Source organism: Gobius niger (assembly GCF_951799975.1).
Source record: "Gobius niger genome assembly, contig: SUPER_10_unloc_1, whole genome shotgun sequence".
NCBI lineage: Eukaryota > Metazoa > Chordata > Actinopteri > Gobiiformes > Gobiidae > Gobius > Gobius niger.
Window position 1 is genome coordinate 118799 of NW_027639332.1, and position 144179 is coordinate 262977.

The 144179-nt window shown below is 46.4% G+C and overlaps 1 protein-coding gene across 1 annotated transcript; it reads left to right on the forward strand.

Moving 5' to 3' along the window:
- Nucleotides 1-41032: 41032 nt before the first annotated feature.
- Nucleotides 41033-110224, forward strand: LOC306969768 (rho GTPase-activating protein 27-like; the record flags this gene model as incomplete). The annotated part of the gene is made up of 22 exons (XM_079582985.1): nucleotides 41033-41058; nucleotides 48054-48166; nucleotides 48247-48575; nucleotides 48884-49147; nucleotides 50997-51239; nucleotides 64519-64686; nucleotides 65797-65898; nucleotides 70180-70305; nucleotides 71951-72016; nucleotides 72438-72488; nucleotides 73036-73104; nucleotides 73258-73332; nucleotides 80240-80307; nucleotides 81154-81241; nucleotides 82395-82493; nucleotides 89776-89874; nucleotides 98350-98413; nucleotides 104242-104355; nucleotides 105301-105477; nucleotides 107313-107447; nucleotides 109089-109194; nucleotides 110047-110224. The coding sequence occupies exons 2-22, from the start codon at nucleotides 48136-48138 to the stop codon at nucleotides 110222-110224; spliced, it is 2652 nt and encodes an 883-aa protein (XP_079439111.1). The 5' UTR covers nucleotides 41033-41058; nucleotides 48054-48135.
- Between the last annotated feature and the right edge of the window lie 33955 nt (nucleotides 110225-144179).

The following is a 144179-nucleotide window of genomic DNA, read 5'->3' on the forward strand; positions in this document are numbered from 1 at the left end:
CTCCATCACAGGCACTGTTCTCTCCATCACAGGTACTGTTCTCTCCATCACAGGTACTGTTCTCTCCATCACAGGTACTGTTCTCTCCATCACAGGTACTGTTCTCTCCATCACAGGTGTTCTCTCCATCACAGGTGTTCTCTCCATCACAGGTACTGTTCTCTCCATCACAGGTACTGTTCTCTCCATCACAGGTCACTTTGATACTGTTCTCTCCATCACAGTTACTGTTCTCTCCATCACAGGTACTGTTCTCTCCATCACAGGTACTGTTCTCTCCATCACAGGTACTGTTCTCTCCATCACAGGTGTTCTCTCCATCACAGGTGTTCTCTCCATCACAGGTACTGTTCTCTCCATCACAGGTACTGTTCTCTCCATCACAGGTACTGTTCTCTCCATCACAGGTACTGTTCTCTCCATCACAGGTACTGTTCTCTCCATCACAGGTACTGTTCTCTCCATCACAGGTACTGTTCTCTCCATCACAGGTACTGTTCTCTCCATCACAGGTACTGTTCTCTCCATCACAGGCACTGTTCTCTCCATCACAGGTACTGTTCTCTCCATCACAGGTACTGTTCTCTCCATCACAGGTACTGTTCTCTCCATCACAGGTACTGTTCTCTCCATCACAGGTACTGTTCTCTCCATCACAGGTACTGTTCTCTCCATCACAGGTACTGTTCTCTCCATCACAGGTACTGTTCTCTCCATCACAGGTACTGTTCTCTCCATCACAGGCACTGTTCTCTCCATCACAGGTACTGTTCTCTCCATCACAGGTACTGTTCTCTCCATCACAGGTACTGTTCTCTCCATCACAGGTACTGTTCTCTCCATCACAGGTACTGTTCTCTCCATCACAGGCACTGTTCTCTCCATCACAGGCACTGTTCTCTCCATCACAGGTACTGTTCTCTCCATCACAGGCACTGTTCTCTCCATCACAGGTACTGTTCTCTCCATCACAGGTACTGTTCTCTCCATCACAGGTACTGTTCTCTCCATCACAGGTACTGTTCTCTCCATCACAGGTACTGTTCTCTCCATCACAGGTACTGTTCTCTCCATCACAGGTACTGTTCTCTCCATCACAGGTACTGTTCTCTCCATCACAGGTACTGTTCTCTCCATCACAGGTACTGTTCTCTCCATCACAGGTACTGTTCTCTCCATCACAGGCACTGTTCTCTCCATCACAGGCACTGTTCTCTCCATCACAGGTACTGTTCTCTCCATCACAGGCACTGTTCTCTCCATCACAGGTACTGTTCTCTCCATCACAGGTACTGTTCTCTCCATCACAGGTACTGTTCTCTCCATCACAGGTACTGTTCTCTCCATCACAGGTGTTCTCTCCATCACAGGTACTGTTCTCTCCATCACAGGTCACTTTGATACTGTTCTCTACATCACAGGTACTGTTCTCTCCATCACAGGTACTGTTCTCTCCATCACAGGTACTGTTCTCTCCATCACAGGCACTGTTCTCTCCATCACAGGTACTGTTCTCTCCATCACAGGTACTGTTCTCTCCATCACAGGCACTGTTCTCTCCATCACAGGTACTGTTCTCTCCATCACAGGTACTGTTCTCTCCATCACAGGTACTGTTCTCTCCATCACAGGTGTTCTCTCCATCACAGGTGTTCTCTCCATCACAGGTACTGTTCTCTCCATCACAGGTACTGTTCTCTCCATCACAGGTACTGTTCTCTCCATCACAGGCACTGTTCTCTCCATCACAGGTACTGTTCTCTCCATCACAGGTACTGTTCTCTCCATCACAGGTGCTGTTCTCTCCATCACAGGTACTGTTCTCTCCATCACAGGTGTTCTCTCCATCACAGGTACTGTTCTCTCCATCACAGGTACTGTTCTCTCCATCACAGGTACTGTTCTCTCCATCACAGGCACTGTTCTCTCCATCACAGGCACTGTTCTCTCCATCACAGGTACTGTTCTCTCCATCACAGGTGTTCTCTCCATCACAGGTGTTCTCTCCATCACAGGTACTGTTCTCTCCATCACAGGTACTGTTCTCTCCATCACAGGTACTGTTCTCTCCATCACAGGTGTTCTCTCCATCACAGGTACTGTTCTCTCCATCACAGGTGTTCTCTCCATCACAGGCACTGTTCTCTCCATCACAGGTACTGTTCTCTCCATCACAGGCACTGTTCTCTCCATCACAGGTACTGTTCTCTCCATCACAGGTACTGTTCTCTCCATCACAGGTACTGTTCTCTCCATCACAGGCACTGTTCTCTCCATCACAGGTACTGTTCTCTCCATCACAGGTACTGTTCTCTCCATCACAGGTACTGTTCTCTCCATCACAGGTACTGTTCTCTCCATCACAGGTACTGTTCTCTCCATCACAGGTACTGTTCTCTCCATCACAGGTACTGTTCTCTCCATCACAGGTACTGTTCTCTCCATCACAGGTACTGTTCTCTCCATCACAGGTACTGTTCTCTCCATCACAGGCACTGTTCTCTCCATCACAGGTACTGTTCTCTCCATCACAGGTACTGTTCTCTCCATCACAGGTACTGTTCTCTCCATCACAGGTACTGTTCTCTCCATCACAGGTACTGTTCTCTCCATCACAGGTACTGTTCTCTCCATCACAGGTACTGTTCTCTCCATCACAGGTACTGTTCTCTCCATCACAGGTACTGTTCTCTCCATCACAGGTGTTCTCTCCATCACAGGTACTGTTCTCTCCATCACAGGTACTGTTCTCTCCATCACAGGTACTGTTCTCTCCATCACAGGTACTGTTCTCTCCATCACAGGTACTGTTCTCTCCATCACAGGTACTGTTCTCTCCATCACAGGTGTTCTCTCCATCACAGGTACTGTTCTCTCCATCACAGGTACTGTTCTCTCCATCACAGGTGTTCTCTCCATCACAGGTACTGTTCTCTCCATCACAGGTACTGTTCTCTCCATCACAGGCACTGTTCTCTCCATCACAGGTACTGTTCTCTCCATCACAGGTACTGTTCTCTCCATCACAGGTGTTCTCTCCATCACAGGTACTGTTCTCTCCATCACAGGTACTGTTCTCTCCATCACAGGCACTGTTCTCTCCATCACAGGTACTGTTCTCTCCATCACAGGCACTGTTCTCTCCATCACAGGTACTGTTCTCTCCATCACAGGTGTTCTCTCCATCACAGGTGTTCTCTCCATCACAGGTACTGTTCTCTCCATCACAGGTACTGTTCTCTCCATCACAGATACTGTTCTCTCCATCACAGGTACTGTTCTCTCCATCACAGGTACTGTTCTCTCCATCACAGGTACTGTTCTCTCCATCACAGGTACTGTTCTCTCCATCACAGGCACTGTTCTCTCCATCACAGGTGTTCTCTCCATCACAGGTACTGTTCTCTCCATCACAGGTACTGTTCTCTCCATCACAGGTACTGTTCTCTCCATCACAGGTACTGTTCTCTCCATCACAGGTACTGTTCTCTCCATCACAGGTGTTCTCTCCATCACAGGTACTGTTCTCTCCATCACAGGTACTGTTCTCTCCATCACAGGTACTGTTCTCTCCATCACAGGCACTGTTCTCTCCATCACAGGCACTGTTCTCTCCATCACAGGCACTGTTCTCTCCATCACAGGTACTGTTCTCTCCATCACAGGCACTGTTCTCTCCATCACAGGTACTGTTCTCTCCATCACAGGCACTGTTCTCTCCATCACAGGTACTGTTCTCTCCATCACAGGCACTGTTCTCTCCATCACAGGTACTGTTCTCTCCATCACAGGTGTTCTCTCCATCACAGGCACTGTTCTCTCCATCACAGATACTGTTCTCTCCATCACAGGCACTGTTCTCTCCATCACAGGTACTGTTCTCTCCATCACAGGTACTGTTCTCTCCATCACAGGCACTGTTCTCTCCATCACAGGTACTGTTCTCTCCATCACAGGTGTTCTCTCCATCACAGGCACTGTTCTCTCCATCACAGATACTGTTCTCTCCATCACAGGCACTGTTCTCTCCATCACAGGCACTGTTCTCTCCATCACAGGTACTGTTCTCTCCATCACAGGTGTTCTCTCCATCACAGGTACTGTTCTCTCCATCACAGGTACTGTTCTCTCCATCACAGGCACTGTTCTCTCCATCACAGGCACTGTTCTCTCCATCACAGGTCACTTTGATACTGTTCTCTCCATCACAGGTACTGTTCTCTCCATCACAGGTGTTCTCTCCATCACAGGTACTGTTCTCTCCATCACAGGTACTGTTCTCTCCATCACAGATACTGTTCTCTCCATCACAGGTGTTCTCTCCATCACAGGTACTGTTCTCTCCATCACAGGTACTGTTCTCTCCATCACAGGCACTGTTCTCTCCATCACAGACACTGTTCTCTCCATCACAGGTACTGTTCTCTCCATCACAGGTACTGTTCTCTCCATCACAGATACTGTTCTCTCCATCACAGGTACTGTTCTCTCCATCACAGGTACTGTTCTCTCCATCACAGGTACTGTTCTCTCCATCACAGGTACTGTTCTCTCCATCACAGATACTGTTCTCTCCATCACAGATACTGTTCTCTCCATCACAGGTACTGTTCTCTCCATCACAGGTACTGTTCTCTCCATCACAGATACTGTTCTCTCCATCACAGGTACTGTTCTCTCCATCACAGGTACTGTTCTCTCCATCACAGGCACTGTTCTCTCCATCACAGGTGTTCTCTCCATCACAGGTGTTCTCTCCATCACAGGTACTGTTCTCTCCATCACAGGTACTGTTCTCTCCATCACAGATACTGTTCTCTCCATCACAGGTACTGTTCTCTCCATCACAGGTACTGTTCTCTCCATCACAGGTACTGTTCTCTCCATCACAGGTACTGTTCTCTCCATCACAGGCACTGTTCTCTCCATCACAGGCACTGTTCTCTCCATCACAGGTACTGTTCTCTCCATCACAGGTACTGTTCTCTCCATCACAGGTACTGTTCTCTCCATCACAGGCACTGTTCTCTCCATCACAGGTACTGTTCTCTCCATCACAGGTACTGTTCTCTCCATCACAGGTACTGTTCTCTCCATCACAGGTACTGTTCTCTCCATCACAGGTACTGTTCTCTCCATCACAGGTACTGTTCTCTCCATCACAGGTACTGTTCTCTCCATCACAGGTACTGTTCTCTCCATCACAGGTACTGTTCTCTCCATCACAGGTACTGTTCTCTCCATCACAGGTACTGTTCTCTCCATCACAGGTACTGTTCTCTCCATCACAGGTACTGTTCTCTCCATCACAGGCACTGTTCTCTCCATCACAGGTACTGTTCCCTCCATCACAGGTACTGTTCTCTCCATCACAGGTACTGTTCTCTCCATCACAGGTCATCCATTTTGATTTCTGCACTTTTTTCTTCACACATTTGTTTATATATTTCATGTCCGTCACTTTATATTCATCAGGATTATTGTTCAAGTCTTACATACTGTAAAACATCACCTTTATTGATTTGTTTTTGCCTTTTTAACTGCGATCATTTCTTTTCTTTGTTTATTTATTTTTGTTATAAGTTTTAGTTTTTTTGAGCGATTCCAAGTTCCAAGTTGTTACAAAAGAAAAGAAACACAATAAAAGGGAGTCGGCCGAAGCAAACAGAGCTTATATATTATATAATATATTATATATATTATTATTTACCCCTTTAAACGTATTTACAAACTTTACAGCTGCTGTTCTTTTACATTTGTTTGTTCTGAGACTCATTATGGAACAGCTAAGATATATATAACCATGATATACACATTAGGATATAGATACATAACCATAATCTACACAAACACAAGTCTGAACTATCCCTTTAACCTGGGCCTGCAGGGTCAGGTCCTAAACTTCGTAACGTTCATGGTGTTACTTGTGTTCTAGCATCACTGTTTTTGTTGGTTTTGTCAGACACTGAGGTTAGAGATGTGAAAGATCTTTTACCTTTACATGTTTCAGCGCCATCTGCAGGCCGTCATCAGAAGTATCACCGGCGTGCGGTGACGTGTCACTTATCAGCTGTTCTTACTTCCGAGGCGTGACCAGTCTGACGGTCCCAACAGGTCCCACAGACTGGCCACGCCCCCTGACGGTCCCAACAGGTCCGACAGACTGGCCACGCCCCCTGACGGTCCCAACAGGTCCCACAGACTGGCCACGCCCCCTGACGGTCCCAACAGGTCCCACAGACTGGCCACGCCCCCTGACGGTCCCAACAGGTCCCACAGACTGGCCACGCCCCCTGACGCCCGGTGGATTCAGGGCGACAGGGGGCGTGGTCATTGGGGGAGGGTCTCCCAGGTGTGGGACAGGAGAAACGCTCCTTCGTCACGGTTGATGGTGTCCGTGCTCGGTTTCCTGATTTCTATGGCTTCTTTTATCCAGCGTTTGAATTGATTGGTTTCCGATCCAATGACCCGAGCCTCGTCCCAGTCCATGAAGTGGTTGTTTCTTTTGCAGTGGTCCGAAATAGCCGGGGCGTGGCCAGTCTGTCGGACCTGCTGGGACCGTCAGACCAGGGGGCGTGGCCAGTCTGTGGGACCTGTTGGGACCGTCAGACTGGTCACGCCCTCTGGTGGCAGGGGGCGTGGCCAGTCTGTGGGACCTGTTGGGACCCTCAGGGGGCGTGGCCAGTCAGTCGGACCCGCTGGGACCCTCAGGGGGCGTGGCCAGTCTGTGGGACCTGTTGGGACCCTCAGGGGGCGTGGCCAGTCAGTCGGACCCGCTGGGACCCTCAGGGGGCGTGGCCAGTCTGTGGGACCTGTTGGGACCCTCAGGGGGCGTGGCCAGTCAGTCGGACCCGCTGGGACCCTCAGGGGGCGTGGCCAGTCTGTCGGACCTGTTGGGACCGTCTGACTGGTCACGCCTCAGAAGTAAGAACAGCTGATCAGTGACACGTCAGCGCACGCCGGTGATGCTTCTGATGACGGCCTGCAGAGGGCGCTGAAACATGTAAAGGTAAAAGATCTTTAACATCTCTAACCTCAGTGTCTGACAAAACCAACAAAAACAGTGATACTAGGGTCAGGTCCTGTCTCTCCCTCTGCTGGACCTGTGGGCTGTGGCGCCTCCTGCTGCTCAAACACGGGAAGGACGTCATGAACCAGAACTGATGTTTAACAACTTTTATTACAATGTAAAAAATCAGCTTTAAAAACATGACATTTTTCTCCTGGTCCTGGTCTGGTCCTGGTCCTGGTCTGGTCCTGGTCCTGGTCTGGTCCTGGTCCTGGTCCTGGTCCTGGTCCTGGTCCTGGTCCTGGTCCTGGTCCTGGTCCTGGTCTGGTCCTGGTCCTGGTCCTGGTCCTGGTCCTGGTCCTGGTCTACCCCGGGATTCCTGCAGAAAACACAAAATGAATCTGGTTCAGGTCAGAGGGACAGCGTGTGGTTCTTACCTGAGTCCCGGGACACGTGTGGTTCTTACCTGAGACCCGGGACAGCGTGTGGTTCTTACCTGAGTCCTGGGACACGTGTGGTTCTTACCTGAGTCCCGGGACACGTGTGGTTCTTACCTGAGTCCTGGGACACGTGTGGTTCTTACCTTTGTCCTGGGACACGTGTGGTTCTTACCTTTGTCCTGGGACATGTGTGGTTCTTACCTGAGTCCTGGGACACGTGTGGTTCTTACCTGAGACCTGGGACACGTGTGGGCCAGGTGGTTCTTACCTGAGTCCTGGGACACGTGTGGTTCTTACCTGAGTCCTGGGACAGCCTCTGGGCCAGGTGGTTCTTACCTGAGACCTGGGACACGTGTGGTTCTTACCTGAGTCCCGGGACACGTGTGGTTCTTACCTGAGTCCTGGGACACGTGTGGTTCTTACCTGAGTCCTGGGACACGTGTGGTTCTTACCTGAGTCCTGGGACACGTGTGGTTCTTACCTGAGTCCCGGGACACGTGTGGTTCTTACCTGAGTCCTGGGACAGCGTGTGGTTCTTACCTGAGTCCCGGGACAGCGTGTGGTTCTGAGTCCTGGGACACGTGTGGTTCTTACCTGAGTCCTGGGACACGTGTGGTTCTTACCTGAGTCCCGGGACAGCGTGTGGTTCTTACCTGAGTCCTGGGACACGTGTGGTTTTTACCTGAGTCCCGGGACAGCGTGTGGTTCTTACCTGAGTCCTGGGACACGTGTGGTTCTTACCTGAGTCCTGGGACACGTGTGGTTCTTACCTGAGTCCTGGGACACGTGTGGTTCTTACCTGAGTCCCGGGACAGCGTGTGGTTCTTACCTGAGTCCTGGGACACGTGTGGTTCTTACCTGAGTCCTGGGACACGTGTGGTTCTTACCTGAGTCCTGGGACACGTGTGGTTTTTACCTGAGTCCTGGGACAAGTGTGGTTTTTACCTGAGTCCTGGGACACGTGTGGTTCTTACCTGAGTCCCGGGACACGTGTGGTTCTTACCTGAGTCCTGGGACAGTGTGTGGTTCTTACCTGAGTCCTGGGACACGTGTGGTTCTTACCTGAGTCCTGGGACACGTGTGGTTCTTACCTGAGTCCTGGGACAGCGTGTGGTTCTTACCTGAGTCCTGGGACACGTGTGGTTCTTACCTGAGTCCTGGGACACGTGTGGTTCTTACCTGAGTCCTGGGACAGCGTGTGGTTCTTACCTGAGTCCCGGGACACGTGTGGTTCTTACCTGAGTCCTGGGACACGTGTGGTTCTTACCTGAGTCCTGGGACAGTGTGTGGTTCTTACCTGAGTCCTGGGACACGTGTGGTTCTTACCTGAGTCCTGGGACAGTGTGTGGTTCTTACCTGAGTCCCGGGACACGTGTGGTTCTTACCTGAGTCCTGGGACAGTGTGTGGTTCTTACCTGAGTCCTGGGACACGTGTGGTTCTTACCTGAGTCCTGGGACAGCGTGCGGTTCTTACCTGAGTCCTGGGACACGTGTGGTTCTTACCTGAGTCCTGGGACACGTGTGGTTCTTACCTGAGTCCTGGGACACGTGTGATTCTTACCTGAGTCCTGGGACAGCGTGTGGTTCTTACCTGAGTCCTGGGACACGTGTGGTTCTTACCTGAGTCCTGGGACACGTGTGGTTCTTACCTGAGTCCTGGGACAGCGTGTGGTTCTTACCTGAGTCCCGGGACACGTGTGGTTCTTACCTGAGTCCTGGGACAGCGTGTGGTTCTTACCTGAGTCCTGGGACAGCGTGTGGTTCTTACCTGAGTCCCGGGACAGCGTGTGGTTCTGAGTCCTGGGACACGTGTGGTTCTTACCTGAGTCCTGGGACACGTGTGGTTCTTACCTGAGTCCCGGGACAGCGTGTGGTTCTTACCTGAGTCCTGGGACACGTGTGGTTCTTACCTGAGTCCTGGGACACGTGTGGTTCTTACCTGAGTCCTGGGACACGTGTGGTTCTTACCTGAGTCCTGGGACAGCGTGTGGTTCTTACCTGAGTCCTGGGACAGCGTGTGGTTCTTACCTGAGTCCTGGGACACGTGTGGTCCTTACCTGAGTCCTGGGACAGCGTGTGGTTCTTACCTGAGTCCTGGGACACGTGTGGTTCTTACCTGAGTCCTGGGACAGCGTGTGGTTCTTACCTGAGTCCTGGGACACGTGTGGTTCTTGCCTGAGTCCTGGGACAGTGTGTGGTTCTTACCTGAGTCCTGGGACACGTGTGGTTCTTACCTGAGTCCTGGGACACGTGTGGTTCTTACCTGAGTCCTGGGACACGTGTGGTCCTTACCTGAGTCCTGGGACAGCGTGTGGTTCTTACCTGAGTCCTGGGACACGTGTGGTTCTTACCTGAGTCCTGGGACACGTGTGGTTCTTACCTGAGTCCTGGGACACGTGTGGTTCTTACCTGAGTCCTGGGACAGCGTGTGGTTCTTACCTGAGTCCTGGGACAGCGTGTGGTTCTTACCTGAGTCCTGGGACACGTGTGGTTCTTACCTGAGTCCTGGGACACGTGTGGTTCTTACCTGAGTCCTGGGACACGTGTGGTTCTTACCTGAGTCCTGGGACACGTGTGGTTCTTACCTGAGTCCTGGGACAGCGTGTGGTTCTTACCTGAGTCCTGGGACACGTGTGGTTCTTACCTGAGTCCTGGGACAGCGTGTGGTTCTTACCTGAGTCCTGGGACACGTGTGGTTCTTACCTGAGTCCTGGGACACGTGTGGTTTTTACCTGAGTCCTGGGACACGTGTGGTTCTTACCTGAGTCCTGGGACAGCGTGTGGTTCTTACCTGAGTCCTGGGACACGTGTGGTTTTTACCTGAGTCCCGGGACACGTGTGGTTCTTACCTGAGTCCTGGGACACGTGTGGTTCTTACCTGAGTCCTGGGACAGCGTGTGGTTCTTACCTGAGTCCTGGGACACGTGTGTTTCTTACCTGAGTCCTGAGACACGTGTGGTTCTTACCTGAGTCCTGGGACACGTGTGGTTCTTACCTGAGTCCTGGGACACGTGTGGTTCTTACCTGAGTCCTGGGCCAGGTGGTTCTTGCCTGAGTCCTGGGACAGCGTGTGGTTCTTACCTGAGTCCTGGGACAGCGTGTGGTTTTTACCTGAGTCCTGGGACACGTGTGGTTCTTACCTGAGTCCTGGGACACGTGTGTTTCTTACCTGAGTCCTGAGACACGTGTGGTTCTTACCTGAGTCCTGGGACACGTGTGGTTCTTACCTGAGTCCTGGGACAGGTGGTTCTTACCTGAGTCCTGGGACAGCGTGTGGTTCTTACCTGAGTCCTGGGACACGTGTGGTTCTTACCTGAGTCCTGGGACACGTGTGTTTCTTACCTGAGTCCTGGGACACGTGTGTTTCTTACCTGAGTCCTGGGACACGTGTGGTTCTTACCTGAGTCCTGAGACACGTGTGGTTCTTACCTGAGTCCTGGGACAGGTGGTTCTTACCTGAGTCCTGGGACAGCGTGTGGTTCTTACCTGAGTCCTGGGACACGTGTGTTTCTTACCTGAGTCCTGAGACACGTGTGGTTCTTACCTGAGTCCTGGGACAGGTGGTTCTTACCTGAGTCCTGGGACAGCGTGTGGTTCTTACCTGAGTCCTGGGACACGTGTGGTTCTTACCTGAGTCCTGGGACACGTGTGGTTCTTACCTGAGTCCTGGGACAGCGTGTGTTTCTTACCTGAGTCCTGGGACAGCGTGTGGTTCTTACCTGAGTCCCGGGACAGCGTGTGGTTTTTACCTGAGTCCTGGGACACGTGTGGTTCTTACCTGAGTCCCGGGACACGTGTGGTTCTTGCCTGAGTCCTGGGACAGCGTGTGGTTCTTACCTGAGTCCCGGGACACGTGTGGTTCTTACCTGAGTCCTGGGACAGCGTGTGGTTCTTACCTGAGTCCCGGGACACGTGTGGTTCTTACCTGAGTCCTGGGACACGTGTGGTTCTTGCCTGAGTCCTGGGACACGTGTGGTTCTTACCTGAGTCCTGGGACAGCGTGTGGTTCTTACCTGAGTCCCGGGACAGCGTGTCGGCCAGGCGGTTCTTGCCCATGGTGCGGAGGATCTTCAGAGTGGAGCTGACGGCGTTGGGCCGGTCGTGCTGGAGCAGGACCTGGACTATGGTCGGCCTGGAGGCTCCTCTCAGCTGAGACTCTGGGATCTGAGGGTACCCGGCCTTCAGGAACAACAGGACCGTGTCGATCTCCGGGTCTGTGTCCGTCTGCACCAGGTCCAGCAGGGTCTTCATCAGGAGGTCCACCAGAACCAGGTCCGACCTGCAGAGACAGACACGTCAGACCTGGTTCTTCTCCCTCAGAGCGTCTGCAGAGGGTGTGGATTTGGGACAGGGTTGTTTTTGTCCTTCACTCTGAGGGACAGGGTTGTTTTTGTCCTTCACTCTGAGGGACAGGGTTGTTTTTGTCCTTCACTCTGAGGGACAGGGTTGTTTTTGTCCTTCACTCTGAGGGACAGGGTTGTTTTTGACCTTCACTCTGAGGGACAGGGTTGTTTTTGTCCTTCACTCTGAGGGACAGGGTTGTTTTTGACCTTCACTCTGAGGGACAGGGTTGTTTTTGACCTTCACTCTGAGGGACAGGGTTGTTTTTGTCCTTCACTCTGAGGGACAGGGTTGTTTTTGACCTTCACTCTGAGGGACAGGGTTGTTTTTGTCCTTCACTCTGAGGGACAGGGTTGTTTTTGTCCTTCACTCTGAGGGACAGGGTTGTTTTTGACCTTCACTCTGAGGGACAGGGTTGTTTTTGTCCTTCACTCTGAGGGACAGGGTTGTTTTTGTCTTTCACTCTGAGGGACAGGGTTGTTTTTGTCTTTCACTCTGAGGGACAGGGTTGTTTTTGTCCTTCACTCTGAGGGACAGGGTTGTTTTTGTCCTTCACTCTGAGGGACAGGGTTGTTTTTGTCTTTCACTCTGAGGGACAGGGTTGTTTTTGTCCTTCACTCTGAGGGACAGGGTTGTTTTTGTCCTTCACTCTGAGGGACAGGGTTGTTTTTGTCCTTCACTCTGAGGGACAGGGTTGTTTTTGTCCTTCACTCTGAGGGACAGGGTTGTTTTTGTCTTTCACTCTGAGGGACAGGGTTGTTTTTGTCCTTCACTCTGAGGGACAGGGTTGTTTTTGTCCTTCACTCTGAGGGACAGGGTTGTTTTTGTCCTTCACTCTGAGGGACAGGCCTGTAAAAACATCTGTAGATACTTGTTCTTCATCACTTCTGTTGAAGTACTGCGGAATGAGGAAGTACTGCAGTATAATGTGTAGTAACCTGACCCTACGCAGTACTTACAGGACGAATGTGTATTAGTACTTCCTGTAATAGAGAGAGGGGGCGGGGCTATAGAATGATGACGGTGACAGCCCTATGAGGAGCCTCCCTGGAGAGAGGGGGCGGGGCTATAGAATGATGATGGTGACAGCCCTATGAGGAGCCTCCCAGGAGAGAGGGGGCGGGGCTATAGAATGATGATGGTGACAGCCCTATGAGGAGCCTCCCCGGAGAGAGGAGGCGGGGCTATAGAATGATGATGGTGACAGCCCTATGAGGAGCCTCCCTGGAGAGAGGGGGCGGGGCTATAGAATGATGATGGTGACAGCCCTATGAGGAGCCTCCCTGGAGAGAGGGGGCGGGGCTATAGAATGATGATGGTGACAGCCCTATGAGGAGCCTCCCTGGAGAGAGGGGGCGGGGCTATAGAATGATGATGGTGACAGCCCTATGAGGAGCCTCCCTGGAGAGCGGGGGCGGGGCTATAGAATGATGATGGTGACAGCCCTATGAGGAGCCTCCCTGGAGAGAGGGGGCGGGGCTATAGAATGATGATGGTGACAGCCCTATGAGGAGCCTCCCTGGAGAGAGGGGGCGGGGCTATAGAATGATGATGGTGACAGCCCTATGAGGAGCCTCCCTGGAGAGAGGGGGCGGGGCTATAGAATGATGATGGTGACGGCCCTATGAGGAGCCTCCCTGGAGAGAGGAGGCGGGGCTATAGAATGATGATGGTGACAGCCCTATGAGGAGCCTCCCTGGAGAGCGGGGGCGGGGCTATAGAATGATGATGGTGACAGCCCTATGAGGAGCCTCCCTGGAGAGAGGAGGCGGGGCTATAGAATGATGATGGTGACGGACCTATGAGGAGCCTCCCTGGAGAGAGGGGGCGGGGCTATAGAATGATGATGGTGACGGACCTATGAGGAGCCTCCCTGGAGAGAGGAGGCGGGGCTATAGAATGATGATGGTGACAGCCCTATGAGGAGCCTCCCTGGAGAGAGGAGGCGGGGCTATAGAATGATGATGGTGACAGCCCTATGAGGAGCCTCCCTGGAGAGAGGAGGCGGGGCTATAGAATGATGATGGTGACAGCCCTATGAGGAGCCTCCCTGGAGAGAGGGGGCGGGGCTATAGAATGATGATGGTGACAGCCCTATGAGGAGCCTCCCTGGAGAGCGGGGGCGGGGCTATAGAATGATGATGGTGACAGCCCTATGAGGAGCCTCCCTGGAGAGAGGGGGCGGGGCTATAGAATGATGATGGTGACAGCCCTATGAGGAGCCTCCCTGGAGAGAGGGGGCGGGGCTATAGAATGATGATGGTGACGGACCTATGAGGAGCCTCCCTGGAGAGAGGAGGCGGGGCTATAGAATGATGATGGTGACAGCCCTATGAGGAGCCTCCCTGGAGAGAGGGGGCGGGGCTATAGAATGATGATGGTGACAGCCCTATGAGGAGCCTCCCTGGAGAGTGGGGGCGGGGCTATAGAATGATGATGGTGACAGCCCTATGAGGAGCCTCCCTGGAGAGAGGGGGCGGGGCTATAGAATGATGATGGTGACAGCCCTATGAGGAGCCTCCCTGGAGAGAGGGGGCGGGGCTATAGAATGATGATGGTGACAGCCCTATGAGGAGCCTCCCTGGAGAGAGGGGGTGGGGCTATAGAATGATGATGGTGACGGCCCTATGAGGAGCCTCCCTGGAGAGAGGGGGTGGGGCTATAGAATGATGATGGTGACAGCCCTATGAGGAGCCTCCCTGGAGAGAGGGGGCGGGGCTATAGAATGATGATGGTGACGGCCCTATGAGGAGCCTCCCTGGAGAGAGGGGGCGGGGCTATAGAATGATGATGGTGACGGCCCTATGAGGAGCCTCCCTGGAGAGAGGGGGCGGGGCTATAGAATGATGATGGTGACAGCCCTATGAGGAGCCTCCCTGGAGAGAGGGGGCGGGGCTATAGAATGATGATGGTGACGGCCCTATGAGGAGCCTCCCTGGAGAGAGGGGGCGGGGCTATAGAATGATGATGGTGACAGCCCTATGAGGAGCCTCCCTGGAGAGAGGAGGCGGGGCTATAGAATGATGATGGTGACAGCCCTATGAGGAGCCTCCCTGGAGAGAGGAGGCGGGGCTATAGAATGATGATGGTGACAGCCCTATGAGGAGCCTCCCTGGAGAGAGGGGGCGGGGCTATAGAATGATGATGGTGACGGCCCTATGAGGAGCCTCCCTGGAGAGAGGGGGCGGGGCTATAGAATGATGATGGTGACGGCCCTATGAGGAGCCTCCCTGGAGAGAGGGGGCGGGGCTATAGAATGATGATGGTGACAGCCCTATGAGGAGCCTCCCCGGAGAGAGGGGGCGGGGCTATAGAATGATGATGGTGACAGCCCTATGAGGAGCCTCCCTGGAGAGAGGGGGCGGGGCTATAGAATGATGATGGTGACGGCCCTATGAGGAGCCTCCCTGGAGAGAGGGGGCGGGGCTATAGAATGATGATGGTGACAGCCCTATGAGTGCGGCGTTACTTACGGGACGTCGGCCGCCATGATTCAGGAGGCGGAGCCTGTGTTCACAATAAAACAGAAGAAATGAAGAAAAGGTTATTTTGGAGTGAAAGTGTGTATATCTATATCTATATCTATCTATATATATATATATATATATATTTATTTTTTCATTTCATTTTCATTTTATTTATTTATTTCATTCAAAGTGATCTTATGCAAACACAATAAAACCGCCAACACAGCATGAATGACACGGAGCAGAAGAACAAGTCTTATAACATCTGCCCCTTTTGTTACTTCACACTTCACACTGTTGTCCTTATATATATATATTTACAGTATTAACAGATATTTGTGTATTCTATATTCAGTTTTCAATATATAAAATACAGAACCTTCTTGAATGTTTACAAAAGGTCAAAAAGAAACAAACCGTCGTTTTCATGTTTGTTCAAATCAAATATCCCACATTATTCATGTCCAAGAACTTCATACTTTTTTAACATTGTGGCTTTATGTGTTTTTTAAACTCCAGGAGAGTTTCTGACTTTTTCACTTCTTTCTGGAGTTTCTTCCATAAACTGATTCCTGTCTCTGTAACAGTTTGTTCCATTGCTTTAGAATCGAACCTGGGTTTGTTAAAGACGTTCCTTTCAGATTATACTGACTTGTTCACATGTTCACTGCAATATTTTTCTATTTGCTTTATACAAAACCTGGAGGATATTATAGTCGACTATATCCTCACATTTTAGTAAATTACACTTAATAAAGAGTGGATTCGATGGATCTCTATATCTAACATTATGTATTGTTTTCAGAGCCCGTTTTTGTAGAATGAACAGCGGCTGTTTATAAGTTTATATATATAAGTTTATATATATAGGTTTTACAGGTTGAGCCCCACATTTCCACACAGTGAGTTAAGTATGGTATAATCATTGTGTTGTATAAAGTGAGTAAAGCGGATTGATTTAGTTTGACTTTATGTAACACCGCCATGGATTTGTCTATTCTTCCTCTTGTGTAGTTTATATGTGACGTCCACTTGAGGTCTTCATCAATGACGACTCCTACAAATATTGTTTCTTGAACCCTTTGAATTTCCACACCTTCAATTTCTATTGATCAGTCAACTGTCTTTCTTTTGTCATTGAATATTATGAAGTTTGTTTTTTTAACATTGAGAGACACTTTATTTAGATCAAACCAATATTTTTTTTTTTTTGAGTTCTTCATTGACTACTTCTGTTATCTCCTGTATATCTTTCCCTGAGTAAAATAATGTTGTATCATCGGCAAATAAAATACTCCGCAGTTTGTCCGATGCTTTTACAAAGTCATTCATGTATAATATGAACAGTAACGGCCCAAGTATCGAGCCTTGGGGAACCCGCAGGTCTGATGCTGTATCATTTATCTGTACATATTGCTTTCTATTTTCTAAGTAACTTGTGATCCATTTATGAGCGATTCCTCTGATTCCATATTCCTTTTGTAAGTCAATGAAAATACACAATAGTTTTTACTGTTTATTTCTCTTGCTGTTTTTTCAGTTAATTCCATTATAGCCGTTGCTGTGGAGTGATTTTTCCTGAATCCATACTGACCATTGATTAGAATATTCTCTGTTTTTATGAATTTGTGCATTCTTGCTGCAAACACTTTTTCTAAAATGTTTGAAAATTGTGGCAATAAAGACACTGGTCTGTAGTTTGAAAAGTCACGCTTGTCTCCGCTTTTGTATAGGTACAATTTTGGCTTTTTTCATTTTCTCAGGAAAAGTTCCTGTGGTTAAAGACAGATATAAGTGAATGGCTCAATAATAGATTCAATTATGTTTTTTATGATCATCTAAACCTTCACAGTCAGTTGATTTCTTGTTTCCACAGTTTTTTTACAACTTTTCTTATTTCATCTATTTCCACGTGGTCAATAAATATACTGTTTACATTATCTATGATTGTATTTTCTGTTTTGTGTATTATTTGGGGTATTTTTTCTGCAATTGTAGATCCTACATTTGCAAAATATTTACAGAACTCGTTTGTCATTTTTTTCTCCTCGGATATTTCAATATTTTCTTTAACAAAGTACTTTGGTATGCTGTTAATTATACCCCATGTAGCCTTGATGTTATTTTTGTTCTCATTTAGTTTTTCACGGTAGTTTTCCTTTTCCTGATGATCCACAGTCATTTATTTTGATACTTCTTGTATCGGTTTTCTGCTTCTTTTGTTCGAGACGGTCCTTCTTTTTACAAGCATTTTTAATCCCTCTTGTGATCCGTGGTTTATCTTCCTTTTGTTTGTTGTAATACATGATTTTACAAGTTTTGTTATACAACTTTATTACAATTTCTGTGAAAGAATGATATGCTTCGTTGACGTCATTTACATAAACTGTTTCCCACTTCTGCTTTTGTAGGTCCTCCTTTAGTGCCTGTAGGGCTTTTAATGATCTATTTCTACTGCTTTGTAGTACTTTTTTGCTTTGTTTTTTGATTGTATCTAAATATTGAGAAAATGGGTAGATGATCATTAATGTCAGTCACCAATATCCCTCTCATAACAATGTCTTTGTTCATATTCGTAAATATACCGTCTATCACAGTGGCACTTTGAGATTGTGTATATATATATATATATATATATACAAGTTCTCCCACTTAAAATGATGACAGAGGTCTGTAACTTTCATCATAGGTTCACTTCAACTGTGAGAGACAGAATGTGAAAAAACAATCCAGGAATTCACATTGTAGGATTTTTAAAGAATTTATTTGTAAATGATGGTGGAAAATAAGTCTTGTGTCACTTCTCTGTCTCCACTCGACCTGTACCACCTGTAAATACTCTTTTGCCCCACTGTATATATATATATATATAAATAAATCATTTATATATAAATAAATGAATAAAAGAAAGTTGATGATTCTGCTTCTGATTGGACGAGACAGATGGATTTTGATGAAATGTAAAGTATAAACTCTACAAACTGTAACTACAAAGGTCATGTTTCTGTTTGAGTCTGTGAGAACCAGGAACCAACAATCCACTGTTTCATGTTTCAGCCCCACACGGGTCACTCTGACATACAATACTTTACTTTAACTACGTGTAAACATGTAGGAGAAAGTTACAGGCTGGAAAATGTAGTGAAGTAAAAGTAATTTGTACTTTTACTTTGTTACTTTCCACCACTGCATCACATTAATGTAAACCTGAGTATCCGAGTATCCGAGTATCCGAGTATCCGAGTATCCGAGTATCCGAGTAGTCTGACTGGACAAAGGAACACGTTACTAACATGACCTTTAACCCTGACACTGAGCTCACGCCTGACCTGAGGGAGCGCAGCAGTGACGTCACGGAGGAAGGAAAGTGAAAGTTACACAGGTAAAAAAAACACTCAGGAGTCAAACTCACGACACACTGAGGTGAAAGAGGCTCAGGAGTCAAACTCACGACACTGAGGGGAAAGAGGCTCAGGAGTCAAACTCACGACACTGAGGGGAAAGAGGCTCAGGAGTCAAACTCACGACACACTGAGGGGAAAGAAGCTCAGGAGTCAAACTCACGACACACTGAGGTGAAAGAGACTCAGGAGTCAAACTCACGACACACTGAGGTGAAAGAGGCTCAGGAGTCAAACTCACGACACACTGAGGTGAAAGAGGCTCAGGAGTCAAACTCACGACACACTGAGGTGAAAGAGGCTCAGGAGTCAAACTCACGACACACTGAGGTGAAAGAGGCTCAGGAGTCAAACTCACGACACACTGAGGTGAAAGAGACTCAGGAGTCAAACTCACGACACACTGAGGTGAAAGAGGCTCAGGAGTCAAACTCACGACACACTGAGGGGAAAGAGACTCAGGAGTCAAACTCACGACACACTGAGGTGAAAGAGGCTCAGGAGTCAAACTCACGACACACTGAGGTGAAAGAGGCTCAGGAGTCAAACTCACGACACACTGAGGTGAAAGAGACTCAGGAGTCAAACTCACGACACACTGAGGTGAAAGAGACTCAGGAGTCAAACTCACGACACACTGAGGTGAAAGAGACTCAGGAGTCAAACTCACGACACACTGAGGTGAAAGAGGCTCAGGAGTCAAACTCACGACACACTGAGGTGAAAGAGGCTCAGGAGTCAAACTCACGACACACTGAGGTGAAAGAGGCTCAGGAGTCAAACTCACGACACACTGAGGTGAAAGAGGCTCAGGAGTCAAACTCACGACACTGAGGTGAAAGAGGCTCAGGAGTCAAACTCACGACACACTGAGGTGAAAGAGGCTCAGGAGTCAAACTCACGACACTGAGGTGAAAGAGGCTCAGGAGTCAAACTCACGACACACTGAGGTGAAAGAGGCTCAGGAGTCAAACTCACGACACACTGAGGGGAAAGAGGCTCAGGAGTCAAACTCACGACACACTGAGGTGAAAGAGACTCAGGAGTCAAACTCACGACACACTGAGGTGAAAGAGGCTCAGGAGTCAAACTCACGACACACTGAGGTGAAAGAGACTCAGGAGTCAAACTCACGACACACTGAGGTGAAAGAGACTCAGGAGTCAAACTCACGACACACTGAGGTGAAAGAGGCTCAGGAGTCAAACTCACGACACACTGAGGGGAAAGAGGCTCAGGAGTCAAACTCACAACACTGAGGTGAAAGAGACTCAGGAGTCAAACTCACGACACACTGAGGTGAAAGAGGCTCAGGAGTCAAACTCACGACACACTGAGGTGAAAGAGACTCAGGAGTCAAACTCACGACACACTGAGGGGAAAGAGGCTCAGGAGTCAAACTCACGACACACTGAGGTGAAAGAGGCTCAGGAGTCAAACTCACGACACACTGAGGTGAAAGAGACTCAGGAGTCAAACTCACGACACACTGAGGGGAAAGAGGCTCAGGAGTCAAACTCACAACACTGAGGTGAAAGAGACTCAGGAGTCAAACTCACGACACACTGAGGTGAGAGAGGCTCAGGAGTCAAACTCACGACACACTGAGGTGAAAGAGGCTCAGGAGTCAAACTCACGACACACTGAGGTGAAAGAGACTCAGGAGTCAAACTCACGACACACTGAGGGGAAAGAGGCTCAGGAGTCAAACTCACGACACACTGAGGTGAAAGAGACTCAGGAGTCAAACTTACGACACACTGAGGTGAAAGAGGCTCAGGAGTCAAACTCACGACACACTGAGGTGAAAGAGGCTCAGGAGTCAAACTCACGACACACTGAGGTGAAAGAGACTCAGGAGTCAAACTCACGACACACTGAGGGGAAAGAGGCTCAGGAGTCAAACTCACGACACACTGAGGTGAAAGAGGCTCAGGAGTCAAACTCACGACACACTGAGGTGAAAGAGGCTCAGGAGTCAAACTCACGACACACTGAGGTGAAAGAGACTCAGGAGTCAAACTCACGACACTGAGGTGAAAGAGACTCAGGAGTCAAACTCACGACACACTGAGGTGAAAGAGGCTCAGGAGTCAAACTCACGACACACTGAGGTGAAAGAGGCTCAGGAGTCAAACTCACGACACACTGAGGTGAAAGAGGCTCAGGAGTCAAACTCACGACACTGAGGTGAAAGAGGCTCAGGAGTCAAACTCACGACACTGAGGTGAAAGAGACTCAGGAGTCAAACTCACGACACACTGAGGTGAAAGAGGCTCAGGAGTCAAACTCACGACACACTGAGGGGAAAGAGGCTCAGGAGTCAAACTCACGACACACTGAGGTGAAAGAGGCTCAGGAGTCAAACTCACGACACACTGAGGTGAAAGAGGCTCAGGAGTCAAACTCACGACACACTGAGGGGAAAGAGGCTCAGGAGTCAAACTCACGACACACTGAGGTGAAAGAGGCTCAGGAGTCAAACTCACGACACTGAGGTGAAAGAGACTCAGGAGTCAAACTCACGACACTGAGGTGAAAGAGGCTCAGGAGTCAAACTCACGACACACTGAGGTGAAAGAGACTCAGGAGTCAAACTCACGACACTGAGGTGAAAGAGACTCAGGAGTCAAACTCACGACACACTGAGGTGAAAGAGGCTCAGGAGTCAAACTCACGACACACTGAGGGGAAAGAGGCTCAGGAGTCAAACTCACGACACACTGAGGTGAAAGAGGCTCAGGAGTCAAACTCACGACACACTGAGGTGAAAGAGGCTCAGGAGTCAAACTCACGACACACTGAGGGGAAAGAGGCTCAGGAGTCAAACTCACGACACACTGAGGTGAAAGAGGCTCAGGAGTCAAACTCACGACACTGAGGTGAAAGAGACTCAGGAGTCAAACTCACGACACTGAGGTGAAAGAGGCTCAGGAGTCAAACTCACGACACACTGAGGTGAAAGAGACTCAGGAGTCAAACTCACGACACTGAGGTGAAAGAGGCTCAGGAGTCAAACTCACGACACACTGAGGTGAAAGAGGCTCAGGAGTCAAACTCACGACACACTGAGGTGAAAGAGACTCAGGAGTCAAACTCACGACACACTGAGGTGAAAGAGGCTCAGGAGTCAAACTCACGACACACTGAGGTGAAAGAGGCTCAGGAGTCAAACTCACGACACACTGAGGTGAAAGAGACTCAGGAGTCAAACTCACGACACACTGAGGTGAAAGAGACTCAGGAGTCAAACTCACGACACACTGAGGTGACAGAGGCTCAGGAGTCAAACTCACGACACACTGAGGTGAAAGAGGCTCAGGAGTCAAACTCACGACACTGAGGTGAGAGAGACTCAGGAGTCAAACTCACGACACACTGAGGTGAAAGAGACTCAGGAGTCAAACTCACGACACACTGAGGTGAAAGAGACTCAGGAGTCAAACTCACGACACACTGAGGTGAAAGAGACTCAGGAGTCAAACTCACGACACACTGAGGTGAAAGAGGCTCAGGAGTCAAACTCACGACACACTGAGGGGAAAGAGGCTCAGGAGTCAAACTCACGACACACTGAGGTGAAAGAGGCTCAGGAGTCAAACTCACGACACACTGAGGTGAAAGAGACTCAGGAGTCAAACTCACGACACACTGAGGTGAAAGAGACTCAGGAGTCAAACTCACGACACACTGAGGTGAAAGAGGCTCAGGAGTCAAACTCACGACACACTGAGGTGAAAGAGGCTCAGGAGTCAAACTCACGACACTGAGGTGAAAGAGGCTCAGGAGTCAAACTCACGACACTGAGGTGAAAGAGGCTCAGGAGTCAAACTCACGACACACTGAGGTGAAAGAGGCTCAGGAGTCAAACTCACGACACACTGAGGTGAAAGAGGCTCAGGAGTCAAACTCACGACACACTGAGGTGAAAGAGGCTCAGGAGTCAAACTCACGACACACTGAGGTGAAAGAGACTCAGGAGTCAAACTCACGACACACTGAGGTGAAAGAGGCTCAGGAGTCAAACTCACGACACACTGAGGTGAAAGAGACTCAGGAGTCAAACTCACGACACACTGAGGTGAAAGAGGCTCAGGAGTCAAACTCACGACACACTGAGGTGAAAGAGGCTCAGGAGTCAAACTCACGACACTGAGGGGAAAGAGGCTCAGGAGTCAAACTCACGACACACTGAGGTGAAAGAGGCTCAGGAGTCAAACTCACGACACACTGAGGGGAAAGAGGCTCAGGAGTCAAACTCACGACACTGAGGTGAAAGAGGCTCAGGAGTCAAACTCACGACACTGAGGTGAAAGAGACTCAGGAGTCAAACTCACGACACACTGAGGGGAAAGAGACTCAGGAGTCAAACTCACGACACACTGAGGTGAAAGAGGCTCAGGAGTCAAACTCACGACACACTGAGGGGAAAGAGACTCAGGAGTCAAACTCACGACACACTGAGGTGAAAGAGGCTCAGGAGTCAAACTCACGACACACTGAGGTGAAAGAGGCTCAGGAGTCAAACTCACGACACACTGAGGTGAAAGAGGCTCAGGAGTCAAACTCACGACACACTGAGGGGAAAGAGGCTCAGGAGTCAAACTCACGACACACTGAGGTGAAAGAGGCTCAGGAGTCAAACTCACGACACTGAGGTGAAAGAGGCTCAGGAGTCAAACTCACGACACACTGAGGTGAAAGAGACTCAGGAGTCAAACTCACGACACACTGAGGTGAAAGAGACTCAGGAGTCAAACTCACGACACTGAGGTGAAAGAGACTCAGGAGTCAAACTCACGACACTGAGGTGAGAGAGACTCAGGAGTCAAACTCACGACACACTGAGGTGAAAGAGGCTCAGGAGTCAAACTCACGACACACTGAGGTGAAAGAGACTCAGGAGTCAAACTCACGACACACTGAGGTGAAAGAGGCTCAGGAGTCAAACTCACGACACACTGAGGTGAAAGAGACTCAGGAGTCAAACTCACGACACACTGAGGTGAAAGAGGCTCAGGAGTCAAACTCACGACACACTGAGGGGAAAGAGGCTCAGGAGTCAAACTCACGACACACTGAGGTGAAAGAGGCTCAGGAGTCAAACTCACGACACTGAGGTGAAAGAGACTCAGGAGTCAAACTCACGACACTGAGGTGAAAGAGGCTCAGGAGTCAAACTCACGACACACTGAGGTGAAAGAGACTCAGGAGTCAAACTCACGACACTGAGGTGAAAGAGGCTCAGGAGTCAAACTCACGACACACTGAGGTGAAAGAGGCTCAGGAGTCAAACTCACGACACACTGAGGTGAAAGAGACTCAGGAGTCAAACTCACGACACACTGAGGTGAAAGAGGCTCAGGAGTCAAACTCACGACACACTGAGGTGAAAGAGGCTCAGGAGTCAAACTCACGACACACTGAGGTGAAAGAGACTCAGGAGTCAAACTCACGACACACTGAGGTGAAAGAGGCTCAGGAGTCAAACTCACGACACACTGAGGTGAAAGAGGCTCAGGAGTCAAACTCACGACACACTGAGGGGAAAGAGACTCAGGAGTCAAACTCACGACACACTGAGGTGAAAGAGGCTCAGGAGTCAAACTCACGACACACTGAGGGGAAAGAGGCTCAGGAGTCAAACTCACGACACACTGAGGGGAAAGAGGCTCAGGAGTCAAACTCACGACACACTGAGGTGAAAGAGGCTCAGGAGTCAAACTCACGACACACTGAGGTGAAAGAGACTCAGGAGTCAAACTCACGACACACTGAGGTGAAAGAGGCTCAGGAGTCAAACTCACGACACACTGAGGTGAAAGAGACTCAGGAGTCAAACTCACGACACTGAGGGGAAAGAGACTCAGGAGTCAAACTCACGACACTGAGGTGAAAGAGGCTCAGGAGTCAAACTCACGACACACTGAGGTGAAAGAGGCTCAGGAGTCAAACTCACGACACACTGAGGTGAAAGAGGCTCAGGAGTCAAACTCACGACACACTGAGGTGAAAGAGGCTCAGGAGTCAAACTCACGACACTGAGGTGAAAGAGACTCAGGAGTCAAACTCACGACACACTGAGGTGAAAGAGGCTCAGGAGTCAAACTCACGACACACTGAGGGGAAAGAGGCTCAGGAGTCAAACTCACGACACTGAGGGGAAAGAGGCTCAGGAGTCAAACTCACGACACACTGAGGTGAAAGAGACTCAGGAGTCAAACTCACGACACACTGAGGTGAAAGAGACTCAGGAGTCAAACTCACGACACACTGAGGTGAAAGAGACTCAGGAGTCAAACTCACGACACACTGAGGTGAAAGAGACTCAGGAGTCAAACTCACGACACACTGAGGTGAAAGAGGCTCAGGAGTCAAACTCACGACACACTGAGGTGAAAGAGGCTCAGGAGTCAAACTCACGACACACTGAGGTGAAAGAGGCTCAGGAGTCAAACTCACGACACACTGAGGGGAAAGAGGCTCAGGAGTCAAACTCACGACACACTGAGGTGAAAGAGACTCAGGAGTCAAACTCACGACACACTGAGGTGAAAGAGACTCAGGAGTCAAACTCACGACACACTGAGGGGAAAGAGGCTCAGGAGTCAAACTCACGACACACTGAGGGGAAAGAGACTCAGGAGTCAAACTCACGACACACTGAGGGGAAAGAGACTCAGGAGTCAAACTCACGACACTGAGGTGAAAGAGACTCAGGAGTCAAACTCACGACACTGAGGTGAAAGAGACTCAGGAGTCAAACTCACGACACACTGAGGTGAAAGAGGCTCAGGAGTCAAACTCACGACACACTGAGGTGAAAGAGGCTCAGGAGTCAAACTCACGACACACTGAGGTGAAAGAGACTCAGGAGTCAAACTCACGACACACTGAGGTGAGAGAGGCTCAGGAGTCAAACCCACGACACACTGAGGCGAAAGAGACTCAGGAGTCAAACCCACGACACACTGAGGTGAAAGAGGCTCAGGAGTCAAACTCACGACACACTGAGGTGAAAGAGACTCAGGAGTCAAACTCACGACACACTGAGGTGAGAGAGGCTCAGGAGTCAAACCCACGACACACTGAGGCGAAAGAGACTCAGGAGTCAAACTCACGACACACTGAGGTGAAAGAGGCTCAGGAGTCAAACTCACGACACTGAGGTGAAAGAGACTCAGGAGTCAAACTCACGACACACTGAGGTGAAAGAGACTCAGGAGTCAAACTCACGACACACTGAGGGGAAAGAGACTCAGGAGTCAAACTCACGACACTGAGGTGAAAGAGGCTCAGGAGTCAAACTCACGACACACTGAGGGGAAAGAGGCTCAGGAGTCAAACTCACGACACACTGAGGTGAAAGAGACTCAGGAGTCAAACTCACGACACACTGAGGTGAAAGAGACTCAGGAGTCAAACTCACGACACACTGAGGTGAGAGAGGCTCAGGAGTCAAACTCACGACACACTGAGGTGAAAGAGGCTCAGGAGTCAAACTCACGACACACTGAGGTGAGAGAGGCTCAGGAGTCAAACTCACGACACACTGAGGTGAGAGAGGCTCAGGAGTCAAACTCACGACACACTGAGGTGAGAGAGGCTCAGGAGTCAAACTCACGACACTGAGGGGAAAGAGGCTCAGGAGTCAAACTCACGACACACTGAGGTGAAAGAGACTCAGGAGTCAAACTCACGACACTGAGGTGAAAGAGACTCAGGAGTCAAACTCACGACACACTGAGGGGAAAGAGACTCAGGAGTCAAACTCACGACACACTGAGGTGAAAGAGGCTCAGGAGTCAAACTCACGACACACTGAGGGGAAAGAGGCTCAGGAGTCAAACTCACGACACTGAGGTGAAAGAGGCTCAGGAGTCAAACTCACGACACTGAGGTGAAAGAGGCTCAGGAGTCAAACTCACGACACACTGAGGTGAAAGAGGCTCAGGAGTCAAACTCACGACACACTGAGGTGAAAGAGACTCAGGAGTCAAACTCACGACACACTGAGGGGAAAGAGGCTCAGGAGTCAAACTCACGACACTGAGGTGAAAGAGACTCAGAGTCAAACTCACGACACACTGAGGTGAAAGAGGCTCAGGAGTCAAACTCACGACACACTGAGGTGAAAGAGACTCAGGAGTCAAACTCACGACACACTGAGGGGAAAGAGGCTCAGGAGTCAAACTCACGACACTGAGGGGAAAGAGGCTCAGGAGTCAAACTCACGACACACTGAGGTGAAAGAGGCTCAGGAGTCAAACTCACGACACACTGAGGGGAAAGAGGCTCAGGAGTCAAACTCACGACACACTGAGGTGAAAGAGGCTCAGGAGTCAAACTCACGACACACTGAGGTGAAAGAGACTCAGGAGTCAAACTCACGACACACTGAGGTGAAAGAGGCTCAGGAGTCAAACTCACGACACACTGAGGTGAAAGAGGCTCAGGAGTCAAACTCACGACACACTGAGGTGAAAGAGGCTCAGGAGTCAAACTCACGACACACTGAGGTGAAAGAGGCTCAGGAGTCAAACTCACGACACACTGAGGGGAAAGAGACTCAGGAGTCAAACTCACGACACACTGAGGGGAAAGAGGCTCAGGAGTCAAACTCACGACACACTGAGGGGAAAGAGGCTCAGGAGTCAAACTCACGACACACTGAGGGGAAAGAGACTCAGGAGTCAAACTCACGACACACTGAGGTGAAAGAGGCTCAGGAGTCAAACTCACGACACTGAGGTGAAAGAGGCTCAGGAGTCAAACTCACGACACACTGAGGTGAAAGAGGCTCAGGAGTCAAACTCACGACACTGAGGGGAAAGAGGCTCAGGAGTCAAACTCACGACACACTGAGGTGAAAGAGACTCAGGAGTCAAACTCACGACACTGAGGTGAAAGAGGCTCAGGAGTCAAACTCACGACACACTGAGGGGAAAGAGGCGCAGGAGTCAAACTCACGACACACTGAGGTGAAAGAGGCTCAGGAGTCAAACTCACGACACTGAGGTGAAAGAGGCTCAGGAGTCAAACTCACGACACACTGAGGTGAAAGAGGCTCAGGAGTCAAACTCACGACACTGAGGTGAAAGAGGCTCAGGAGTCAAACTCACGACACACTGAGGTGAAAGAGGCTCAGGAGTCAAACTCACGACACTGAGGTGAAAGAGACTCAGGAGTCAAACTCACGACACTGAGGTGAAAGAGGCTCAGGAGTCAAACTCACGACACTGAGGTGAAAGAGACTCAGGAGTCAAACTCACGACACACTGAGGTGAAAGAGGCTCAGGAGTCAAACTCACGACACACTGAGGTGAAAGAGACTCAGGAGTCAAACTCACGACACACTGAGGTGAAAGAGACTCAGGAGTCAAACTCACGACACACTGAGGTGAAAGAGGCTCAGGAGTCAAACTCACGACACACTGAGGTGAAAGAGACTCAGGAGTCAAACTCACGACACACTGAGGTGAAAGAGGCTCAGGAGTCAAACTCACGACACTGAGGTGAAAGAGGCTCAGGAGTCAAACTCACGACACACTGAGGTGAAAGAGACTCAGGAGTCAAACTCACGACACACTGAGGTGAAAGAGGCTCAGGAGTCAAACTCACGACACACTGAGGTGAAAGAGGCTCAGGAGTCAAACTCACGACACTGAGGTGAAAGAGGCTCAGGAGTCAAACTCACGACACACTGAGGTGAAAGAGGCTCAGGAGTCAAACTCACGACACACTGAGGTGAAAGAGGCTCAGGAGTCAAACTCACGACACACTGAGGTGAAAGAGGCTCAGGAGTCAAACTCACGACACACTGAGGTGAAAGAGGCTCAGGAGTCAAACTCACGACACTGAGGTGAAAGAGGCTCAGGAGTCAAACTCACGACACACTGAGGTGAAAGAGGCTCAGGAGTCAAACTCACGACACACTGAGGTGAAAGAGGCTCAGGAGTCAAACTCACGACACACTGAGGTGAAAGAGGCTCAGGAGTCAAACTCACGACACTGAGGTGAAAGAGGCTCAGGAGTCAAACTCACGACACACTGAGGTGAAAGAGGCTCAGGAGTCAAACTCACGACACACTGAGGTGAAAGAGGCTCAGGAGTCAAACTCACGACACACTGAGGTGAAAGAGGCTCAGGAGTCAAACTCACGACACACTGAGGTGAAAGAGGCTCAGGAGTCAAACTCACGACACACTGAGGTGAGAGAGGCTCAGGAGTCAAACTCACGACACACTGAGGTGAAAGAGACTCAGGAGTCAAACTCACGACACACTGAGGTGAAAGAGGCTCAGGAGTCAAACTCACGACACACTGAGGTGAAAGAGGCTCAGGAGTCAAACTCACGACACACTGAGGTGAAAGAGGCTCAGGAGTCAAACTCACGACACACTGAGGTGAAAGAGACTCAGGAGTCAAACTCACGACACACTGAGGTGAAAGAGGCTCAGGAGTCAAACTCACGACACACTGAGGTGAAAGAGGCTCAGGAGTCAAACTCACGACACACTGAGGTGAGAGAGACTCAGGAGTCAAACTCACGACACACTGAGGTGAAAGAGGCTCAGGAGTCAAACTCACGACACACTGAGGTGAAAGAGGCTCAGGAGTCAAACTCACGACACTGAGGTGAGAGAGACTCAGGAGTCAAACTCACGACACTGAGGGGAAAGAGACTCAGGAGTCAAACTCACGACACACTGAGGGGAAAGAGACTCAGGAGTCAAACTCACGACACACTGAGGTGAAAGAGGCTCAGGAGTCAAACTCACGACACACTGAGGTGAAAGAGGCTCAGGAGTCAAACTCACGACACTGAGGGGAAAGAGACTCAGGAGTCAAACTCACGACACACTGAGGTGAAAGAGACTCAGGAGTCAAACTCACGACACACTGAGGTGAAAGAGGCTCAGGAGTCAAACTCACGACACTGAGGGGAAAGAGGCTCAGGAGTCAAACTCACGACACACTGAGGTGAAAGAGGCTCAGGAGTCAAACTCACGACACACTGAGGTGAAAGAGGCTCAGGAGTCAAACTCACGACACTGAGGTGAAAGAGGCTCAGGAGTCAAACTCACGACACACTGAGGTGAAAGAGGCTCAGGAGTCAAACTCACGACACACTGAGGTGAAAGAGACTCAGGAGTCAAACTCACGACACACTGAGGTGAAAGAGGCTCAGGAGTCAAACTCACGACACACTGAGGTGAAAGAGACTCAGGAGTCAAACTCACGACACACTGAGGTGAAAGAGGCTCAGGAGTCAAACTCACGACACACTGAGGTGAAAGAGACTCAGAGTCAAACTCACGACACACTGAGGTGAAAGAGACTCAGAGTCAAACTCACGACACTGAGGGGAAAGAGACTCAGGAGTCAAACTCACGACACACTGAGGTGAAAGAGACTCAGGAGTCAAACTCACGACACACTGAGGGGAAAGAGACTCAGGAGTCAAACTCACGACACACTGAGGTGAAAGAGGCTCAGGAGTCAAACTCACGACACACTGAGGTGAAAGAGACTCAGGAGTCAAACTCACGACACACTGAGGTGAAAGAGACTCAGGAGTCAAACTCACGACACACTGAGGTGAAAGAGACTCAGGAGTCAAACTCACGACACTGAGGTGAAAGAGGCTCAGGAGTCAAACTCACGACACTGAGGTGAAAGAGGCTCAGGAGTCAAACTCACGACACACTGAGGTGAAAGAGACTCAGGAGTCAAACTCACGACACACTGAGGTGAAAGAGACTCAGGAGTCAAACTCACGACACACTGAGGTGAAAGAGGCTCAGGAGTCAAACTCACGACACACTGAGGTGAAAGAGACTCAGGAGTCAAACTCACGACACACTGAGGGGAAAGAGGCTCAGGAGTCAAACTCACGACACACTGAGGTGAAAGAGGCTCAGGAGTCAAACTCACGACACACTGAGGTGAAAGAGACTCAGGAGTCAAACTCACGACACACTGAGGTGAAAGAGACTCAGGAGTCAAACTCACGACACACTGAGGTGAAAGAGGCTCAGGAGTCAAACTCACGACACACTGAGGTGAAAGAGGCTCAGGAGTCAAACTCACGACACACTGAGGTGAAAGAGACTCAGGAGTCAAACTCACGACACACTGAGGTGAAAGAGGCTCAGGAGTCAAACTCACGACACACTGAGGGGAAAGAGGCTCAGGAGTCAAACTCACGACACACTGAGGTGAAAGAGACTCAGGAGTCAAACTCACGACACACTGAGGTGAAAGAGGCTCAGGAGTCAAACTCACGACACACTGAGGTGAGAGAGACTCAGGAGTCAAACTCACGACACTGAGGGGAAAGAGGCTCAGGAGTCAAACTCACGACACACTGAGGTGAAAGAGACTCAGGAGTCAAACTCACGACACTGAGGTGAAAGAGACTCAGGAGTCAAACTCACGACACACTGAGGTGAGAGAGACTCAGGAGTCAAACTCACAACACACTGAGGTGAAAGAGACTCAGGAGTCAAACTCACGACACTGAGGTGAAAGAGGCTCAGGAGTCAAACTCACGACACTGAGGTGAAAGAGGCTCAGGAGTCAAACTCACGACACACTGAGGTGAAAGAGGCTCAGGAGTCAAACTCACGACACACTGAGGTGAAAGAGACTCAGGAGTCAAACTCACGACACTGAGGGGAAAGAGGCTCAGGAGTCAAACTCACGACACACTGAGGGGAAAGAGGCTCAGGAGTCAAACTCACGACACACTGAGGTGAAAGAGGCTCAGGAGTCAAACTCACGACACTGAGGTGAAAGAGACTCAGGAGTCAAACTCACGACACACTGAGGGGAAAGAGACTCAGGAGTCAAACTCACGACACACTGAGGGGAAAGAGGCTCAGGAGTCAAACTCACGACACACTGAGGTGAAAGAGACTCAGGAGTCAAACTCACGACACTGAGGTGAAAGAGGCTCAGGAGTCAAACTCACGACACTGAGGGGAAAGAGGCTCAGGAGTCAAACTCACGACACACTGAGGTGAAAGAGACTCAGGAGTCAAACTCACGACACACTGAGGGGAAAGAGGCTCAGGAGTCAAACTCACGACACACTGAGGTGAAAGAGACTCAGGAGTCAAACTCACGACACACTGAGGTGAAAGAGGCTCAGGAGTCAAACTCACGACACACTGAGGTGAAAGAGGCTCAGGAGTCAAACTCACGACACACTGAGGTGAAAGAGACTCAGGAGTCAAACTCACGACACTGAGGTGAAAGAGGCTCAGGAGTCAAACTCACGACACTGAGGGGAAAGAGGCTCAGGAGTCAAACTCACGACACACTGAGGTGAAAGAGGCTCAGGAGTCAAACTCACGACACACTGAGGGGAAAGAGGCTCAGGAGTCAAACTCACGACACACTGAGGTGAGAGAGGCTCAGGAGTCAAACTCACGACACTGAGGTGAAAGAGGCTTAGGAGTCAAACTCACGACACACTGAGGTGAAAGAGACTCAGGAGTCAAACTCACGACACTGAGGTGAAAGAGACTCAGGAGTCAAACTCACGACACACTGAGGGGAAAGAGACTCAGGAGTCAAACTCACGACACACTGAGGTGAAAGAGACTCAGGAGTCAAACTCACGACACACTGAGGGGAAAGAGGCTCAGGAGTCAAACTCACGACACACTGAGGTGAAAGAGGCTCAGGAGTCAAACTCACGACACTGAGGTGAAAGAGGCTCAGGAGTCAAACTCACGACACACTGAGGTGAGAGAGGCTCAGGAGTCAAACTCACGACACTGAGGTGAAAGAGGCTCAGGAGTCAAACTCACGACACACTGAGGTGAAAGAGACTCAGGAGTCAAACTCACGACACTGAGGTGAAAGAGACTCAGGAGTCAAACTCACGACACACTGAGGGGAAAGAGACTCAGGAGTCAAACTCACGACACACTGAGGTGAAAGAGACTCAGGAGTCAAACTCACGACACACTGAGGGGAAAGAGGCTCAGGAGTCAAACTCACGACACACTGAGGGGAAAGAGACTCAGGAGTCAAACTCACGACACTGAGGGGAAAGAGGCTCAGGAGTCAAACTCACGACACTGAGGGGAAAGAGGCTCAGGAGTCAAACTCACGACACTGAGGTGAAAGAGACTCAGAGTCAAACTCACGACACACTGAGGTGAAAGAGGCTCAGGAGTCAAACTCACGACACACTGAGGTGAAAGAGACTCAGGAGTCAAACTCACGACACACTGAGGGGAAAGAGGCTCAGGAGTCAAACTCACGACACTGAGGGGAAAGAGACTCAGGAGTCAAACTCACGACACACTGAGGTGAAAGAGGCTCAGGAGTCAAACTCACGACACACTGAGGTGAAAGAGGCTCAGGAGTCAAACTCACGACACACTGAGGGGAAAGAGGCTCAGGAGTCAAACTCACGACACACTGAGGTGAAAGAGGCTCAGGAGTCAAACTCACGACACACTGAGGTGAAAGAGACTCAGGAGTCAAACTCACGACACACTGAGGTGAAAGAGGCTCAGGAGTCAAACTCACGACACACTGAGGTGAAAGAGACTCAGGAGTCAAACTCACGACACACTGAGGTGAAAGAGACTCAGGAGTCAAACTCACGACACACTGAGGTGAAAGAGGCTCAGGAGTCAAACTCACGACACTGAGGTGAAAGAGGCTCAGGAGTCAAACTCACGACACACTGAGGGGAAAGAGACTCAGGAGTCAAACTCACGACACACTGAGGTGAAAGAGGCTCAGGAGTCAAACTCACGACACACTGAGGTGAAAGAGGCTCAGGAGTCAAACTCACGACACACTGAGGTGAAAGAGACTCAGGAGTCAAACTCACGACACACTGAGGTGAAAGAGACTCAGGAGTCAAACTCACGACACTGAGGTGAAAGAGACTCAGGAGTCAAACTCACGACACTGAGGTGAAAGAGACTCAGGAGTCAAACTCACGACACTGAGGGGAAAGAGGCTCAGGAGTCAAACTCACGACACACTGAGGTGAAAGAGGCTCAGGAGTCAAACTCACGACACACTGAGGGGAAAGAGACTCAGGAGTCAAACTCACGACACACTGAGGTGAAAGAGGCTCAGGAGTCAAACTCACGACACACTGAGGGGAAAGAGACTCAGGAGTCAAACTCACGACACACTGAGGTGAAAGAGGCTCAGGAGTCAAACTCACGACACACTGAGGTGAAAGAGGCTCAGGAGTCAAACTCACGACACACTGAGGTGAAAGAGGCTCAGGAGTCAAACTCACGACACTGAGGTGAAAGAGGCTCAGGAGTCAAACTCACGACACACTGAGGTGAAAGAGACTCAGGAGTCAAACTCACGACACACTGAGGTGAAAGAGACTCAGGAGTCAAACTCACGACACACTGAGGTGAAAGAGGCTCAGGAGTCAAACTCACGACACACTGAGGTGAAAGAGGCTCAGAGTCAAACTCACGACACTGAGGTGAAAGAGACTCAGGAGTCAAACTCACGACACACTGAGGGGAAAGAGACTCAGGAGTCAAACTCACGACACACTGAGGGGAAAGAGACTCAGGAGTCAAACTCACGACACTGAGGTGAAAGAGGCTCAGGAGTCAAACTCACGACACACTGAGGGGAAAGAGACTCAGGAGTCAAACTCACGACACACTGAGGTGAAAGAGGCTCAGGAGTCAAACTCACGACACTGAGGTGAAAGAGGCTCAGGAGTCAAACTCACGACACTGAGGTGAAAGAGGCTCAGGAGTCAAACTCACGACACACTGAGGTGAAAGAGGCTCAGGAGTCAAACTCACGACACACTGAGGTGAAAGAGGCTCAGGAGTCAAACTCACGACACACTGAGGTGAAAGAGGCTCAGGAGTCAAACTCACGACACACTGAGGGGAAAGAGGCTCAGGAGTCAAACTCACGACACACTGAGGGGAAAGAGACTCAGGAGTCAAACTCACGACACACTGAGGTGAAAGAGGCTCAGGAGTCAAACTCACGACACACTGAGGTGAAAGAGGCTCAGGAGTCAAACTCACGACACACTGAGGTGAAAGAGACTCAGGAGTCAAACTCACGACACACTGAGGTGAGAGAGGCTCAGGAGTCAAACTCACGACACACTGAGGTGAAAGAGGCTCAGGAGTCAAACTCACGACACGAGGCAGGCGCACGCGCAGGTGTCCACGTGGCTCCGGTCGGAAACTTTGATCTGAAAGTTTCAAGAAGAAGAAAAAGATCCGAGTCCCAGCGACGACCGAGCGGAGGAGCTCCGAGCGCGAGGAGGAGAGAGGGAGGGGGGGGAGGGGCCAAGGGGAGGGTGCAGAGAGAGGGGGAGGGGCCAAGGGAGAGGACGTAATAACGTAATAACCACAGCGCCACAGTTTGTTTTTCTAAAATACTCACGGCCTGAACCATGTCCTGGCGCATGCGCACTTGTGCCTCTCACCTGTGCGGCGCAGCGGCGGCCCCTGGCGGCGGACAGAGGCACTGCACCTGTCCTGAGGGAGCGTTACTATGAGATCATTTTAATCAACAGTACTTAGAGTTACTCGAGTACTTGGAGTTACTCGAGTACTTAGAGTTACTTGAGTACTTAGAGTTACTTGAGTACTTAGAGATACTCGAGTACTTGGAGTTACTCGAGTACTTAGAGATACTCGAGTACTTGGAGTTACTCGAGTACTTAGAGTTACTTGAGTACTTAGAGTTGCTCGAGTACTTAGAGATACTCGAGTACTGTGAGTTACTCGAGTACTTAGAGTTACTCGAGTACTTGGAGTTACTCGAGTACTTAGAGATACTCGAGTACTGTGAGTTACTTTACTTAGAGTTACTTGAGTACTTAGAGATACTCGAGTACTGTGAGTTACTCGAGTACTTAGAGTTACTCGAGTACTTGGAGTTACTCGAGTACTTAGAGTTACTCGAGTACTGTGAGTTACTCGAGTACTTAGAGATACTCGAGTACTTAGAGTTACTCGAGTACTGTGAGTTACTCGAGTACTTAGAGATACTCGAGTACTTACTGTGAAGCACTTTTTAAGACCATTTACCATTTAGTTCGACTTTAAATTTTGGGGATTTTAACTTTTACTCAAGTAAAAAAGTACTACATGATATAAGTACTGCGTGATACAAGTACTGCGTGATACAAGTACTGCGTGATACAAGTACTGCATGATATAAGTACTGCATGATATAAGTACTGCGTGATACAAGTACTGCATGATACAAGTACTGCGTGATACAAGTACTGCATGATACAAGTACTGCATGATACAAGTACTGCATGATATAAGTACTGCATGATATAAGTACTGCATGATACAAGTACTGCATGATACAAGTACTGCGTGATACAAGTACTGCATGATACAAGTACTGCATGATACAAGTACTGCATGATATAAGTACTGCATTATATAAGTACTGCGTGATACAAGTACTGCATGATACAAGTACTGCGTGATACAAGTACTGCATGATACAAGTACTGCATGATACAAGTACTGCATGATATAAGTACTGCCTGATATAAGTACTGCATGATACAAGTACTGCATGATATAAGTACTGCATGATATAAGTACTGCATGATATAAGTACTGCCTGATATAAGTACTGCCTGATATAAGTACTGCATGATATAAGTACTGCCTGATATAAGTACTGCATGATATAAGTACTGCCTGATACAAGTACTGCATGATATAAGTACTGCCTGATATAAGTACTGCATGATATAAGTACTGCATGATATAAGTACTGCCTGATATAAGTACTGCATGATATAAGTACTGCGTGATATAAGTACTGCCTGATATAAGTACTGCATGATATAAGTACTGCGTGATATAAGTACTGCATGATATAAGTACTGCATGATATAAGTACTGCATGATATAAGTACTGCGTGATATAAGTACTGCATGATATAAGTACTGCGTGATATAAGTACTGCATGATATAAGTACTGCGTGATATAAGTACTGCATGATATAAGTACTACATGATATAAGTACTGCATGATATAAGTACTGCGTGATACAAGTACTGCGTGATACAAGTACTGCCTGATACAAGTACTGCATGATATAAGTACTGCCTGATATAAGTACTGCATGATATAAGTACTGCCTGATATAAGTACTGCATGATACAAGTACTGCATGATACAAGTACTGCATTATATAAGTACTGCGTGATACAAGTACTGCATGATATAAGTACTGCCTGATACAAGTACTGCATGATATAAGTACTGCATGATACAAGTACTGCATGATACAAGTACTGCATGATACAAGTACTGCGTGATATAAGTACTGCGTGATATAAGTACTGCCTGATATAAGTACTGCGTGATATAAGTACTGCCTGATATAAGTACTGCATGATATAAGTACTGCATGATATAAGTACTGCATGATATAAGTACTGCATGATACAAGTACTGCGTGATACAAGTACTGCATGATATAAGTACTGCATGATACAAGTACTGCATGATATAAGTACTGCATGATATAAGTACTGCATGATATAAGTACTGCATGATACAAGTACTGCATGATACAAGTACTGCATGATATAAGTACTGCATGATACAAGTACTGCATGATATAAGTACTGCGTGATATAAGTACTGCATGATATAAGTACTGCGTGATATAAGTACTGCATGATATAAGTACTGCATGATACAAGTACTGCGTGATATAAGTACTGCATGATATAAGTACTGCATGATACAAGTACTGCATGATATAAGTACTGCATGATACAAGTACTGCATGATACAAGTACTGCGTGATATAAGTACTGCGTGATATAAGTACTGCATGATACAAGTACTGCATGATATAAGTACTGCGTGATATAAGTACTGCATGATATAAGTACTGCATGATACAAGTACTGCGTGATATAAGTACTGCGTGATATAAGTACTGCGTGATATAAGTACTGCATGATATAAGTACTGCATGATATAAGTACTGCATGATATAAGTACTGCCTGATACAAGTACTGCATGATACAAGTACTGCGTGATATAAGTACTGCGTGATATAAGTACTGCATGATATAAGTACTGCATGATACAAGTACTGTGTGATACAAGTACTGCATGATACAAGTACTGCATGATATAAGTACTGCATGATATAAGTACTGCGTGATATAAGTACTGCATGATATAAGTACTGCGTGATATAAGTACTGCGTGATATAAGTACTGCATGATATAAGTACTGCATGATATAAGTACTGCGTGATATAAGTACTGCATGATATAAGTACTGCATGATACAAGTACTGTGTGATACAAGTACTGCATGATACAAGTACTGCATGATACAAGTACTGCATGATATAAGTACTGCGTGATATAAGTACTGCATGATATAAGTACTGCATGATACAAGTACTGCGTGATATAAGTACTGCGTGATATAAGTACTGCATGATATAAGTACTGCATGATATAAGTACTGCATGATATAAGTACTGCCTGATACAAGTACTGCATGATACAAGTACTGCGTGATATAAGTACTGCGTGATATAAGTACTGCATGATATAAGTACTGCATGATACAAGTACTGTGTGATACAAGTACTGCATGATACAAGTACTGCATGATATAAGTACTGCATGATATAAGTACTGCATGATACAAGTACTGCATGATACAAGTACTGCGTGATATAAGTACTGCGTGATATAAGTACTGCCTGATATAAGTACTGCATGATATAAGTACTGCATGATATAAGTACTGCATGATATAAGTACTGCATGATACAAGTACTGCATGATATAAGTACTGCCTGATACAAGTACTGCATGATACAAGTACTGCGTGATATAAGTACTGCGTGATATAAGTACTGCGTGATATAAGTACTGCATGATACAAGTACTGTGTGATACAAGTACTGCATGATACAAGTACTGCATGATACAAGTACTGCATGATATAAGTACTGCGTGATATAAGTACTGCATGATATAAGTACTGCATGATACAAGTACTGCGTGATATAAGTACTGCGTGATATAAGTACTGCATGATATAAGTACTGCATGATATAAGTACTGCATGATATAAGTACTGCCTGATACAAGTACTGCATGATACAAGTACTGCGTGATATAAGTACTGCGTGATATAAGTACTGCATGATATAAGTACTGCATGATACAAGTACTGTGTGATACAAGTACTGCATGATATAAGTACTGCGTGATATAAGTACTGCGTGATACAAGTACTGCATGATACAAGTACTGCATGATACAAGTACTGCATGATATAAGTACTGCATGATACAAGTACTGTGTGATACAAGTACTGCATGATACAAGTACTGCATGATATAAGTACTGCATGATACAAGTACTGCATGATACAAGTACTGCATGATACAAGTACTGCATGATACAAGTACTGCATGATATAAGTACTGCATGATACAAGTACTGCATGATATAAGTACTGCATGATACAAGTACTGCATGATATAAGTACTGCATGATATAAGTACTACATGATATAAGTACTGCATGATACAAGTACTGCCTGATATAAGTACTGCATGATACAAGTACTGCATGATATAAGTACTGCATGATACAAGTACTGTGTGATACAAGTACTGCATGATACAAGTACTGCATGATATAAGTACTGCATGATACAAGTACTGCATGATATAAGTACTGCATGATATAAGTACTGCATGATACAAGTACTGCATGATACAAGTACTGCCTGATATAAGTACTGCGTGATATAAGTACTGCCTGATATAAGTACTGTGTGATACAAGTACTGCATGATACAAGTACTGCCTGATATAAGTACTGCATGATATAAGTACTGCCTGATACAAGTACTGCATGATACAAGTACTGCATGATATAAGTACTGCCTGATATATGTACTGCATGATATAAGTACTGCCTGATACAAGTACTGCATGATACAAGTACTGCATGATATAAGTACTGCCTGATACAAGTACTGCATGATATAAGTACTGCATGATATAAGTACTGCATGATACAAGTACTGCATGATATAAGTACTGCCTGATACAAGTACTGCATGATATAAGTACTGCCTGATATAAGTACTGCATGATATAAGTACTGCCTGATATAAGTACTGCATGATATAAGTACTGCCTGATATAAGTACTGCATGATACAAGTACTGCATGATACAAGTACTGCATTATATAAGTACTGCGTGATACAAGTACTGCATGATATAAGTACTGCATGATACAAGTACTGCATGATATAAGTACTGCCTGATATAAGTACTGCATGATACAAGTACTGCATGATATAAGTACTGCATGATATAAGTACTGCATGATACAAGTACTGCATGATACAAGTACTGCATGATACAAGTACTGCGTGATATAAGTACTGCCTGATATAAGTACTGCATGATATAAGTACTGCCTGATATAAGTACTGCATGATATAAGTACTGCCTGATACAAGTACTGCGTGATATAAGTACTGCATGATATAAGTACTGCATGATATAAGTACTGCCTGATATAAGTACTGCATGATATAAGTACTGCCTGATATAAGTACTGCATGATATAAGTACTGCCTGATATAAGTACTGCATGATATAAGTACTGCATGATATAAGTACTGCATGATATAAGTACTGCCTGATATAAGTACTGCATGATATAATAACTGCATGATATAAGTACTGCCTGATATAAGTACTGCATGATATAAGTACTGCATGATATAAGTACTGCATGATATAAGTACTGCCTGATATAAGTACTGCATGATACAAGTACTGCATTATATAAGTACTGCGTGATACAAGTACTGCATGATATAAGTACTGCATGATACAAGTACTGCATGATATAAGTACTGCCTGATATAAGTACTGCATGATACAAGTACTGCATGATATAAGTACTGCATGATATAAGTACTGCATGATACAAGTACTGCATGATACAAGTACTGCATGATACAAGTACTGCATGATACAAGTACTGCATGATATAAGTACTGCATGATATAAGTACTTCTACTCCTGAGGCCAGGGTTAGACTGCAGGTCCAGTATCAGTAACAGTTACTCTAGTACAAGTACTCGAGTAACTGTATGAACAAACTGTATCCAGTACTTTTACTTGTACTCGAGTAAAACAAAGTACTCCCTGACTGAACTGTAATCTTCAGAATGACTGAGATCAGGCCTGCACCTGCCTGTGTCCGCCGCCAGGGGCCGCCGCTGCGCCGCGGGCCGCACAGGTGAGAGGCAGCAGTGCGCATGCGCCAGGTCAGTGCGAAGAACAGGACGAGGCTCCGCAGAGACTCTGAGGTGAGTCTGTTTATTCACAGCTTTTCACGGGTTTTTAAAGTGTTCGTGACTCGGAGCTGCGCGCGGGAGGGGGGAAGGGGGGGTCGGGGGGGCAAGACCCGAAACCCGGGCCAGAACCAGGCCAGACCCGGGCCTAAACCGGGCCTAAACCGGGCCAGGACTGAGCCCAGATTCCTCCGCGCTCTGGATCTACTTTGGACACGGACACTTCCTGACAGCGCGCGCTCAGTCCGGGACCAGTCCGGGTCAGACCGGGGCTAGTCCGGGTCTGGGTCATGTTAGTCCTGCTTTAGACCCGGGTTAGTCCTGGTAAAGTGCGGTTTAAGTCCTGGTTAAGTCTCGGTTTAGTTAAACTCCTGGTTAGTTTGGTCTAAAGGTCGGCTCTGATTGGTTTACAGCGTCACGTGACTCCATAAAAACATTGTGATTTTGACGTTTTTTCAGACACGTGCGCTGGAGTAACTTTCTGAAGTAACTGTACTCCTTAGTGTACTTTCCTGTACTCGAGTAAAATCATAATGAAGTATCTGGTACTCGAGTAAAGTAACAGTAACTTTGTTTTGAGTTTTACTTTGTTTCCATTGGAAATATTATTATTTATCACATTGTTTCATTTTCAGCTTTACCCAAATCTAAAGCTTCTAAAGTGTCGAACAGAATCAAGGGTTTTGTCCCTTTTCTGTTGAATTTTCATCCTGGTTTTGATGCTTTGTTTGTTTTTAGATTTAGGTAAAGCCGGGCTTGAGAGGGGGGGGGGGTGCTCCCTGTGGGTGCTCCCTGTGGGTGCTCCCTGTGGGTGCTCTCTGTGGGTGCTCTCTGTGGGTGCTCCCTGTGGGTGCTCTCTGTGGGTGCTCTCTGTGGGTGCTCTCTGTGGGTGCTCCCTGTGGGTGCTCTCTGTGGGTGCTCTCTGTGGGTGCTCCCTGTGGGTGCTCCCTGTGGGTGCTCTCTGTGGGTGCTCTCTGTGGGTGCTCCCTGTGGGTGCTCTCTGTGGGTGCTCCCTGTGGGTGCTCTCTGTGGGTGCTCCCTGTGGGTGCTCTCTGTGGGTGCTCTCTGGGGGTGCTCCCTGTGGGTGCTCTCTGTGGGTGCTCTCTGTGGGTGCTCTCTGTGGGTGCTCTCTGTGGGTGCTCTCTGTGGGTGCTCTCTGTGGGTGCTGCTGTAAGTCGGGACAGTAATGGTTTTATAAAGCGCTTTTCTGGACACTCAAAGACACTTTACATTTGCATTATTCATTCACTCCAGACCCGGTGGTGGTAAGATACTATTGTAGCCACAGCTGCCCTGGGGCAGACTGACGGAAGCGAGGCAACCAGTCTGCGCCATCGGCCCCTCCGTCCCCAACCAACCACTCACTCACTACATTCCCCCAGGCTTCCTGGTGTTACCAAACATACATGGGCCTCATACATGTTAATGAACATACATGGGCCTCATACATGTTAATGAACATACATGGGCCTCATACATGTTAATGAACATACATGGGCCTCATACATGTTAATGAACATACATGGGCCTCATACATGTTAATGAACATACATGGGCCTCATACATGTTAATGAACATACATGGGCCTCATACATGTTAATGAACATACATGGGCCTCATACATGTTATAGAACATACATGGGCCTCATACATGTTAATGAACATACATGGGTCTCATACATGTTAATGAACATACATGGGCCTCATACATGTTAATGAACATACATGGGTCTCATACATGTTAATGAACATACATGGGCCTCATACATGTTAAAGAACATACATGGGCCTTATACATGTTAAAGAACATACATGGGTCTCATACATGTTAATGAACATACATGGGCCTCATACATGTTAAAGAACATACATGGGCCTCATACATGTTAATGAACATACATGGGTCTCATACATGTTAAAGAACATACATGCGCCTCATACATGTTAATGAACATACATGGGCCTCATACATGTTAATGAACATACATGGGTCTCATACATGTTAATGAACATACATGGGCCTCATACATGTTAATGAACATACATGGGTCTCATACATGTTAATGAACATACATGGGTCTCATACATGTTAATGAACATACATGGGTCTCATACATGTTAATGAACATACATGGGTCTCATACATGTTAATGAACATACATGGGCCTCATACATGTTAATGAACATACATGGGTCTCATACATGTTAATGAACATACATGGGCCTCATACATGTTAATGAACATACATGGGTCTCATACATGTTAATGAACATACATGGGCCTAATACATGTTAATGAACATACATGGGCCTCATACATGTTAATGAACATACATGGGTCTCATACATGTTAATGAACATACATGCGCCTCATACATGTTATAGAACATACATGGGTCTCATACATGTTAATGAACATACATGGGTCTCATACATGTTAATGAACATACATGGGTCTCATACATGTTAATGAACATACATGCGCCTCATACATGTTAATGAACATACATGAGTCTCATACATGTTAATGAACATACATGGGTCTCATACATGTTAAAGAACATACATGGGTCTCATACATGTTAAAGAACATACACGGGCCTCATACATGTTAAAGAACATACATGGGTCTCATACATGTTAATGAACATACATGCGCCTCATACATGTTAATGAACATACATGCGCCTCATACATGTTAATGAACATACATGGGTCTCATACATGTTAATGAACATACATGGGCCTCATACATGTTAATGAACATACATGGGCCTCATACATGTTAGTGAACATACATGGGCCTCATACATGTTAATGAACATACATGGGCCTCATACATGTTAAAGAACATACATGGGCCTCATACATGTTAATGAACATACATAGGTCTCATACATGTTAAAGAACATACATGGGCCTCATACATGTTAATGAACATACATAGGTCTCATACATGTTAAAGAACATACATGGGTCTCATACATGTTAATGAACATACATGGGCCTCATACATGTTAATGAACATACATGGGTCTCATACATGTTAATGAACATACATGGGTCTCATACATGTTAATGAACATACATGGGCCTCATACATGTTAATGAACATACATGGGCCTCATACATGTTAATGAACATACATGGGTCTCATACATGTTAATGAACATACATGGGTCTCATACATGCTAATGAACATACATGGGTCTCATACATGTTAATGAACATACATGGGCCTCATACATGTTAATGAACATACATGGGCCTCATACATGTTAATGAACATACATGGGTCTCATACATGTTAATGAACATACATGGGTCTCATACATGCTAATGAACATACATGGGTCTCATACATGTAAATGAACATACATGCGCCTCATACATGTTAATGAACATACATGGGTCTCATACATGTTAATGAACATACATGGGCCTCATACATGTTAATGAACATACATGGGTCTCATACATGTTAATGAACATACATGGGTCTCATACATGTTAATGAACATACATGGGCCTCATACCTGTTAATGAACATACATGGGTCTCATACATGTTAATGAACATACATGGGCCTCATACATGTTAATGAACATACATGCGCCTCATACATGTTAATGAACATACATGCGCCTCATACATGTTAATGAACATACATGGGCCTCATACATGTTAATGAACATACATGGGTCTCATACATGTTAATGAACATACATGGGCCTCATACATGTTAATAAACATACATGGGCCTCATACATGTTAAAGAACATACATGGGTCTCATACATGTTAATGAACATACATGCACCTCATACATGTTAATGAACATACATGGGCCTCATACATGTTAATGAACATACATGGGCCTCATACATGTTAATGAACATACATGCACCTCATACATGTTAATGAACATACATGGGCCTCATACATGTTATAGAACATACATGCACCTCATACATGTTAATGAACAAACATGGGTCTCATACATGTTAAAGAACATACATGGGTCTCATACATGTTAATGAACATACATGGGCCTCATACATGTTATAGAACATACATGGGCCTCATACATGTTAATGAACATACATGGGCCTCATACATGTTAAAGAACATACATGGGCCTCATACATGTTAAAGAACATACATGGGCCTCATACATGTTAATGAACATACATGGGTCTCATACATGTTAATGAACATACATGGGCCTCATACATGTTAATGAACATACATGCACCTCATACATGTTAATGAACATACATGCGCTTCATACATGTTAATGAACATACATGGGTCTCATACATGTTAATGAACATACATGGGCCTCATACATGTTAATGAACATACATGGGCCTCATACATGTTAATGAACATACATGCGCCTCATACATGTTAATGAACATACATGCACCTCATACATGTTAATGAACATACATGCGCCTCATACATGTTAATGAACATACATGGGCCTCATACATGTTAATGAACATACATGGGCCTCATACATGTTAATGAACATACATGCGCCTCATACATGTTAATGAACATACATGCGCCTCATACATGTTAATGAACATACATGGGCCTCATACATGTTAATGAACATACATGGGCCTCATACATGTTAATGAACATACATGGGCCTCATACATGTTAATGAACATACATGGGCCTCATACATGTTAAAGAACATACATGGGTCTCATACATGTTAAAGAACATACATGGGTCTCATACATGTTAATGAACATACATGGGCCTCATACATGTTAAAGAACATACATGGGCCTCATACATGTTAATGAACATACATGCGCCTCATACATGTTATAGAACATACATGGGCCTCATACATGTTAATGAACATACATGGGCCTCATACATGTTAATGAACATACATGGGCCTCATACATGTTAAAGAACATACATGGGCCTCATACATGTTAATGAACATACATGCACCTCATACATGTTAATGAACATACATGGGTCTCATACATGTTAATGAACATACATGCACCTCATACATGTTAATGAACATACATGGGTCTCATACATGTTAATGAACATACATGGGCCTCATACATGTTAATGAACATACATGGGCCTCATACATGTTAAAGAACATACATGGGCCTCATACATGTTAATGAACATACATGGGTCTCATACATGTTAATGAACATACATGGGCCTAATACATGTTAATGAACATACATGGGCCTCATACATGTTAATGAACATACATGGGCCTCATACATGTAAACGAGCCACACGGGACTGTAGCCTTGGGCTATTTTCCATCTGTCGTCCCCCATGTGCACTCTCACAAACACGCTCATTCATCCTATTGTACATGTTTTAATGGTAGGGGAGACCGGAGTACCCGGAGGAAACCAGCACAGACACGAGGAGAACATGCAAACTCCACAGAAAGGCCCCGTCCAGGTGGGAGTCGAACCCGGGACCTTCTAACCACTGAGCCACCGTGTGAATGATCTCCTGAACAAACCCCCCCTCAGTGCTGGGAGAGGCCACGCCCCCCTTCAGTGTTGGGCGAGGCCACGCCCCCTTCTCTGTATCTTATTCCGGAGGCTCGCGTGGGCGTCGCCATGAGTTGGTCCCGCCCCTTTTCTCCTATGTGTTAACATGTGGAGAAGTCCTCATCAGTGACTACAGGAAAACAGAGGAGAAACGCTGCAGAGTCGACATGTCGCTGCAAATCCATCGACTAAACGTCAGGTTTGAGCGGAGAATATTCTCCGTTAAAATGAACGGGCTTCGCGCTCGACCGGAAGTGTCTGGACAACGAGGCGAAAGTGGGCGGGGCGGAATAGGGTGAATAGTTTAAACCTGAGGCGTGGTCTCCATGGTAACGGTCTCAGAGTACCAGGGTCATTCCGCCAAATCAGTGCCTTTTCAACCAAAAGATTATTTTTTAAAGGTTTTTCTTGATATTTTTTAGATGTTTGAGTGAACGAGAGCGTGGGGGGAAAAACATGTGTTACTTTGTCCCTTAGAGAAGTTTCACCTACAATATAATACACGACATGAACCCAGCCTGGTTTAGCCCTGGTTTAGTCTTGGTTTAGTCCAGGTTTAGTCCAGGTTTAGTCCTGGTTTAGTCCAGGTTTAGTCCTGGTTTAGTCCTGGTTTAGTCCTGGTTTAGCCCTGGTTTAGTCTTGGTTTAGTCCTGGTTTAGTCCAGGTTTAGTCCTGGTTTAGTCCTGGTTTAGTCCTGGTTTAGTCCAGGTTTAGTCCTGGTTTAGCCCTGGTTTAGTCCCGGTTTAGTCCTGGTTTAGTCCAGGTTTAGTCCAGGTTTAGTCCAGGTTTAGTCCTGGTTTAGTCCAGGTTTAGTCCAGGTTTAGTCCAGGTTTAGTCCAGGTTTAGTCCAGGTTTAGTCCAGGTTTAGTCCTGGTTTAGTCCTGTTTTAGTCCCGCTTTGGGACAAAGGCAGGATTTCCTGTCCAGACCTGGAGCGGCCTCAGACTCAGTCTCAGTCTCGGCCTCAGACTCAGACTCAGACTCGGTCCCGGGCGAGTCTGGACCTGCTCCTGGAGCACATTCCTCTGCAGATGCTCAGACTCTGAGCAGAGTAAAGTGTGGACGACTGAGAGGTTTCCGTCTCCTCTCGGTTCTTTCTCCAAAACTAAATCAGCTCCGAACTCGATAAATGTGTTTCCTGTTTCAGGACTTTAGAAACGTGTTGGTTTTGCAGCAGATAAAGAGTCACATCCTTATAAACATCTGCTTCTTATTACTCACAGCCACGTTCATGTGGAGATCAGGAAATACACAAAACATCAACAACATCTGTATAAATACAAGTCATTATAAAGTGACTTTAGAGCCTTCACCGCCTGGAGAAGAAGCTCCAGCTGGGGAAGAAGCTCCAGCTGGAGAAGAAGCTCCTCCTCTGAACAAACACATTCATGTTTTTGAAGAACTCAGAGAAGTCATTGTGGCCTTGTAACCATGGAAACTTCCCTTCACAGACCGATCTGTGACCTGACGCCTGTGACCCCTGACCTCCTGGAGACCCTCTGGAGGGGCGGGGCCTGAGTCGCCCCTGTCGCCATGGAGACGACGCCCGCGCTGCTCGACCCGGGTCAGTACCTTTCTGCTCCTCTCGCCGCCGCTTCGGCCCCGTCTCCGCGGTAACGGCCCCGTCTCCGTGGTTCCCCTCAGGTCTGGGCGTGGTCCTGGTGGAGTTCGAGTACGAGTACGAGGGCCGCGACGGCGCCCCCGTGAGGATCCTCCCGAACGAGCGCTACGAGCTGCTGATGAAGACCACGAGTCACTGGTGGCAGGTGCGGAGCGGCCCGGGCGCCAGGTCCTTCTACGTGCCCGCCAAGTACGTCCGGGAGCTGCCCCAGGTGCCCGCCCTGTGCCCCGCCCTGTGCCTGCCCGCCGGGACCGAGGCCACGCCCACCGCCGGCCACGCCCCCACGCCGCTGCCCGTCCCTGTGCCCGTCCTGCCCAAGAGCCAAGAGGAGCAGCGCAAGCCCTCGGACCAGGTAAAGACCGGACCAGGACCAGGTAAAGACTGGACCAGGTAAAGACCAGGACCAGGTAAAGACCGGACCAGGACCAGGACCAGGACCAGGTAAAGACTGGACCAGGACCAGGTAAAGACCAGGACCAGGTAAAGACCAGGACCAGGTAAAGACCAGGACCAGGTAAAGACCAGGACCAGGTAAAGACCAGGACCAGGTAAAGACCAGACCAGGTAAAGACCGGACCAGGACCAGGTACGACCGGACCTTTCACAGGTTAAACCCTCACATTTAACCCTGACCTCTGACCTCTGGCCCCGCCCCCTCAGGTGGTGATCCGGCTGCGTGCGGACGGAGGAGGGCGTCGCTCTGAGAACCGCATGTCCACGTTCGGCGTTGCCCTGGAGACGGAGGTTTCCGCGGCGATGCCCAGGACGACCAACAACAACAACAACATGGCCGACAGCCACTGGGACTCTGGGACACACCCCGCCCCCACCTCACGACACCAACCAATCCCGGTGGAGACGCCCCGAGCCCCGCCCACTCACGACGACCCACCACAGGAAACACCCCCAAACCAGGAAGTACAGGTGAGTCTGACCCCGCCCCAAACCAGGAAGTCCAGGTGAGACTGACCCCGCCCCAAACCAGGAAGTCCAGGTGAGACTGACCCCGCCCCAAACCAGGAAGTCCAGGTGAGACTGACCCGGCCCCAAACCAGGAAGTCCAGGTGAGTCTGACCCCGCCCCAAACCGGGAAGTCCAGGTGAGACTGACCCCGCCCCAAACCAGGAAGTCCAGGTGAGACTGACCCCGCCCCAAACCAGGAAGTCCAGGTGAGTCTGACCCGGCCCCAAACCAGGAAGTCCAGGTGAGTCTGACCCCGCCCCAAACCAGGAAGTCCAGGTGAGTCTGACCCCGCCCCAAACCAGGAAGTCCAGGTGAGACTGACCCCGCCCCAAACCAGGAAGTCCAGGTCAGACTGACCCCGCCCCAAACCAGGAAGTCCAGGTGAGACTGACCCCGCCCCAAACCAGGAAGTGTGGGTGAGACTGATCCCGCCCCAAACCAGGAAGTCCAGGTGAGACTGACCCCGCCCCAAACCAGGAAGTCCAGGTGAGACTGACCCCGCCCCAAACCAGGAAGTCCAGGTGAGTCTGACCCCGCCCCAAACCAGGAAGTCCAGGTGAGACTGACCCCGCCCCAAACCAGGAAGTCCAGGTCAGACTGACCCCGCCCCAAACCAGGAAGTCCAGGTGAGACTGACCCCGCCCCAAACCAGGAAGTGTGGGTGAGACTGATCCCGCCCCAAACCAGGAAGTCCAGGTGAGACTGACCCCGCCCCAAACCAGGAAGTCCAGGTGAGACTGACCCCGCCCCAAACCAGGAAGTCCAGGTGAGACTGACCCAGCCCCAAACCAGGAAGTCCAGGTGAGTCTGACCCCGCCCCAAACCGGGAAGTCCAGGTGAGTCTGACCCCGCCCCAAACCAGGAAGTCCAGGTGAGACTGACCCCGCCCCAAACCAGGAAGTCCAGGTAAGTCTGACCCCGCCCCAAACCAGGAAGTCCAGGTGAGACTGACCCCGCCCCAAACCAGGAAGTCCAGGTGAGTCTGATCCCGCCCCAAACCAGGAAGTCCAGGTGAGACTGACCCCGCCCCAAACCAGGAAGTCCAGGTGAGACTGACCCCGCCCCAAACCAGGAAGTCCAGGTGAGACTTACCCCGCCCCAAACCAGGAAGTCCAGATGAGTGTGACCCCGCCCCAAACCGGGAAGTGTGGGTGAGTCTGACCCCGCCCCAAACCAGGAAGTCCATGTGAGTCTGACCCCGCCCCAAACCAGGAAGTCCAGGTGAGTCTGACCCCGCCCCAAACCAGGAAGTCCAGGTGAGACTGACCCCGCCCCAAACCAGGAAGTCCAGGTGAGTCTGACCCCGCCCCAAACCAGGAAGTCCAGGTGAGTCTGACCCCGCCCCAAACCAGGAAGTCCAGGTGAGTCTGACCCCGCCCCAAACCAGGAAGTCCAGGTGAGTCTGACCCCGCCCCAAACCAGGAAGTCCAGGTGAGTCTGACCCCGCCCCAAAGCAGGAAGTCCAGGTGAGTCTGACCCCGCCCCAAACCAGGAAGTCCAGGTGAGTCTGACCCCGCCCCAAAGCAGGAAGTCCAGGTGAGTCTGACCCCGCCCCAAACCAGGAAGTCCAGGTGAGACTGACCCCGCCCCAAACCAGGAAGTCCAGGTGAGACTGACCCCGCCCCAAACCAGGAAGTCCAGGTGAGTCTGACCCCGCCCCAAACCAGGAAGTCCAGGTGAGACTGACCCCGCCCCAAACCAGGAAGTCCAGGTGAGTCTGACCCCGCCCCAAACCAGGAAGTCCAGTTGAGACTGACCCCGCCCCAAACCAGGAAGTCCAGGTGAGTCTGACCCCGAACTGTGTCTGCAGGAGGAAGGGCATGGAGGCGTTACCCCCCCTGACCAGGAGGAGGAGCCAGAGCCAGAGGAGTTGCCCGAGGAGCCGAGCGACAGCGAGGAAGAGCCGGAGGAGAGAGCGCCCCCACAGGAGCGCGAGGAGAACTGCAGCTCCTCTCACATTTACGAGTCCATCCAGGACCTGCACCTCGACCTGGACGCTCTGATTGGACAAGACGCCCAGAAGGAGGAGTCTGAGGCCCCGCCCCCCGCACAGGTAACCCCGCCCCCAGCACAGGTGACTTAAAAGAAAAAGAGTGACCTAAAACATGTACAATATAAACCAGGGTGACCTAAAACATGTACAATATCAACCAGTGTGACCTAAAACATGTACAATATAAACCAGAGTGACCTAAAACATGTACAATATCAACCAGGGTGACCTAAAACATGTACAATATCAACCAGAGTGACCTAAAACATGTACAATATCAACCAGAGTGACCTAAAACATGTACAATATCAACCAGTGTGACCTAAAACATGTACAATATCAACCAGAGTGACCTAAAACATGTACAATATCAACCAGAGTGACCTAAAACATGTACAATATAAACCAGCGTGACCTAAAACATGTACAATATCAACCAGAGTGACCTAAAACATGTACAATATCAACCAGGGTGACCTAAAACATGTACAATATAAACCGGCATGACCTAAAACATGTACAATATCAACCAGGGTGACCTAAAACATGTACAATATCAACCAGGGTGACCTAAAACATGTACAATATAAACCGGCATGACCTAAAACATGTACAATATAAACCGGCATGACCTAAAACATGTACAATATAAACCAGTATGACCTAAAACATGTACAATATAAATCGGCATGACCTAAAACATGTACAATATCAACCAGAGTGACCTAAAACATGTACAATATAAACCAGTATGACCTAAAACATGTACAATATCAACCAGGGTGACCTAAAACATGTACAATATAAACCAGGGTGACCTAAAACATGTACAATATCAACCAGGGTGACCTAAAACATGTACAATATCAACCAGTGTGACCTAAAACATGTACAATATAAACCGGCATGACCTAAAACATGTACAATATAAACCAGTATGACCTAAAACATGTACAATATCAACCAGTGTGACCTAAAACATGTACAATATAAACCGGCATGACCTAAAACATGTACAATATAAACCGGCATGACCTAAAACATGTACAATATCAACCAGGGTGACCTAAAACATGTACAATATCAACCAGGGTGACCTAAAACATGTACAATATCAACCAGTGTGACCTAAAACATGTACAATATCAACCAGAGTGACCTAAAACATGTACAATATAAACCAGAGTGACCTAAAACATGTACAATATAAACCTACATGACATAAAACATGTACAATATAAACCTACATAACATAAAACATGTACAATATAAACCAGTGTGACCTAAAATATGTACAATATAAACCTACATGACATAAAACATGTACAATATAAACCTACATGACATAAAACATGTATAATATAAACCTACATGACATAAAACATGTACAATATAAACCAGTGTGACCTAAAACATGTACAATATAAACCTGCATGACCTACAACATGTACAATATAAACCAGAGTGACATAAAACATGTACAGTATAAACCAGCGTGACCTAAAACAGGTAGCCCCGCCCCCAGCACAGGTGACTCCGCCCCAGAATGAGCCGTGTGTGGAGATGGACCCGCCTTCAGTCAATAATAAAGTCACCGAGACAAAAGGAAAAGTCAAAGTCCAGATGTTCTCGAACTGAAGGGATTTACTTTAGACAAACTCTGACATTTCAGGCTTTTATTTTGAAAACACTGACATTTCAGGCTTTTATTTTGAAAACACTGACATTTCAGGCTTTTATTTTGAAAACACTGACATTTCAGGCTTTTATTTTGAAAACATTGACATTTCAGGCTTTTATTTTGAAAACACTGACATTTCAGGCTTTTATATTGAAAACATTGACATTTCAGGCTTTTATTTTGAAAACACTGACATTTCAGGCTTTTATTTTGAAAACATTGACATATCAGGCTTTTATTTTGAAAACACTGACATTTCAGGCTTTTATTTTGAAAACATTGACATTTCAGGCTTTTATATTGAAAACATTGACATATCAGGCTTTTATTTTGAAAACATTGACATTTCAGGCTTTTATTTTGAAAACATTGACATATCAGGCTTTTATTTTGAAAACATTGACATTTCAGGCTTTTATTTTGAAAACACTGACATTTCAGGCTTTTATATTGAAAACATTGACATTTCAGGCTTTTATTTTGAAAACACTGACATTTCAGGCTTTTATTTTGAAAACATTGACATTTCATTCTTTTATTTTGAAAATATTGACATTTCAGGGTTTTGTTTTGAAAAAATTGACATTAAAGGGACTATAGGGAGTTTAAAAATATTAAAACCAAGTATGTTCCTCCTCCTCCATGTTCCTCCATGTTCCTCCTCCTCCATGTTTGTTCCTCCTCCTCCATGTTCCTCCATGTTCCTCCTCCTCCATCTTCCTCCATGTTCCTCCATGTTCCTCCATGTTCCTCCATGTTCCTCCATGTCCTCATGTGTAGAAGGAGCTCAGACCTGTCACTCAGCTTAATATAGTAGCTGCAGTTACACATGTGGCCTGAGGTGGCAGTAGTGAGTTGAAAGACTCCACACTGAAAACTCTCTTCTTCATTCATACCTTCATGTGAGGGGGAAGTGTGTTGCCCAAGGACACCTCCACAGGGTGCTCCTGTGGGACCCTCTGGTTAGAAGCCGCGCTCGACCCCCGAAAATCCGGCCTTTGTCGAAGCTCCGGCTCAGAGTCCGGAAACTGCAGCGCCTGAGTCACTTCCTGTTTGAACAGGAAGCAGCGGCGCCGTTTCCTGTTCCTCTGCTCACACTGACTCAGAGTCCGGGAGGGCACCTAAAACATGTACAATATCAACCATGTACCTAAAACATGTACAATATCAACCATATACCTAAAACATGTACAATATCAACCAGGGTGACCTAAAACATGTACAATATCAACCAGTGTGACCTAAAACATGTACAATATCAACCAGTGTGACCTAAAACATGTACAATATCAACCAGAGTGACCTAAAACATGTACAATATCAACCAGAGTGACCTAAAACATGTACAATATCAACCAGAGTGACCCAAAACATGTACAATATCAACATACATGACCTAAAACATGTACAATATAAACCATGTACCTAAAACATGTACAATATCAACCAGTGTGACCTAAAACATGTACAATATCAACCAGAGTGACCTAAAACATGTACAATATAAACCAGAGTGACCTAAAACATGTACAATATCAACCATGTACCTAAAACATGTACAATATCAACCATGTACCTAAAACATGTACAATATCAACCAGGGTGACCTAAAACATGTACAATATCAACCAGTGTGACCTAAAACATGTACAATATCAACCATGTACCTAAAACATGTACAATATCAACCAGTGTGACCTAAAACATGTACAATATCAACCAGTGTGACCTAAAACATGTACAATATCAACCAGTGTGACCTAAAACATGTACAATATCAACCAGTGTGACCTAAAACATGTACAATATCAACCATGTACCTAAAACATGTACAATATCAACCAGTGTGACCTAAAACATGTACAATATCAACCAGTGTGACCTAAAACATGTACAATATCAACCATGTACCTAAAACATGTACAATATCAACCAGTGTGACCTAAAACATGTACAATATCAACCAGTGTGACCTAAAACATGTACAATATCAACCAGTGTGACCTAAAACATGTACAATATCAACCAGTGTGACCTAAAACATGTACAATATCAACCATGTACCTAAAACATGTACAATATCAACCAGTGTGACCTAAAACATGTACAATATCAACCAGAGTGACCTAAAACATGTACAATATCAACCAGAGTGACCTAAAACATGTACAATATCAACCAGGGTGACCTAAAACATGTACAATATCAACCAGTGTGACCTAAAACATGTACAATATCAACCAGTGACCTAAAACATGTACAATATCAACCAGGGTGACCTAAAACATGTACAATATCAACCATGTACCTAAAACATGTACAATATCAACCAGGGTGACCTAAAACATGTACAATATCAACCAGTCTGACCTAAAACATGTACAATATCAACCAGTGTGACCTAAAACATGTACAATATCAACCCGCGTGACCTAAAACATGTACAATATCAACCAGGGTGACCTAAAACATGTACAATATCAACCAGTCTGACCTAAAACATGTACAATATCAACCAGTCTGACCTAAAACATGTACAATATCAACCATGTACCTAAAACATGTACAATATAAACCAGAGTGACCTAAAACATGTACAATATCAACCAGTCTGACCTAAAACATGTACAATATCAACCATGTACCTAAAACATGTACAATATAAACCAGAGTGACCTAAAACATGTACAATATCAACCAGTCTGACCTAAAACATGTACAATATCAACCAGTCTGACCTAAAACATGTACAATATCAACCATGTACCTAAAACATGTACAATATAAACCAGAGTGACCTAAAACATGTACAATATCAACCAGTCTGACCTAAAACATGTACAATATCAACCAGTGTGACCTAAAACATGTACAATATCAACCCGCGTGACCTAAAACATGTACAATATCAACCAGGGTGACCTAAAACATGTACAATATCAACCAGTCTGACCTAAAACATGTACAATATCAACCAGTCTGACCTAAAACATGTACAATATCAACCATGTACCTAAAACATGTACAATATCAACCAGAGTGACCTAAAACATGTACAATATCAACCATGTACCTAAAACATGTACAATATAAACCTGCGTGACCTAAAACATGTACAATATCAACCAGGGTGACCTAAAACATGTACAATATCAACCAGGGTGACCTAAAACATGTACAATATAAACCAGAGTGACCTAAAACATGTACAATATCAACCAGGGTGACCTAAAACATGTACAATATCAACCAGGGTGACCTAAAACATGTACAATATCAACCAGAGTGACCTATAACATGTACAATATCAACCCGTGTGACCTAAAACATGTACAATATAAACCAGTGTGACCTAAAACATGTACAATATCAACCATGTACCTAAAACATGTACAATATCAACCAGTGTGACCTAAAACATGTACAATATCAACCAGAGTGACCTAAAACATGTACAATATCAACCAGGGTGACCTAAAACATGTACAATATCAACCAGAGTGACCTAAAACATGTACAATATCAACCAGAGTGACCTAAAACATGTACAATATCAACCAGAGTGACCTAAAACATGTACAATATCAACCAGCGTGACCTAAAACATGTACAATATCAACCAGCGTGACCCAAAACATGTACAGTATCAACCAGAGTGACCTAAAACATGTACAATATCAACCAGGGTGACCTAAAACATGTACAATATCAACCAGAGTGACCTAAAACATGTACAATATCAACCAGCGTGACCTAAAACATGTACAATATCAACCAGGGTGACCTAAAACATGTACAATATCAACCAGAGTGACCTAAAACATGTACAATATCAACCAGAGTGACCTAAAACATGTACAATATCAACCAGGGTTACCTAAAACATGTACAATATCAACCAGCGTGACCTAAAACATGTACAATATCAACCAGAGTGACCTAAAACATGTACAATATCAACCAGCGTGACCTAAAACATGTACAATATCAACCAGCGTGACCCAAAACATGTACAGTATCAACCAGAGTGACCTAAAACATGTACAATATCAACCAGCGTGACCTAAAACATGTACAATATCAACCAGCGTGACCCAAAACATGTACAGTATCAACCAGAGTGACCTAAAACATGTACAATATCAACCAGAGTGACCTAAAACATGTACAGTATCAACCAGAGTGACCTAAAACATGTACAATATCAACCAGTGTGACCTAAAACATGTACAATATCAACCAGAGTGACCTAAAACATGTACAATATCAACCAGAGTGACCTAAAACATGTACAATATCAACCAGGGTGACCTAAAACATGTACAATATCAACCAGCGTGACCTAAAACATGTACAATATCAACCAGAGTGACCTAAAACATGTACAATATCAACCAGAGTGACCTAAAACATGTACAATATCAACCAGCGTGACCTAAAACATGTACAATATCAACCAGCGTGACCCAAAACATGTACAGTATCAACCAGAGTGACCTAAAACATGTACAATATCAACCAGAGTGACCTAAAACATGTACAATATCAACCAGGGTGACCTAAAACATGTACAATATCAACCAGGGTGACCTAAAACATGTACAATATCAACCAGCGTGACCTAAAACATGTACAATATCAACCAGAGTGACCTAAAACATGTACAATATCAACCAGGGTGACCTAAAACATGTACAATATCAACCAGAGTGACCTAAAACATGTACAATATAAACCAGGGTGACCTAAAACATGTACAATATCAACCAGGGTGACCTAAAACATGTACAATATCAACCAGGGTGACCTAAAACATGTACAATATCAACCAGAGTGACCTAAAACATGTACAATATCAACCAGCGTGACCCAAAACATGTACAATATCAACCAGAGTGACCTAAAACATGTACAATATAAACCAGCGTGACCCAAAACATGTACAATATCAACCAGAGTGACCTAAAACATGTACAATATACACCAGAGTGACCTAAAACATGTACAATATCAACCAGGGTGACCTAAAACATGTACAATATCAACCAGCGTGACCTAAAACATGTACAATATCAACCAGAGTGACCTAAAACATGTACAATATCAACCAGTGTGACCTAAAACATGTACAATATCAACCAGAGTGACCTAAAACATGTACAATATAAACCAGGGTGACCTAAAACATGTACAATATCAACCAGGGTGACCTAAAACATGTACAATATCAACCAGGGTGACCTAAAACATGTACAATATCAACCAGAGTGACCTAAAACATGTACAATATCAACCAGCGTGACCCAAAACATGTACAATATCAACCAGAGTGACCTAAAACATGTACAATATAAACCAGAGTGACCTAAAACATGTACAATATCAACCAGTGTGACCTAAAACATGTACAATATCAACCAGAGTGACCTAAAACATGTACAATATAAACCAGGGTGACCTAAAACATGTACAATATCAACCAGGGTGACCTAAAACATGTACAATATCAACCAGAGTGACCTAAAACATGTACAATATCAACCAGGGTGACCTAAAACATGTACAATATCAACCAGAGTGACCTAAAACATGTACAATATAAACCAGGGTGACCTAAAACATGTACAATATCAACCAGGGTGACCTAAAACATGTACAATATCAACCAGGGTGACCTAAAACATGTACAATATCAACCAGAGTGACCTAAAACATGTACAATATAAACCAGGGTGACCTAAAACATGTACAATATCAACCAGGGTGACCTAAAACATGTACAATATCAACCAGAGTGACCTAAAACATGTACAATATCAACCAGCGTGACCTAAAACATGTACAATATAAACCAGGGTGACCTAAAACATGTACAATATCAACCAGAGTGACCTAAAACATGTACAATATCAACCAGAGTGACCTAAAACATGTACAATATCAACCAGAGTGACCTAAAACATGTACAATATAAACCAGGGTGACCTAAAACATGTACAATATCAACCAGGGTGACCTAAAACATGTACAATATCAACCAGAGTGACCTAAAACATGTACAATATACACCTGTGTGACCTAAAACATGTACAATATAAACCAGTGTGCCCTAAAACATGTACAACATCAACCAGAGTGACCTAAAACATGTACAATATCAACCAGAGTGACCTAAAACATGTACAATATAAACCAGTGTGCCCTAAAACATGTACAATATCAACCAGAGTGACCTAAAACATGTACAATATCAACCAGAGTGCCCTAAAACATGTACAATATCAACCAGGGTGACCTAAAACATGTACAATATCAACCAGAGTGACCTAAAACATGTACAATATAAACCAGTGTGACCTAAAACATGTACAATATCAACCAGAGTGACCTAAAACATGTACAATATCAACCAGAGTGACCTAAAACATGTACAATATCAACCAGAGTGACCTAAAACATGTACAATATCAACCAGAGTAACCTAAAACATGTACAATATAAACCAGTGTGACCTAAAACATGTACAATATCAACCAGAGTGACTTAAAACATGTACAATATCAACCAGAGTGACCTAAAACATGTACAATATCAACCAGAGTGACCTAAAACATGTACAATATCAACCAGAGTGACCTAAAACATGTACAATATCAACCAGGGTGACCTAAAACATGTACAATATACACCAGTGTGACCTAAAACATGTACAATATCAACCAGCGTGACCTAAAACGTGTACAATATACACCAGTGTGACCTAAAACATGTACAATATAAACCATGTACCTAAAACATGTACAATATAAACCAGCGTGACCTAAAACATGTATAATATAAACCAGCGTGACCTAAAACATGTACAATATAAACCATGTACCTAAAACATGTACAATATAAACCAGTGTGACCTAAAACATGTACAATATAAACCAGTGTGACCTAAAACATGCACAATATCAACCAGGGTGACCTAAAACATGTACAATATCAACCAGAGTGACCTAAAACATGTACAATATCAACCAGTGTGACCTAAAACATGTACAATATCAACCAGGGTGACCTAAAAAATGTACAATATCAACCATGTACCTAAAACATGTACAATATCAACCAGGGTGACCTAAAACATGTACAATATCAACCAGGGTGACCTAAAACATGTACAATATCAACCAGGGTGACCTAAAACATGTACAATATCAACCAGCGTGACCTAAAACATGTACAATATCAACCAGGGTGACCTAAAACATGTACAATATCAACATGCCTCACCTAAAAAATGTACAATATCAACCAGGGTGACCCAAAACATGTACAATATCAACCAGGGTGACCTAAAACATGTACAATATCAACCAGTGTGACCTAAAACATGTACAATATAAACCAGTGTGACCTAAAACATGTACAATATCAACCAGAGTGACCTAAAACATGTACAATATCAACCATGTACCTAAAACATGTACAATATCAACCAGGGTGACCTAAAACATGTACAATATCAACCATGTACCTAAAACATGTACAATATCAACCAGAGTCACCTAAAACATGTACAATATCAACCAGGGTGACCCAAAACATGTACAATATCAACCAGTGTGACCTAAAACATGTACAATATCAACCAGTGTGACCTAAAACATGTACAATATACACCAGTGTGACCTAAAACATGTACAATATAAACCAGAGTGACCTAAAACATGTACAATATCAACCATGTACCTAAAACATGTACAATATCAACCAGTGTGACCTAAAACATGTACAATATAAACCAGTGTGACCTAAAACATGTACAATATCAACCAGAGTGACCTAAAACATGTACAATATAAACCAGAGTGACCTAAAACATGTACAATATCAACCAGTGTGACCTAAAACATGTACAATATCAACCAGAGTGACCTAAAACATGTACAATATCAACCAGGGTGACCTAAAACATGTACAATATCAACCAGGGTGACCTAAAACATGTACAATATCAACCAGGGTGACCTAAAACATGTACAATATCAACCAGGGTGACCTAAAACATGTACAATATCAACCAGAGTGACCTAAAACATGTACAATATAAACCAGGGTGACCTAAAACGTGTACAATATACACCAGGGTGACCTAAAACATGTAAAATATCAACCAGGGTGACCTAAAACATGTACAATATCAACCATGTACCTAAAACATGTACAATATCAACCAGGGTGACCTAAAACATGTACAATATCAACCAGAGTGACCTAAAACATGTACAATATCAACCAGAGTGACCTAAAACATGTACAATATCAACCAGAGTGACCTAAAACATGTACAATATCAACCAGGGTGACCTAAAACATGTACAATATCAACCAGAGTGACCTAAAACATGTACAATATCAACCAGAGTGACCTAAAACATGTACAATATCAACCAGGGTGACCTAAAACATGTACAATATCAACCAGAGTGACCTAAAACATGTACAATATCAACCAGTGTGACCTAAAACATGTACAATATCAACCAGGGTGACCTAAAACATGTACAATATCAACCAGGGTGACCTAAAACATGTACAATATCAACCAGGGTGACCTAAAACATGTACAATATCAACCAGTGTGACCTAAAACATATACAATATCAACCATGTACCTAAAACATGTACAATATCAACCAGAGTGACCTAAAACATGTACAATATCAACCATGTACCTAAAACATGTACAATATCAACCAGAGTGACCTAAAACGTGTACAATATCAACCAGGGTGACCTAAAACATGTACAATATCAACCATGTACCTAAAACATGTACAATATCAACCAGGGTGACCTAAAACATGTACAATATAGACCAGAGTGACCTAAAACATGTACAATATCAACCAGAGTGACCTAAAACATGTACAATATCAACCAGGGTGACCTAAAACATGTACAATATAGACCAGAGTGACCTAAAACATGTACAATATCAACCAGAGTGACCTAAAACATGTACAATATCAACCAGTCTGACCTAAAACATGTACAATATCAACCAGAGTGACCTAAAACATGTACAATATCAACCAGGGTGACCTAAAACATGTACAATATCAACCAGGGTGACCTAAAACATGTACAATATCAACCAGTGTGACCTAAAACATGTACAATATCAACCAGTGTGATCTAAAACATGTACAATATCAACCAGGGTGACCTAAAACATGTACAATATCAACCAGAGTGACCTAAAACATGTACAATATCAACCAGGGTGACCTAAAACATGTACAATATCAACCAGAGTGACCTAAAACATGTACAATATCAACCAGGGTGACCTAAAACATGTACAATATCAACCAGAGTGACCTAAAACATGTACAATATCAACCAGGGTGACCTAAAACATGTACAATATAAACCAGAGTGACCTAAAACATGTACAATATCAACCAGAGTGACCTAAAACATGTACAATATCAACCAGAGTGACCTAAAACATGTACAATATCAACCAGGGTGACCCAAAACATGTACAATATCAACCAGGGTGACCCAAAACATGTACAATATCAACCAGAGTGACCCAAAACATGTACAATATCAACCAGGGTGACCCAAAACATGTACAATATCAACCAGAGTGACCTAAAACATGTACAATATCAACCAGAGTGACCTAAAACATGTACAATATCAACCAGAGTGACCTAAAACATGTACAATATCAACCAGAGTGACCTAAAACATGTACAATATCAACCAGAGTGACCTAAAACGTGTACAATATCAACCAGCGTGACCTAAAACATGTACAATATAAACCATGTACCTAAAACATGTACAATATAAACCATGTACCTAAAACATGTACAATATAAACCAGCGTGACCTAAAACATGTATAATATAAACCAGCGTGACCTAAAACATGTACAATATAAACCAGAGTGACCTAAAACATGTACAATATCAACCAGAGTGACCTAAAACATGTACAATATCAACCAGAGTGACCTAAAACATGTACAATATCAACCAGCGTGACCTAAAACATGTACAATATCAACCAGCGTGACCTAAAACATGTACAATATAAACCAGAGTGACCTAAAACATGTACAATATAAACCAGGGTGACCTAAAACATGTACAATATCAACCAGAGTGACCTAAAACATGTACAATATCAACCAGGGTGACCTAAAACATGTACAATATCAACCAGTGTGACCTAAAACATGTACAATATCAACCATGTACCTAAAACATGTACAATATCAACCAGAGTGACCTAAAACATGTACAATATAAACCAGAGTGACCTAAAACATGTACAATATCAACCATGGTGACCTAAAACATGTACAATATCAACCATGTACCTAAAACATGTACAATATCAACCAGTGTGACCTAAAACATGTACAATATCAACCAGTGTGACCTAAAACATGTACAATATCAACCAGGGTGACCTAAAACATGTACAATATAAACCAGTGAGACCTAAAACATGTACAATATCAACCAGGGTGACCCAAAACATGTACAATATCAACCAGCGTGACCTAAAACATGTACAATATCAACCAGAGTGACCTAAAACATGTACAATATCAACCAGGGTGACCCAAAACATGTACAATATCAACCAGCGTGACCTAAAACATGTACAATATCAACCAGGGTGACCTAAAACATGTACAATATCAACCAGCGTGACCTAAAACATGTACAATATCAACCAGTGTGACCTAAAACATGTACAATATCAACCAGGGTGACCTAAAACATGTACAATATAAACCAGTGAGACCTAAAACATGTACAATATCAACCAGGGTGACCCAAAACATGTACAATATCAACCAGCGTGACCTAAAACATGTACAATATCAACCAGAGTGACCTAAAACATGTACAATATCAACCAGGGTGACCCAAAACATGTACAATATCAACCAGCGTGACCTAAAACATGTACAATATCAACCAGGGTGACCTAAAACATGTACAATATAAACCAGTGTGACCTAAAACATGCACAATATAAACCAGAGTGACCTAAAACATGCACAATATAAACCAGGGTGACCTAAAACATGTACAATATCAACCAGTGTGACCTAAAACATGTACAATATAAACCAGTGTGACCTAAAACATGTACAATATAAACCAGTCTGACCTAAAACATGTACAATATCAACCATGTACCTAAAACATGTACAATATAAACCTGCGTGACCTAAAACATGTACAATATAAACCTGCGTGACCTAAAACATGTACAATATCAACCCGTGTGACCTAAAACATGTACAATATCAACCAGAGTGACCTAAAACATGTACAATATAAACCAGTTTGACCTAAAACATGTACAATATCAACCCGTGTGACCTAAAACATGTACAATATCAACCAGAGTGACCTAAAACATGTACAATATAAACCAGTGTGACCTAAAACATGTACAATATCAACCAGAGTGACCTAAAACATGTACAATTTAAACCTCTGTGACCTAAAACATGTACAATATCAACCAGAGCGACCTAAAACATGTACAATATAAACCAGTGTGACCTAAAACATGTACAATATAAACCTCTGTGACCTAAAACATGTACACTATCGCCTGTTGCAGGAGTCCAAACCCGACAGTCCGATCTACGCCAACGTCTCCAAACACGTGATCCCGCCCCCACCGGCTGACCCCGCCCCCCCGCCGCCTGTCCCTGCTCACTCCATGTCAGGCTCCTCCTCCTCCGGCCTCAGCCCCGCCTCCCCGCTCAGCCCATTGGACGAATGGCAGGTAATGTTTCCACGACAACGACTCCACTAACTTTCTATAAAATATGGACGAAGTGTTGAGGAACATCTGGAACCACAGGACCGATAGCTTCATGCTAGCGTTAGCTGCTAACCTTTAGCTGGAGCTCAAGACCGATAGCTTCATGCTAGCGTTAGCTGCTAGCTTTTAGCTGGAGCTCAAGACCGATAGCTTCATGCTAGCGTTAGCTGCTAACCTTTAGCTGGAGCTCAATGACCGATAGCTTCATTCTAGCATTAGCTGCTAGCTTTTAGCTTGAGCTCAAGACCGATAGCTTCATGCTAACGCTAGCTGCTAACCTTTAGCTGGAGCTCAATGACCGATAGCTTCATGCTAGCGTTAGCTGCTAACCTTTAGCTGGAGCTCAATGACCGATAGCTTCATGCTAGCGTTAGCTGCTAACCTTTAGCTGGAGCTCAATGACCGATCGCTTCATGCTAGCGTTAGCTGCTAGCCATTAGCTGGAGCTCAATGACCGATAGCTTCATATTAGCGTTAGCTGCTAACCTTTAGCTGCTCGAGCTGTTGATCACACATGTAAACGCTCAGGAGGGAGGGGGGGGAGTAATGGTGGGACATGTATATATTGGATTTAAAAGACAAGGACTGATCAAGCTCCTCCGATCCTCCACTCGCCTTCACCACGCAGTCTGCCGCCCTGAAGATACTGATCCTCATGGATCATTATGACCCGCTGCACCCCCAGCAGAGACTCTCGGTCATGATCCCGTCAGACTCTGTGCTTTATGAGTTTAAAGTCTGTCCTGAGTCTGTTTATAACAATATCAGACGGAGCCGAGGAGCTCGTTATAGTTTAAAGGTAACGTGATGCGTTCAGGGTCAGGTTTCCCTTTAATATTTAACCTGCTGCTGCTGCTGCTGCATACCTCCACACCCCCCCATACCTCCACACCCCCCCACCCCCCACACCTCCATCTCCTGTAGATTATATATATGCCCCCAACCACACACTAACCCTAACCCTGTGTATTTGAAATGTTCATGTAAACCTCTCCTCCCCCTCTCTCCCCCCTCCCTCTCTCCTCCCCCCCGCCCCCCCCCCCCCTCTCTCCTCCCCCCTCCCTCCCTCAGACTCACAAAGACTCAGATTCGGGGAAACTGTTCTACTTTAACTCTTTGACGAGACAATCCACCTGGACCCCGCCCTCTGAGCCCAGCCCCGCCCCCTCACAGGTAAGCCCATGGCCGCCGAGGCTAACCCCTATGCCACCCATGCTGTAGTAACCCTGTGTGTCCTGTAGGGGGGCTGTAATAACCCTGTGTGTCCTGTAGGAGGCTGTAATAACCCTGTGTGTCCTGTAGGAGGGGCTGTAATAACCCTGTGTGTCCTGTAGGGGGGGCTGTAATAACCCTGTGTGTCCTGTAAGAAGCTGTAATAACCCTGTGTGTCCTGTAGGGGGGCTGTAATAACCCTGTGTGTCCTGTAGGGGGGGCTGTAATAACCCTGTGTGTCCTGTAGGAGGCTGTAATAACCCTGTGTGTCCTGTAGGAGGCTGTAATAACCCTGTGTGTCCTGTAGGGGGGGCTGTAATAACCCTGTGTGTCCTGTAGGGGGGGCTGTAATAACCCTGTGTGTCCTGTAGGGGGGGCTGTAATAACCCTGTGTGTCCTGTAGGGGGGGCTGTAATAACCCTGTGTGTCCTGTAGGGGGGCTGTAATAACCCTGTGTGTCCTGTAGGGGGGCTGTAATAACCCTGTGTGTCCTGTAGGGGGGCTGTAATAACCCTGTGTGTCCTGTAGGGGGGCTGTAATAACCCTGTGTGTCCTGTAGGGGGGGCTGTAATAACCCTGTGTGTCCTATAGGGGGGCTGTAATAACCCTGTGTGTCCTGTAGGGGGGGCTGTAATAACCCTGTGTGTCCTGTAGGGGGCTGTAATAACCCTGTGTGTCCTGTAGGGGGCTGTAATAACCCTGTGTGTCCTGTAGGGGAGGCTGTAATAACCCTGTGTGTCCTGTAGGGGAGGCTGTAATAACCCTGTGTGTCCTGTAGGAGGCTGTAATAACCCTGTGTGTCCTGTAGGGGAGGCTGTAATAACCCTGTATGTCCTGTAGGAGGCTGTAATAACCCTGTGTCCTGTAGGGGGGGCTGTAATAACCCTGTGTGTCCTGTAGGGGGGGCTGTAATAACCCTGTGTGTCCTGTAGGGAGGCTGTAATAACCCTGTGTGTCCTGTAGGAGGCTGTAATAACCCTGTGTGTCCTGTAGGGGGGCTGTAATAACCCTGTGTGTCCTGTAGGGGGGGCTGTAATAACCCTGTGTGTCCTGTAGGGGGGGCTGTAATAACCCTGTGTGTCCTGTAGGGGGCTGTAATAACCCTGTGTTTCCTGTAGGGGGCTGTAATAACCCTGTGTGTCCTGTAGGGGGCTGTAATAACCCTGTGTGTCCTGTAGGGGGCTGTAATAACCCTGTGTGTCCTGTAGGGGGCTGTAATAACCCTGTGTGTCCTGTAGGGGGCTGTAATAACCCTGTGTGTCCTGTAGGGGGCTGTAATAACCCTGTGTGTCCTGTAGGGGGGGCTGTAATAACCCTGTGTGTCCTGTAGGGGGGGCTGTAATAACCCTGTGTGTCCTGTAGGGGGCTGTAATAACCCTGTGTGTCCTGTAGGGGGCTGTAATAACCCTGTGTGTCCTGTAGGGGGCTGTAATAACCCTGTGTTTCCTGTAGGGGGGCTGTAATAACCCTGTGTGTCCTGTAGGGGGCTGTAATAACCCTGTGTGTCCTGTAGGGGAGGCTGTAATAACCCTGTGTGTCCTGTAGGGGGGCTGTAATAACCCTGTGTGTCCTGTAGGGGGGCTGTAATAACCCTGTGTGTCCTGTAGGAGGGCTGTAATAACCCTGTGTGTTCTGTAGGAGGCTGTAATAACCCTGTGTGTCCTGTAGGGGGGGCTGTAATAACCCTGTGTGTCCTGTAGGGGCGCTGTAATAACCCTGTGTGTCCTGTAGGGGGGCTGTAATAACCCTGTGTGTTCTGTAGGAGGCTGTAATAACCCTGTGTGTCCTGTAGGGAGGCTGTAATAACCCTGTGTGTCCTGTAGGGGAGGCTGTAATAACCCTGTGTGTCCTGTAGGGGGGGCTGTAATAACCCTGTGTGTCCTGTAGGGGGGCTGTAATAACCCTGTGTGTCCTGTAGGGAGGCTGTAATAACCCTGTGTGTCCTGTAGGAGGCTGTAATAACCCTGTGTGTCCTGTAGGGGGGCTGTAATAACCCTGTGTGTCCTGTAGGGGGGGCTGTAATAACCCTGTGTGTCCTGTAGGGGGGGCTGTAATAACCCTGTGTGTCCTGTAGGGGGGGCTGTAATAACCCTGTGTGTCCTGTAGGGGGGGCTGTAATAACCCTGTGTGTCCTGTAGGGGGGCTGTAATAACCCTGTGTGTCCTGTAGGAGGGCTGTAATAACCCTGTGTGTCCTGTAGGAGGGGCTGTAATAACCCTGTGTGTCCTGTAGGGGGGCTGTAATAACCCTGTGTGTCCTGTAGGGGGGCTGTAATAACCCTGTGTGTCCTGTAGGGGGGGCTGTAATAACCCTGTGTGTCCTGTAGGAGGGCTGTAATAACCCTGTGTGTCCTGTAGGAGGGCTGTAATAACCCTGTGTGTCCTGTAGGGGGGCTGTAATAACCCTGTGTGTCCTGTAGGGGGCTGTAATAACCCTGTGTGTCCTGTAGGGGGGGCTGTAATAACCCTGTGTGTCCTGTAGGGGGGGCTGTAATAACCCTGTGTGTCCTGTAGGGGGCTGTAATAACCCTGTGTGTCCTGTAGGGGGGCTGTAATAACCCTGTGTGTCCTGTAGGGGGGGCTGTAATAACCCTGTGTGTCCTGTAGGAGGCTGTAATAACCCTGTGTGTCCTGTAGGGAGGCTGTAATAACCCTGTGTGTCCTGTAGGGGGGGCTGTAATAACCCTGTGTGTCCTGTAGGGGGTGTAGTAACCCTGTGTGTCCTGTAGGAGGCTGTAATAACCCTGTGTGTCCTGTAGGAGGCTGTAATAACCCTGTGTGTCCTGTAGGAGGCTGTAATAACCCTGTGTGTCCTGTAGGGGGGCTGTAATAACCCTGTGTGTCCTGTAGGGGGGCTGTAATAACCCTGTGTGTCCTGTAGGAGGGCTGTAATAACCCTGTGTGTTCTGTAGGAGGCTGTAATAACCCTGTGTGTCCTGTAGGGTGGCTGTAATAACCCTGTGTGTCCTGTAGGAGGCTGTAATAACCCTGTGTGTCCTGTAGGGGGGCTGTAATAACCCTGTGTGTTCTGTAGGAGGCTGTAATAACCCTGTGTGTCCTGTAGGGGGGCTGTAATAACCCTGTGTGTCCTGTAGGAGGGCTGTAATAACCCTGTGTGTCCTGTAGGAGGCTGTAATAACCCTGTGTGTCCTGTAGGGTGGCTGTAATAACCCTGTGTGTCCTGTAGGAGGCTGTAATAACCCTGTGTGTCCTGTAGGGGGGCTGTAATAACCCTGTGTGTCCTGTAGGGGGGCTGTAATAACCCTGTGTGTCCTGTAGGGGGGGCTGTAATAACCCTGTGTGTCCTGTAGGAGGGGCTGTAATAACCCTGTGTGTCCTGTAGGGAGGCTGTAATAACCCTGTGTGTCCTGTAGGAGGGCTGTAATAACCCTGTTAGTAATGTAGGGGGGCTGTAATAACCCTGTGTGTCCTGTAGGGGGGCTGTAATAATCCTGTGTGTCCTGTAGGGGGGGCTGTAATAACCCTGTGTGTCCTGTAGGAGGGCTGTAATAACCCTGTGTGTCCTGTAGGGGGGGCTGTAATAACCCTGTGTGTCCTGTAGGAGGGCTGTAATAACCCTGTGTGTCCTGTAGGGGGGCTGTAATAACCCTGTGTGTCCTGTAGGGGGGCTGTAATAACCCTGTGTGTCCTATAGGGGGGCTGTAATAACCCTGTGTGTCCTGTAGGGGGGGCTGTAATAACCCTGTGTGTCCTGTAGGGGGCTGTAATAACCCTGTGTGTCCTGTAGGGGGCTGTAATAACCCTGTGTGTCCTGTAGGGGGGGCTGTAATAACCCTGTGTGTCCTGTAGGGGGCTGTAATAACCCTGTGTGTCCTGTAGGGGAGGCTGTAATAACCCTGTGTGTCCTGTAGGGGAGGCTGTAATAACCCTCTGTGTCCTGTAGGAGGCTGTAATAACCCTGTGTGTCCTGTAGGGGGGCTGTAATAACCCTGTGTGTCCTGTAGGGGGCTGTAATAACCCTGTGTGTCCTGTAGGGGGGCTGTAATAACCCTGTGTGTCCTGTAGGGGGGCTGTAATAACCCTGTGTGTCCTGTAGGGGGCTGTAATAACCCTGTGTGTCCTGTAGGGGGGCTGTAATAACCCTGTGTGTCCTGTAGGGGAGGCTGTAATAACCCTGTGTGTCCTGTAGGGGGGCTGTAATAACCCTGTGTGTCCTGTAGGAGGCTGTAATAACCCTGTGTGTCCTGTAGGGGGGGCTGTAATAACCCTGTGTGTCCTGTAGGGGGCGCCATGGGAGCGTCTGGTGGATGAAGTGTCCGGGAGGTTTTACTTCTTTAACCCCACGACAGGAGCTACATCCTGGGCCTTGCCGGAGCCGCAGAGCCCCGCCTCCTCCAGCAGCTGCCCCGTGAGTCGCACACATGAAGGTTCTTTGGTTGTCGTCTGTACTCTGCAGGGGAAAGTCCTGAGAAAGGGCTGGGTAATCAGAAGGGAAACATTGGGAAAAGGAGAAAAAATTTAAGCAAAAACATTGGCAGCCATTTTGAAATCTGGGAAATGTTGGCAGCCATTTTGAAATCTGGGAAACATTGGCAGCCATTTTGAAATATGGGAAACATTGGCAGCCATTTTGAAATCAGGGAAACATTGGCAGCCATTTGAAATCAGGGAAACGTTGGCAGCCATTTTGAAATCAGGGAAATATTGGCAGCCATTTTGAAACCAGGGAAACATTGGCAGCCATTTTGAAATCAGGGAAACATTGGCAGCCATTTTGAAATCAGGGAAATATTGGCAGCCATTTTGAAACCAGGGAAACGTTGGCAGCCATTTTGAAATCAGGGAAACATTGGCAGCCATTTTGGAATCAGGGAAACATTGGCAGCCATTTTGGAATCAGGGAGCTCCCAAACCATAGAAAACCACAGAGCGTCAAAAAGAATGGACGTCTCCTCCTCACTCCTTCCACAATGACCACGATCGAGGTTTACAGACTCCTCCTCCTCAGCTCTGATGAAGCATGTTCCTAAAAAGGGCAAAAGGGCGGGGTCTTCACAGTAGACTCCGCCCTCCGCCGTGTCTAAAGTCCAATGCATTTCAACGGGAGACTAGTGGCGATAAGGAGGTACTACAGCAATGGCGGCCCCTGGTGTCAAAGAGCAGCCATTGATCAGAACACGTAGGTTTCTGCTTCTACCTGTGATCAGGCATCCAGAGAGCGCTGCTGCCCCCTGCTGACTCAATCAAGTAATGTCTACAAGTCAGATCTGCAGTACGCGTTACAGATGTGTTACAGTTGTGTTAAAGTTACAGGCCAGCGTTTTTCCACACTGAGATATGTTCTTACCTGAGCTGTGATGAGTTCTTTAGGACCTGTCTGATCTTCAGTCACATAAACACAGCGCAGACGCCGTTAGCATTTAGCCTCTCCCTCTCTCCTCTATAGCTCCAAAACAGGTCAAGATAGAAGCTACCAAGCTCTTCCAAACAAAAAAAATTTAAAATGACAATGATAAAAAATTACAAAAAAGAAAAAGACTAAAAAAAAAAATATGACAAAAAACTAAAAATGACAAAAAATGATTAAAAAAAAAAAGACAAAAAATAAGAAAAAACACAAGTTCGAAATCCCCGCAGTAATCTTCACTTTACTGCGCGGACTCTAAACTACTCCTGGTATTATTACGCCTTACAATATAGTCCCCCCTTTTATCCGCTTAGAAAATCCACATAGTTTAATTGTGTGTAATTATACTTTGTAGTGGAACACTTCACGTAACCATATTTAAATAGGGAAAACGTGGAAGAGCTTGGTAGCTTCTATCTTGACCTGTTTTGGAGCTATAGAGGAGAGAGGGAGAGGCTAAATGCTAACGCCGTCTGCGCTGTGTTTACGTGACTGAAGATCAGACAGGTCCTAAAGAACTCGTCACAGCTCAGGTAAGAACATATCTCAGTGTGGAAAAACGCTGGCCTGTTCCTTTAAAGGTGTGTTACAGTTGTTACAGTTGTTACAGTTGTTACAGTTGTGTGATGTGTTGTTTGTGCTGCAGCCGCTGCCAGAGGAGGATTATCAAAACGACCAGGAGGCTTCGGCCGACGACAGCGTCTTCTCCGCGGTACGACTCTGACCTCACACTCACACGTACTTTAACCGCAGTACAGGAGTACTTTTACTGCAGTACGGGAGTACTTTTACTGCAGTACGGGAGTACTTTTACTGCAGTACGGGAGTACTTTTACTGCAGTACGGGAGTACTTTTACTGCAGTACGGGAGTACTTTTACTGCAGTACGGGAGTACTTTTACTGCAGTACGGGAGTACTGTTACTGCAGTACAGGAGTACTTTTACTGCAGTACAGGAGTACTTTTACTGCAGTACAGGAGTACTTTTACTGCAGTACAGGAGTACTTTTACTGCAGTACAGGAGTACTGTTACTGCAGCACAAGTACAACATGGAAGCTGCGCTAACACACCGTAAAAGTTCCAAACATAGATTTTGTGGAGTTTGTTGTGATAAAAACTGTGTGTTTGCAGAGCTCTCCTCCTCCGGCCCTGCCCAGAGCTGCTCCCGAGGCCAAACCAGAGGTGAGAAACTTCAACCCTGCTCCTCCTCAGCTCCTCCTCCTCAGCTCCTCCTCAGCTCCTCCTCAGCTCCTCCTCAGCTCCTCCTCCTCCTCTGCTCCTCCTCCTCCTCAGCTCCTCCTCCTCCTCTGCTCCTCCTCCTCCTCAGCTCCTCCTCAGCTCCTCCTCAGCTCCTCCTCAGCTCCTCCTCCTCCTCTGCTCCTCCTCCTCCTCAGCTCCTCCTCCTCCTCTGCTCCTCCTCCTCAGCTCCTCCTCCTCTGCTCCTCCTCCTCCTCAGCTCCTCCTCCTCAGCTCCTCCTCCTCCTCCTCAGCTCCTCCTCCTCCTCTGCTCCTCCTCCTCAGCTCCTCCTCCTCTGCTCCTCCTCCTCAGCTCCTCCTCCTCTGCTCCTCCTCCTCTGCTCCTCCTCCTCCTCAGCTCCTCCTCCTCAGCTCCTCCTCCTCAGCTCCTCCTCCTCTGCTCCTCCTCCTCCTCAGCTCCTCCTCTAACACTGTGATGATAACCTCTCTCTCTCTCTCTCTCTCTCTCTCTCTCTCTCTCTCTGTGCCCCAGGGGCTGATGGGAAATGGAGTTCCCGAGGCGTCGTCGTCGCGCGGCTGGAGACACAGTCTGGCTGAAGACGTGAGTTTGAGCTGCAGATCCTGAACCTGTTTTTACAAATATAAAAAGATCTTTTCCATCTGTGGTGGATCATTCTTATCCTCTGACTCTGACACGCCTCCCTAACGTCCTCCTGTGCCTCTAACTGTCTGTTTATCGTTGTCACGGCGACAGAGGTTCTTCCCCGTCCGGAGGCACGCCTCGGATTTGACGGACAGCTCCAAAGGCCACGCCCCCGACAGCCTCCAGGTGAGAAGAAGCTGCTCCGGTGCATGTCAGGTTCCATTAGCCAGGTCAATGTATTTCCCCTATAGCCGTTAGCATTAGCCACCTTTGTCCTCATGCGTTGATATACATCAGGGGTGGGCAACGTCAGGCCCGGGGGCCAAACCCGGCCCTCCAGCGCAGAACCTCTGGCCCTCAAGGTGATTTAGAGAAACATTATGACACGAAACAGAAAGTACTTGGACGTTTTTAAGGGTAAATGGGAGAAATACTGTTAATACACACAGTTAGGTCACGTCATGCACAACTCTGGCATGTGTAGAAAGTGCACTGGAGAAAACAAAATAAAACATGATAGAAGGAATGACAGAACCTGACGTGAATGAAGAGATTCATCTAAAGTCTGAGTAGATCTGGTCTCGGATCAGATAAAACATCTCATCACCAATGGAACAAGTCATTATCCTCTTAACAGATTATCTTGTATCATTTCAGGTGAAAAACAAATCAAAGTAAAAGTTCATGTGTCTGATTTCAGAGTGGGTTTCGTGCTCGTTCCACTGGCTTTTGTATCTTTATCTTCGTCCAAACAGACTCAAATTCAACATAAAAAACCTTTATACAAGCAATTCTAAGTCATTTATCTCATTTAAGACGGCCATGTTTCCAGTGTGCTGCTTTACTTTGGCCCTCGGTCTTTTTACAATGAGAAAAACTGGCCTCCGTTAATAAAACTCTAGTACTGAGCCCTGTGGCCCCCCCTTGTGGACAATCAGTAATTCAGAACACACTGGGTCCTGTCGCTCAAATCATCAGTGAACCAGGAAACAACAGGATAAGTTAGTTTAGTTGTGCTAGGCTAGTGCTAGGCTAGTGCTAGGCTAGTGCATGTCTATGGTAACTAGTAGCCTGCATTAAAAACAGTGTGACCCACAGAGAACCCGAGGCAAATCACGGATAACCCCGGACTAACCATGTAAACGTCTGTGTGACTGAAAGTATTGATGTTTCCCGCAGTGGTGGAAGTGCAGATTTGTATCTGTTTTCCTCCCTTTACATCTTAGTTTTCATGTCAGATATAAAAATGATGATGTTTATTTGATGATGTTTTGTCTGCGAGGTGGGGGCGACCCGGAGGTAGCTGCTGCGCCGTCATTTTTTGTCACATTTTTGTCATTTTTTTGTCATTTTTTGGTCACATTTTTGTCACATTTTTTGTCTTTTTTTTCATTTTATTGTCACATTTGTTTTTTTGTTTTTTTTGTTTTTTGTCACATTTTTGTCACATTTGTCTTTATTTTTTTTATTTTTTTTAACATTTTTTGTCATTTTTTCTTTTTTTTTCGTCACATTTTTGTCACTTTTTTGTCAAATTTGTGTCTTTTTTTTGTTTTTTGTCACATTTTTGTCACTTTTTTGTCAAATTTTTGTCTTTTTTTTTTTACATTTTTGTCATTTTTTTGTCATTTTTTTGTCTCATTTTTTCATTTTTTTTCATTTTTTTTCTATTTTTTTGTCACATTTTTGTCACATTTTTGTCACATTTTTATCATTATTTTGTGAATTTTTTTTCATTTTTTTTTTTTTTTTTTTTTTCATTTTTTTGTGGGCGTAGAAAGGCCGTCTTTCCCGCGGGTTTTCATTCCTAAATATTGACAGATTTGACATCCACGTGTCCTGCTAAGGGGCCCCGTGATGACGCTTTCACCCAAATATGGTGTTTTTCCTCCTACGAGACGCTGGAGCGGAAAAGTGGAAGAACGGGCCGAGCATGCGCACTCGCTACAAAACTTCAGGGCTGGTTTTCTCTGAATGAGAGAAGCCGCACTCGGGCAGAGCCTGAGCCCTTATAGAAGCTCCCACAGACTCCACACTTTACAGGCTGAGACACAACAACATTCTGAAGGGTTTTTGTCATTTTTCTGTTATGTTTTTGTCATTTTTTTGTCATTTTTTTGTCATTTTTTTGTCATTTTTTTGTTATTTTTTTGTCACATTATTTTTTTTTTGGATTATTTTTTGGTTATTTTTTTGTCCATTTTTTTTCAATTTTTTTTCATTTTTTCATCATTTTTTTGTCATTTTTTTGTCGCATTTTTATTTTTTTTTCGTCATTTTTTGGTTATTTTTTTGTCATTTTTTTGTCACATTTTTTTCGTTTTTTGGTTATTTTTTCGGTTATTTTGTGGTTATTTTTTTTCATTTTTTTTCATTTTTTGGTAATTTTTTTGTCGTTTTTTTGTCACATTTTATTTTTTTTTGTCATTTTTTGGTTATTTTTTGGTTATTTTTTGGTTATTTTTTGGTTATTTTTTGGTTATTTTTTGGTTATTTTTTTGTCAATTTTTTATCGTTTTTTGGTTATTTTTTTGTTATTTTGTGGTTCTTTTTTTGTCATTTAAAAAAAAAAAAATTGTCACATTTTTTTAATTTTTTCGTCATTTTTTTGTCACATTTTTTTCATTTTTTTGTCATTTTTTATTTTTTTTTTTATTTTTTTGTCACATTTTTCTTCATTTTTTACAGTCTGAGGCCTAACAATATTTTGAATTAGTCACTAATATGTCAATAAAATAAAACCATAACATTTAATCTGGCTCATTATTTTGATTTCCCAAATTATAGGCAGTTTTGGCCATTTTAATGCTCACAATGCCTGATTTTTATGTGAAAACATAAATATTTCTATGTGTGATGTTCAGCAGAAGCTTCACATGGACGTCTCTACATGTATGTTTCCCCTGTTCACCTGCAGCGTCGCCTTAAACGTGACCCGTGTGAAGCCGTGACCGTGTTTGTCCGTGTTTCTGTTTTCATGTCTAACATATTCGCCTGTGAACCATGTGACTGTGTTTGAAGCTCCCTGATAGGCTGAGGCTGAGGAGGAACCTGTCCAATCGCAGCGCGGGGGAGGCCCGGCAGCCGCACGTACGCCGCGCTCCCATTGGTCCTTTTCTCTGGGCTGTGATTGGACTAACGCCTGTTTATGAGTTACTAACGGGGACGGCAGCCGGGGCCGCCGCGGGGCAGGGCGGGGCGAGGGGTGGCGGCCGCTCCCTGACCTCCTCCACAAACACAAACCCCGCCTTCATTTTCTCACGTTCGGCTTTGCCCGAATCGAAAAGCTTCTCGACTGGAGCAGCGTTAATGTGGTTTAGATTCCAAATGTGTTTGTGAGACTCTGGGAGGGCGAAGCTTCCCCCCGACCACCAGGGGGCGCCACAGTCTTTCTGCTTCATCTGCGGCGCTTTGGGGTCGGTCTTTTACGACGGGAAAAGAAACAAAAAAGGATTGTCAGAAAAAAGATGGAGCCGCCTCCAAAATAAAAGCCTCATCAGAACATGATCCTCAACATGAGCAGATGTTTCAGAGCGGACATGCACATCTGCTCGCTCTGGGCGGAGCCATATATCCTTCTTAAAGAGGGGGTGTTCTGCTTTAAAGAGGGGGTGTTCTGCTTTAAAGAGGGGGTGTTCTGCTTTAAAGAGGGGGTGCTCTGCTTTAAAGAGGGGGTGTTCTGCTTTAAAGAGGGGGTGTTCTGCTTTAAAGAGGGGGTGTTCTGCTTTAAAGAGGGGGTGTTCTGCTTTAAAGAGGGGGTGTTCTGCTTTAAAGAGGGCGTGTTCTGCTTTAAAGAGGGGGTGTTCTGCTTTTGTCAGCCCCACAGCACCAGTCTATATCTCACTACAATGATGACAAACCTTCTGCTGGTCTGTAAATGCAGTAAATTAGAATAACTGCCTTGTATAAAATGTCTCTCTCAAAATGGCTGTAGTGAATGTCTTGAAATAGGCCTCTGTCTCTTTAAGAACCTCTGAGCCTTTAGACACGCCCCCTCCACACGCTGTCTGTGGCATCAGTGGGGAGGGGGTTCTGCTGAGGAGCAGTGGTTGGTTACTCGGCTGGTGACCAAAGCTCGGAGGCGTCTCCAGGAGGTGGGGGCGTTCCTAGGAGGACTCAGGCAAACCTATCCCTAAAATGGCCGCCATCAGCCAAAAATTCAACAAAAATGTGACAAAAAAATGACAAAAATTCAAAAAAAATGACAAAAAATCAACAAAAATGTGACAAAAACGCGACAAAAATGTGACAAAAATGTGACAAAAAATGACAAAAATTCAACAAAAAATGACAAAAACTCAACAAAAAATGACAAAAACTTAACAAAAAAATGACAAAAATTCAACAAAAAATGACAAAAACTCAACAAAAAAATGACAAAAATTCAACAAAAAAATGACAAAAACTCAACAAAAAAATGACAAAAATTCAACAAAAAATGACAAAAACTCAACAAAAAAATGACAAAAATTCAACAAAAAAATGACAAAAATTCAACTAAAAAATGACAAAAACTCAACAAAAAAATGACAAAAATTCAACAAAAAAATGACAAAAATTCAACAAAAAAATGACAAAAATTCAACAAAAATGTGACAAAAACCTATCCCTAAAATGGCCGCCATCAGAGTTTTTACAGATTACTCAAAAATACATGAATGTCCATTTTGCATAAACCCCCCCTTTAAACACAAAAGGACGGTAATGACGGTATCGACTTATCGTTCAATAAATCACAGATAAACGATACATTTTGGGCTCGATGTTTATCGTCCGTACATTTATTCGCGTTTCCCCTGTTTTTCTGTTATATTTCCTGTTATTGCAGCTTGTGTGGTGTTTTACGATATCGACAGTATCGAGTATCGCGACAGTCGATAATATTGTTTATCGCGATACTTTCCTGCCTCGATATATCGATGTGTGATCGTGAGCGGCCGATCCGCAGCAGCAGAGCCGTATCGTTCTGCTTTGTTCATGTATTTACATCGTTTCATTAACCAGTTAAAGTAACATCATTTTAATTCACCTTATATAATTATGTAAAATAACCATATGGACTGAAGTACATTCACCCATATAAATGTCATCTTTGTTTTATTTAAACACATTTGTCACATATTGTTTTTTCAGCTGCTTTAAGTCAAACTCGTCGATGTTTATGTCAAAATAAATCACATTTGAACTTGGGGCTGGATATTGTGCAGTGTCTGAGCAAAGTCTGCTTTTATTTTGAAGGCCTCACATCTTGCTGCTTTTTTCTCACAAATGTTTTTTTTCCGTCACTAGTCGGCTCTAAAACGCTGCGTATGTAAAATCTGTTATTATTATTCCAGCTCTCCATCCTGTTATTCAGTCATTCCCTCATTAAAAACATGGCTGAAGTGTTGCCTTGGCACATTCACGTATTTCTGAGTAATCTGTAAAAACTCTGATGGCGGCCATTTTAGGGATAGGTGTTTGTCATTTTTTTGTCACATTTTAGTCATTTTTTTGTCATTTTTTTGTCATTTTTTTTGTTACATTTTTGTTGAATTTTTGTCGCGTTTTTGTCACATTTTTGTTGAATTTTTGTCATTTTTTGTAGAATTTTTGTCACATTTTTGTCACATTTTTGTCATTTTTTTGTCATTTTTTGTCACATTTTTGTCACATTTTTGTCATTTTTTTGTCGCGTTTTTGTCACATTTTTGTAGATTTTTTGTCATTTTTTTGTTGAATTTTTGTCATTTTTTTGTTGAATTTTTGTCATTTTTTTGTTGAATTTTTGTCACATTTTTGTTGAATTTTTGGCATTTTTTTGTCACATTTTTTTGAATTTTTGTCACATTTTTGTAGAATTTTTGTCACATTTTTGTCATTTTTTTGTCATTTTTTTGTCATTTTTTTGTCATTTTTTGTCACATTTTTTTGTCACATTTTTTGGAATTTTTGTCACATTTTTGTAGAATTTTTGTCACATTTTTGTCATTTTTTTGTCACATTTTTGTTGAATTTTTGTCATTTTTTGGTTGAATTTTTGTCACTTTTTGGTTGAATTTTTGTCACTTTTTGTTGAATTTTTGTCATTTTTTTGTCACATTTTTTTGAATTTTTGTCACATTTTTGTAGAATTTTTGTCACATTTTTGTCATTTTTTTGTCACATTTTTGTTGAATTTTTGTCATTTTTTGTTGAATTTTTGTCATTTTTTGTTGAATTTTTGTCATTTTTTGTAGATTTTTTGTCATTTTTTGTAGATTTTTTGTCACTTTTTGGTTGAATTTTTGTCACTTTTTGTTGAATTTTTGTCATTTTTTGTAGATTTTTTGTCACTTTTTGGTTGAATTTTTGTCACTTTTTGTTGAATTTTTGTCACTTTTTTGTTGAATTTTTGGCTGGTGGCGGCCATTTTAGGGATAGGTTTGCCTGAGTCCTCCTAGGAACGCCCCCACCTCCTGGAGACGCCTCCGAGCTTTGGTCACCAGCCGAGTAACCAACCACTGCTCCTCAGCAGAACCCCCTCCCCACTGATGCCACAGACAGCGTGTGGAGGGGGCGTGTCTAAAGGCTCAGAGGTTCTTAAAGAGACAGAGGCCTATTTCAAGACATTCACTACAGCCATTTTGAGAGAGACATTTTATACAAGGCAGTTATTCTAATTTACTGCATTTACAGACCAGCAGAAGGTTTGTCATCAGTGATATAGACTGGTGCTATGGGACTGACAAAAGCCTCATTTGAAAGCTAAGAACATCTGTGTGAGGTCTCTGTGGTTGAAGTCAGCAGGAGGATTAATATGAATGATCTTTATTCAGTTTATAAAGTACAAAACGACCTGAATGACCTGAGTATTGTTTGTTTGAGTCTCACCTTCACACTGACGGGAGGTTCGGGGGGGGGTCTGGGTGAGGGGGTGTCTTGCTCATGGGCGGGGGCCGCGGTTGCCGGGTGAACGTCTCAGGTGTCGGTGGCTCTGGTGTCTGTTCTTCAGGCGTCTCTAAAGTCCAGGCGTTTGGCCCAGATGTTTCTCTCTCAGACGAAGCCGAACGCCCGGGGTTTAGGAACGCCCACTTCCTGTTCCCCCGTCCTCACTTCCTGTGTTTCCCTCCAGGGCCACCTGCTGGAGAAGGCCGGAATCATCAACAAAACCAAAGTGTGTGACCACGGGAAGAAGATCAGGTCAGTGTGTCCAGCAGGGGGCGCTGTTGGTCCAGCAGGGGGCGCTGTCTCCTCTGTGCTCTGTTCAGGGGGGTAAAGGTCCAGCAGGGGGCGCTGTCTCCTCTCTGTGCTCTGTTCAGGGGGGGTTAATGGTCCACAAAAAAGTGATGAAAAATGTATGAAAAAATGACAAAAATTTGATTAAAAAATGACAAAAATTTGATTAAAAAATAACAAAAATGTGACAAAAAAATGACAAAAAAATTATTTAAAAAATGACAAAAAATTGATGAAAAATTGACGAAAAAATAATAAATGTGACAAAAAAATGACAAAAATTTGATTTTTTTTTTTTTTTTAAATGACAAAAAATTTATTTAAAAATGACAAAATTTTATTAAAAAATGACAAAATTTTATTAAAAAGTAACAAAAATGTGACAAAAAAATGACAAAAATGCTGTCTCCTCTGTGCTCTGTTCAGGGGGGGGTAAAGGTCCACCAGGGGGGGTTAAAGGTCCACCAGGGGGGTAAAGGTCCACCAGGGGGGGTTAAAGGTCCACCAGGGGGGGTTAAAGGTCCACCAGGGGGGTAAAGGTCCACCAGGGGGGGTTAAAGGTCCACCAGGGGGGGTTAAAGGTCCACCAGGGGGGTTAAAGGTCCACCAGGGGGGTAAAGGTCCACCAGGGGGCGCTGTTTTACCTCTGAGCTCTGTTCAGGGGGGGTAAAGGTCCACCAGGGGGCGCTGTTTTACCTCTGAGCTCTGTTCAGGGGGGGTAAAGGTCCACCAGGGGGGTTAAAGGTCCACCAGGGGGGTTAAAGGTCCACCAGGGGGCGCTGTTTTACCTCTCAGCTGTTTGTGTTTCAGGAAGAACTGGTCTCAGTCGTGGACGGTTCTTCACGGAGGAATCCTGACCTTCCACCGAGACCCCAAGTCTGCCCCGTCAGGCGCCGCCGTAAGAGGAGGGGCCTCTGACAGGGGGGAGGGGCTCTGACAGGGGGGGAGGGGCCTCTGACACAGGGGGAGGGGCCTCTGACACAGGGGAGGGGCTCTGACACAAGGGGAGGGGCTTCTGACACAGTGGGAGGGGCCTCTGACACGGGGGGAGGGGCTCTGACACAGGGGGCGGGGCCTCTGACAGGGGGGAGGGGCCTCTGACACAGGGGGAGGGTTCTGACACAGGGGGCGGGGCCTCTGACACAGTGGGAGGGCCTCTGACACAGGGGGAGGGGCCTCTGACACAGGGGGAGGGCCTCTGACACAGTGGGAGGGGCCTCTGACACAGTGGGAGGGGCCACTGACACAGGGGAGGGGTCTCTGACTCAGTGGGAGGGGCCTCTGACACAGGGGGGGGGGCCTCTGACACAGTGGGAGGGGCCACTGACACAGGGCAGGGGTCTCTGACTCAGTGGGAGGGGCCTCTGACACAGTGGGAGGGGCCTCTGACACAGTGGGAGGGGCCACTGACACAGGGGAGGGGTCTCTGACTCAGTGGGAGGGGCCACTGACACAGGGGAGGGGCCTCTGACACAGGGGGAGGGGCCTCTGACACAGTGGGAGGGGCCACTGACACAGGGGAGGGGCCTCTGACACAGGGGGAGGGGCCTCTGACACAGTGGGAGGGGCCTCTGACACAGGGGAGGGGCCTCTGACACAGGGGAGGGGCCTCTGACACAGGGGGAGGAGCCTCTGACACAGGGGGAGGGGCCTCTGACACAGGGGGAGGGGCCTCTGACACAGGGGAGGGGCCTCTGACACAGGGGAGGGGGCTCTGACACAAGGGGAGGGGCCTCTGACACAGGGGGAGGGGCCTCTGACACAGTGGGAGGGGCCTCTGACACAGGGGGAGGGGCCTCTGACACAGTGGGAGGGGCTTCTGACACAGTGGGAGGGGCCTCTGACACAGTGGGAGGGGCCTCTGACAGTGGGAGGGGCCTCTGACACAGGGGGAGGGGCCTCTGACACAGTGGGAGGGGCCTCTGACACAGGGGGAGGGCCTCTGACACAGGGGGAGGGCCTCTGACACAGGGGGAGGGGCCTCTGACACAGGGGGAGGGGCCTCTGACACAGGGGGAGGAGCCTCTGACACCTCTTGTTTCCTTGTCCAGGGGAAGGCGTCTCAGATCGTGCCGGAGTTCACCGTGGACCTCAGAGGAGCTTCAGTCTCGTGGACCAACCACAAGTCGTCCAAGAAGAACGTCCTGGAGGTCAGCGCTGAACTCTCCTCCTCCCTCCTCATGTGTCCTCCCTCTCTGCTCTCTGATTGGCTGACTCCTCTCTCTCTCCTCTCTGATTGGCTGACTCCTCTCTCTCCTCTCTGATTGGCTGACTCCTCCCTCTCTGCTCTCTGATTGGCTGACTCCTCTCTCTCTGCTCTCTGATTGGCTGACTCCTCTCTCTGCTCTCTGATTGGCTGACTCCTCTCTCTGCTCTCTGATTGGCTGACTCCTCTCTCTCTCTGCTCTCTGATTGGCTGACTCCTCTCTCTGCTCTCTGATTGGCTGACTCCTCTCTCTCCTCTCTGATTGGCTGACTCCTCTCTCTCTGCTCTCTGATTGGCTGACTCCTCTCTCTCTCCTCTCTGATTGGCTGACTCCTCTCTCTCTCCTCTCTGATTGGCTGACTCCTGTCTCTCTGCTCTCTGATTGGCTGACTCCTCTCTCTCCTCTCTGATTGGCTGACTCCTGTCTCTCTGCTCTCTGATTGGCTGACTCCTCTCTCTCCTCTCTGATTGGCTGACTCCTGTCTCTCTGCTCTCTGATTGGCTGACTCCTCTCTCTCCTCTCTGATTGGCTGACTCCTCTCTCTGCTCTCTGATTGGCTGACTCCTCTCTCCTCTCTGATTGGCTGACTCCTCTCTCTCCTCTCTGATTGGCTGACTCCTGTCTCTCTGCTCTCTGATTGGCTGACTCCTCTCTCTCCTCTCTGATTGGCTGACTCCTCCCTCTGCTCTCTGATTGGCTGACTCCTCTCTCCTCTCTGATTGGCTGACTCCTCTCTCTGCTCTCTGATTGGCTGACTCCTCTCTCTGCTCTCTGATTGGCTGACTCCTCTCTCTCCTCTCTGATTGGCTGACTCCTCTCTCTCTCCTCTCTGATTGGCTGACTCCTCTCTCTCTCCTCTCTGATTGGCTGACTCCTCTCTCTCTGCTCTCTGATTGGCTGACTCCTCTCTCTCTGCTCTCTGATTGGCTGACTCCTCCCTCTCCTCTCTGATTGGCTGACTCCTCTCTCTCTGCTCTGATTGGCTGACTCCTCTCTCTCTCCTCTCTGATTGGCTGACTCCTCTCTCTCCTCTCTGATTGGCTGACTCCTCTCTCTCTCCTCTCTGATTGGCTGACTCCTCTCTCTCTCCTCTCTGATTGGCTGACTCCTCTCTCTCTGCTCTCTGATTGGCTGACTCCTCCCTCTCTCCTCTCTGATTGGCTGACTCCTCTCTCTCTCCTCTCTGATTGGCTGACTCCTCTCTCTCTCCTCTCTGATTGGCTGACTCCTCTCCCTCTGCTCTCTGATTGGCTGACTCCTCTCCCTCTGCTCTCTGATTGGCTGACTCCTCTCTCTCTGCTCTCTGATTGGCTGACTCCTCCCTCTCCTCTCTGATTGGCTGACTCCTCTCTCTCTGCTCTGATTGGCTGACTCCTCTCTCTCTCCTCTCTGATTGGCTGACTCCTCTCTCTCCTCTCTGATTGGCTGACTCCTCTCTCTCTGCTCTCTGATTGGCTGACTCCTCCCTCTCTCCTCTCTGATTGGCTGACTCCTCTCTCTCTCCTCTCTGATTGGCTGACTCCTCTCTCTCTCCTCTCTGATTGGCTGACTCCTCTCTCTCTCCTCTCTGATTGGCTGACTCCTCCTCTCTCTCCTCTCTGATTGGCTGACTCCTCTCCCTCTGCTCTCTGATTGGCTGACTCCTCTCTCTCCTCTCTGATTGGCTGACTCCTCTCTCTCCTCTCTGATTGGCTGACTCCTCTCTCTCTGCTCTCTGATTGGCTGACTCCTCTCTCTCTCCTCTCTGATTGGCTGACTCCTCTCTCTCTGCTCTCTGATTGGCTGACTCCTCTCTCTGCTCTCTGATTGGCTGACTCCTCTCTCTCCTCTCTGATTGGCTGACTCCTCTCTCTCTCCTCTCTGATTGGCTGACTCCTCCCTCTCCTCTCTGATTGGCTGACTCCTCTCTCTGCTCTCTGATTGGCTGACTCCTCTCTCTCTGCTCTCTGATTGGCTGACTCCTCCCTCTCCTCTCTGATTGGCTGACTCCTCTCTCTGCTCTCTGATTGGCTGACTCCTCTCTCTCCTCTCTGATTGGCTGACTCCTCTCTCTCTGCTCTCTGATTGGCTGACTCCTCCCTCTCCTCTCTGATTGGCTGACTCCTCTCTCTGCCTCTCTGATTGGCTGACTCCTCTCTCTCTGCTCTCTGATTGGCTGACTCCTCCCTCTCCTCTCTGATTGGCTGACTCCTCTCTCTCCTCTCTGATTGGCTGACTCCTCTCTCTGCTCTCTGATTGGCTGACTCCTCTCTCTCCTCTCTGATTGGCTGACTCCTCCCTCTCTGCTCTCTGATTGGCTGACTCCTCTCTCTCTCTCTCTCTCTGATTGGCTGACTCCTCTCTCTCCTCTCTGATTGGCTGACTCCTCTCTCTCCTCTCTGATTGGCTGACTCCTCTCTCTCCTCTCTGATTGGCTGACTCCTCTCTCTCCTCTCTGATTGGCTGACTCCTCTCTCTGCTCTCTGATTGGCTGACTCCTCTCTCTCCTCTCTGATTGGCTGACTCCTCTCTCTCCTCTCTGATTGGCTGACTCCTCTCTCTCCTCTCTGATTGGCTGACTCCTCTCTCTCCTCTCTGATTGGCTGACTCCTCTCTCTCCTCTCTGATTGGCTGACTCCTCTCTCTCTGCTCTCTGATTGGCTGACTCCTCTCTCTCCTCTCTGATTGGCTGACTCCTCTCTCTCCTCTCTGATTGGCTGACTCCTCTCTCTCTCCTCTCTGATTGGCTGACTCCTCTCTCTCTCCTCTCTGATTGGCTGACTCCTCTCTCTGCTCTCTGATTGGCTGACTCCTCTCTCTCTCCTCTCTGATTGGCTGACTCCTCTCTCTCTCCTCTCTGATTGGCTGACTCCTCTCTCTCTCCTCTCTGATTGGCTGACTCCTCTCTCTCCTCTCTGATTGGCTGACTCCTCTCTCTCTCCTCTCTGATTGGCTGACTCCTCTCTCTGCTCTCTGATTGGCTGACTCCTCCCTCTCTGCTCTCTGATTGGCTGACTCCTCTCTCTGCTCTCTGATTGGCTGACTCCTCCCTCTCTGCTCTCTGATTGGCTGACTCCTCCCTCTCTGCTCTCTGATTGGCTGACTCCTCCCTCTCTGCTCTCTGATTGGCTGACTCCTCTCTCTCTGCTCTCTGATTGGCTGACTCCTCCTCTCTCTCTGCTCTCTGATTGGCTGACTCCTCTCTCTGCTCTCTGATTGGCTGACTCCTCTCTCTCTGCTCTCTGATTGGCTGACTCCTCTCTCTGCTCTCTGATTGGCTGACTCCTCCCTCTCTGCTCTCTGATTGGCTGACTCCTCTCTCTGCTCTCTGATTGGCTGACTCCTCCCTCTCTGCTCTCTGATTGGCTGACTCCTCTCTCTCCTCTCTGATTGGCTGACTCCTCTCTCTCTGCTCTCTGATTGGCTGACTCCTCTCTCTCTGCTCTCTGATTGGCTGACTCCTCTCTCTCCTCTCTGATTGGCTGACTCCTCTCTCTCTGCTCTCTGATTGGCTGACTCCTCTCTCTCTCCTCTCTGATTGGCTGACTCCTCTCTCTGCTCTCTGATTGGCTGACTCCTCTCTCTCCTCTCTGATTGGCTGACTCCTCTCTCTGCTCTCTGATTGGCTGACTCCTCTCTCTCTGCTCTCTGATTGGCTGACTCCTCTCTCTCTGCTCTCTGATTGGCTGACTCCTCTCTCTCTCCTCTCTGATTGGCTGACTCCTCTCTCTGCTCTCTGATTGGCTGACTCCTCCTCTCTCCTCTCTGATTGGCTGACTCCTCTCTCTCTCCTCTCTGATTGGCTGACTCCTCTCTCTCTGCTCTCTGATTGGCTGACTCCTCTCTCTCTGCTCTCTGATTGGCTGACTCCTCTCTCTGCTCTCTGATTGGCTGACTCCTCTCTCTCTCCTCTCTGATTGGCTGACTCCTCCCTCTCTGCTCTCTGATTGGCTGACTCCTCTCTCTGCTCTCTGATTGGCTGACTCCTCCCTCTGCTCTCTGATTGGCTGACTCCTCTCTCTCTGCTCTCTGATTGGCTGACTCCTGTCTCTGCTCTCTGATTGGCTGACTCCTCTCTCTCCTCTCTGATTGGCTGACTCCTCCCTCTCCTCTCTGATTGGCTGACTCCTCTCTCTGCTCTCTGATTGGCTGACTCCTCTCTCTCCTCTCTGATTGGCTGACTCCTCCTCTCTGCTCTCTGATTGGCTGACTCCTCTCTCTCTCCTCTCTGATTGGCTGACTCCTCTCTCTCTCCTCTCTGATTGGCTGACTCCTCTCTCTCTCCTCTCTGATTGGCTGACTCCTCTCTCTCTCCTCTCTGATTGGCTGACTCCTCTCTCTCTGCTCTCTGATTGGCTGACTCCTCTCTCTCCTCTCTGATTGGCTGACTCCTCTCTCTGCTCTCTGATTGGCTGACTCCTCTCTCTCTCTGCTCTCTGATTGGCTGACTCCTCTCTCTCTGCTCTCTGATTGGCTGACTCCTCTCTCTCTCCTCTCTGATTGGCTGACTCCTCTCTCTGCTCTCTGATTGGCTGACTCCTCTCTCTCTCCTCTCTGATTGGCTGACTCCTCTCTCTCTGCTCTCTGATTGGCTGACTCCTCTCTCTGCTCTCTGATTGGCTGACTCCTCTCTCTCTCTCTCTGATTGGCTGACTCCTCTCTCTGCTCTCTGATTGGCTGACTCCTCTCTCTCTCCTCTCTGATTGGCTGACTCCTCTCTCTCCTCTCTGATTGGCTGACTCCTCTCTCTGCTCTCTGATTGGCTGACTCCTCTCTCTCCTCTCTGATTGGCTGACTCCTCTCTCTCTGCTCTCTGATTGGCTGACTCCTCTCTCTCTGCTCTCTGATTGGCTGACTCCTCTCTCTCTGCTCTCTGATTGGCTGACTCCTCTCTCTCTGCTCTCTGATTGGCTGACTCCTCTCTCTGCTCTCTGATTGGCTGACTCCTCTCTCTGCTCTCTGATTGGCTGACTCCTCTCTCTGCTCTCTGATTGGCTGACTCCTCTCTCTCTCCTCTCTGATTGGCTGACTCCTCTCTCTCTGCTCTCTGATTGGCTGACTCCTCTCTCTCTCCTCTCTGATTGGCTGACTCCTCTCTCTCTGCTCTCTGATTGGCTGACTCCTCTCTCTGCTCTCTGATTGGCTGACTCCTCTCTCTGCTCTCTGATTGGCTGACTCCTCTCTCTGCTCTCTGATTGGCTGACTCCTCTCTCTCCTCTCTGATTGGCTGACTCCTCTCTCTGCTCTCTGATTGGCTGACTCCTCTCTCTGCTCTCTGATTGGCTGACTCCTCTCTCTCTGCTCTCTGATTGGCTGACTCCTCCCTCTGCTCTCTGATTGGCTGACTCCTCCTCTCTGCTCTCTGATTGGCTGACTCCTCTCTCTCCTCTCTGATTGGCTGACTCCTCTCTCTGCTCTCTGATTGGCTGACTCCTCTCTCTCCTCTCTGATTGGCTGACTCCTCTCTCTCCTCTCTGATTGGCTGACTCCTCTCTCTCCTCTCTGATTGGCTGACTCCTCTCTCTCCTCTCTGATTGGCTGACTCCTCTCTCTGCTCTCTGATTGGCTGACTCCTCTCTCTCTGCTCTCTGATTGGCTGACTCCTCTCTCTGCTCTCTGATTGGCTGACTCCTCTCTCTCCTCTCTGATTGGCTGACTCCTCTCTCTGCTCTCTGATTGGCTGACTCCTCTCTCTCTGCTCTCTGATTGGCTGACTCCTCTCTCTCTGCTCTCTGATTGGCTGACTCCTCTCTCTGCTCTCTGATTGGCTGACTCCTCTCTCTCTGCTCTCTGATTGGCTGACTCCTCTCTCTGCTCTCTGATTGGCTGACTCCTCTCTCTCTCCTCTCTGATTGGCTGACTCCTCTCTCTCCTCTCTGATTGGCTGACTCCTCTCTCTCCTCTCTGATTGGCTGACTCCTCTCTCTCCTCTCTGATTGGCTGACTCCTCTCTCTCTCCTCTCTGATTGGCTGACTCCTCTCTCTCCTCTCTGATTGGCTGACTCCTCTCCCTCTGCTCTCTGATTGGCTGACTCCTCTCTCTCCTCTCTGATTGGCTGACTCCTCTCTCTCCTCTCTGATTGGCTGACTCCTCTCTCTCCTCTCTGATTGGCTGACTCCTCTCTCTCTCCTCTCTGATTGGCTGACTCCTCTCTCTCTCCTCTCTGATTGGCTGACTCCTCTCTCTCTCCTCTCTGATTGGCTGACTCCTCTCTCTGCTCTCTGATTGGCTGACTCCTCTCTCTCTGCTCTCTGATTGGCTGACTCCTCTCTCTCTGCTCTCTGATTGGCTGACTCCTCTCTCTCTGCTCTCTGATTGGCTGACTCCTCTCTCTCTCCTCTCTGATTGGCTGACTCCTCTCTCTCTGCTCTCTGATTGGCTGACTCCTCTCTCTCTGCTCTCTGATTGGCTGACTCCTCTCTCTCTGCTCTCTGATTGGCTGACTCCTCTCTCTCTCCTCTCTGATTGGCTGACTCCTCTCTCTCTCCTCTCTGATTGGCTGACTCCTCTCTCTGCTCTCTGATTGGCTGACTCCTCTCTCTCTGCTCTCTGATTGGCTGACTCCTCTCTCTGCTCTCTGATTGGCTGACTCCTCTCTCTCTCCTCTCTGATTGGCTGACTCCTCTCTCTCCTCTCTGATTGGCTGACTCTTCTCTCTCCTCTCTGATTGGCTGACTCCTCTCTCTGCTCTCTGATTGGCTGACTCCTCTCTCTCTCCTCTCTGATTGGCTGACTCCTCTCTCTCCTCTCTGATTGGCTGACTCCTCTCTCTGCTCTCTGATTGGCTGACTCCTCTCTCTGCTCTCTGATTGGCTGACTCCTCTCTCTGCTCTCTGATTGGCTGACTCCTCTCTCTGCTCTCTGATTGGCTGACTCCTCTCTCTGCTCTCTGATTGGCTGACTCCTCTCTCTCTCCTCTCTGATTGGCTGACTCCTCTCTCTCTCCTCTCTGATTGGCTGACTCCTCTCTCTGCTCTCTGATTGGCTGACTCCTCTCTCTCCTCTCTGATTGGCTGACTCCTCTCTCTGCTCTCTGATTGGCTGACTCCTCTCTCTCTCCTCTCTGATTGGCTGACTCCTCTCTCTCCTCTCTGATTGGCTGACTCCTCTCTCTGCTCTCTGATTGGCTGACTCCTCTCTCTCTCCTCTCTGATTGGCTGACTCCTCTCTCTCCTCTCTGATTGGCTGACTCCTCTCTCTCCTCTCTGATTGGCTGACTCCTCTCTCTCTCTCTGATTGGTGCAGCTGAAGACGCGTTCGGGCTGTGAGTTCCTGATTCAGTACGACACCGAGAGCATCATCAACGACTGGTTCAAGGTCATCAGCGACGCCATCGGACAGCTGGTAAACATCTGGACACGCTTATTCATTCACAGCATGTGTATACGATACGAGTACGAGTACTTTGATTGAAGTACTCGCCGATACCGAATACCGATACGATACAAGGCACTTTCTTCAACGTTCTTACTTGTTCACAGCAGATTGGTTTGTAATGAGTTAATTTACTCATTTGCTACACATTTATTTATTTATTTATTTATTTTATTTTCATCCTCGTCATCACAGACAGAAAAGCCCATGTCCTAAAGCTCCCAGTGCCTGAGCTTTATTCATTTATGTGTTTTTATGTAACAATAGTATTGAGATGTTTCTTAAACGGTCTCTTTTCGTCTTTACTTCAGCTCCTGTAGATTTCCTCGTGTGTTTGTAGTAACTTAGCGAGTAGCTACAGCGTTTTCATTGTTCTGCTGCAGCTCATTTTCCCTCAATATAAACATGCTGTATGTCTTTACTCTGGATTTTCTGAGGACTTTTTAGTCGCTGGGTTAGTTTTTCAGATGAATAAACCCCTGGGTATAAAACGGCGTCAGAATGGCCCAAACTGTTAGCCACGAGTTAGCATCGTTAGCCTGTATGTTGTAAACACTGCAGCGAGTTAGCATCGTTAGCCTGTATGTTGTAAACACTGCAGACGCTGCAGCGAGTTAGCATCGTTAGCCTGTATGTTGTAAACACTGCAGTGAGTTAGCATCGTTAGCCTGTATGTTGTAAACACTGCAGTGAGTTAGCATCGTTAGCATCGTTAGCCTGTATGTTGTAAACACTGCAGACGCTGCAGCGAGTTAGCATCGTTACCCTGTATGTTGTAAACACTGCAGACGCTGTAGCGAGTTAGCATCGTTAGCCTGTATGTTGTAAACACTGCAGACGCTGTAGCGAGTTAGCATCGTTAGCCTGTATGTTGTAAACACTGCAGACGCTGCAGCGAGTTAGCATCGTTAGCCTGTATGTTGTAAACACTGGAGTGAGTTAGCAACGTTAGCCTGTATGTTGTAAACACTGCAGACGCTGCAGCGAGTTAGCATCGTTAGCCTGTATGTTGTAAACACTGCAGATGCTGCAGCGAGTTAGCATCGTTAGCCTGTGTGTTGTAAACACTGCAGACGCTGCAGCGAGTTAGCATCGTTAGCCTGTATGTTGTAAACACTGCAGACGCTGCAGCGAGTTAGCAACGTTAGCCTGTATGTTGTAAACACTGCAGACGCTGCAGCGAGTTAGCATCGTTAGCCTGTATGTTGTAAACACTGCAGACGCTGCAGCGAGTTAGCATCGTTAGCCTGTATGTTGTAAACACTGCAGACGCTGCAGCGAGTTAGCATCGTTAGCCTGTATGTTGTAAACACTGCAGACGCTGCAGCGAGTTAGCATCGTTAGCCTGTATGTTGTAAACACTGCAGACGCTGCAGCGAGTAGCATCGTTAGCCTGTATGTTGTAAACACTGCAGACGCTGTAGCGAGTTAGCATCGTTAGCCTGTATGTTGTAAACACTGCAGACGCTGCAGCGAGTTAGCATCGTTAGCCTGTATGTTGTAAACGCTGCAGACGCTGCAGCGAGTTAGCATCGTTAGCCTGTATGTTGTAAACACTGCAGACGCTGTAGCGAGTTAGCATCGTTAGCCTGTATGTTGTAAACACTGCAGACGCTTCAGCGAGTTAGCATCGTTAGCCTGTATGTTGTAAACACTGCAGCGAGTTAGCATCGTTAGCCTGTATGTTGTAAACACTGCAGACGCTGCAGCGAGTTAGCATCGTTAGCCTGTATGTTGTAAACACTGCAGACGCTGTAGCGAGTTAGCATCGTTAGCCTGTATGTTGTAAACACTGCAGACGCTTCAGCGAGTTAGCATCGTTAGCCTGTATGTTGTAAACACTGCAGCGAGTTAGCATCGTTAGCCTGTATGTTGTAAACACTGCAGACGCTGCAGCGAGTTAGCATCGTTAGCCTGTATGTTGTAAACACTGCAGACGCTTCAGCGAGTTAGCATCGTTAGCCTGTATGTTGTAAACACTGCAGCGAGTTAGCATCGTTAGCCTGTATGTTGTAAACACTGCAGCGAGTTAGCAACGTTAGCCTGTATGTTGTAAACACTGCAGCGAGTTAGCATCGTTAGCCTGTATGTTGTAAACACTGTAGTGAGTTAGCAACGTTAGCCTGTATGTTGTAAACGCTGCAGACGCTGCAGCGAGTTAGCAACGTTAGCCTGTATGTTGTAAACACTGCAGACGCTGCAGCGAGTTAGCATCGTTAGCCTGTATGTTGTAAACACTGCAGACGCTGCAGTGAGTTAGCATCGTTAGCCTGTATGTTGTAAACACTGCAGCGAGTTAGCATCGTTAGCCTGTATGTTGTAAACACTGCAGATGCTGCAGCGAGTTAGCATCGTTAGCCTGTATGTTGTAAACACTGCAGACGCTGCAGCGAGTTAGCATCGTTAGCCTGTATGTTGTAAACACTGCAGACGCTGCAGCGAGTTAGCATCGTTAGCCTGTATGTTGTAAACACTGCAGACGCTGCAGCGAGTTAGCATCGTTAGCCTGTATGTTGTAAACACTGCAGACGCTGCAGCGAGTTAGCATCGTTAGCCTGTATGTTGTAAACACTGCAGACGCTGCAGCGAGTTAGCATCATTAGCCTGTATGTTGTAAACACTGCAGCGAGTTAGCATCGTTAGCCTGTATGTTGTAAACACTGCAGCGAGTTAGCATCGTTAGCCTGTATGTTGTAAACACTGCAGACGCTGCAGCGAGTTAGCATCGTTAGCCTGTATGTTGTAAACACTGCAGTGAGTTAGCATCGTTAGCCTGTATGTTGTAAACACTGCAGACGCTGCAGCGAGTTAGCATCGTTAGCCTGTATGTTGTAAACACTGCAGACGCTGCAGCGAGTTAGCATCAGTAGCCTGTATGTTGTAAACACTGCACACGCTGCAGCGAGTTAGCATCGTTAGCCTGTATGTTGTAAACACTGCAGACGCTGCAGCGAGTTAGCATCGTTAGCCTGTATGTTGTAAACACTGCCGCGAGTTAGCATCGTTAGCCTGTATGTTGTAAACACTGCCGCGAGTTAGCATCGTTAGCCTGTATGTTGTAAACACTGCAGCGAGTTAGCATCGTTAGCCTGTATGTTGTAAACACTGCAGACGCTGCAGTGAGTTAGCATCGTTAGCCTGTATGTTGTAAACACTGCAGACGCTGCAGCGAGTTAGCATCGTTAGCCTGTATGTTGTAAACACTGCAGACGCTGCAGCGAGTTAGCATCGTTAGCCTGTATGTTGTAAACACTGCAGACGCTGCAGCGAGTTAGCATCGTTAGCCTGTATGTTGTAAACGCTGCAGCGAGTTAGCATCGTTAGCCTGTATGTTGTAAACACTGCAGCGAGTTAGCATCGTTAGCCTGTATGTTGTAAACGCTGCAGCGAGTTAGCATCGTTAGCCTGTATGTTGTAAACACTGCAGCGAGTTAGCATCGTTAGCCTGTATGTTGTAAACACTGCAGACGCTGCAGCGAGTTAGCATCGTTAGCCTGTATGTTGTAAACACTGCAGACGCTGCAGCGAGTTAGCATCGTTAGCCTGTATGTTGTAAACACTGGAGTGAGTTAGCAACGTTAGCCTGTATGTTGTAAACACTGCAGACGCTGAAGCGAGTTAGCATCGTTAGCCTGTATGTTGTAAACACTGCAGACGCTGAAGCGAGTTAGCATCGTTAGCCTGTATGTTGTAAACACTGCAGACGCTGCAGCGAGTTAGCATCGTTAGCCTGTATGTTGTAAACACTGCAGACGCTGCAGTGAGTTAGCATCGTTAGCCTGTATGTTGTAAACACTGCAGACGCTGCAGCGAGTTAGCATCGTTAGCCTGTAGTAAACACTGCAGACGCTGCAGCGAGTTAGCATCGTTAGCCTGTATGTTGTAAACACTGCAGACGCTGCAGCGAGTTAGCATCGTTAGCCTGTATGTTGTAAACACTGCAGATGCTGCAGCGAGTTAGCATCGTTAGCCTGTATGTTGTAAACACTGCAGACGCTGCAGCGAGTTAGCATCGTTAGCCTGTATGTTGTAAACACTGCAGATGCTGCAGCGAGTTAGCATCGTTAGCCTGTATGTTGTAAACACTGCAGACGCTGCAGCGAGTTAGCATCGTTAGCCTGTATGTTGTAAACACTGCAGCGAGTTAGCATCGTTAGCCTGTATGTTGTAAACACTGCAGCGAGTTAGCAACGTTAGCCTGTATGTTGTAAACACTGCAGCGAGTTAGCATCGTTAGCCTGTATGTTGTAAACACTGTAGTGAGTTAGCAACGTTAGCCTGTATGTTGTAAACGCTGCAGACGCTGCAGCGAGTTAGCAACGTTAGCCTGTATGTTGTAAACACTGCAGACGCTGCAGCGAGTTAGCATCGTTAGCCTGTATGTTGTAAACACTGCAGACGCTGCAGCGAGTTAGCATCGTTAGCCTGTATGTTGTAAACACTGCAGACGCTGCAGCGAGTTAGCATCGTTAGCCTGTATGTTGTAAACACTGCAGACGCTGCAGCGAGTTAGCATCGTTAGCCTGTAGTAAACACTGCAGACGCTGCAGCGAGTTAGCATCGTTAGCCTGTATGTTGTAAACACTGCAGACGCTGCAGCGAGTTAGCATCGTTAGCCTGTATGTTGTAAACACTGCAGATGCTGCAGCGAGTTAGCATCGTTAGCCTGTATGTTGTAAACACTGCAGACGCTGCAGCGAGTTAGCATCGTTAGCCTGTATGTTGTAAACACTGCAGATGCTGCAGCGAGTTAGCATCGTTAGCCTGTATGTTGTAAACACTGCAGACGCTGCAGCGAGTTAGCATCGTTAGCCTGTATGTTGTAAACACTGCAGCGAGTTAGCATCGTTAGCCTGTATGTTGTAAACACTGCAGCGAGTTAGCAACGTTAGCCTGTATGTTGTAAACACTGCAGCGAGTTAGCATCGTTAGCCTGTATGTTGTAAACACTGTAGTGAGTTAGCAACGTTAGCCTGTATGTTGTAAACGCTGCAGACGCTGCAGCGAGTTAGCAACGTTAGCCTGTATGTTGTAAACACTGCAGACGCTGCAGCGAGTTAGCATCGTTAGCCTGTATGTTGTAAACACTGCAGACGCTGCAGCGAGTTAGCATCGTTAGCCTGTAGTAAACACTGCAGACGCTGCAGCGAGTTAGCATCGTTAGCCTGTATGTTGTAAACACTGCAGACGCTGCAGCGAGTTAGCATCGTTAGCCTGTATGTTGTAAACACTGCAGATGCTGCAGCGAGTTAGCATCGTTAGCCTGTATGTTGTAAACACTGCAGACGCTGCAGCGAGTTAGCATCGTTAGCCTGTATGTTGTAAACACTGCAGATGCTGCAGCGAGTTAGCATCGTTAGCCTGTATGTTGTAAACACTGCAGACGCTGCAGCGAGTTAGCATCGTTAGCCTGTATGTTGTAAACACTGCAGCGAGTTAGCATCGTTAGCCTGTATGTTGTAAACACTGCAGCGAGTTAGCAACGTTAGCCTGTATGTTGTAAACACTGCAGCGAGTTAGCATCGTTAGCCTGTATGTTGTAAACACTGTAGTGAGTTAGCAACGTTAGCCTGTATGTTGTAAACGCTGCAGACGCTGCAGCGAGTTAGCAACGTTAGCCTGTATGTTGTAAACACTGCAGACGCTGCAGCGAGTTAGCATCGTTAGCCTGTATGTTGTAAACACTGCAGACGCTGCAGCGAGTTAGCATCGTTAGCCTGTATGTTGTAAACACTGCAGACGCTGCAGCGAGTTAGCATCGTTAGCCTGTATGTTGTAAACACTGCAGACGCTGCAGCGAGTTAGCATCATTAGCCTGTATGTTGTAAACACTGCAGCGAGTTAGCATCGTTAGCCTGTATGTTGTAAACACTGCAGCGAGTTAGCATCGTTAGCCTGTATGTTGTAAACACTGCAGACGCTGCAGCGAGTTAGCATCGTTAGCCTGTATGTTGTAAACACTGCAGTGAGTTAGCATCGTTAGCCTGTATGTTGTAAACACTGCAGACGCTGCAGCGAGTTAGCATCGTTAGCCTGTATGTTGTAAACACTGCAGACGCTGCAGCGAGTTAGCATCAGTAGCCTGTATGTTGTAAACACTGCACACGCTGCAGCGAGTTAGCATCGTTAGCCTGTATGTTGTAAACACTGCAGACGCTGCAGCGAGTTAGCATCGTTAGCCTGTATGTTGTAAACACTGCCGCGAGTTAGCATCGTTAGCCTGTATGTTGTAAACACTGCCGCGAGTTAGCATCGTTAGCCTGTATGTTGTAAACACTGCAGCGAGTTAGCATCGTTAGCCTGTATGTTGTAAACACTGCAGACGCTGCAGTGAGTTAGCATCGTTAGCCTGTATGTTGTAAACACTGCAGACGCTGCAGCGAGTTAGCATCGTTAGCCTGTATGTTGTAAACACTGCAGACGCTGCAGCGAGTTAGCATCGTTAGCCTGTATGTTGTAAACACTGCAGACGCTGCAGCGAGTTAGCATCGTTAGCCTGTATGTTGTAAACGCTGCAGCGAGTTAGCATCGTTAGCCTGTATGTTGTAAACGCTGCAGCGAGTTAGCATCGTTAGCCTGTATGTTGTAAACACTGCAGCGAGTTAGCATCGTTAGCCTGTATGTTGTAAACACTGCAGCGAGTTAGCATCGTTAGCCTGTATGTTGTAAACACTGCAGACGCTGCAGCGAGTTAGCATCGTTAGCCTGTATGTTGTAAACACTGGAGTGAGTTAGCAACGTTAGCCTGTATGTTGTAAACACTGCAGACGCTGAAGCGAGTTAGCATCGTTAGCCTGTATGTTGTAAACACTGCAGACGCTGAAGCGAGTTAGCATCGTTAGCCTGTATGTTGTAAACACTGCAGACGCTGCAGCGAGTTAGCATCGTTAGCCTGTATGTTGTAAACACTGCAGACGCTGCAGTGAGTTAGCATCGTTAGCCTGTATGTTGTAAACACTGCAGACGCTGCAGCGAGTTAGCATCGTTAGCCTGTAGTAAACACTGCAGACGCTGCAGCGAGTTAGCATCGTTAGCCTGTATGTTGTAAACACTGCAGACGCTGCAGCGAGTTAGCATCGTTAGCCTGTATGTTGTAAACACTGCAGATGCTGCAGCGAGTTAGCATCGTTAGCCTGTGTGTTGTAAACACTGCAGACGCTGCAGCGAGTTAGCATCGTTAGCCTGTATGTTGTAAACACTGCAGATGCTGCAGCGAGTTAGCATCGTTAGCCTGTATGTTGTAAACACTGCAGACGCTGCAGCGAGTTAGCATCGTTTGCCTGTATGTTGTAAACACTGCAGACGCTGCAGCGAGTTAGCATCGTTAGCCTGTATGTTGTAAACACATGCAGACGCTGCAGCGAGTTAGCATCGTTAGCCTGTATGTTGTAAACACTGCAGACGCTGCAGCGAGTTAGCATCATTAGCCTGTATGTTGTAAACACTGCAGCGAGTTAGCATCGTTAGCCTGTATGTTGTAAACACTGCAGACGCTGCAGCGAGTTAGCATCGTTAGCCTGTATGTTGTAAACACTGCAGATGCTGCAGCGAGTTAGCATCATTAGCCTGTATGTTGTAAACACTGCAGATGCTGCAGCGAGTTAGCATCGTTAGCCTGTATGTTGTAAACACTGCAGACGCTGCAGCGAGTTAGCATCGTTAGCCTGTATGTTGTAAACACTGCAGCGAGTTAGCATCGTTAGCCTGTATGTTGTAAACACTGCAGCGAGTTAGCATCGTTAGCCTGTATGTTGTAAACACTGCAGCGAGTTAGCATCGTTAGCCTGTATGTTGTAAACACTGCAGACGCTGCAGCGAGTTAGCATCGTTAGCCTGTATGTTGTAAACACTGCAGACGCTGCAGTGAGTTAGCATCGTTAGCCTGTATGTTGTAAACACTGCAGACGCTGCAGCGAGTTAGCATCGTTAGCCTGTATGTTGTAAACACTGCAGCGAGTTAGCATCGTTAGCCTGTATGTTGTAAACACTGCAGCGAGTTAGCATCGTTAGCCTGTATGTTGTAAACACTGCAGCGAGTTAGCATCGTTAGCCTGTATGTTGTAAACACTGCAGCGAGTTAGCATCGTTAGCCTGTATGTTGTAAACACTGCAGACGCTGCAGCGAGTTAGCATCGTTAGCCTGTATGTTGTAAACACTGCAGACGCTGCAGCGAGTTAGCATCATTAGCCTGTATGTTGTAAACACTGCAGTGAGTTAGCATCGTTAGCCTGTATGTTGTAAACACTGCAGCGAGTTAGCATCGTTAGCCTCTGGTTTAGAGAGCGCAGTCTGTAATAAAGTCAGCTCTATGTGGATTATTGTGTTTACACTAAACTATTCTCCAGTTTGTTGCTTCTTCTCTCCTCAGCTGAGAGGTGTTTGTTGACGTGTTTGTTGACGTGTTTGTTGACGTGTTTGTTGACGTGTTTGTTGACGTGTTTCAGGACGGCGATGGGTCAGAGGACTCGGACGACTCGGATCAAGACGAGAACAAAAGCAAAAGGAGCTGTAAGTGTCTGTTATACATGTTTTAACCTGTTTCATCAGACGCCATCAAAGGGTATGACAGTGATGTTCCACATGTATGACAGTGATGTTCCTCAGGTATGACAGTGATGTTCCTCATGTATGACAGTGATGTTCCTCATGTATGACAGTGATGTTCCTCATGTATGACAGTGATGTTCCTCAGGTATGACAGTGATGTTCCTCATGTATGACAGTGATGTTCCTCAGGTATGACAGTGATGTTCCTCATGTATGACAGTGATGTTCCACATGTATGACAGTGATGTTCCACATGTATGACAGTGATGTTCCTCAGGTATGACAGTGATGTTCCTCATGTATGACAGTGATGTTCCTCATGTATGACAGTGATGTTCCTCATGTATGACAGTGATGTTCCTCAGGTATGACAGTGATGTTCCTCAGGTATGACAGTGATGTTCCTCATGTATGACAGTGATGTTCCTCATGTATGACAGTGATGTTCCTCATGTATGACAGTGATGTTCCTCAGGTATGACAGTGATGTTCCTCATGTATGACAGTGATGTTCCTCATGTATGACAGTGATGTTCCTCATGTATGACAGTGATGTTCCTCAGGTATGACAGTGATGTTCCTCATGTATGACAGTGATGTTCCTCATGTATGACAGTGATGTTCCTCAGGTATGACAGTGATGTTCCTCAGGTATGACAGTGATGTTCCTCAGGTATGACAGTGATGTTCCTCAGGTATGACAGTGATGTTCCTCATGTATGACAGTGATGTTCCACATGTATGACAGTGATGTTCCTCAGGTATGACAGTGATGTTCCTCATGTATGACAGTGATGTTCCTCATGTATGACAGTGATGTTCCTCAGGTATGACAGTGATGTTCCTCATGTATGACGGTGATGTTCCTCATGTATGACAGTGATGTTCCTCATGTATGACAGTGATGTTCCTCATGTATGACAGTGATGTTCCTCATGTATGACAGTGATGTTCCTCATGTATGACAGTGATGTTCCTCATGTATGACAGTGATGTTCCTCAGGTATGACAGTGATGTTCCTCAGGTATGACAGTGATGTTCCTCATGTATGACAGTGATGTTCCTCAGGTATGACAGTGATGTTCCTCAGGTATGACAGTGATGTTCCTCATGTATGACAGTGATGTTCCTCATGTATGACAGTGATGTTCCTCAGGTATGACAGTGATGTTCCTCAGGTATGACAGTGATGTTCCTCATGTATGACAGTGATGTTCCTGGTATGACAGTGATGTTCCTCATGTATGACAGTGATGTTCCTCATGTATGACAGTGATGTTCCTCATGTATGACAGTGATGTTCCTCATGTATGACAGTGATGTTCCTCATGTATGACAGTGATGTTCCTCATGTATGACAGTGATGTTCCTCAGGTATGACAGTGATGTTCCACATGTATGACAGTGATGTTCCACATGTATGACAGTGATGTTCCTCAGGTATGACAGTGATGTTCCACATGTATGACAGTGATGTTCCACATGTATGACAGTGATGTTCCTCAGGTATGACAGTGATGTTCCTCATGTATGACAGTGATGTTCCTCAGGTATGACAGTGATGTTCCTCAGGTATGACAGTGATGTTCCTCATGTATGACAGTGATGTTCCTCATGTATGACAGTGATGTTCCTCATGTATGACAGTGATGTTCCTCATGTATGACAGTGATGTTCCTCATGTATGACAGTGATGTTCCTCATGTATGACAGTGATGTTCCTCAGGTATGACAGTGATGTTCCTCATGTATGACAGTGATGTTCCTCATGTATGACAGTGATGTTCCTCAGGTATGACAGTGATGTTCCTCATGTATGACAGTGATGTTCCTCAGGTATGACAGTGATGTTCCTCATGTATGACAGTGATGTTCCTCAGGTATGACAGTGATGTTCCTCAGGTATGACAGTGATGTTCCTCATGTATGACAGTGATGTTCCTCATGTATGACAGTGATGTTCCTCAGGTATGACAGTGATGTTCCTCATGTATGACAGTGATGTTCCACATGTATGACAGTGATGTTCCTCATGTATGACAGTGATGTTCCTCATGTGTGACAGTGATGTTCCTCATGTATGACAGTGATGTTCCACATGTATGACAGTGATGTTCCTCATGTATGACAGTGATGTTCCTCATGTATGACAGTGATGTTCCTCATGTATGACAGTGATGTTCCTCATGTATGACAGTGATGTTCCTCATGTGTGACAGTGATGTTCCTCATGTATGACAGTGATGTTCCTCAGGTATGACAGTGATGTTCCTCATGTATGACAGTGATGTTCCTCATGTATGACAGTGATGTTCCTCATGTATGACAGTGATGTTCCTCATGTATGACAGTGATGTTCCTCAGGTATGACAGTGATGTTCCTCATGTATGACAGTGATGTTCCTCATGTATGACAGTGATGTTCCTCATGTATGACAGTGATGTTCCTCATGTATGACAGTGATGTTCCTCATGTATGACAGTGATGTTCCTCATGTATGACAGTGATGTTCCTCATGTATGACAGTGATGTTCCTCATGTATGACAGTGATGTTCCTCATGTATGACAGTGATGTTCCTCAGGTATGACAGTGATGTTCCTCAGGTATGACAGTGATGTTCCTCATGTATGACAGTGATGTTCCTCAGGTATGACAGTGATGTTCCTCATGTATGACAGTGATGTTCCTCAGGTATGACAGTGATGTTCCTCAGGTATGACAGTGATGTTCCTCATGTGTGACAGTGATGTTCCTCAGGTATGACAGTGATGTTCCTCATGTATGACAGTGATGTTCCTCATGTATGACAGTGATGTTCCTCATGTATGACAGTGATGTTCCTCATGTATGACAGTGATGTTCCTCATGTGTGACAGTGATGTTCCTCATGTATGACAGTGATGTTCCTCATGTATGACAGTGATGTTCCTCAGGTATGACAGTGATGTTCCTCATGTGTGACAGTGATGTTCCTCATGTGTGACAGTGATGTTCCTCATGTATGACAGTGATGTTCCTCAGGTATGACAGTGATGTTCCTCATGTATGACAGTGATGTTCCTCAGGTATGACAGTGATGTTCCTCATGTATGACAGTGATGTTCCTCAGGTATGACAGTGATGTTCCTCATGTATGACAGTGATGTTCCTCAGGTATGACAGTGATGTTCCTCAGGTATGACAGTGATGTTCCTGGTATGACAGTGATGTTCCTCATGTATGACAGTGATGTTCCTCAGGTATGACAGTGATGTTCCTCATGTATGACAGTGATGTTCCTCATGTATGACAGTGATGTTCCTCATGTATGACAGTGATGTTCCTCAGGTATGACAGTGATGTTCCTCAGGTATGACAGTGATGTTCCTCATGTATGACAGTGATGTTCCTCATGTATGACAGTGATGTTCCTCAGGTATGACAGTGATGTTCCTCATGTATGACAGTGATGTTCCTCATGTATGACAGTGATGTTCCTCATGTATGACAGTGATGTTCCTCATGTATGACAGTGATGTTCCTCATGTATGACAGTGATGTTCCTCATGTATGACAGTGATGTTCCTGGTATGACAGTGATGTTCCTCATGTATGACAGTGATGTTCCTCAGGTATGACAGTGATGTTCCTCAGGTATGACAGTGATGTTCCTCATGTATGACAGTGATGTTCCACATGTATGACAGTGATGTTCCTCAGGTATGACAGTGATGTTCCTCAGGTATGACAGTGATGTTCCTCATGTATGACAGTGATGTTCCTCATGTATGACAGTGATGTTCCTCATGTATGACAGTGATGTTCCTCATGTGTGACAGTGATGTTCCTCATGTATGACAGTGATGTTCCTCAGGTATGACAGTGATGTTCCTCATGTATGACAGTGATGTTCCTCATGTATGACAGTGATGTTCCTCATGTATGACAGTGATGTTCCTCATGTATGACAGTGATGTTCCTCATGTATGACAGTGATGTTCCTCAGGTATGACAGTGATGTTCCTCATGTATGACAGTGATGTTCCTCATGTATGACAGTGATGTTCCTCATGTATGACAGTGATGTTCCTCAGGTATGACAGTGATGTTCCTCAGGTATGACAGTGATGTTCCTCATGTATGACAGTGATGTTCCTCATGTATGACAGTGATGTTCCTCATGTATGACAGTGATGTTCCACATGTATGACAGTGATGTTCCTCAGGTATGACAGTGATGTTCCTCATGTATGACAGTGATGTTCCTCATGTATGACAGTGATGTTCCTCATGTATGACAGTGATGTTCCTCATGTATGACAGTGATGTTCCTCATGTATGACAGTGATGTTCCTCATGTATGACAGTGATGTTCCTCATGTATGACAGTGATGTTCCTCATGTATGACAGTGATGTTCCTCATGTATGACAGTGATGTTCCTCATGTATGACAGTGATGTTCCTCAGGTATGACAGTGATGTTCCTCATGTATGACAGTGATGTTCCTCATGTATGACAGTGATGTTCCTCATGTATGACAGTGATGTTCCACATGTATGACAGTGATGTTCCTCATGTATGACAGTGATGTTCCTCATGTATGACAGTGATGTTCCTGGTATGACAGTGATGTTCCTCATGTATGACAGTGATGTTCCTCATGTATGACAGTGATGTTCCTCATGTATGACAGTGATGTTCCTCATGTATGACAGTGATGTTCCTGGTATGACAGTGATGTTCCTCATGTATGACAGTGATGTTCCACATGTATGACAGTGATGTTCCTCATGTATGACAGTGATGTTCCTCAGGTATGACAGTGATGTTCCTGGTATGACAGTGATGTTCCTCATGTATGACAGTGATGTTCCACATGTATGACAGTGATGTTCCTCATGTATGACAGTGATGTTCCTCATGTATGACAGTGATGTTCCTCAGGTATGACAGTGATGTTCCTCATGTATGACAGTGATGTTCCTCATGTATGACAGTGATGTTCCTCATGTATGACAGTGATGTTCCTCAGGTATGACAGTGATGTTCCTCATGTATGACAGTGATGTTCCTCATGTATGACAGTGATGTTCCTCAGGTATGACAGTGATGTTCCACAGGTATGACAGTGATGTTCCTCATGTATGACAGTGATGTTCCTCATGTATGACAGTGATGTTCCTCATGTATGACAGTGATGTTCCTCAGGTATGACAGTGATGTTCCTCATGTATGACAGTGATGTTCCTCATGTATGACAGTGATGTTCCTCAGGTATGACAGTGATGTTCCTGGTATGACAGTGATGTTCCTCATGTATGACAGTGATGTTCCTCATGTATGACAGTGATGTTCCTCATGTATGACAGTGATGTTCCACATGTATGACAGTGATGTTCCTCATGTATGACAGTGATGTTCCTCAGGTATGACAGTGATGTTCCTGGTATGACAGTGATGTTCCTCATGTATGACAGTGATGTTCCACATGTATGACAGTGATGTTCCTCATGTATGACAGTGATGTTCCTCATGTATGACAGTGATGTTCCTCAGGTATGACAGTGATGTTCCTCATGTATGACAGTGATGTTCCTCATGTATGACAGTGATGTTCCTCATGTATGACAGTGATGTTCCTCATGTATGACAGTGATGTTCCTCATGTATGACAGTGATGTTCCTCAGGTATGACAGTGATGTTCCTCATGTATGACAGTGATGTTCCTCATGTATGACAGTGATGTTCCTCATGTATGACAGTGATGTTCCTCAGGTATGACAGTGATGTTCTTCTGTTCCAGCCTCCAGAGGCTCCTCCTCAGACTCGGACCAGAGACGAGTGCGACATAAACTCAGACGTTTCCTCCAGCGACGGCCGACACTGCAGAGCGTCAAGGAGAAGGGCTACATCCGAGGTGTGACTCCTCCCCCCTCTCTGTGACTCCTCCCTCTGACTCCTCCCTCCTCTCTGTGACTCCTCCCTCTGACTCCTCCCTCCTCTCTGTGACTCCTCCCTCTGACTCCTCCCTCCTCTCTGTGACTCCTCTCTGTGACTCCTCCCTCCTCTCTGTGACTCCTCCCTCCTCTCTCCACGCCCTGTGACTCCTCCCTCCTCTCTGTGACTCCTCCCTCTGACCCTGCTCTGTGACTCCTCCCTCCTCTCTGTGACTCCTCCCTCTGACCCTGCTCTGTGACTCCTCCCTCCTCTCTGTGACTCCTCCCTCCTCTCTCCTCTCTGTGACTCCGCCCTCTGACCCCGCCCCTCTCTCCGCAGACGCCGTGTTCGGCTGTCACCTGGACACGCTCTGTGACTCCTCCCTCCTCTCTCCTCACCCTCTGACTCCTCCCTCTGACCCCGCCCTCTGACCCCGCCCTCTGACCCCGCCCCTCTGACTCCTCCCTCTGACCCCGCCCTCTGACCCCGCCCTGTGACCCCGCCCTCTGACCCCGCCCTCTGACCCCGCCCCTCTCTCCGCAGACGCCGTGTTCGGCTGTCACCTGGACACGCTCTCTGACTCCTCCCTCTGACTCCTCCCTCCTCTCTGTGACCCCGCCCTCTGACCCCGCCCTCTGACCCCGCCCCTCTCTCCGCAGACGCCGTGTTCGGCTGCCACCTGGACACGCTCTGTGACTCCTCCCTCCTCTCTCCTCTCTGTGACCCCGCCCTCTGACCCCGCCCTCTGACCCCGCCCTCTGACCCCGCCCCTCTGACCCCGCCCTCTGACCCCGCCCCTCTCTCCGCAGACGCCGTGTTCGGCTGTCACCTGGACACGCTCTCTGACTCCTCCCTCTGACTCCTCCCTCCTCTCTGTGACCCCGCCCTCTGACCCCGCCCTCTGACCCCGCCCCTCTCTCCGCAGACGCCGTGTTCGGCTGCCACCTGGACACGCTCTGTCACCGGGAGAACGCGCCCGTGCCGCGCTTCGTGCAGAAGTGCGTGCGTTTCGTGGAGCGCCACGGCCTGGACACGGACGGGATCTACCGCGTGTCGGGAAACCTCGCCGTGATCCAGCGGCTCAGACACAAGGCCGACCACGGTAAGCCCCGCCCCTCAGGAACCCCCCGCCCCTCAGGAACCCCACGCCCCTCAGGAACCCCCCGCCCCTCAGGAACCCCCGCCCCTCAGGAACCCCCGCCCCTCAGGAACCCCCCGCCCCTCAGGAACCCCCCGCCTTTCAGGAACCCCCCGCCCTTCAGGAACCCCCGCCCCTCAGGTCCACTCTACAGTGTGTAGGGTGTAGAGCCCAGAGGCCAGGAGGGCGTTTATAAACCAATAAAACAATCTTAACATCAACGGCAAAGTGAACCGAGAGCCAGTGCGAGAGGTCGGGTCTTTATTAACACGTCTCAGAGGAACACCTGGACCTGGAGGACGGCTCATGGTCGTGTTGGGGTTGTGTTGGGGTCACCCCGGGTCACGTTGGGTCACCCTGGGTCACGTTGGGTCACCCTGGGTCACGTTGGGTCACCCTGGGTCACGTTGGGTCACCCTGGGTCACGTTGGGTCACCCTGGGTCACGTTGGGTCACCCCGGGTCACGTTGGGTCACGTTGGGTCACTCTCTTACAGAGGAACACCTGGACCTGGAGGACGGCTCGTGGTCGTGTTGGGGTCGTGTTGGGTCACGTTGGGTCACGCTGGGTCACGTTGGGTCACGTTGGGTCACTCTCTTACAGAGGAACACCTGGACCTGGAGGACGGCTCGTGGTCGTGTTGGGGTCACGTTGGGTCACGTTGGGTCACGCTGGGTCACGTTGGGTCACGCTGGGTCACGTTGGGTCACTCTCTCTTACAGAGGAACACCTGGACCTGGAGGACGACTCGTGGTCGTGTGGGGGTCACGTTGGGTCACGTTGGGTCACCCTGGGTCACGTTGGGTCACGTTGGGTCACCCTGGGTCACGTTGGGTTGTGTTGGGGTTGTGTTGGGGTCACGTTGGGTCACGTTGGGTCGTGTTGGGGTTGTGTTCGGGTCACCTCGGGTCACGTTGGGTCACCCTGGGTCACGTTGGGTCACGTTGGGTCACCCTGGGTCACGTTGGGTCACGTTGGGTCACCCTGGGTCACGTTGGGTCACGCTGGGTCACGTTGGGTCACGTTGGGTCACGTTGGGTCACGTTGGGTTGTGTTGGGGTTGTGTTGGGGTTGTGTTGGGGTCACGTTGGGTCACCCTGGGTCACGTTGGGTCACGCTGGGTCACGTTGGGTCACGCTGGGTCACGTTGGGTCACGTTGGGTTGTGTTGGGGTTGTGTTGGGGTCACGTTGGGTCACCCTGGGTCACGTTGGGTCACGTTGGGTCACCCCGGGTCACGTTGGGTCACGTTGGGTCACGTTGGGTCACCCCGGGTCACGTTGGGTCACGTTGGGTCACCCCGGGTCACGTTGGGTCACCCTGGGTCACGTTGGGTCACGTTGGGTCACCCCGGGTCACGTTGGGTCACCCCGGGTCACGTTGGGTCACCCCGGGTCACGTTGGGTCACCCCGGGTCACGTTGGGTCACCCCGGGTCACGTTGGGTCACGTTGGGTCACGTTGGGTCACGTTGGGTCACCCCGGGTCACGTTGGGTCACCCCGGGTCACGTTGGGTCACCCCGGGTCACGTTGGGTCACTCTCTTACAGAGGAACACCTGGACCTGGAGGACGGCTCGTGGTCATGTTGGGTTGTGTTGGGGTTGTGTTGGGGTCACGTTGGGTTGTGTTGGGGTTGTGTTGGGGTCACGTTGGGTTGTGTTGGGGTCACGTTGGGTCACGTTGGGTCACCCCGGGTCACGTTGGGTCACCCCGGGTCACGTTGGGTCACGTTGGGTCACGTTGGGTCACGTTGGGTCACGTTGGGTCACCCCGGGTCACGTTGGGTCACTCTCTTACAGAGGAACACCTGGACCTGGAGGACGGCTCGGTGCCGGAGGTCCATGTCGTGACTGGAGCCTTAAAGCTGTTCTTCAGGGAGTTACCGGAGCCGCTGTTTCCCTTCAGCGAATACGACAAGTTCATCACCGCCATCCGTGAGTACAAGTACTTCTAACTACTGCTGTGAGTACTGCTGTGAGTACTGCTGTGAGTACTGCTGTAAGTACTCCTGTAAGTACTCCTGTAAGTACTAACTACTGCTGTAAGTACTGCTGTAAGTACTGCTGTAAGTACTCCTGTAAGTACTCCTGTAAGTACTAACTACTGCTGTAAGTACTGCTGTAAGTACTGCTGTAAGTACTCCTGTAAGTACTAACTACTGCTGTAAGTACTGCTGTAAGTACTGCTGTAAGTACTCCTGTAAGTACTAACTACTGCTGTAAGTACTAACTACTCCTGTAAGTACTGCTGTAAGTACTGCTGTAAGTACTAACTACTGCTGTAAGTACTGCTGTAAGTACTAACTACTGCTGTAAGTACTGCTGTAAGTACTCCTGTAAGTACTGCTGTAAGTACTTCTGTGAGTACTGCTGTAAGTACTAACTACTGCTGTAAGTACTAACTACTGCTGTAAGTACTGCTGTAAGTACTAACTACTGCTGTAAGTACTGCTGTAAGTACTGCTGTAAGTACTGCTGTAAGTACTTCTGTGAGTACTGCTGTAAGTACTAACTACTGCTGTAAGTACTAACTACTGCTGTAAGTACTGCTGTAAGTACTAACTACTGCTGTAAGTACTGCTGTAAGTACTGCTGTAAGTACTCCTGTAAGTACTGCTGTAAGTACTGCTGTAAGTACTGCTGTAAGTACTAACTACTGCTGTAACTACTGCTGTAAGTACTAACTACTGCTGTAAGTACTGCTGTAAGTACTGCTGTAAGTACTGCTGTAAGTACTGCTGTAAGTACTGCTGTAAGTACTGCTGTAAGTACTTCTGTAAGTACTCCTGTAAGTACTGCTGTAAGTACTGCTGTAAGTACTAACTACTGCTGTAAGTACTGCTGTAAGTACTAACTACTGCTGTAAGTACTTCTGTAAGTACTGCTGTAAGTACTGCTGTAAGTACTCCTGTAAGTACTGCTGTAAGTACTGCTGTAAGTACTGCTGTAAGTACTTCTGTAAGTACTCCTGTAAGTACTGCTGTAAGTACTGCTGTAAGTACTTCTAACTACTGCTGTAAGTACTGCTGTAAGTACTAACTACTGCTGTAAGTACTCCTGTAAGTACTAACTACTGCTGTAAGTACTGCTGTAAGTACTAACTACTGCTGTAAGTACTGCTGTAAGTACTGCTGTAAGTACTGCTGTAAGTACTAACTACTGCTGTAAGTACTGCTGTAAGTACTAACTACTGCTGTAAGTACTGCTGTAAGTACTAACTACTCCTGTAAGTACTCCTGTAAGTACTGCTGTAAGTACTCCTGTAAGTACTCCTGTAAGTACTCCTGTAAGTACTCCTGTAAGTACTCCTGTAAGTACTGATAGCAGTAGTACTTATGGCAGTAGTACTGATAGCAGTAGTACTTATGGCAGTAGTACTGATCGCAGTAGTACTGGTGGCAGTAGTACTGATAGCAGTAGTACTTATGGCAGTAGTACTGATAGCAGTAGTACTTATGGCAGTAGTACTGATAGCAGTAGTACTTATGGCAGTAGTACTGATAGCAGTAGTACTGATCGCAGTAGTAGTAGTCATAGTATTTGTAGTAATAGTAATATCCGTCCTGTGTTTTCCAGAATTGTCCGATTACTCCCAGAGAGTTTCGTACATAAAGGACCTGGTCCAGACGCTTCCTCTGCCCAATCACAGCAGCATGGAGCTGCTCTTCAGACACCTACGCCGGTCAGTACTGCACTACTGCAATACTGCAGTACTACACAGTACTACAGTACTACACAGTACACACCCTCAGTACTGAAATACTACACAGTACTGCAATACTACACAGTGCACACAGCATGGAGCTGCTCTTCAGACACCTACGCCGGTCAGTACTGCACTACTGCAATACTGCAGTACTGCAATACTACACAGTGCTGCAGTACTACACAGTACTACACAGTAATGCAATACTACACAGTGCACACCCTCAGTAACCGTAACCGTCCTCTATCGTTGCCGTCCTTGGGGAAGCGGCCACGAGGGGTCAAATGTAACTCTTACAGACCACATGTCACATACAAAATGGCCGCCAGTGACTAGGTCAGGTGTTATACTTCCCCCTGATGGGAAAGGACCTCCCACCAGGAAGTACCGTTAGTTCAATGGTAGTTCAGCCGGAAAGTTCACATTTTACATAAATGATCCATGAAATGATCAGTGTTCAAATCAAAAACATACACAAAGGAAACACAAAGCAAAGTTAAACCGGTTTCCCCCGGCCACAGCCTAAGATTTTAAAATGGCCGACAAAGACCACGCCCCTTCCTTTCTCACCATGTGGTCCAGGTAAATGTCTGAGTAAATTAATAAACACATTTTAAATGGACAATGTGATATAATTATTAACTCAAACATGAATCAGGGGTTATTATTGGCTGGTGTTTATGCAAATGAGACAAACAAAGCAAAGTAACCGTCCTCTGCCGTCGCCGCGGTAACCGTCCTCTGCCGTCGCCGCGGTAACCGTCCTCTGCCGTCGCCGCGGTAACCGTCCTCTGCCGTCGCCGCGGTAACCGTCCTCTGTGGTTGCAGGGTGGTGGACCATAAGGAGCAGAACCGCATGTCTGTGCAGAGTCTGGCCATCGTGTTCGGCCCCACGCTGCTCCGCCCACAGGTGGAGTCCAACCTGACGGTGCACATGGTGTTCCAGAGCCGCCTGGTGGAGCTGATGCTGCAGGAGCTCGTCAGCATCTTCCCCCCGCCAAAATAAGAGAAGGACACGCCCTCCCCAGGTCCTGTAGTACAGGTGACCCTTTAGTACAGGTGACCTTTAGTACAGGTGACCTTTAGTACAGGTGACCCTTTAGTACAGGTGACCTTTAGTACAGGTGACCTTTAGTACAGGTGTCCTTTAGTACAGGTGACCCTTTAGTACAGGTGACCTTTAGTACAGGTGACCTTTAGTACAGGTGACCCTTTAGTACAGGTGACCTTTAGTACAGGTGACCTTTAGTACAGGTGACCTTTTAGTACAGGTGACCCTTTAGTACAGGAGACCCTTTAGTACAGGTGACCTTTTAGTACAGGTGACCCTTTAGTACAGGAGACCCTTTAGTACAGGTGACCCTTTAGTACAGGTGACCTTTAGTACAGGTGACCCTTTAGTACAGGTGACCTTTAGTACAGGTGACCCTTTAGTACAGGTGACCTTTAGTACAGGTGACCCTTTAGTACAGGTCACCTTTAGTACAGGTGACCTTTAGTACAGGTGACCCTTAGTACAGGTGACCTTTAGTACAGGTGACCCTTTAGTACAGGTGACCTTTAGTACAGGTGACCTTTAGTACAGGTGACCTTTAGTACAGGACAGGCTAATGCTAAAGGCTATAGGAAAATACATTGGACAGGCTAATGCTAACGGTTATAGGAAAATACATTGGACAGGCTAATGCTAAAGGCTATAGGAAAATACATTGGACAGGCTAATGCTAACGGTTATAGGAAAATACATTGGACAGGCTAATGCTAAAGGCTATAGGAAAATACATTGGACAGGCTAATGCTAACGGTTATAGGAAAATACATTGGACAGGCTAATGCTAAAGGCTATAGGAAAATACATAGGACAGGCTAATGCTAAAGGCTATAGGAAAATACATTGGACAGGCTAATGCTAAAGGCTATAGGAAACTGTCCACAAACGCTGTCCTCTTTATTCCTCTGTGTCACAGCTGCCTCCTTCAGTATAAAACTCCCAACCCTTCAGAATAAACCCCCTGACCCTTCAGAATAAAACTCCAGACCCTTCAGAATAAAACCCCCTGACCCTTCAGAATAAAACCCCCTGACCCTTCAGAATAAAACTCCTGACCCTTCAGAATAAAAGGCTTAAAGGGCAAAGGAGAATGTGACTTTGGGAAATGGTTTGTATCAAATGTTTGTATTTGTTTGTTTGTTAATCCCGGGCTTTTATTGTGGCGGGTGTTTTTCAAAAGTGTATTTTATTTTGACAGTTCTGTACAGACACATTTTTATGAATATTTTACTGAGATTAAACTCTGTACTCCTTGTTTGAGCCGCGTCCGTCGTCTGTGACACCATCTGCATTAGCATTAGCATTAGAATTAGCATTAGCCATGTTCAGGGTTAATGCTAAAGGCTATAGGAAAATACATAGGACAGGCTAAGGCTAACGGTTATAGGAAAATACATAGGACAGGCTAATGCTAAAGGCTATAGGAAAATACATAGGACAGGCTAAGGCCAACGGTTATAGGAAAATACATAGGACAGGCTAATGCTAAAGGCTATAGGAAAATACATAGGACAGGCTAAGGCTAACGGTTATAGGAAAATACATAGGACAGGCTAATGCTAAAGGCTATAGAAAAATACATAGGACAGGCTAATGCTAACAGTTATAGGAAAATACATAGGACAGGCTAATGCTAACGGTTATAGGAAAATACATAGGACAGGCTAATGCTAACGGTTATAGGAAAATACATAGGACAGGCTAATGCTAACGGTTATAGGTAAATACATAGGACAGGCTAATGCTAAAGGTTATAGGAAAATACATAGGACAGGCTAATGCTAACGGTTATAGGAAAATACATAGGACAGGCTAATGCTAACGGTTATAGGAAAATACATAGGACAGGCTAATGCTAACGGTTATAGGAAAATACATAGGACAGGCTAATGCTAACGGTTATAGGAAAATACATAGGACAGGCTAATGCTAACGGTTATAGGAAAATGCATAGGACAGGCTAATGCTAAAGGCTATAGGAAAATACATAGGACAGGCTAATGCTAACAGTTATAGGAAAATACATAGGACAGGTTAATGCTAAAGGCTATAGGAAAATACATAGGACAGGCTAATGCTAAAGGCTATAGGAAAATACATAGGACAGGCTAATGCTAACGGTTATAGGAAAATACATAGGACAGGCTAATGCTAAAGGCTATAGGAAAATACATAGGACAGGCTAATGCTAACGGTTATAGGAAAATACATAGGACAGGCTAATGCTAACGGTTATAGGAAAATACATAGGACAGGCTAATGCTAAAGGCTATAGGAAAATACATAGGACAGGCTAATGCTAACGGTTATAGGAAAATACATAGGACAGGCTAATGCTAACGGTTATAGGAAAATACATAGGACAGGCTAATGCTAACGGTTATAGGAAAATGCATAGGACAGGCTAATGCTAACGGTTATAGGAAAATACATAGGACAGGCTAATGCTAACGGTTATAGGAAAATACATAGGACAGGCTAATGCTAACGGTTATAGGAAAATACATAGGACAGGCTAATGCTAACGGTTGTAGGAAAATACATAGGACAGGCTAATGCTAACGGTTATTGGAAAATACATAGGACAGGCTAATGCTAACGGTTATAGGAAAATACATAGGACAGGCTAATGCTAACGGTTATAGGAAAATACATAGGACAGGCTAATGCTAACGGTTATAGGAAAATACATAGGACAGGCTAATGCTAACGGTTATAGGAAAATACATAGGACAGGCTAATGCTAACGGTTATAGGAAAATACATAGGACAGGCTAATGCTAACGGTTATATGAAAATGAAAAAAAAAACAAGACTTTGTGCACAAAAGGAGGAAGAAGTTCAGAGAACTTAAGAACTTATAATGAACCTCCCCCTTGTCTCTCATTCAGCAGCATCACATAAACGCTCCGATGCATGAGTCTCATGTATTATATAATCGTTTATGATCGCACAAAATGTCATAAATGATTTTATCGTTTACAGTCATACAAAATAAATGCACCATATGGTCCCTAAGATTTATACCAAGGCGCGTCTCTTTCATTCTGATCATACAAAAATATACACAGCAGTACTAAGTAACTCTTCCCCCTAGAGGCCATAGGCGCAACTGCAGGTGTCGTAGCAAGTTATGATTTTTTAACTTATTAATTATCTTGGAGAGTAAATCCTACACTGACAGGAAAGGCAAAGGGAGAGAGGGCTACTGTGCATCCAGTTATACAATGGAAATATTTTTTTTCACTCAAACTTGGCTGTAAATACTGTTTAAAGTGACGTTAGCCCGCAGTTAGCTTTGCCCGTTAGCCTGTTAGCTTCTTCTTCGTGATTCTATTAGTGTGTATTGCTTTCTCCGGACCGGTGGCAGACAAGTTGCAAACATGGTTTTCTGTCCAGAGACACCAGGGGGCGATGAAAGACCCTCCAATCATCCCATAAACACTTGTATCACCCCCACAGGGACTACGGGGAGGATTTATTAAGGTAAACACGTTACTTAGTACTGCTTTAATATCGCTCAGCCCTGCTTTACCAAATACACCAAATATACGCATAGGTACACGCTCTGGATAACCGTGTAGAAATAAACTATCTGCCGAGAGTTATACACTTAATATTTGACAATTCTGATTCTGATTGATTCTGCCAGACAAATACATCAGATTAAGAGAACAGCTGCTACAAAGCAGCAAACAGCTGTTTGGGCGACACGGTAGCGCTCGTGCTTCACAGCTCGAAGGTCCCAGGTTCAATTCCCACCTGGACGGGACCTTTCGTTTTTTCACTTCTACCGAGCAATCTACTGTGAGAAAATATCCATATGGGCCCGATTTACACTTTCTTTATGATAAATGAGTTCAAAGGTGAAGCGCGTTGTAGCGACTGTATCGCTCACGTAACAGAACCGACAGAAACATATCCTCATATTCAGGTCAATAACGATCAGCAGAAGTTTGAAATCATTTATTGAAGGGTGACGGGTGAAGGGTGACGGGTGAAGGGTGACGCCCGTCGCCCTTCACCCGTCACCCTTCACCCATCACCCTTCACCCGACGCCCGTCACCCTTCACCCGTCACCCTTCACCCATCACCCTTCACCCGACGCCCGTCACCCTTCACCCGTCACCCTTCACCCATCACCCTTCACCCGACGCCCGACGCCCGTCACCCTTCACCCGTCACCCTTCACCCATCACCCTTCACCCGACGCCCGTCACCCTTCACCCGTCACCCTTCACCCATCACCCTTCACCCGACGCCCGTCACCCTTCACCCGTCACCCTTCACCCATCACCCTTCACCCATCACCCTTCACCCGACGCCCGTCACCCTTCACCCGTCACCCTTCACCCATCACCCTTCACCCATCACCCTTCACCCGACGCCCGTCACCCTTCACCCGTTGTCCGACACCGACACCTATTGAAAGAAGAAGGAGGAGGTGAAGAAAAGCAGTGGGGCCTTGCACCACCAGCAGCAGCACGAGCCAGGCCCAGGACACAGCAGAGGACCTCCACTCAAACACCTCAGGGCTGGAGAGTGATGAAGAGCCAGAGACTGAAGGTCTGTCGTCCACCATGACCTGTGTGTTCTGCTGTGTTAGGTCCAATCTGACGAGTGCTCATGTAATAATAATAATGAATCATAAACTCTTATTATTATACAGTGAGACCTGGGAGGGAGTGATTGGGAGGAACGGCCTCCCCGATCTGAACCCGAGTGGTGTTCTGTTATTGGACTGCTGTGCTAGTCACGGTTTGTCCATAACGAACACCCTGTTCGAGCACAAGGGTGTCCATAAGTGCACGTGGCACCAGGACACCCTAGGCAGGAGGTCGATGATCGACTTTGTAGTTGTGTCGTCTGACCTCCGGCCGCGTGTCTCGGACACTCGGGTGAAGAGAGGGGCGGAGCTGTCAACCGATCACCACCTGGTGGTGAGCTGGATCCGCTGGCAGGGGAGGAAGCCGGTCAGACCTGGCAGGCCCAAGCGTGTTGTGAGGGTCTGCTGGGAACGTCTGGCGGATCCCTCTGTCAGTGGGGTCTTCAACTCCCACCTCCGGAAGAGCTTCACCCAGATTCCGGGGGAGGCGGGGGACATGGAGTCCGAGTGGACTCTGTTCTCCTCCTCCATTGTTGATGCGGCTGCTCGTAGTTGTGGCCGTAAGGTCTCTGGTGCCTGTCGCGGCGGCAATCCCCGAACCCGGTGGTGGCACCCGGAAGTAAGGGATGCCGTCAAGCTGAAGAAGGAGTCCTACCTGGCCTTGTTGGCTTGTGGGACTCCTGAGGCAGCTGAGAGGTACCGGCAGGCCAAGCGTGCTGCAGCTCGGGCGGTCGCGGAGGCAAAAACTCGTGTCTGGGAGGAGTTCGGGGAGGCCATGGAGGAAGACTATCGGTCGGCCTCGAAGAGATTCTGGCAAACCATCCGGCGCCTCAGGAGGGGGAAGCAGTGCTTCACCAACACTGTTTACAGTGCGGGTGGGGGGCTGCTGACCTCGACTGGGGATGTCGTCGGGCGGTGGAAGGAGTACTTCGAGGACCTCCTCAATCCCGTCGTCACGTCTTCCAATGAGGAAGCAGAGGCTGGGGACTCGGAGGTGGGCTCGCCCATCACCGGGGCTGAAGTCACCGAGGTGGTGAGAAAGCTCCTCGGTGGCTCCGGGGGTGGATGAGATTCGCCCTGAGTACCTTAAGTCTCTGGATGTTGTAGGACTGTCTTGGCTGACACGTCTCTGCAACATCGCGTGGCGGTCGGGGACAGTGCCCCTGGATTGGCAGACCGGGGTGGTGGTCCCTCTCTTTAAGAAGGGGGATCGGAGGGTGTGTTCCAATTACAGAGGAATCACCCTCCTTAGCCTCCCCGGTAAGGTCTACTCCAGGGTGCTGGAGAGGAGGATCCGGCCGATAGTTGAACCTCGGATCCAGGAGGAACAATGCGGTTTTCGTCCTGGTCGTGGCACACTGGACCAGCTCTACACCCTTCATCGGGTACTCGAGGGTTCGTGGGAGTTCGACCAACCAGTCCACATGTGTTTGTGGATCTGGAGAAAGCGTTCGACCGCGTCCCTCGTGGTGCCCTGTGGGGGGGGCTCCGGGAGTATGGGGTCCGCGTCCCTCGTGGTGCCCTGTGGGGGGGCTCCGGGAGTATGGGGTCCGGGCCCTCGTGGTGCCCTGTGGGGGGTGCTCCGGGAGTATGGGGTCCGGGCCCTCGTGGTGCCCTGTGGGGGGGGCTCCGGTCGGTGGGGAGTCCTTGCCTCAAGTGGAGGAGTTCAAGTCTCTCAGGTCTTGTTCTCAGTGAGGGACGGATGGAGCGTGAGATGGACAGACGGATCGGTGCGGCATCAGCAGTGATGCGGTCGCTGTATCGGTCTGTCGTGGTGAAGAGGGAGCTGAGTCGACCCCGCCCTCACCTATGGTCATGTGATCCTCACCTATGGTCATGTGATCCTCACCTATGGTCATGTGATCCTCACCTATGGTCATGTGATCCTCACCTATGGTCATGTGACCCTCACCTATGGTCATGTGATCCTCACCTATGGTCATGTGATCCTCACCTATGGTCATGTGATCATGTGATCCTCACCTATGGTCATGTGATCCTCACCTATGGTCATGTGATCATGTGATCCTCACCTATGGTCATGTGACCCTCACCTATGGTCATGTGATCCTCACCTATGGTCATGTGATCCTCACCTATGGTCATGTGATCCTCACCTATGGTCATGTGATCCTCACCTATGGTCATGTGATCCTCACCTATGGTCATGTGATCCTCACCTATGGTCATGTGATCCTCACCTATGGTCATGTGACCCTCACCTATGGTCATGTGATCCTCACCTATGGTCATGTGATCCTCACCTATGGTCATGTGATCATGTGATCCTCACCTATGGTCATGTGATCCTCACCTATGGTCATGTGATCATGTGATCCTCACCTATGGTCATGTGACCCTCACCTATGGTCATGTGATCCTCACCTATGGTCATGTGATCCTCACCTATGGTCATGTGATCCTCACCTATGGTCATGTGATCCTCACCTATGGTCATGTGATCCTCACCTATGGTCATGTGATCCTCACCTATGGTCATGTGATCCTCACCTATGGTCATGTGATCCTCACCTATGGTCATGTGATCCTCACCTATGGTCATGTGATCCTCACCTATGGTCATGTGATCCTCACCTATGGTCATGTGATCCTCACCTATGGTCATGTGATCCTCACCTATGGTCATGTGACCCTCACCTATGGTCATGAGATTTGGGTCGTGACCGAAAGGACGAGATCGCGAATACAAGCGGCCGAAATGAGTTTCCTTCGCAGGGTGGCTGGGGGTGAGGAGCTCAGTTACCCGGGAGGAGCTCGGAGTAGAGTCGCTGCTCCTTCACGTCGAAAGGAAGTCGGGAAGTCTGGGCGTCTCTGCTGAGGCTGCTGCCCCCACGACCCGGATAAAGAGAAGAAAATGGATGGATGGATTATTCTGATTTACTGCATTTACAGACCAACAGAAGGTTTGTCATCATGGTAGTGAGATATAGACTGGTGCTATGGGACTGACAAAAGCAGAACACCCCCTCTTTAAAGCAGAACACCCCCTCTTTAAAGCAGAACACCCCCTCTTTAAAGAAGAACACCCCCTCTTTAAATACAAACCATTTCATTTGTTTTTGTCGGGGGCTTGATCCAAGAGGACGCTCTTTGTTTAATGTTTTTCTGCTACATTTGTGAGTCTTAGAAACCAGATAAGAAAGAGGAGGAGTTCCCCTGCCCCAGGACCACGCGGATTTGCATAAAGACACGACATTCTGCACATTCTGCACATTCTGCCTGTTGGAAATCCTTTGTTCACTGAAGGATTTGCATAAAGCCCTGACAGGGAGACCCGGTCCCTCTGGGAGACCCGGTCCTACAGGGGAACATGTCCCAGGACCAGGCGTGATCTGCCCATATATGGCACACGTGTCAAAGAGGACACGCTGAGATTAGTCTCATGCTCGATGTATCTTTAGAATGTGGCTGATACGACGAACAAAACAAATAACACAGGCCATCGTTATATGTGTCCCAGGGGCCTTTCCCAAACCAGGCCCTCCTCCCTCCCCCACAGCCTCCACTCAGGCCTCAGTGAGGGACCTCCACTGAGGCCTGAGTGGAGGTTGACTTTGACGATGATCGACTTTGTAGTTGTGTCGTCTGACCTCCGGCCGCGAGTCTCGGACACTCGGGTGAAGAGAGGGGCGGAGCTGGTGTTGAGCTGGATCCGCTGGCAGGGGAGGAAGCCGGTCAGACCTGGCAGGCCCAAGCGTGTTGTGAGGGTCTGCTGGGAACGTCTGGCGGATCCCTCTGTCAGTGGGGTCTTCAACTCCCACCTCCGGAAGAGCTTCACCCAGATTCCGGGGGAGGCGGGGGACATGGAGTCCGAGTGGACTCTGTTCTCCTCCTCCATTGTCGATGCGGCTGCTCGTAGTTGTGGCCGTAAGGTCTCTGGTGCCTGTCGCGGCGGCAATCCCCGAACCCGGTGGTGGCGCCCGGAAGTAAGGGATGCCGTCAAGCTGAAGAAGGAGTCCTACCTGGCCTTGTTGGCTTGTGGGACTCCTGAGGCAGCTGAGAGGTACCGGCAGGCCAAGCGTGCTGCAGCTCGTGCGGTCGCAGAGGCAAAAACTCGTGTCTGGGAGGAGTTCGGGGAGGCCATGGAGGAAGACTATCGGTCGGCCTCGAGGAGATTCTGGCAAACCATCCGGCGCCTCAGGAGGGGGAAGCAGTGCTTCACCAGCACTGTTTACAGTGCGGGTGGGGGGCTGCTGACCTCGACTGGGGATGTCGTCGGGCGGTGGAAGGAGGACTTCGAGGACCTCCTCAATCCCGTCGTCACGTCTTCCAATGAGGAAGCAGAGGCTGGGGACTCGGAGGTGGGCTCGCCCATCACCGGGGCTGAAGTCACCGAGGTGGTGAGAAAGCTCCTCGGTGGCTCCGGGGGTGGATGAGATTCGCCCTGAGTACCTTAAGTCTCTGGATGTTGTAGGACTGTCTTGGCTGACACGTCTCTGCAACATCGCGTGGCGGTCGGGGACAGTGCCCCTGGATTGGCAGACCGGGGTGGTGGTCCCTCTCTTTAAGAAGGGGGATCGGAGGGTGTGTTCCAATCACAGAGGAATCACCCTCCTTAGCCTCCCCGGTAAGGTCTACTCCAGGGTGCTGGAGAGGAGGATCCGGCCGATAGTCGAACCTCGGATCCAGGAGGAACAATGCGGTTTTCGTCCTGGTCGTGGCACACTGGACCAGCTCTACACCCTTCATCGGGTACTCGAGGGTTCGTGGGAGTTCACCCAACCAGTCCACATGTGTTTTGTGGATCTGGAGAAAGCGTTCGACCGCGTCCCTCGTGGTGCCCTGTGGGGGGTGCTCAGGTCGGTGGGGAGTCCATACCTCAAGTGGAGGAGTTCAAGTATCTCAGGTCTTGTTCTCAGTGAGGGACGGATGGAGCGTGAGATGGACAGACGGATCGGTGCGGCGTCAGCAGTGATGCGGTCGCTGTATCGGTCTGTCGTGGTGAAGAGGGAGCTGAGTCGGGGCAAAGCTCTCGATTTACCGATCGATCTACGTTCCCACCCTCACCTATGGTCATGTGATCCTCACCTATGGTCATGTGATCCTCACCTATGGTCATGTGATCCTCACCTATGGTCATGTGATCCTCACCTATGGTCATGTGACCCTCACCTATGGTCATGTGATCCTCACCTATGGTCATGTGATCCTCACCTATGGTCATGTGATCCTCACCTATGGTCATGTGACCCTCACCTATGGTCATGTGACCCTCACCTATGGTCATGTGATCCTCACCTATGGTCATGTGATCCTCACCTATGGTCATGTGATCCTCACCTATGGTCATGAGATTTGGGTCATGACCGAAAGGACAAGATCGCGAATACAAGCGGCCGAAATGAGTTTCCTTCGCAGGGTGTCTGGGGGTGAGGAGCTCAGTGACCCGGGAGGAGCTCGGAGTAGAGTCGCTGCTCCTTCACGTCGAAAGGAAGTCGGGAAGTCTGGGCGTCTCTGCTGAGGCTGCTGCCCCCACGACCCGGATAAAGAGAAGAAAATGGATGGATTATTCTAATTTACTGCATTTAGACCAACAGAAGGTTTGTCATCATTGTAGTGAGATATAGACTGGTGCTATGGGACTGACAAAAGCAGAACACCCCCTCTTTAAAGCAGAACACCCCCTCTTTAAAGCAGAACACCCCCTCTTTAAAGCAGAACACCCCCTCTTTAAAGCAGAACACCCCCTCTTTAAAGCAGAACACCCCCTCTTTAAAGCAGAACACCCCCTCTTTAAAGCAGAACACCCCCTCTTTAAGGCAGAACACCCCCTCTTTAAAGCAGAACACCCCCTCTTTAAAGCAGAACACCCCCTCTTTAAAGCAGAACACCCCCTCTTTAAAGCAGAACACCCCCTCTTTAAGGCAGAACACCCCCTCTTTAAAGCAGAACACCCCCTCTTTAAAGCAGAACCCCCCCTCTTTAAAGCGGAACACCCCCTCTTTCAATACAAACCATTTCATTTGTTTTTGTCGGGGGCTTGATCCAAGAGGACGCTCTTTGTTTAATGTTTTTCTGCCACATTTGTGAGTCTTAGAAACCAGATAAGAAAGAGGAGGAGTTCACCTGCCCCAGGACCACGCGGATTTGCATAAAGACACGACATTCTGCACATTCTGCACATTCTGCCTGTTGGAAAACCAGAATGTTGAGGCTATAGGGGCCCCTGCAGCGTCACCTGGGTCACCTGGTTCACCTGGGTCACATGTCGCGTCTCAGTTTCCCGCCTGAAGACGTCTGTACATCGAGATTGACATTTGGAAAGGACGACACTTCCTTTGTTCACTGAAGGATTTGCATAAAGCCCTGACAGGGAGACCCGGTCCCTCTGGGAGACCCGGTCCCTCTGGGAGACCCGGTCCCTCTGGGAGACCCGGTCCCTCTGGGTGACCCGGTCCCTCTGGGAGACCCGGTCCCTCTGGGAGACCCGGTCCCTCTGGGAGACCCGGTCCCTCTGGGAGACCCGGTCCTACAGGGGAACATGTCCCAGGACCAGGCGTGATCTGCCCATATATGGCACACGTGTCAAAGAGGACACGCTGAGATTAGTCTCCTGCTCGATGTATCTTTAGAATGAATAACACAGGCCATCGTTATGTGTGTGACAGGCCCGGGTAGAATCATGAGGCTGTCCTCCTGTGGACCCCCCACCTGCAGGAGGCGCTGTAGGGGCTGGTGAAGAAGATGGACGTGTGACCAGAGACTTCCTGATGCCCCTGGTTCAGTTTCTTCTGGTCCAGTTCAGTGTCAGACCTTTGAACTTTCACCGAGAAACAAACAAACCTGAACCTTCTCACAGATTCATCACATTCTTCTCTGGTCTCCACCTCAGGGTCTCCTCCTCAGTGTCTCCTCCTCAGTGTCTCCTCCTCAGGGTCTCCTCCTCAGTGTCTCCTCCTCAGTGTCTCCTCCTCAGGGTCTCCACCTCAGCGTCTCCTCCTCAGGGTCTCCTCCTCAGGGTCTCCTATAGACCTCTGCAGTAATGACGGGTTTGAAGAACAGCCTGTCACAGAGGAATCCCAGGCATTTAGAGCCCTGAGCAGGTGCGTGGGCAGGTAAGACCCCGCCCCCATCGCGGGAGAGCAGGTGTCTCCGCCCCCCAGGAGAGCAGGTGTCTCCGCCCCCATCGCGGGAGAGCAGGTGTCTCCGCCCCCCAGGTGAGCGGCTTAAAGACACGAGGCTCCCCTTCAGTGGCACAGTGCGGACCAGACTCCAGCTCTGACCTCCAGCTCTGACCTCCAGCTCTGACCTCCAGCTCTGACCTCCTCCAGCTCTGACCTCCAGCTCTGACCTCCAGCTCTGACCTCCAGCTCTGACCTCCTCCAGCTCTGACCTCCAGCTCTGACCTCCTCCAGCTCTGACCTCCAGCTCTGACCTCCTCCAGCTCTGACCTCCAGCTCTGACCTCCTCCAGCTCTGACCTCCAGCTCTGACCTCCAGCTCTGACCTCCAGCTCTGACCTCCAGCTCTGACCTCCAGCTCTGACCTTCAGATCCACGTCTCCACAGGTGATCACTCATGCCTTCACTGCTCATCCACTCACTCGTACTCAGATACACAGACATTACAGTACTGAGAGAGTACTCAGATACACAGACATTACAGTACTGAGAGTACTCAGGTACACAGACATTACAGTACTGAGAGTACTCAGGTACACAGACATTACAGTACTGAGAGTACTCAGGTACACAGACATTACAGTACTGAGAGTACTCAGGTACACAGACATTACAGTACTGAGAGTACTCAGGTACACAGACATTACAGTACTGAGAGAGTACTCAGATACACAGACATTACAGTACTGAGAGTACTCAGGTACACAGACATTACAGTACTGAGAGTACTCAGGTACACAGACATTACAGTACTGAGAGTACTCAGGTACACAGACATTACAGTACTGAGAGTACTCAGGTACACAGACATTACAGTACTGAGAGTACTCAGGTACACAGACATTACAGTACTGAGAGAGTACTCAGATACACAGACATTACAGTACTGAGAGAGTACTCAGATACACAGACATTACAGTACTGAGAGAGTACTCAGATACACAGACATTACAGTACTGAGAGTACTCAGATACACAGACATTACAGTACTGAGAGTACTCAGGTACACAGACATTACAGTACTGAGAGAGTACTCAGATACACAGACATTACAGTACTGAGAGAGTACTCAGATACACAGACATTACAGTACTGAGAGAGTACTCAGATACACAGACATTACAGTACTGAGAGAGTACTCAGATACACAGACATTACAGTACTGAGAGAGTACTCAGATACACAGACATTACAGTACTGAGAGAGTACTCAGATACACAGACATTACAGTACTGAGAGTACTCAGATACACAGACATTACAGTACTGAGAGAGTACTCAGATACACAGACATTACAGTACTGAGAGTACTCAGGTACACAGACATTACAGTACTGAGAGTACTCAGGTACACAGACATTACAGTACTGAGAGTACTCAGGTACACAGACATTACAGTACTGAGAGTACTCAGATACACAGACATTACAGTACTGAGAGAGTACTCAGATACACAGACATTACAGTACTGAGAGTACTCAGGTACACAGACATTACAGTACTGAGAGAGTACTCAGATACACAGACATTACAGTACTGAGAGTACTCAGGTACACAGACATTACAGTACTGAGAGAGTACTCAGATACACAGACATTACAGTACTGAGAGAGTACTCAGATACACAGACATTACAGTACTGAGAGTACTCAGGTACACAGACATTACAGTACTGAGAGAGTACTCAGGTACACAGACATTACAGTACTGAGAGAGTACTCAGATACACAGACATTACAGTACTGAGAGAGTACTCAGATACACAGACATTACAGTACTGAGAGAGTACTCAGATACACAGACATTACAGTACTGAGAGAGTACTCAGATACACAGACATTACAGTACTGAGAGAGTACTCAGATACACAGACATTACAGTACTGAGAGAGTACTCAGATACACAGACATTACAGTACTGAGAGAGTACTCAGATACACAGACATTACAGTACTGAGAGAGTACTCAGATACACAGACATTACAGTACTGAGAGAGTACTCAGATACACAGACATTACAGTACTGAGAGTACTCAGATACACAGACATTACAGTACTGAGAGAGTACTCAGATACACAGACATTACAGTACTGAGAGAGTACTCAGATACACAGACATTACAGTACTGAGAGAGTACTCAGATACACAGACATTACAGTACTGAGAGTACTCAGATACACAGACATTACAGTACTGAGAGAGTACTCAGATACACAGACATTACAGTACTGAGAGAGTACTCAGATACACAGACATTACAGTACTGAGAGTACTCAGATACACAGACATTACAGTACTGAGAGAGTACTCAGATACACAGACATTACAGTACTGAGAGAGTACTCAGATACACAGACATTACAGTACTGAGAGAGTACTCAGATACACAGACATTACAGTACTGAGAGAGTACTCAGATACACAGACATTACAGTACTGAGAGTACTCAGATACACAGACATTACAGTACTGAGAGAGTACTCAGATACACAGACATTACAGTACTGAGAGTACTCAGATACACAGACATTACAGTACTGAGAGTACTCAGATACACAGACATTACAGTACTGAGAGTACTCAGATACACAGACATTACAGTACTGAGAGAGTACTCAGATACACAGACATTACAGTACTGAGAGAGTACTCAGATACACAGACATTACAGTACTGAGAGAGTACTCAGATACACAGACATTACAGTACTGAGAGTACTCAGATACACAGACATTACAGTACTGAGAGAGTACTCAGATACACAGACATTACAGTACTGAGAGAGTACTCAGATACACAGACATTACAGTACTGAGAGTACTCAGATACACAGACATTACAGTACTGAGAGAGTACTCAGATACACAGACATTACAGTACTGAGAGTACTCAGATACACAGACATTACAGTACTGAGAGTACTCAGATACACAGACATTACAGTACTGAGAGAGTACTCAGATACACAGACATTACAGTACTGAGAGTACTCAGATACACAGACATTACAGTACTGAGAGAGTACTCAGATACACAGACATTACAGTACTGAGAGTACTCAGATACACAGACATTACAGTACTGAGAGTACTCAGATACACAGACATTACAGTACTGAGAGAGTACTCAGATACACAGACATTACAGTACTGAGAGAGTACTCAGATACACAGACATTACAGTACTGAGAGAGTACTCAGATACACAGACATTACAGTACTGAGAGAGTACTCAGATACACAGACATTACAGTACTGAGAGAGTACTCAGATACACAGACATTACAGTACTGAGAGAGTACTCAGATACACAGACATTACAGTACTGAGAGTACTCAGATACACAGACATTACAGTACTGAGAGAGTACTCAGATACACAGACATTACAGTACTGAGAGTACTCAGATACACAGACATTACAGTACTGAGAGAGTACTCAGATACACAGACATTACAGTACTGAGAGAGTACTCAGATACACAGACATTACAGTACTGAGAGAGTACTCAGATACACAGACATTACAGTACTGAGAGTACTCAGATACACAGACATTACAGTACTGAGAGTACTCAGATACACAGACATTACAGTACTGAGAGAGTACTCAGATACACAGACATTACAGTACTGAGAGTACTCAGATACACAGACATTACAGTACTGAGAGTACTCAGATACACAGACATTACAGTACTGAGAGTACTCAGATACACAGACATTACAGTACTGAGAGAGTACTCAGATACACAGACATTACAGTACTGAGAGTACTCAGATACACAGACATTACAGTACTGAGAGAGTACTCAGATACACAGACATTACAGTACTGAGAGAGTACTCAGATACACAGACATTACAGTACTGAGAGAGTACTCAGATACACAGACATTACAGTACTGAGAGAGTACTCAGATACACAGACATTACAATACTGAGAGAGTACTCAGATACACAGACATTACAGTACTGAGAGAGTACTCAGATACACAGACATTACAGTACTGAGAGAGTACTCAGATACACAGACATTACAGTACTGAGAGTACTCAGATACACAGACATTACAGTACTGAGAGTACTCAGATACACAGACATTACAGTACTGAGAGTACTCAGATACACAGACATTACAGTACTGAGAGTACTGAGATACACAGACATTACAGTACTGAGAGAGTACTCAGATACACAGACATTACAGTACTGAGAGTACTCAGATACACAGACATTACAGTACTGAGAGTACTCAGATACACAGACATTACAGTACTGAGAGAGTACTCAGATACACAGACATTACAGTACTGAGAGAGTACTCAGATACACAGACATTACAGTACTGAGAGAGTACTCAGATACACAGACATTACAGTACTGAGAGTACTCAGATACACAGACATTACAGTACTGAGAGAGTACTCAGATACACAGACATTACAGTACTGAGAGAGTACTCAGATACACAGACATTACAGTACTGAGAGTACTCAGATACACAGACATTACAGTACTGAGAGTACTCAGATACACAGACATTACAGTACTGAGAGAGTACTCAGATACACAGACATTACAGTACTGAGAGAGTACTCAGATACACAGACATTACAGTACTGAGAGAGTACTCAGATACACAGACATTACAGTACTGAGAGAGTACTCAGATACACAGACATTACAGTACTGAGAGTACTCAGATACACAGACATTACAGTACTGAGAGAGTACTCAGATACACAGACATTACAGTACTGAGAGAGTACTCAGATACACAGACATTACAGTACTGAGAGAGTACTCAGATACACAGACATTACAGTACTGAGAGTACTCAGATACACAGACATTACAGTACTGAGAGTACTCAGATACACAGACATTACAGTACTGAGAGAGTACTCAGATACACAGACATTACAGTACTGAGAGTACTCAGATACACAGACATTACAGTACTGAGAGAGTACTCAGATACACAGACATTACAGTACTGAGAGAGTACTCAGATACACAGACATTACAGTACTGAGAGAGTACTCAGATACACAGACATTACAGTACTGAGAGAGTACTCAGATACACAGACATTACAGTACTGAGAGAGTACTCAGATACACAGACATTACAGTACTGAGAGAGTACTCAGATACACAGACATTACAGTACTGAGAGAGTACTCAGATACACAGACATTACAGTACTGAGAGAGTACTCAGATACACAGACATTACAGTACTGAGAGTACTCAGATACACAGACATTACAGTACTGAGAGTACTCAGATACACAGACATTACAGTACTGAGAGAGTACTCAGATACACAGACATTACAGTACTGAGAGAGTACTCAGATACACAGACATTACAGTACTGAGAGAGTACTCAGATACACAGACATTACAGTACTGAGAGAGTACTCAGATACACAGACATTACAGTACTGAGAGAGTACTCAGGTACACAGACATTACAGTACTGAGAGTACTCAGGTACACAGACATTACAGTACTGAGAGTACTCAGATACACAGACATTACAGTACTGAGAGTACTCAGATACACAGACATTACAGTACTGAGAGTACTCAGATACACAGACATTACAGTACTGAGAGAGTACTCAGATACACAGACATTACAGTACTGAGAGTACTCAGATACACAGACATTACAGTACTGAGAGAGTACTCAGATACACAGACATTACAGTACTGAGAGAGTACTCAGATACACAGACATTACAGTACTGAGAGTACTCAGATACACAGACATTACAGTACTGAGAGAGTACTCAGATACACAGACATTACAGTACTGAGAGAGTACTCAGATACACAGACATTACAGTACTGAGAGAGTACTCAGATACACAGACATTACAGTACTGAGAGTACTCAGATACACAGACATTACAGTACTGAGAGAGTACTCAGATACACAGACATTACAGTACTGAGAGTACTCAGATACACAGACATTACAGTACTGAGAGAGTACTCAGATACACAGACATTACAGTACTGAGAGAGTACTCAGATACACAGACATTACAGTACTGAGAGAGTACTCAGATACACAGACATTACAGTACTGAGAGAGTACTCAGATACACAGACATTACAGTACTGAGAGAGTACTCAGATACACAGACATTACAGTACTGAGAGAGTACTCAGATACACAGACATTACAGTACTGAGAGAGTACTCAGATACACAGACATTACAGTACTGAGAGAGTACTCAGATACACAGACATTACAGTACTGAGAGTACTCAGATACACAGACATTACAGTACTGAGAGAGTACTCAGATACACAGACATTACAGTACTGAGAGAGTACTCAGATACACAGACATTACAGTACTGAGAGAGTACTCAGATACACAGACATTACAGTACTGAGAGTACTCAGATACACAGACATTACAGTACTGAGAGAGTACTCAGATACACAGACATTACAGTACTGAGAGAGTACTCAGATACACAGACATTACAGTACTGAGAGAGTACTCAGATACACAGACATTACAGTACTGAGAGAGTACTCAGATACACAGACATTACAGTACTGAGAGTACTCAGGTACACAGACATTACAGTACTGAGAGAGTACTCAGATACACAGACATTACAGTACTGAGAGTACTCAGATACACAGACATTACAGTACTGAGAGAGTACTCAGATACACAGACATTACAGTACTGAGAGAGTACTCAGATACACAGACATTACAGTACTGAGAGAGTACTCAGATACACAGACATTACAGTACTGAGAGAGTACTCAGATACACAGACATTACAGTACTGAGAGAGTACTCAGATACACAGACATTACAGTACTGAGAGTACTCAGATACACAGACATTACAGTACTGAGAGAGTACTCAGATACACAGACATTACAGTACTGAGAGAGTACTCAGATACACAGACATTACAGTACTGAGAGAGTACTCAGATACACAGACATTACAGTACTGAGAGAGTACTCAGATACACAGACATTACAGTACTGAGAGTACTCAGATACACAGACATTACAGTACTGAGAGAGTACTCAGATACACAGACATTACAGTACTGAGAGAGTACTCAGATACACAGACATTACAGTACTGAGAGAGTACTCAGATACACAGACATTACAGTACTGAGAGAGTACTCAGATACACAGACATTACAGTACTGAGAGAGTACTCAGATACACAGACATTACAGTACTGAGAGAGTACTCAGATACACAGACATTACAGTACTGAGAGAGTACTCAGATACACAGACATTACAGTACTGAGAGAGTACTCAGATACACAGACATTACAGTACTGAGAGAGTACTCAGATACACAGACATTACAGTACTGAGAGAGTACTCAGATACACAGACATTACAGTACTGAGAGTACTCAGATACACAGACATTACAGTACTGAGAGAGTACTCAGATACACAGACATTACAGTACTGAGAGAGTACTGTTTAGTAAGTTTAGTACTGAGTTTAGTAACTTTTTTGTAACTTTTTTTGTCATTTTTTTGTCATTTTTTTGTCATTTTTTGTCATTTTTTTGTCATTTTTTGTATTTTTTTTTTTTCAACTGACAATTTGATAGTTTTTCTTTAGTAACTTTCCTAAACTGCAAATAGCGAAACCAACTAGATTTGGGACAGACTGAATTTCATTGGCAGTTGGTCACATGACGCCGGACTGCCCTCTAGCTGAACATCTTTTATGCATTTATGCACTTTGGCCCATTTTATTCCCACTTTTTCTAATATTTTCTCACAATTTCTTTGGTCAATTTTTTTCTCCCATGTTTTATTGTGTTGCCATAGTTCCCCATAGTTTTTTCCGTATTTAATATTTTTCAGATTTTTTTTCAGACTTTTTCCCCAACGTTTGTGTATTTTCTCTGTGGTTCTTATGTTGTTTGGCCACAATGAATGAACATTTCCCCCGTGTTTTCCCCAATATTTGCTACATTTTTCAGATTTATTTCATTTTTCCTCATTTCACTTTTCCCCATTTTGTTTTATGAATGTTCTGCCCGTTTTCTCCCCTGCCCTGAACATGTGAGTGCAGTTACCGCTCAGGTAAACGTGACCAGATCCAAATCCCTCTGAGCAAATCTTTGGAACTGACGCGTCACAAAACAAAAGCATTGAGTTATTTGGAAATGAAGAACATTTTAGTGACGTGTCTTCCTCTTCCCTCAGCTCTGACGGACTCGTCATGTTGCGGATCGTCCTCTGGGTGGCAGCGCTGAGCCTTGTGGCCGGTGAGTCAAAAAACAACAAACCCCCAATGTGCACTTTAGGATTTATGTCTGCGGTTTGTTTAAACGTCTGTGTTTTAGTCATTTAGTTATGCAAGGGGGGGAGGGGGGAAAGGGGAGGAGATAAGGGGAGAGGGGGAGGGGAGAGGATGAGGTAAGGGGAGGAGGGCTCAATCCGAAACCATCAAATTGTCTCCTCTAAGCACTAACACCAGCAACTAACTCCTGAACCTTTCATGGGTCGACTGTTAGATCTGTGCAGTTCTGGAACTAGAGCTTCAGCTGCATTTTGAACAATCCGTCCGTCCTTAAACAGGGGAAAGGGAAGTGACATCACCAACAGCTGTTTTTCTTCTTCTTTAAAGTTATTGGTGGAGCGCAGGCCAAACAAAAGTGCATGTCGCCCCCTAGTGTCCAACAACAACATAGTGTCCAAACAAAGACATTTAAGGAGAAAAATAAATCCAAATGATCCAAACATTTCCCTTTAGTCTTATTTTATTTCAGCAGCTGTTTCTTAAAGCGACAGCAGCAAATGATCCATGTGGCTTAAGTTTCTACTAAATGAAAACAAAAGCATTTAATCTGTTTCCTGAGTTTACTCTTTAACACTGACATGTGACTGAGCTGTGGGGACGACAACATGGATTTATCACTTTTATAAAGTTTGGCTTGTGCTGAATCTTCATTTTTAATTATTATTATTTTATTATTAAATGTGCTCCTGTCAATCAACAGTGGCTTATGGGACGGCACATAGCTCCTAATCAGTTAGCATCAGAGGTCCCTATGCTAAAGTGGCTATGATAGTTAGCATCAGAGGTCACTATGCTAAAGTGGCTATGATAGTTAGCATCAGAGGTCACTATGCTAAAGTGGCTATGATAGTTAGCATCAGAGGTCACTATGCTAAAGTGGCTATGATAGTTAGCATCAGAGGTCACTATGCTAAAGTGGCTATGATAGTTAGCATCAGAGGTCACTATGCTAAAGTGGCTATGATAGTTAGCATCAGAGGTCACTATGCTAAAGTGGCTATGATAGTTAGCATCAAAGGTCACTATGCTAAAGTGGCTATGATAGTTAGCATCAGAGGTCACTATGCTAAAGTGGCTATGATAGTTAGCATCAGAGGTCACTATGCTAAAGTGGCTATGATAGTTAGCACCAGAGGTCCCTATGCTAAAGTGGCTATGATAGTTAGCATCAGAGGTCCCTATGCTAAAGTGGCTATGATAGTTAGCATCAGAGGTCCCTATGCTAGAGTGGCTATGATAGTTAGCATCAGAGGTCCCTATGCTAAAGTGGCTATGATAGTTAGCATCAGAGGTCCCTATGCTAAAGTGGCTATGATAGTTAGCATCAGAGGTCCCTATGCTAGAGTGGCTATGATAGTTAGCATCAGAGGTCCCTATGCTAGAGTGGCTATGATAGTTAGCATCAGAGGTCCCTATGCTAAAGTGGCTATGATAGTTAGCATCAGAGGTCCCTATGCTAAAGTGGCTATGATAGTTAGCATCAGAGGTCCCTATGCTAGAGTGGCTATGATAGTTAGCATCAGAGGTCCCTATGCTAGAGTGGCTATGATAGTTAGCATCAGAGGTCCCTATGCTAGAGTGGCTATGATAGTTAGCATCAGAGGTCCCTATGCTAGAGTGGCTATGATAGTTAGCATCAGAGGTCCCTATGCTAGAGTGGCTATGATAGTTAGCATCAGAGGTCCCTATGCTAAAGTGGCTATGATAGTTAGCATCAGAGGTCCCTATGCTAAAGTGGCTATGATAGTTAGCATCAGAGGTCCCTATGCTAAAGTGACTATGATAGTTAGCATCAGAGGTCACTATGCTAAAGTGGCTATGATAGTTAGCATCAGAGGTCACTATGCTAAAGTGACTATGATAGTTAGCATCAGAGGTCACTATGCTAGAGTGGCTATGATAGTTAGCATCAGAGGTCCCTATGCTAGAGTGGCTATGATAGTTAGCATCAGAGGTCCCTATGCTAAAGTGACTATGATAGTTAGCATCAGAGGTCACTATGCTAGAGTGGCTATGATAGTTAGCATCAGAGGTCCCTATGCTAGAGTGGCTATGATAGTTAGCATCAGAGGTCCCTATGCTAAAGTGACTATGATAGTTAGCATCAGAGGTCACTATGCTAAAGTGGCTATGATAGTTAGCATCAGAGGTCACTATGCTAAAGTGACTATGATAGTTAGCATCAGAGGTCACTATGCTAGAGTGGCTATGATAGTTAGCATCAGAGGTCCCTATGCTAGAGTGGCTATGATAGTTAGCATCAGAGGTCCCTATGCTAAAGTGACTATGATAGTTAGCATCAGAGGTCACTATGCTAAAGTGGCTATGATAGTTAGCATCAGAGGTCACTATAGTAAAGTGGCTATGATAGTTAGCATCAGAGGTCACTATGCTAAAGTGGCTATGATAGTTAGCATCAGAGGTCACTATGCTAAAGTGGCTATGATAGTTAGCATCAGAGGTCACTATGCTAAAGTGGCTATGATAGTTAGCATCAGAGGTCACTATGCTAAAGTGGCTATGATAGTTAGCATCAGAGGTCCCTATGCTAAAGTGGCTATGATAGTTAGCATCAGAGGTCCCTATGCTAAAGTGACTATGATAGTTAGCATCAGAGGTCCCTATGCTAAAGTGGCTATGATAGTTAGCATCAGAGGTCCCTATGCTAAAGTGGCTATGATAGTTAGCATCAGAGGTCCCTATGCTAAAGTGGCTATGATAGTTAGCATCAGAGGTCACTATGCTAAAGTGGCTATGATAGTTAGCATCAGAGGTCCCTATGCTAAAGTGGCTATGATAGTTAGCATCAGAGGTCACTATGCTAAAGTGGCTATGATAGTTAGCATCAGAGGTCACTATGCTAAAGTGGCTATGATAGTTAGCATCAGAGGTCACTATGCTAAAGTGGCTATGATAGTTAGCATCAGAGGTCCCTATGCTAAAGTGGCTATGATAGTTAGCATCAGAGGTCCCTATGCTAAAGTGGCTATGATAGTTAGCATCAGAGGTCCCTATGCTAAAGTGGCTATGATAGTTAGCATCAGAGGTCACTATGCTAAAGTGGCTATGATAGTTAGCATCAGAGGTCTCTATGCTAAAGTGGCTATGATAGTTAGCATCAGAGGTCACTATGCTAAAGTGGCTATGATAGTTAGCATCAGAGGTCACTATGCTAAAGTGGCTATGATAGTTAGCATCAGAGGTCACTATGCTAAAGTGGCTATGATAGTTAGCATCAGAGGTCCCTATGCTAGAGTGGCTATGATAGTTAGCATCAGAGGTCCCTATGCTAGAGTGGCTATGATAGTTAGCATCAGAGGTCCCTATGCTAGAGTGGCTATGATAGTTAGCATCAGAGGTCCCTATGCTAAAGTGGCTATGATAGTTAGCATCAGAGGTCACTATAGTAAAGTGGCTATGATAGTTAGCATCAGAGGTCACTATGCTAAAGTGGCTATGATAGTTAGCATCAGAGGTCACTATGCTAAAGTGGCTATGATAGTTAGCATCAGAGGTCACTATGCTAAAGTGGCTATGGTAGTTAGCATCAGAGGTCACTATGCTAAAGTGGCTATGATAGTTAGCATCAGAGGTCCCTATGCTAAAGTGGCTATGATAGTTAGCATCAGAGGTCCCTATGCTAAAGTGGCTATGATAGTTAGCATCAGAGGTCCCTATGCTAAAGTGACTATGATAGTTAGCATCAGAGGTCCCTATGCTAAAGTGGCTATGATAGTTAGCATCAGAGGTCCCTATGCTAAAGTGGCTATGATAGTTAGCATCAGAGGTCACTATGCTAAAGTGGCTATGATAGTTAGCATCAGAGGTCCCTATGCTAAAGTGGCTATGATAGTTAGCATCAGAGGTCACTATGCTAAAGTGGCTATGATAGTTAGCATCAGAGGTCACTATGCTAAAGTGGCTATGATAGTTAGCATCAGAGGTCACTATGCTAAAGTGGCTATGATAGTTAGCATCAGAGGTCCCTATGCTAAAGTGGCTATGATAGTTAGCATCAGAGGTCTCTATGCTAAAGTGGCTATGATAGTTAGCATCAGAGGTCACTATGCTAAAGTGGCTATGATAGTTAGCATCAGAGGTCCCTATGCTAAAGTGGCTATGATAGTTAGCATCAGAGGTCACTATGCTAAAGTGGCTATGATAGTTAGCATCAGAGGTCTCTATGCTAAAGTGGCTATGATAGTTAGCATCAGAGGTCCCTATGCTAAAGTGGCTATGATAGTTAGCATCAGAGGTCACTATGCTAAAGTGGCTATGATAGTTAGCATCAGAGGTCCCTATGCTAAAGTGGCTATGATAGTTATTTGGTGTTTATGTTCCTCTCTCTTCATGATGATCTGGTCCTGGACTGATCTCTCCTGTGTTTATGTTTCTCTCTCTCTTCATGATGATCTGGTCCTGGACTGATCTCTCCTGTGTTTATGTTTCTCTCTCTCTTCATGATGATCTGGTCCTGGACTGATCTCTCCTGTGTTTATGTTCCTCTCTCTCTTCATGATGATCTGGTCCTGGACTGATCTCTCCTGTGTTTATGTTCCTCTCTCTCTTCATGATGATCTGGTCCTGGACTGATCTCTCCTGTGTTTATGTTCCTCTCTCTCTTCATGATGATCTGGTCCTGGACTGATCTCTCCTGTGTTTATGTTCCTCTCTCTCTTCATGATGATCTGGTCCTGGACTGATCTCTCCTGTGTTTATGTTTCTCTCTCTCTCTTCATGATGATCTGGTCCTGGACTGATCTCTCCTGTGTTTATGTTCCTCTCTCTCTTCATGATGATCTGGTCCTGGACTGATCTCTCCTGTGTTTATGTTCCTCTCTCTCTTCATGATGATCTGGTCCTGGACTGATCTCTCCTGTGTTTATGTTTCTCTCTCTCTCTTCATGATGATCTGGTCCTGGACTGATCTCTCCTGTGTTTATGTTCCTCTCTCTTCATGATGATCTGGTCCTGGACTGATCTCTCCTGTGTTTATGTTTCTCTCTCTTCATGATGATCTGGTCCTGGACTGATCTCTCCTGTGTTTATGTTTCTCTCTCTCTTCATGATGATCTGGTCCTGGACTGATCTCTCCTGTGTTTATGTTCCTCTCTCTCTCTTCATGATGATCTGGTCCTGGACTGATCTCTCCTGTGTTTATGTTCCTCTCTCTCTTCATGATGATCTGGTCCTGGACTGATCTCTCCTGTGTTTATGTTCCTCTCTCTCTTCATGATGATCTGGTCCTGGACTGATCTCTCCTGTGTTTATGTTCCTCTCTCTTCATGATGATCTGGTCCTGGACTGATCTCTCCTGTGTTTATGTTTCTCTCTCTCTTCATGATTATCTGGTCCTGGACTGATCTCTCCTGTGTTTATGTTTCTCTCTCTCTTCATGATGATCTGGTCCTGGACTGATCTCTCCTGTGTTTATGTTCCTCTCTCTCTTCATGATGATCTGGTCCTGGACTGATCTCTCCTCATTTTTTGTACATTTTTTGTCATTTTTTTTGTCATTTTTTTGTCATTTTTTTGTCATTTTTTGGTCATTTTTTGTTTTGTTTTTGTCATTTTTTGTCATTTTTTGTCATTTTTTTTGTCATTTTTCTGTTTTTTTTTTGTCATTTTTTTTGTCATTTTTTTGTCATTTTTTTGTCATTTTTTGTTATTTTTTTGTCATTTTTTTAGTCTTTTTTTTCATTTTTTGTCATTTTTTGACATTTTTTTGTTCTTTTTTTGTCATTATTTGTCATTTTTTGTCATTTTTTGTCATTTTTTGTCATTTTTTTGTTTTGTTTTTTTGTCTTTTTTTGTCTTTTTTTGTCTTTTTTTGTCTTTTTTGTCATTTTTTGTCATTTTTTTGTTTTGTTTTTTTGTCTTTTTGTCTTTTTTTGTCTTTTTTTTGTCTTTTTTTGTCTTTTTTTTGTCATTTTTTGTCATTTTTGGTACATTTTTGGTACATTTTTTTGTTATTTTCTCTCTTCATGATGATCTGGTCCTGGACTGATCTCTCCTGTGTTTATGTTCCTCTCTCTCTTCATGATGATCTGGTCCTGGACTGATCTCTCCTGTGTTTATGTTCCTCTCTCTTCATGATGATCTGGTCCTGGACTGATCTCTCCTGTGTTTATGTTCCTCTCTCTCTTCATGATGATCTGGTCCTGGACTGATCTCTCCTGTGTTTATGTTCCTCTCTCTCTTCATGATGATCTGGTCCTGGACTGATCTCTCCTGTGTTTATGTTTCTCTCTCTCTTCATGATGATCTGGTCCTGGACTGATCTCTCCTGTGTTTATGTTCCTCTCTCTCTTCATGATGATCTGGTCCTGGACTGATCTCTCCTGTGTTTATGTTCCTCTCTCTCTTCATGATGATCTGGTCCTGGACTGATCTCTCCTGTGTTTATGTTTCTCTCTCTTCATGATGATCTGGTCCTGGACTGATCTCTCCTGTGTTTATGTTTCTCTCTCTCTTCATGATGATCTGGTCCTGGACTGATCTCTCCTGTGTTTATGTTTCTCTCTTCATGATGATCTGGTCCTGGACTGATCTCTCCTGTGTTTATGTTCCTCTCTCTCTTCATGATGATCTGGTCCTGGACTGATCTCTCCTGTGTTTATGTTCCTCTCTCTCTTCATGATGATCTGGTCCTGGACTGATCTCTCCTGTGTTTATGTTCCTCTCTCTCTTCATGATGATCTGGTCCTGGACTGATCTCTCCTGTGTTTATGTTCCTCTCTCTCTTCATGATGATCTGGTCCTGGACTGATCTCTCCTGTGTTTATGTTCCTCTCTCTCTTCATGATGATCTGGTCCTGGACTGATCTCTCCTGTGTTTATGTTTCTCTCTCTCTTCATGATGATCTGGTCCTGGACTGATCTCTCCTGTGTTTATGTTCCTCTCTCTCTTCATGATGATCTGGTCCTGGACTGATCTCTCCTGTGTTTATGTTCCTCTCTCTTCATGATGATCTGGTCCTGGACTGATCTCTCCTGTGTTTATGTTTCTCTCTCTCTTCATGATGATCTGGTCCTGGACTGATCTCTCCTGTGTTTATGTTTCTCTCTCTCTTCATGATGATCTGGTCCTGGACTGATCTCTCCTCATTTTTTGTACATTTTTTGTCATTTTTTTAGTCTTTTTTTGTTCTTTTTTTTGTCATTTTTTTGTCATTTTTTTATTTTTGTGTCATTTTTTTGTCATTTTTTTGTTCTTTTTTTTGTCATTTTTTGTCATTTTTTGTCATTTTTTTAGTCTTTTTTTCGTCATTTTTTTGTCATTTTTTTGTCATTTTTTTGTCATTTTTTTGTCATTTTTTTGTCATTTTTTTGTTCTTTTTTTTGCTCTTTTTTTGTCATTTTTTGTCATTTTTATTCATTTTTTGTCATTTTTTGTCATTTTTTGTCATTTTTTGTAATTTTTTGTAATTTTTTGTAATTTTTTTGTTATTTTTTTATTTTTTGTCATTTTTTTGTCATTTTTTTGTCATTTTTTTGTCGTTTTTTTGTTATTTTTTTGTCATTTTTTGTCATTTTTTGTCATTTTTTTGTCATTTTTTGTCATTTTTTTGTCATTTTTTTGTCATTTTTTTGTCATTTTTTTGTCGTTTTTTTGTTATTTTTTTGTCATTTTTTGTCATTTTTTTGTCATTTTTTGTCATTTTTTGTCATTTTTTGTCATTTTTTTGTTATTTTTTTTGTCATTTTTTGTCATTTTTTGTCATTTTTTGTCATTTTTTGTACATTTTTGGTACATTTTTTTGTTATTTTCTCTCTTCATGATGATCTGGTCCTGGACTGATCTCTCCTGTGTTTATGTTTCTCTCTCTCTTCATGATGATCTGGTCCTGGACTGATCTCTCCTGTGTTTATGTTCCTCTCTCTCTTCATGATGATCTGGTCCTGGACTGATCTCTCCTGTGTTTATGTTCCTCTCTCTTCATGATGATCTGGTCCTGGACTGATCTCTCCTGTGTTTATGTTCCTCTCTCTCTTCATGATGATCTGGTCCTGGACTGATCTCTCCTGTGTTTATGTTCCTCTCTCTCTTCATGATGATCTGGTCCTGGACTGATCTCTCCTGTGTTTATGTTCCTCTCTCTCTTCATGATGATCTGGTCCTGGACTGATCTCTCCTGTGTTTATGTTCCTCTCTCTCTTCATGATGATCTGGTCCTGGACTGATCTCTCCTGTGTTTATGTTCCTCTCTCTCTTCATGATGATCTGGTCCTGGACTGATCTCTCCTGTGTTTATGTTCCTCTCTCTTCATGATGATCTGGTCCTGGACTGATCTCTCCTGTGTTTATGTTCCTCTCTCTCTTCATGATGATCTGGTCCTGGACTGATCTCTCCTGTGTTTATGTTTCTCTCTCTCTTCATGATGATCTGGTCCTGGACTGATCTCTCCTGTGTTTATGTTCCTCTCTCTCTTCATGATGATCTGGTCCTGGACTGATCTCTCCTGTGTTTATGTTTCTCTCTCTCTCATGATGATCTGGTCCTGGACTGATCTCTCCTGTGTTTATGTTCCTCTCTCTCTTCATGATGATCTGGTCCTGGACTGATCTCTCCTGTGTTTATGTTTCTCTCTCTCTTCATGATGATCTGGTCCTGGACTGATCTCTCCTGTGTTTATGTTCCTCTCTCTCTTCATGATGATCTGGTCCTGGACTGATCTCTCCTGTGTTTATGTTTCTCTCTCTCTTCATGATGATCTGGTCCTGGACTGATCTCTCCTGTGTTTATGTTCCTCTCTCTTCATGATGATCTGGTCCTGGACTGATCTCTCCTGTGTTTATGTTTCTCTCTCTTCATGATGATCTGGTCCTGGACTGATCTCTCCTGTGTTTATGTTCCTCTCTCTCTTCATGATGATCTGGTCCTGGACTGATCTCTCCTGTGTTTATGTTCCTCTCTCTCTTCATGATGATCTGGTCCTGGACTGATCTCTCCTGTGTTTATGTTTCTCTCTCTCTTCATGATGATCTGGTCCTGGACTGATCTCTCCTGTGTTTATGTTTCTCTCTCTCTTCATGATGATCTGGTCCTGGACTGATCTCTCCTGTGTTTATGTTCCTCTCTCTCTTCATGATGATCTGGTCCTGGACTGATCTCTCCTGTGTTTATGTTCCTCTCTCTCTTCATGATGATCTGGTCCTGGACTGATCTCTCCTGTGTTTATGTTTCTCTCTCTCTTCATGATGATCTGGTCCTGGACTGATCTCTCCTGTGTTTATGTTCCTCTCTCTCTTCATGATGATCTGGTCCTGGACTGATCTCTCCTGTGTTTATGTTCCTCTCTCTCTTCATGATGATCTGGTCCTGGACTGATCTCTCCTGTGTTTATGTTCCTCTCTCTCTTCATGATGATCTGGTCCTGGACTGATCTCTCCTGTGTTTATGTTCCTCTCTCTCTTCATGATGATCTGGTCCTGGACTGATCTCTCCTGTGTTTATGTTCCTCTCTCTCTTCATGATGATCTGGTCCTGGACTGATCTCTCCTGTGTTTATGTTTCTCTCTCTCTTCATGATGATCTGGTCCTGGACTGATCTCTCCTGTGTTTATGTTCCTCTCTCTCTTCATGATGATCTGGTCCTGGACTGATCTCTCCTGTGTTTATGTTTCTCTCTCTCTTCATGATGATCTGGTCCTGGACTGATCTCTCCTGTGTTTATGTTCCTCTCTCTCTTCATGATGATCTGGTCCTGGACTGATCTCTCCTGTGTTTATGTTCCTCTCTCTCTTCATGATGATCTGGTCCTGGACTGATCTCTCCTGTGTTTATGTTTCTCTCTCTCTTCATGATGATCTGGTCCTGGACTGATCTCTCCTGTGTTTATGTTTCTCTCTCTCTTCATGATGATCTGGTCCTGGACTGATCTCTCCTGTGTTTATGTTTCTCTCTCTCTTCATGATGATCTGGTCCTGGACTGATCTCTCCTGTGTTTATGTTTCTCTCTCTCTTTGATCTGGTCCTGGACTGATCTCTCCTGTGTTTATGTTCCTCTCTCTCTTCATTATGATCTGGTCCTGGACTGATCTCTCCTGTGTTTATGTTCCTCTCTCTCTTCATGATGATCTGGTCCTGGACTGATCTCTCCTGTGTTTATGTTTCTCTCTCTCTTCATGATGATCTGGTCCTGGACTGATCTCTCCTGTGTTTATGTTCCTCTCTCTCTTCATGATGATCTGGTCCTGGACTGATCTCTCCTGTGTTTATGTTCCTCTCTCTCTTCATGATGATCTGGTCCTGGACTGATCTCTCCTCATTTTTTGTACATTTTTTGTCATTTTTTTGTTCTTTTTTTTGTCATTTTTTAGTCATTTTTTTTCATTTTTTTGTTATTTTTTTTCATTTTTTTTCATTTTTTTTCATTTTTTTGTCATTTTTTAGTCATTTTTTTGTCATTTTTTTGTCATTTTTTTGTAATTTTTTGTAATTTTTTGTAATTTTTTGTCATTTTTTGTCATTTTTTTAGTTTTTTTTTGTATTTTTTTGTAATTTTTTTGTTATTTTTAGTCATTTTTTTAGTCATTTTTATGTCATTTTTTTGTCATTTTTTGTCATTTTTTGTCATTTTTTTGTTATTTTTTGTCATTTTTTTGTCATTTTTTAGTTTTTGTTTTTTTCCTTTTTTTTTCCCTTTTTTTTCTTTTTTTGTCATTTTTTTGGTCATTTTTTTGTTATTTTTTTAGTCATTTTTTTATTTTTTGTACATTTTTAGTCATTTTTTTAGTCATTTTTATGTCATTTTTTTAGTCTTTTTTTGTCATTTCTTTAGTCTTTTTTTGTCATTTTTTTGTTATTTTTAGTCATTTTTTTTGTCATTTTTTTGTTATTTTTTTGTCATTTTTTGTCATTTTTTGTCATTTTTTGTCATTTTTTAGTTTTTGTTTTTTTCCTTTTTTTTCCCTTTTTTTTCTTTTTTTGTCATTTTTTTGGTCATTTTTTTGTTATTTTTTTTGTCATTTTTTGTCTTTTTTGTACATTTTTGGTACATTTTTTTGTTATTTTCTCTCTTCATGATGATCTGGTCCTGGACTGATCTCTCCTGTGTTTCTCCTCAGATGCTGATGTTGTAACTTACACTGAAGATACGTCCGACATTGACATCTCAGCCTGTCCCTTCACCGTCTACGGAGAAACCGCCACCAAGTTCACCGTGAGTCCCATGTCCCGGTGGCACAGTGGTTATCTCTGCCTCACATGCATGTTTTTTTCCGTCGTCCGCAGGCTTTAATTTCACAGCACAAGCTGTATTTCCAAACTTACTCCATGAGCTTCTCAAAGTCTGAAGCTCCATATCAAATTGAAGTGGTGACGGACGCGGACTCTTTACCGGCCGCGACCAAGACCGTCCTGGACGCGGCGCCGACGTGCGGCGTCCGACTGGAGCTGATGATCACCGGAGGATCCAAGCCCAGCGTGAGTGAGAGACCTACTACACTTAGAGATGATCCAAGCCCAGCGTGAGTGAGAGACTTACTACACTTAGAGATGATCCAAGCCCAGCGTGAGAGAGAGACTTACTACACTTAGAGATGATCCAAGCCCAGCGTGAGAGAGAGACTTACTACACTTAGAGATGATCCAAGCCCAGCGTGAGAGAGAGACTTACTACACTTAGAGATGAACCAAGCCCAGCGTGAGAGAGAGACTTACTACACTTAGAGATGATCCAAGCCCAGCGTGAGAGAGAGACTTACTACACTTAGAGATGAACCAAGCCCAGCGTGAGAGAGAGACTTACTACACTTAGAGATGATCCAAGCCCAGCGTGAGAGAGAGACTTACTACACTTAGAGATGATCCAAGCCCAGCGTGAGAGAGAGACTTACTACACTTAGAGATGATCCAAGCCCAGCGTGAGAGAGAGACTTACTACACTTAGAGATGATCCAAGCCCAGCGTGAGAGAGAGACTTACTACACTTAGAGATGATCCAAGCCCAGCGTGAGAGACTTACTACACTTAGAGATGATCCAAGCCCAGCGTGAGAGAGAGACTTACTACACTTAGAGATGATCCAAGCCCAGCGTGAGTGAGAGACTTACTACACTTAGAGATGATCCAAGCCCAGCGTGAGTGAGAGACTTACTACACTTAGAGATGATCCAAGCCCAGCGTGAGAGAGAGACTTACTACACTTAGAGATGATCCAAGCCCAGCGTGAGAGAGAGACTTACTACACTTAGAGATGATCCAAGCCCAGCGTGAGAGACTTACTACACTTAGAGATGATCCAAGCCCAGCGTGAGAGAGAGACTTACTACACTTAGAGATGATCCAAGCCCAGTGTGAGTGAGAGACTTACTACACTTAGAGATGATCCAAGCCCAGCGTGAGAGAGAGACTTACTACACTTAGAGATGATCCAAGCCCAGCGTGAGAGACTTACTACACTTAGAGATGATCCAAGCCCAGCGTGAGTGAGAGACTTACTACACTTAGAGATGATCCAAGCCCAGTGTGAGTGAGAGACTTACTACACTTAGAGATGATCCAAGCCCAGCGTGAGAGACTTACTACACTTAGAGATGATCCAAGCCCAGTGTGAGTGAGAGACTTACTACACTTAGAGATGATCCAAGCCCAGCGTGAGAGAGAGACTTACTACACTTAGAGATGATCCAAGCCCAGCGTGAGAGAGAGACTTACTACACTTAGAGATGATCCAAGCCCAGCGTGAGAGACTTACTACACTTAGAGATGATCCAAGCCCAGTGTGAGAGAGAGACTTACTACACTTAGAGATGATCCAAGCCCAGCGTGAGAGACTTACTACACTTAGAGATGATCCAAGCCCAGCGTGAGAGAGAGACTTACTACACTTAGAGATGATCCAAGCCCAGCGTGAGAGAGAGACTTACTACACTTAGAGATGATCCAAGCCCAGCGTGAGAGACTTACTACACTTAGAGATGATCCAAGCCCAGCGTGAGTGAGAGACTTACTACACTTAGAGATGATCCAAGCCCAGTGTGAGTGAGAGACTTACTACACTTAGAGATGATCCAAGCCCAGTGTGAGTGAGAGACTTACTACACTTAGAGATGATCCAAGCCCAGCGTGAGAGACTTACTACACTTAGAGATGATCCAAGCCCAGCGTGAGTGAGAGACTTACTACACTTAGAGATGATCCAAGCCCAGTGTGAGTGAGAGACTTACTACACTTAGAGATGATCCAAGCCCAGCGTGAGAGACTTACTACACTTAGAGATGATCCAAGCCCAGCGTGAGAGAGAGACTTACTACACTTAGAGATGATCCAAGCCCAGCGTGAGTGAGAGACTTACTACACTTAGAGATGATCCAAGCCCAGTGTGAGAGAGAGACTTACTACACTTAGAGATGATCCAAGCCCAGCGTGAGAGAGAGACTTACTACACTTAGAGATGATCCAAGCCCAGCGTGAGAGACTTACTACACTTAGAGATGATCCAAGCCCAGCGTGAGAGAGAGACTTACTACACTTAGAGATGATCCAAGCCCAGCGTGAGAGACTTACTACACTTAGAGATGATCCAAGCCCAGCGTGAGAGAGAGACTTACTACACTTAGAGATGATCCAAGCCCAGTGTGAGTGAGAGACTTACTACACTTAGAGATGATCCAAGCCCAGCGTGAGAGAGAGACTTACTACACTTAGAGATGATCCAAGCCCAGCGTGAGAGACTTACTACACTTAGAGATGATCCAAGCCCAGTGTGAGAGAGAGACTTACTACACTTAGAGATGATCCAAGCCCAGCGTGAGAGAGAGACTTACTACACTTAGAGATGATCCAAGCCCAGTGTGAGTGAGAGACTTACTACACTTAGAGAT